Source organism: Molossus molossus, unplaced genomic scaffold (assembly GCF_014108415.1).
Source record: "Molossus molossus isolate mMolMol1 unplaced genomic scaffold, mMolMol1.p scaffold_m16_p_20, whole genome shotgun sequence".
NCBI classification, from domain to species: Eukaryota; Metazoa; Chordata; class Mammalia; order Chiroptera; family Molossidae; genus Molossus; species Molossus molossus.
The window spans coordinates 1245050-1366223 of NW_023425356.1; the positions used below are offsets into that span (position 1 = coordinate 1245050).

At 49.9% G+C, this 121174-nt stretch overlaps 3 protein-coding genes across 7 annotated transcripts; 2 read left to right on the forward strand and 1 right to left on the reverse strand.

The window, feature by feature from the left end:
- Positions 1-7859: 7859 nt before the first annotated feature.
- Positions 7860-93736, forward strand: RIPOR2 (RHO family interacting cell polarization regulator 2). 5 transcript variants are annotated; one of them, XM_036271978.1, is made up of 23 exons: positions 7860-8581; positions 48588-48714; positions 50984-51139; positions 51823-51901; positions 54375-54398; positions 55434-55487; positions 61068-61217; positions 64806-64869; positions 67115-67158; positions 69426-69551; positions 69715-69863; positions 71299-71428; positions 71730-71879; positions 73568-74251; positions 78154-78341; positions 82538-82706; positions 83550-83685; positions 84673-84834; positions 85603-85761; positions 86397-86599; positions 87041-87124; positions 89412-89502; positions 92156-93736. In XM_036271978.1, exons 1-23 carry the CDS (start codon positions 8521-8523, stop codon positions 92254-92256), a joined length of 3291 nt encoding a protein of 1096 aa, XP_036127871.1. In that variant the 5' UTR covers positions 7860-8520; the 3' UTR covers positions 92257-93736. The 5 variants fall into 5 exon arrangements, 4 of the variants coding, with proteins under 4 accessions (XP_036127871.1, XP_036127868.1, XP_036127870.1 ...); XM_036271975.1 differs by lacking the exon at positions 71730-71879 and having other exon boundaries at positions 7863-8581; XM_036271976.1 differs by lacking the exons at positions 7860-8581; positions 48588-48714; positions 50984-51139; ... (2 more) ...; positions 55434-55487; positions 71730-71879 and adding an exon at positions 54411-55385.
- A 236-nt stretch (positions 93737-93972) lies between these two features.
- ARMH2 (armadillo like helical domain containing 2) lies at positions 93973-96796 on the forward strand. Its single transcript, XM_036271979.1, has 2 exons — positions 93973-94346; positions 96241-96796. Exons 1-2 carry the CDS (start codon positions 94085-94087, stop codon positions 96666-96668), a joined length of 690 nt encoding a protein of 229 aa, XP_036127872.1. The 5' UTR covers positions 93973-94084; the 3' UTR covers positions 96669-96796.
- Positions 96797-100185: 3389 nt separating this feature from the next.
- GMNN (geminin DNA replication inhibitor) lies at positions 100186-109436 on the reverse strand. Its single transcript, XM_036273065.1, has 6 exons — positions 109379-109436; positions 106511-106588; positions 105121-105235; positions 102289-102371; positions 101887-101997; positions 100186-100356 (listed from the first exon to the last, which is right to left on the reverse strand). The coding sequence occupies exons 1-6, from the start codon at positions 109427-109429 to the stop codon at positions 100201-100203; spliced, it is 594 nt and encodes a 197-aa protein (XP_036128958.1). The 5' UTR covers positions 109430-109436; the 3' UTR covers positions 100186-100200.
- Between the last annotated feature and the right edge of the window lie 11738 nt (positions 109437-121174).

A 121174-nucleotide genomic window follows, 5' to 3' on the forward strand; every position in this document is an offset into this window, starting at 1 on the left:
GGTGCCCTGGAGAGAGCTGAGCCCACACCTCGTCCCCAGGCCTCTCCACGGGGTCAGGCACTGTGCTGAAAATCAAGGCGGCACCTCCTTCCCCCAAACTGCTGCTCTCTTCTCGCTTTCTGTTTCTTTTCTTCCTTCCTTCCTCCCCCTCCCCTCTTCCCTTCCTTCCTCCTCCTCCTTCTCTAGCTTCTTCTTTCAGTTGGAGGGAAGAGAGGGGAGAGCAGCGCCCTTTCCCCGTGAAGTTCAAGGCTGCTCACTGAACCAAAGCGCATTGGAGTAGAGTTGAGTCAGCCTCTCTCTGCACCAGCGTGGAGACATGTCTGGGCCACGCCTCTTCGGGACAGAAAGGAGGGGCTTTTGCTCCTCCAGTTCTTCGGAGGTAACAGCTGAAGACGGCTATCAGATTGGTAGACCGAAAAGCTGGAGAGCCAGAGTCAGGGCGGAGGCCCTGGCCCTTCCTGGGCGGGGCTGGGCCCTAACTCTGCACAGACACCTTGTGTGTCTGTTCTCCAGGCTTCTGTCTCCATGAGTTCAACTTCAAAACGTGAACCGAGGAAGGGGCCTGCCCAGGAAACAAAGGAGGAATGGTGATTTCTTGGTCCGTAAATTTCCATTTTCTCCGTGCACATGGACGCAAATGCGTTTAGGTCTTTGGGGGGGGGGGGCCTGCAGGGGAGCCGGGGGCCTGCAGTGAGAGTGGAAGGTGCGAGCTGCTGGGCAGGAATCTCCAGGCTCTGAAATGGCTGGAATTTCAAAGCCAGGAGTGTCTCTGGCTATTCTCCCACACAACCTTTCAAAAAAACGGATGCAATCTGCAAGTATTTTCTTTCCAAAGAAGAAATAGTCTGCCTTTCCTTATGCTTGCTTTATTTTGCCCTCCCTCCCTTCCTTCTTTTTGAAGGTAGTCTTTGAAAGATCTCTTTCCCCAAATTATTTTTCTGTTCTCTGTATAATCAGAGGTCGCCAACACATATAGATTAAAGAGAAGCCACGCTGGGATGAGTTTCCAAGAACATTTGGCCCAAATCAGAACATAAAAAGTCCCAAACTCCAAACCCTTCCTCTCTTGCTCTCCCTGAGGAGAAGCAATTCTGAGGCTCAGAACCGGGTCGGAAGAGGAGTGGGTCCCCACCTCAGAGCTGGAGCAGGGGGGGCACCGTGCCTCCCTCTCGGTGCTCGGACACCAGGCCCTGTGCCGTCAGGTCCTGACCCGCCCCCTCAACATGAGGTCTGCACCGATATAAGTCACCATCTAGATCTGCATTGGCCACAGAAAAATACATGAGCATGCTTTTTGAGATTTGGATTTGTTTTACATCTTTCCTTTTTCTTGTTCAGTTCATATTTCCTTCCCATCACCCACCTCCCCCCATAACAGAACTTGATCTTAATTGTTAAGTTAACTTCTCAGATAAATTGTAAACAAAAGAATAAGCAGATTTAAAAGTTTGAGGGTATTCTGACTGAGGAGCAGGAGGAAACACACACACACATATTTTTTAAATGATTAGCGCTTCAGAGTACTGTGGGAGACACCATCAAATATATATATAAACTCTCAGAAAGAAAAATGAGAGAAAATGGGACAGAAAGAATATTTGAAAAAAATTATGGCTAAAAAAGTCCCAGATTTAATGAAAAACATCTGTACACCCAAGAAGCTCAAAAAATTCCAGTTCAGATGAACTCAAGGAAACCCACACCTGACTTCCAGTCAGGATGGCTGGTAGGTGACCCGGGGCTCCCTCCTCCCACAACCACATCAAAACTACAACTAAACTACAATACCACCATCATTCAGAACCGCCTGACATCAAGCTGAATAAAGGGAAGTCCTACAACTACGACATTAAAGCAGAACCACATGGAGACTGGTAGGAGGGCGGAGGCAGATGGGCTGGTCCCACACCCACCTGTGGCAGATAAAAATCAAGAGGACACCTCACCTGGGAAGGTCTTCCCTGAGGACTGAGGGGTCCTCGTCCCACACCAGGCACCCAGCTCAGGGTCCCAGTGCCAGGGAGAGAATCCCCATCACTTCTGGCTGTAAAACCAGTGGGAACTGAGGCTGAGGGAGGCTGAGGCTGCTGGATCCCAGGCAGCTCCTCTTAAAGGGCCCACATGGACTTATTTGGACCCACTCCTTCTGGACTCCAGCATAGGGGAGGCAGCTTGAAAGGCACCAGAGACCTACAAGGAAGAACTGAGTTGTTTGGCATCTGGGCGAGGGCTGGAGAGGGGGCTTTCTCCTGGATAGATGTGCTGTCAGAGGCCTTTGTTCCTTTGGTGAGCCCTTTCCTGGGCTGGCAGATGCCACCATATCCGGGACTCCTGGCTTACACTGTTTGCCCGGCCCCACCCCACCCAACTTTCAGGTCCACCCAAGCTGTTCCCAGTGGCTTTACCATAGGATTGGCCTGTCTTGATTCCTGCTTCAGATTTTCCTAAATTCTCTCAAACAAGCAGCATCTGGTCTCAGAGAGTCCCATACCTCTCACTAAGTGGCCCCAGGCCTGGCACTAGAAGCAGCCAGACTTGGTTCACAGCTTAGCTTTGCTTGGGCACCTCCAAGCCCAGCACAAGAAGCAACCATCAGCAGATCACTTTGTAGCTTATTCCAGGTGGCCCTGGTAGAACACAGGCAGAGCTGACCTTGCCCCAGAGCCAACACACCCAGTGGACAGTTTCAAACCACATCAAAACACCACCACCCAACCACCTCCAAAAATGAGACACTCAAAGAGCAGATTCAGTAGGTACTAGAACCCTTCTGAAGTTAAGTCTTGCTCTGTGTATTGGGCCCCCACACAGCTGATCCTCCAAGGTAGTCAGAGGTCAGTGGATAGTGGGCACAGCCAGTCCTTGCAGCTGATCAGCCTGAGTAAAACCTTTCCATTGATGTGCCAACAGCAATCAAGACTCAATTACAACAGAAGGGGTACAGTCCACACTAGGGGTGCACCTGGAGGGCCCAGCTGGGTAACTAGCTGTCCACTGGACCCTACATGATACCCACTACAACAGGCAATCCTATTAAGCCTAGGAAACATAGCAACTCTACCTAATACTTAGAAACAAACACAGGGAGGCAGCCACAATGAAGAGACAAAGAGACATGTCCCAAATTAAAGAATAGAACAAAACTCCAGGAAAAGAACTAAATGAAATGGAGATAAGCAATCTAACAGATGCAGAGTTCAAAACACTGCTTATAAGGATGCTCAATGAACTTAGTGAGAACTTAAATGAACTTAGGGCCTTAAGAGCATAAAAAAGGATCAGTCAGAAATGAAGGACACACTAACTGAAATAAAGAATAATTTACAAGGAATCAATAGTAGAGTAGGTAAAGCCAAGAAGCAAACTATTGATTTGGAATATAAGGAAGCAAAAACACCCAATCAGAACTGCAAAAAGAAAAAAGAATCCAAAAAAAATGAGGCTAATGTAAGGAGCCTCTGTGACAACTTCAAGCATACCAACATTCGCATCATGGGAGTGCCAGAAGGAGAAGAGAGCGAGCAAGAAATTGAAAACCTATTTGAAAAAATAATGACAGAAAACTTCCCTAACTTGATGAAGGAAACAGACATACAAGTCCAGGAAGCACAGAGAGTCCCAAACAAGATGAACCCCAAGAGGCCCACACCAAGACACATCATCATCAAAATGCAAAAGGTTCAAGATAAAGAGAGAATCTTAAAAGCAGCAAGAGAAAAGCAGTTAGTTACCTACAAGGGAGCTCTCATAAGACTGTCAGCTGATTTCTCAAAAGAAAGTTTGCAGGCCAGAAAGGAGTGGCAGGATATATTCAAAGTGATGAAAAGCAAGAACCTACAACCAAGATTGCTCTATCCTGCAAAGCTATCATTTAGAATCAATGGACAAGAAAAAGCTAAAGGAGTTTATCACTACCAAACCAGTATTATATGAAATGTTGAAGGGTCTTCTTTAAGAAAAAGAAGATAAAAAATATGAACAAAATTGCAATAAATACATATCTATCAATAATTGAATCTACAAACAAAATAAACAAGCAGAACAGAAACATTCTCAACGATACAGAGAACATTTGTTGGTTGGAGGGCAGGTTGAGGGACTGGGTGAAAAAGGTGAAGGGATTAAGAGGTACAAATTGGTTGTTAGACTGACAAACCTCAAAGGGAAGCGGGGTGGGAAGAAATAAACCAAAGAACTAGTATGCACATATGCATAACCAATGGACACAGACAACAGTGTGGGGAAAGGCAGGAGGGGGGCAGGAGTGGGGTAGCAGGGGTCAATTGGGGAAAAAGGAGGAACATCTGTAATACATTCAACAATATAGATAAGTTAAAAAACAAAACAAAAAAAAAAAAACAACCCACACCTATGCACATCTTAATCAAGCCATCAAGGCCAAAAACAAAGAGAGAATCTTAAAGCAGAAAGAGAGAAATGAGGAATGACTCACCACGGACATGGGATCCTTAATAAGACTAAGAGGTGTTTTCTCATTAGAAAGCGTGAGAGCAGAGGGTAGTGCATGATATTTAAAGTCCTGGGGAAAGTTCAGCTGGTGTGGCTCAGTGGTTGAGCATCAACCCATGCACCAAGAGGTCGTTGGTTTGATTCCTGGTCAGGACACATGCCCAGGTTGTGGGCCTGATTCCCAGTGGGAAGCATACAGGAGGCAGCCAATTGATGTTCTCTCTCATTGATGTTTCTATCTCTCTTTTCCTCTCCCTTCCTCTCTCTCTAAAATCAATAAAGAAAAAATAAATAAATAAACAAACAAACAAACAAACAAATAAATAAAGTCCTGGGGAAAGAATGTCAACCAAGAATTCTATACCTGGCAAAGGTAACCTTCATGAATGAAGAAGAAATTTTTGTATTTTTCCAAAAATACAAAAACTGGGGTATTTTATTTATAGTAGAAATATAAGATAGACCTGCCTTATCAGAAATGCTACAGGGAAAACTTCAGGTTGAAATGAAAGGACACTGGACAGTAACTTAAAGCCATATAAAAAGATAAAGAACAATGGCCAAGGTAATTGCATAAGGAAATATAAGAGAATGAATAAAAAGTATGAGTGCATTTTTGTTTGTAACTTTCTTCCTTTCTCATTGAAAACAGAACTGCATAAAGCAATAATTATAAACCTGTGTTGCTGGGCATATGAATATGTCAAGATGTAATTTGTACGACTGATAGCAGAGAAGAAGGATGGCTAAACTACAGATTATTGTTCCATTTTATGAGTTCTGAGTCAGATTTAATAACTTCAATGAAGACATGGGTAGTAGCAAAGCCAGGATGGAAACTTGATTTTGTCAAATCTCAGAAACAGTCCATTGTATGCCATTTAAAAATCCTTAGTTATGGGTTAACATAACACAGCTATCTTACATTTTAGCCCAAGGCTATGACCTCATGAACCACACACCCTGCACTAGTCTTGCCATAGAAACATTTTTCTGGGCTCCTTCCAGAGTGGAGAGCAGATTTGTATTCTCCTTGTGTCCAGTCCTATTGAACAGGATGATCCTGTCTGCAGGCTTCCCCAGCACCTGCAGTAAGTGACCCTGAGTGTGGCTCCCACAGCCAAGAGAGACCCCTACACCTGGGGCAGGTGAGCAGGAAGACTTCCAAAACCTCTGGAAGCGCTGCAGTCCAAGAGGTGGGCATCTCCTCTTTTTTTTTTTTTTAATGTAAACTCTTTAAGCCTAACTTTGTTAGTGCCTTTATTAAGATTTCTTTTTTAAATATGTTTTTATTGCTTTTTTTTTTTTTTTTTTTTGAGAGAGAGAGAGAGAGGAAGGGAGCGAGAGAGTTAGAAATATGGATGTGAGAGAGATATAGCGATTGGCTGCCTCCTGCACGCCCCCTAGTGGGGATCGAGCCCACAATCTGGGCATGTGCCCTGACCAGGAATTGAACCTGGACCTCTCAGTCGGTGGGACAACACGCAATCCACTGTGCCACACCGGCCTGGCGGCATCTCCTCTTTGCGACATGAAAAAAGGAACACCCTGAAAAGTTCTGTTCCTTCAATCCCAGCAGTTTGGTTATAACCTTTTGTGGTTAGGCACATTTCATGTATTTTTACGGGCAAAGTTACACCATGATAAGATTATTTTTGGTTCGGTGAGGGTTTTTTTTAACTTCTTTTTCTTTCTTGAGTTCAACCACTCCTCATAATTTCAATTCCTCCCTCCTACTTTGTTTCTGGACGTTTTACCCCTAATGATTTCACATTCTTTTTTGTTTGAAAAATAGTAATGAGTGCCTATTACATTTCAGTCACAGTGGGAAACATTTAAGTAAATGTACAAGGAACTGGGCGTGTGTTGTATTGAACATATGAACATCGACGTGATATTGTTTCCCGGTGTGAGAATTCAGGCTATAATGATCAGCTCTTTATTTATTAGTTGTGAGCGTTTCTGCACAGTGTGCTGTTTCTTTTCTTTTTTGTTTCTTTTCTTTTTTTTTTCAATTTCTATCTGTGACATGCTCGGAGGAGGACAATGTCACCCAATGGGAGCTTTCATTTCATTTCACCCCAGGACAAGCTTCACAACCTTCTGGGCCTCTTCTGGAGAATTTCATAGCAAAGTCCCCCAAACTGGATGGCTCGGGTAACAGAAAGTTATTATTTCACAGTTCTGGGTGCTGGAAGTCCGAGATCAAGGCTCAGCAGGGCTGGTCCCCATGCAGTGGTGAGAGGTCACGTGTCCCCTGACTTCCCCTGTGCCTGCTGGCTGCCCGGCAGTCTCCGGTGTGCCCTCATCTGCACATGGTGTCCTTCCGGCACCCAAGTCTCCCTTTTGTATAAGGACAAGCACACTGGATAGGAGCCCACCATACCCAAGGATGACCTCATCTTAACCAATTACATAAGCAATGGCTTATTTCCAAGGGTCACATTCTGAGGTGCTGGAGTTAGGACTTCAACGTAGGAATCAGGAGTTCAACAATTCAGTGGTTGCCAGAGGCTTGGGGGCAGATGAATAGGCAGAGCACAGAATCTTCAGAGCAGTAGAACAATGATACTATAATGGTAGATACGTGACATTACATAACTGTCAAAACCAATAGAATGTACACCACCAAGATTAAACCCTAGCCCAGCCAGTGTGGCTCAGTGGATTGAGCATTGTCTCATGGAGTGAGAGGTCAGATTCCCAGACAGAGCACATGCCCGGGTTTCGGGCTTGATCCCCAGTAGGGGGTGTGCAGGAGGCAGCTGATCGATGTTTCTCTCTCACATCGATGATTCTATCTGTCTCTCTCTTCCTCTTCTCTAAAAAAAATCAATAAAAACATGTTTTTTAAAAAAGAGTAAACCCTAACGTACACTATGGACTCTGGGTGATTATGACTTGACAGTATAGGTCCATCAGTTATAACTAATGTGCCCGCTGACGGGGATGCTGATAAAGGGGGAAGCTATCCATGTGCAGGGGCAGGGGGTATATGGGAAATCTCTGTGTCTTCCTCTCAGTTTGGCTGTGAACCTAAAACTGCTCTAAAAATAAAGTCTATTAAAATAGATCAACTTACCAAAACAACCTACTCAGTAAGTAAAGTTGTCAGAAGTGAAGACCTTGGGTCAAGAGCCCCCATCGTCTTCTCCATGTGCACTGCCTGAATTTCCGACCTTCTGAGAGGCTACAGCGTGACGGGGAGCCTGAGGACCCCCAGATGAAGCTGCATCACCACTTCAGGATCTGTGTTTGCACAGCACCCAGAACTCAGCACCCTGGGCGGTGCCACAGGGAGGCCACGCTGGCCCCACGCCTGGCGCAGAGGTGATGCCTCCCTTGGAGGGCTGCCTGTCAGTTACATTCTCTCCTTCAGCAACAAAGTCTGAAGAATCAGACGGGTAATTATTGGGAAATGGATGTTGTTTGATCCAAACTAGCTATCTGTTTATTGGCTACAGATTTAATTGCCCCAGTAAGAGCCTGGCTGTATGTTAAATGTGGTTTAAGTGTTGTCAAGTTTCGAATCCCCAAAGGAAAAAGGCAACCATTGCTGAGTGCAGAAAAAGCCCCGTCCCTGCAGCTGCTGGCACTGCTTCAGCAGATAAGTTGTCATCGACGCAACAGAAGACCGGAGAAATGTGAGCCCCTCTCTTTCAACATGGCCCATTGTGTTCAGATTCACACGACGTTAAAAGCCCACTTTCCTCTTTAGGAAGATATGACAGTTGAGGCTTTGACACAGAATCCATTGCTCTCAGACTTGGAGCGGCATTTTGTGTTGAGATCCCACCAGCTCTGCAGCCCTTTCCAGAAAATGTTCTGCCTCTTGGGGCTGAGAATGACCGCACCGGGAATGCAGACTTCAGATGGCTCACCAAGCCCATTCACAGAAATGAAGCTGTTCTCTCGGGCTGATGCGGAAGCTGCCCTCCCCAGGGCTTAGGCAACAGGGGAAGGAAACCGCCCAGAACAGTGTGGCAGCTGGGACTCAGGGCTGCTGCTGGGACCACCTGCCCCTGCCGCTCACGGACCACCCTCCACAAGATGCAGTCTCTGGACCCCGAGGAGTTTTTGGTCGATGAAGAGGATGATATTTTCGCGGAAGGTAAACACATCTTTCTGGCAGGAGCCGCTCTGATCTGCTGCAAACTCCTGCCTGGTTTAGGCAAAGACCTGATGACAGCGAGTGCGTCCTGGATGGGATGGTGGTGGCAGGTGTGGATCAAGGCACCCAAGGAGTGCAAGTCAGGGTGGGGACAGGGAGTGGAATGGGTGCTCCGTGTACTCCTTTCTTTTTCGTCATGATTAAATAAGGTTGAGTTAAGCTTGGAAAATAAGATCGAATCTTTCCCCTCCTCTTCTGTGTCTTTGGTCCAGCACCGTGAGGGAAGCACCCAGCAGGACTGCTCGGGGCAGGTGGACGAGTGTGCCAGGGCGGTTCTCCACAGGACCCTCCTGCTTCACCTGCACCATCCCTCCCCTCTGGATCTCTGACTCTTCCTTGGACCCCAACTCTCCCTGCTGCTCCCTCTTTTCCAGGTGGGGACCCGCAGCTGGGGACCAGTGGCAGAGCCGACCTCCCTTCCTCTCCACTGCTCCCCCAGCCTGACCGCGGGGCAGGGGGGGGGGGTCTCACAGGGCTGTGGTCTTAAGGGGTCACCTCGTCATCTGCCACTGGTGTCTTCAAGTGCCCCCTAGGACACTGGCCCATAGGCAAGAGCTTTCTGAATTTGTCTGAATGAACAGTGTTCTGGATTCAGGGACCTCAGAAATTTGGTTGTTTTCCCTAAGAAGCCGTATCTAGTAATTTTTCAAAAACTCTATCAAGCAATTTTGTAAGGAGCACTAGTAGGTTTTGGGGTTACTCAGTATGCAAGTTTACTGAAGGGACCGTCAAGGGCGTGGCATCTGTGCTCAGACCTCTTGCTGTCTGGTCATCTAGGAGGTGACCGCTACCAGCGTGTTGATGTCTGTCTTCCTGTTAGTTTGTCCTGGCCTCAGAAATATGTAAAACCATGATTTGGGTTTTGATCACAGCTTAAATCAGTTTGAAAACTATCAGCTGGGGCTTTGTGGCTGTTTGCCAGGTTCAAGGTGTTGTTTCCTCTGACCACAGGTATTTACAGGCTGCAGTTTGAGCTTAGGGGCCGTTATTCTGCTTGGAGGTGTTTTCTCTGGTTACACCTACTTAGACATTTTCTCCCTTCAGGACTTAAATGTTCACATCTAGGACTTTAAGCCTGGATTGGGCGTTTCCTTTCCCAAAGGGGTTTCTCCGTTACACCTGGTGATGGTGCTGAAGAGCGCCATCTACAGACCCATGCTGGCACTGCGGGCTGTGTGCGGCCCTCCCCGCAGAGGTCGGCGGCGACACAGCGGGCTTGTGGGCCTAGCCTCCCCGAAGCAGTCACCAGCAGTAAGGTGATGAACATGAAGCAGGACGAGGAGTGGGCCCGCGCCGCCTGTCCTACTGAGCCAATGAAGCTGAGACAAGGTTGAATGGATTGTATGTGAGCGTTTATTCCAGTACTGCCGGCAGTTTGGGGAGCAGTGGGTCATCCATAAAATCTGCTCTTTCCAGAGGAATCATCTCATTGAACTTCATCTCCAAAGATTAGAGAGAGAATCTTTGCAAATCCAGCATCTGGTGTGTATGTACTTGGTTTCCAGAGGCAGGGCTCACGTTGACCAGTTTACATGAAAGCTGCCCAGGGGGCGTGGCATTCCACGCCAGCTGGGTGCTAACTGTCAAAGGCTGGTCTCTGCGCGCACTGCCTGGGCGTATCCACTGGGTTCACGCCGTGGCTTTGAGCGTGTCACCTCACCTCCCTGTGCCTCCGGTTGTGCATTTATAAAGCAGAGCACGAGCCTCGTAGGTGTGCAGTTTCACTGTTGTCACGGGCAAATGCTTTGCCTGGCACACAGTGAGCACTAAGTAAACACCGACCCCTCCCATGGATGTGCAAGAGCAGCTTCACAGAACAGGTGGGAAAGTAACAGAGGGATTCAGCACAGAGTGTTCTCACCTGTCCGGTTAATCGAGCACATTCAAAATAGGACCTTGCTTAAAGAACTCAAGTTTTAAAACAACTTTTCAGAGGCCTGCTGTGGTGTAAACAGCCCCAGGGAAGTGGTCAGGAGCCTGGATCTCAGCGCTGCACCTGCTACTACCTGGCCGTGGGATTTCTCACACGTCAGTCAACCTAAGCCTTATTCTTCACCTAAAGATGAGGGTTGAGTACACGTTCTGTGAGGTCTCATTCTGAACTCCCGCGTCCGCACTAAGCCTTTCTGCACAGTGGATTGCACCCACCTAGAGCTCGGCACGCCGAGGTGTCAGAGGCTCTGGCTCACTTAGCTGCCTGAGAGCTCAGAAAGCTTTGGGTACAGCGAGTTTTCTCTAACACAAAGAAAGAAACATGCTCAGGAGCTTGTTGCTAAGGCAACCATGTTTCCTAGTAATGGACACATTCTTAAAGGGCTCTTTCTCCCTAAAGGAACATGGATTTAGAATGCAGGTCCATTTGGTCAAAAGTAAAAACAAATTCATTTAGACGTATGGGCCACATAAAGACCTGGGGAGGAAAAAAATGAGTTGTGCTCAGAAATAGATGATTTTAACTGCCTTTCTGAGATCCTGTTTGCTTCAGCTATTGTGTTCTGTGGTTAGAGAAAATGTTAAGGTTCAGAGAATGAAGAGGCATTGGGGTGTAACTTCTCTGGTTGTGGGAGGAGTTGCCTGTGGTTAGAGAGAGAAGCTGTATACACCTACCACCAGAAACCCCAGTACTTATTTATTCCTCTCTCTCTCTCTCTCTCTCTCTCTCACACACACACACACACACACACACAGGTTTGCTTTCCGAATAACACCAATGATGTCACCATCGTGCTGGTTAGAACCGTTACTATCAGGCAGTCTGGTCTTGGGGAAATGACTGATCTGATCACCAGGGCGCTGAGACACCAATAAATTGGAATTAGAGGAGCCTCTCTCATTGTTGTTTCAAATTCACCAAATGAAAGGGCTGTCATCTGCTTTCTCACTGAGCCTTCTTGACAGGTAGCCCAGTGTATGTCAGTCGTACTAGGTGGGTAGACAACACTGGTAGCAATAACCATAACAATGATGATGATGATGATAAGAGAAAAAAGTGCCAGGGACCGTGGAGGCCTTTGGCCAGCTTTCAAGAACAGAACAGTATGGAGAGGACACCATCCTGCAGGTGATGGTCGGTCAGTGACTAGCAGCCAGGTTACCCCTGGACCAAGGTAAAGCTGCATTAGTCCTTAGAACCAGAGCCCTGCTGCCTCCATTCTTGCCCTGCTCAGTAACCTGTGGCCAAGTGAATGACGAGAATAATAAGACACCACGTGTTCACAGTTATGGTGCAAAGTATTTCTCAGGCTTGTATATTCCCTAGACCCTCACGGGCCTTTTAAGATCTCGCTTCTGGAAAGATCACTAGGGACTGTGAAGCTTTGCCAGACCTTCAGATGTTCCCCAGAGCTGGTACAGTGCGTGAGAGCACATCTGGCCTGCGTTCCTGCCTCTAGGAAAGTTGTTCCAACCTCCCCAAAGAAGGAGAACTCTCCCAGATGGAGGTGAACTGGGAAAAGAAAGTCCCTTGAACCACTGGTGCTCTCAGACCAGCAGGTGGTCGGGGGAAAATGAACCGACCCTTTCCCCTGTCCTCAAGCCAAGCATGTTAACAATGTTGCCCTTTCCAAGGAAACTTTAGTTCAGAGAGAGCAAGAAAATTGCAAAAGGTGTATCAAAAAAAGGTGTAAGTAAGTAGATGGCACTTTCTGTCCCGATTACTTTGGATGTCATAGGAGATTTTTTAAAATAGGTAAACAATGATGCAGTCTGTTGTAGTCTGGCCTGTTTGGGCGTTGTTAACTGAATGGCATTTGCCCTTGCCAGAATTTTTTTTTAAAAAGAAGGAGGAGGAGGAGGAAGAGAAGGAGAGAGAGAGAGAGAGAGAGATTAAATTAACATTATGTACAAAACCAATAAATCCTGAAAGTTCAGACTGGTTAAGTCATAGCCTCTGGGAAAAGTATGAGAAGTGTAGTACCTTGACTGGAGAGAGTAGAGCATTTTGCTTGATGAGGCTATATTTTATGTTGTATAAAGATAAATGTTATTTAGCTACATTGGACCTTTCTCAGACCTATCTCTGGGGTCTCAAGTGGACTGAGTAGTGGGATTGGAGGAGGGGCAGGAAGAGGCTGCCCTGGTTTCCTGGGTTGGAAAAAGTTGGTCCCTGTTTGCTTTTGCAATCTGCAAGGTTGCTGGCCGCAATCTCCACCCTGCATTCCTGGACAGGAGCTGCGGTTGGCAAGCATTTCCCTGGTTCTTTGTCACAGGGCCTGGGAGCGGACACAGTGCCCCCAGCCCTGCCCCCGCAGTAATACAGGCCTGTGTGGCCTGTGCCATGGATTACTGCAAAACGGTCTCTTCCCATAGCTGTCTAAGAAGCCTTCTTTGGCTGGTGCCAAAGGGACGGTGTCATTTCAGGGGCATAAACTAAAATAGCACATTGCACTGAAGCTATGTGGGCTCTCTGCCACCAGCCCACCCCCAGTGACCTCACAGTGACTCTTTAGATCAGGCCAAAGCCAAAAGGGGCCTGATCTTACAAATAAAACATTTTAAATGCTAATTTAGTATCTCCATGAGCAGCAAGCAAAGTCTTTCCAGTGGTGGAATGTGACATATGGAACATAGCTTCTACAGGACTTGAGTTGTAAAGGAAAAGTATATGCCTCCCCACTGTACACGTAGCAAAACAATTTTTAAAGAAAAAGAAATGTGCATTGTTATGACTGAAACAGTGGAACAAATTGGGGCATTGCCCTCCCTCCCCTATAGAAGTCACTTCGCTCGCTCAGTCAACACATTCATTAAAGAGAAATGATTTGCCCTGGCTGGTCTGGCTCAGTGGTTGGAGTGTCGGCCCTCAGACCAAAAAATTGTGGGTTCAATTCCCAGTCAAGGGCTGCAGTTTTGATCCCTAGCCCCCATCTGGGTGGTGCAGTCTGTGTCTCTCTTACATCAGTGTTTCTCTCTCTCTCCATCCCTCCCTTCCACTCTGTCTAAAAGTCAATAGGAAAATATCCTTGGGTGAAGATTAACCAAAAAAAAGATGAGTTCTCCCATTCAGACCTTACACTCAGCCAGGATCAGTGGATTCAATGTCTCCTTTATTTTCGGAGGGCTGGATGTGGCCTACGGACTGTTTGCCAAACAGCTGTGATGTTCAGTGCAGGTGTTTACCATTCAGTCCTTTTCCGAAGAGATTTTAAAGATGGAAAAGGTATTAGCTGATTCCAACTAAAATGACTATTTCAAGTCCCAGAAGAAAGGCAGAGAAGAGTTGAGAAGAAGAATAAAAAACTGTGACTGGTCCTAGCAAGTGAAAATGGAGAGAAGAAAATGAAGCCCTCAGTGCAGGGGCTGGGGGGCTACTGGTCACTTGTGCCCTTTCTCGGCCATCGGTGTGTTCCAGGCTGTACCTGGGGCATGAACGCAGGTGTGCCCACCGACTGGAAGGGCATGAGCCCACAGCAGGTGCACATCCAGAGTGAAGGAGGGCATGGCCACAGTCTGAGGTGTTCAATCCTTGTCGAGAGACAAGCCGGGTCAGTTACACTGAAAACCACTTCACTTTGTGCTGTGTAGAGAGAGCATGTCTCATCTGTCATCTAGAATTTCTCCTCAAGAAGAAAAGAACAATCTACTTGATTGTGTTTAGATACTTTCAAGAGGAAGATTTTAAGCTATGCTGGAGCCGCAATCAAGAGGCAGGAAGACCCTGGCCAGGTGGCTCAGTGGGCTTTAGCATCGTCCTGTACACCAAAAGGTTGTGGGTTCAATTTCCAGTCAGGGTGTGTACGGAAGGCAACTGATCGATGTGTCTCTCTCATATCAATGTCTCTCTCTCTCCCTTCCTCCCCCTCTAAAATCAATAATATATATATATATATATATATATATATATGCACATATATCTCCCCACAGGTGAGGATTAAAATAATGATGATGATGATGATAAAGAGGGAGCTAGAATGCCGGCTTTACTCCAGAAGGCAAATTAATAACAATGTAGATGATCATCAGTCTTCACATGGGGACTTTCCATTTCTTACTTTTCCATGCCTCATCTAGCTTACCAAGTGCTTCCAGCGAAGACACTTAAAGACCAATGGTGGATCTTTGTAAAGTACAAACTTTGGACCTTAAAATATAAAAGTGAGCCCTGGCCAGTTTGGCTTAGCAGTTAGAGCATCAGCCCATGGACCAGTGAGTCACAGGTTCAGTTCTGGCCAAGGGCACATACCTCAGTTGCAGTTCGTCACCCAGCCCTGGAGGCAACCAGTCCATGTATCCTTCTCACATCAAGGTTTCTCTTTCTCCCTCTCTCCTACTCTATCTGAAGATAAATAGAAAAACATCCTCAGGTGAGGATTAAAAAAATAAAAGTGAGGAACATGTGAACTTTTGGAAGCGTGAGATTTCTGTCTTCCCAGTTGAGGGAGAGAGAAAACTGTGTGACGAGATTTATAAATATTTTCATTCATAGATAACCTAGCAAACAGAGGAAAGATCTTGGAGGTGTTTTACCTGCTGTGTTATGAGGTTCAACCCTGGGAAATAATCATTCTAAGTCAAATAAAGAGGAGGAAGAACAAGTGTATGCCCTCTGGGAAGGGATGAGGTTACAGGACATCTTTTCTTTTCATTGATTTTAGAGAGAGAGGAAGGGAGAGGGAGAAAGAGAGAGAAACATTGATGAGAGAGAACATCAATTGGCCTCCTCCTGCATGACCCCCACTGGGGATCGGGCCCATAACCTGGGCATGTGCCCTAACTGGGAGTCAAACCAGCGACCTCTTGGTGCAGGGTCGACACTCAACCACTGAGCCACACAGGCTGGGCCGGGACATCTTTTCACTGTAATTTTTCCTTCTTGGTTTTTGGATCATCAGGAGTTAAAAATTTAAATATTTACAGCGCACAACTCAAACAGCTGGTCCCTCCTCCCTCTTGCTTTCATTCCAAACCATCCATTCAGTGCACAAAGCAACAAGCTAAGAAACAAGGAGAAAATAACTGGACTTTCAGATCACAAATGGAGTCAGCTGGCTGAGCAGTTGCGTGTAATTATTCTCTCTATAAACTGACATTCTGGAAACAGCGAGCAGATATGAAAGCACTTTCTGTGGAGGGATTTTTCTTCCTATTTATAACAGCACAATGAACTGGCAATGGTATTTGGAGAACAGGACGTTAGAGAATCAGCTACGCAGACGTGGTTGGTGGAAGGTGCTCTTACCCACTTGCAGATACATCGCATGACCGCGATGTTAGGAAGAACATTGTCCTTCAGCGTCTGGTGTTACATGTGAGGGGTGCCCAGGATGTCTTTGGGGTGGGGCATGCCTCAACCCCCTATTAATCTCCATTAGCTTCTCTAAAAACTAAAAATTAACCGGAAATGTAAATCTCAACATAACGTCTTTTCCAAAAACTCTGTTCTGAAGGATCTGCACTCTGCAATGAGTACAAATCACACGCCTGCCCGGCAAACAGCTTCCAGCCAGGGCCAGACTCCTCTGCCAATGGAAGTACTTTGCACACAAAATTCTAGAGCCACCGTTGTTAAACCTTTGAGGTGTGCCACTCAGACTTCCAAATGAGAGAGAGGGAGCACAGTGCAAAGAGCAAAATACTTGGACCCCAAGACCTCATTGAACTTGCTGGTAGCTCCATGGAAGGCAACTACCTTCCTCCAGAAGCTCTCCTTTTCGTCACAGAGATGATGGTGATCAGGCTGATGATGAGGATGGGGGCGGGGGCTGTGATGAAGGTGATGATGGTGGTGACGGCCAGCTCCCTGAAACGTTACTCTGACGTTAAAGGAGAGAATGTATGAGAAAATGGAAAGCCATGAACAGCTCACTACCTAAGTCAGTTACTGCCTATCTGTGATTTTCTCAGCTGTCCTGGCCTCCCTCATGGACACAGGTCCCCTCTTCTCCTGCTGGCCTGGGGCTCACAAAGACACCCGGATAAGAGCAGAGCGACCGCGACTGCTCACTTCAGATGCTTTTCTGAGAACGTACAGGTGCACCTGGCTCGGGAATGGACAAGCCTGGCTGCCACCTGATCTCCACCGTGTGAGCAAGGCAGGGCTCAGGAAAACCCCAGCACTTGGCACAGAATAAGTGCGTGATTTCTTACCCATTTTTCATTGCTTTCACCCAGCTGGTCTCCCTCTGAGAAGTCTTTGAGTGCTGAAGAATAGTCCAGGCTCTGACCACTTCCTTGTGAAGAGAGACCCCTTACCTTGGTCAGGAACACTGGAGGGAAATAATTAGATCAGTAACAGCCTCTGTAACAGTGTAAGAACCCTATTTCCTGGGTAAATATTTACTTGCAGTAAACACACGCCAGTTACTGCCTCCTCATCTCTATTTGTTTAAATGTTTTTAATTTAAAGATAACACTCACTGGAATTTGAATTCTATATATGTTATAGCATTTAAGGACAGTGATTAGTAATTAAGATTTTAAATGAAACCTTCACAATGTCCCCTCTGGTGGTGTCTGTTTTGTTTCAGTTCCATCACTTTATCAGTGTTCTCAGTGGTGAAGCCCCGGGAAGGCATGGCCACTGCATGTGTGCTGGTGCGGGAGAGTGTCCGTGTGCACAGTGCTTTAGCTCAGTGGCCTAGCGCCACATGGGAAGAGCACCCACTAACACATCAGCCTGCTGTGAACTGCCCGACAAATACTGAGCCGTCAGTAGACATTACGACCAGGGCCCAGCACTGGCCGGTTAGGCCGGCAGGGAGCAGCCGAAGCTGGTGGACGCGGGCTGGGAAGGACAGCTGCCCGCTTCTGTCCCGGCCGCAGGAGGGAAGGGCCCTCACCTCTGAACCTTGGCAATCAGTTTCAGGAGAGGGAACACCAGCTTTGAACTCCAGGTCAGCCAAGGGTCACCCCAAGGAAAAGGAATTCCATTCTTCTCCTTAGTAGTCCAAAAAAACACACCTCAATTATTATATTTTAAGTCTTGTCAATTAAAAAATACATAGATTTTTTTCTTGTAATATGGAATTATATGATCTTTTTTTTTTTACTTCTTGGCCCATAAAGCCTAAAATATTTAGTATCTGGCTCTTTACAAAAACAGCCTGGTGACCCCTGGTCTGGGTCTTCAACTTCCAGACTGTTTTGCCTCGTAGGTAGTTGAGTTTCTTACCCATCTCTCCCTCCGGCCCTTCCCCTTCCCACAGCTGCTGAAGGGTCTCGTCATTGCTAAATCCCCACTTAGAGGGGACCCCCACTGCTCTGTAAGCATTCTCTCTAGCAGAGTACATGTCCCCTGTGATGCAGCCGTGCCACCTGCCGGGAGGGTGGCCAAAATACAGACAAAAATCTAAGAGCAAACCGCAGGCAGCCCTGCGGGCAGAAAAGGTGCCCTCACAGGAGGCAGAGACGGCGGGGCCCGGAGCCACGCCTCGGCCAGGCAGGTGAGAGAAGGCACGTGAACTATTTGGGGAAAGAAGACTTATTCACGTCCTCATTCGTTTAGAGACCGCTGCGTGCCGCGCCCGGGCCAGCTGTGGGCAGGACCGGGCCGGCGAAGTGACAACGCCCAGCCCGGGAAGCTACACCATGGTCAGGGCAGAAGGAAGCCACATGGTGCAGTGCAGCATGTCAGGGGCACGCGGGGCGCTGAGACGACAGAGCACAGGGGCACGGGAGGCTCGCTGATAAGTGCTCAGAGGCTTTAAAGAGCTGCAGGTCTGACCTGGATGGATGGGGAGAATGTTCCAGAAAGAGCCAGGGGGCCAGTGTGGTGGTGGCGTGATGGGAGCATGCAGAGAGCGGGTTCTGGTCTGTTGTAAGGATGTGAGTTTTGCTCTGTGGGAGTCACTGGTGGGTGTTGAGCACAGTGACATAATTTGATTTGCTTTTCAAAAAGAACATTCTGACTGTTGTCTTGGAAAGTAAGACGAAGCATACAAGATAAAAGCAGAGAGGCCAGTTCGGAGGTATTGCAGTGATCCAGAGTGAGTGGTGGGGACCTCCCGGGCCTGGTACTGACTGCAGCCTGCTGGGGGCAGGCTTGGGGTGGGGCGGAGGAGGGGTGATGAGGACTCTGGAGGCCAGTTCAGGACAGTTAAGTTTGTCGTACAGCTATAAATAGTGGTGACTCAGGAAGGCCAATGCCAGTACCCAGAACAGTGGGCACTCAGGAAGTGCCTGGTGAAATGCTGACACCCGAGCAGCATAGACAGACATTAAGTCCAGCTTATGGGGGCTGGGCCATGGAACCCGACAGGCTGTGTGTAAGGCGGGAGTCGCAGAAGGCCGTGGCCCTGCTCGCAGACACAGGGGCACGAAAGGGAAGGTCCGAGGCAGGGCTGGGAGTCCCGGCGGGCTTCCTGGAGGGCAGTGTGTCCCGCACGCTCCGTCCCCCGTGGCCTGCGGCTGTCTGTGCTGCGCTGGCACGTGGTAATGCGGGCACACCTGGCCCCTTGCTCCCAGGCTGGACGTCCACAGGGTATCAGCTGGAAGAGACGGACTGACTGAGAGGCTTCGGGTCCCTCACCCCCAGAAGGCAGGCAGGCGTCAACCCTTTGCTGAACTCCCTCCACCCTCCTGTCCCCGGGGAGATGGATCCGTTCCCGCAGTCACACATCCACTCGACAGTCCAGGACGTGGCTCTTAGCAGTCCGCACGTGGCTCTTATTTTCAGTCACTTTTTATTCTAATCCTGAGGAAAACTGTCCTTCTTGTACATCTTTCGCATCTTTGAAACCACTCACAGGACGAACGAACACGCAGCCGCTCTCGGAACACTGACACACCGAATGTCCGCATTCCACCAGGCCCTTGAGGCGAGGCGACATCTTGCCGACAGGGGCCAGTGCCCGGAGTGGCGAAGAGTCCGCCTGGCTGTGAACGGGCTCGGCTCGCAGGCTGCGTGGCCCGCAGCTGTTGAACTCGAGCCCCAGGCGCCAGGGCTGAGAGGCCGTCCTGGGAGAGGCCAGTGCCCAGGGGCAAAGCGTCACTCTGACTTGGCACGTCTTGGGTGCAGAGCAGGTGTTTAGTTTACCTTTCTCAAGGAGCGCCTTGAGGCTGGCTGTGGAGGGTCAGTGAAAGCCAAAGCATCTGTCCCCAGGCCTGTCTCAGCCTCTTCCTGCTGCTGCTATGGAAACATGAGGGTTCGGGGAAGCTGGCTAGCGGGGGTGCTGGGAGAGGCCGCTCTCTTTGGAGACTTGCTTAAACCAAAGGCCTTGCATCCATCGTGGCTGTGAAATTTTCACCTCCAGGGGCCTCAGCACCTATAACAGGTGCTGACACTTGGGGGGCATGAACAGTGTGTTCCCTGCCGACATGGTGATGCTGCCGCCACCCTGCTGCCTGGCTGATCATGGTGACAGCACTCTGTCCGTAGCAGTAGCCCCTTCCTAGCTGCCAGGGACAGGGACTGTGTGTGCGCGGAGAAGGGCAGAGGGCAGACAGGGCCAAGCCTGTGCCTGCTCCTGAAGAGGACTTGTGGGCTGAGCAAGCTGTGGGAGGGTCAGATTTCCACTGTCACCTCTGCAACAGTGAGACTGCGGGGGCCCAGGGAGTGCTCTGGTCTCCAGTCCCTTGCTTGTGCATAACGCGCATAATAGAGGGGGTGACTCAGGAAGCACAGGGACACGGGGCCTGGAAGCCAGCAGGGTATCTAAGGATTGGTCCCCTGCCTGGCAGAGGGCCCAGCCTTCTAAACACACAGGAGCTGGTTCACAGCCCAGGAGCCGGAGGTGAGGGCTGGGCACCGAGTCCTCAGGATGCACGTCAGCTGCAGCACGAACTCTCCTCAGGCTGGTGAGCGCCTTGATGCTCTCTCAATCTCTCCAGCTTGGCTTGCACAGTGGCAACAGCTTGTTCAGCCTCACAGAGACCGGTTCAGGTGTGAGCCAGACTCCAGAATAAGGCCCACGGGGACTGTGAAGACTAACAACCAGCCGCAAAGCTTGAAGCCGTGTTTAATTACTTACATTGTTCCTCCAATAATTCCTCCTACCAGCACCTCCTGAAGTCAACAGCCTCGACTCCGACTCCGTGCAGTAGGGAGGGAGGGAGCTTCGGGAAGACGTTTGCATAGTTGGGGCCAGTAAGAAGGAAGGAACTCAGTGTAACAGCAGCTCTGGCCTAAAACTGTAAGAGGAAAGAAAATAAAGGGTTACATGAAGCACGTAGGCCGACTTCAGCACCCCTGAGACAGTCATCCCTGGGACAGACTAAAAGGCTCGGGGCGTTGGCCACACACCTTTGCCACTGTAAAAGCAAATCAGTGTGAGAACAGCAGAGAAACAATGGCCTGAGGTGCCCACCCCATCCCCCAGCACCTTATTGTCGGTACCCAAGTGCTCATTACCACAGAGGTCACAACACTGTGAGTGGCACTGAGCATAGTTCCTGACATCAAGGGTCTTATAAACGAACGAGGAGAAGGGCACCCAATTGCTGGGACAGAAGGAGGGCATGAGATGGGTCTGTATTCAGGGGCACAGGACTCACAGGGCAGCCAGGGAAGGCTTCGGGAAAGAGGCGCCGTTGGAACAGAGCGCTGTGGGCCAGGCGAGATTCTTAGAGACAGAGCGATGGGCAGTTCTCGGCGGCGGACTTCGCAGGCAGTGGGAATGGCCTGAGCAAAAGGTGGAAGCAGGAACTGTGAAATGTGAGAGTTGAAAGAAAGCCTGACAACCAGAGCGTCCAAACCCTTCACCAGACAGCTGATGACACTGAGGTCACAGACGCTGAGGTCACAAAGGTCGGGATCTGCCCTGAGTTTTCTATGGGCAGAACCAAAGCAGAACCCAGGCATCTCAAGGCGAAGTCCAAGGAGCCCAGCCCTGCGGGACAAGCTGCAAACCGGCACGCCAGGGCGGGGCAGAGCTGCAAGGCTTCGGAACCACCCCGTGGACCCTGGATGCTAAACGCCTTCCTAGAGTGGTTCTTACACACTTCATAAACTAGAAAATAAGAACGATAAAGAGGAAGACTGGTCAGCATGGCAAACGGGGAATTCGTAGACGTGAGCAGGTGGACGGTGAAGGGAGCCCATCTGAGGCAGGACCTTCCAGGCCGTGCTTTGGCCCTGCCTCTGGGCAGTCATGTGGAGGAAGGCTTTCCCTTTCCAAATCGGGGGTCAGATCTGCTTTCAATGTGGATGTTAAGCAACATAGTTATGAAAAGAGATGACCTGGTTACCTCTCTTTCCAGTACTAGTCAACCAGACCAACAGGAAAAGCCAGAATACATCAGCATCACAGGCAGGAGGAATATGTAGAAATATAACTTGGTGGATATAACTAGACCTCTGGGACCTTCCAGTTAGAGCTTCAACTGGCCTTCATTACGGGTCTGCAGCCTGTTCTGAAGTTGTATCTGAAGCTCTAATTCAGGAAACGAAATTGGTTGCCCCGTGGATGCTGGAATCCACTAGCACTGATCGTTGATCAGTGGCACAAAGAAGAATTCAGCTGGCGTGCCCAGTCTGTTCCCTAACATAGAGAAGAGCAGGATAAACTTCAGCTGCTGAAAGCAACCAGAGCTGCTGAGTTCACTCTGTTTCATGTACCAGAAATAATCACAGTTCCCACAGCACCCATGGGACTTCCTCGTCCATGACACCCACCTCGTGGTTTAGGCCTTCCTCAGCACTGGCTCCAGGACACCTTGTCTGCCTCTGTCTCCGCCCTAGCCAAGTGCCTGGCACCTAAACTGAGACAATAACTCATTGTACCCGGGGCTGTTTTCAACTGGCACTGACATATGGGCAGTTTGAGGGTCACTTGTGTTCAACTTTCTCCCTGGGGAGGACCATTTCTCCAATGCATGAAAGAGCCCATCAAGTCTCCCTGCGGAGTTTTCTGTAATATCCACACCCCAGTGCCTGGCAAGCTCTGCGCTTCTCCACCTCCCTGGACAAGGTGACAAGGCTACACACACTCACACCACACACATTTACACACACACACACACACACACACACTGCACGGGCATGCACACCCACAGTTTACACACATCTATACACAGTGCACATGCACCACATACATCTACACACACAACACACACTGTGCACGCATGCACACACTTGACACATATCTACACACACTGCACGCACACACCACATACCACACACACATTTACACACACACCACATGCGCTCCACCGCCTCAGCCGGAGCACCATTTCCACCCACAGCCTCTATTCCAGACCCCAGGTCGCTGGAGGGCCTGTCCTTGTGCAAGTCCGTCCTCTCCTTCGGGACGCTTGCCGCGGGTTCTGCCAAAGCCTCCAAGGCTGTGACCCTGGCGAAGGAGCCGGGCGCCCTGGAGGAGCCAGAGGCAGCCCCAGCGCACCCCGGGAGCGGAACTCGAACCGCGGACAGGCTGCTGTCCACTCGGCCCGCCCGGTGGCGCCGCTGCGCACGCGCTCCCCAAACCCCCGCGCGCTCCCGCCCCCGCGAGCGCCTCGCTCCGCGCACTCCCGCTCCCCGCGCGCTCCCGGCCCGCGTGCTCCCCTCGGCGGTCCGCCCGCCCGTCACCTTCCCTGCGCAGCCGGCGCTGGGCACCGTGCTCGAGGGGACCACTGTGCCTGCGCCCGAGGGCGAGCTAGCGCTGCCTGCGGAGCCAGGGCACGGGCTCTGCACTGGGACAGAGGCGCTGCCGGAGCTCCAGGGTCCCTGTCATGACGAGGGACCATCGTCTCTAGGTATGTGCACCATTCTCCGCGTTCCTCTTTGCTCCCGGTTTTGCTCAGAGCCCCGCACGTCTGCGTGGGGGGCGCTCGTGAGGGACCGTTGGCACTGGGCGTCCTGGGCTTCCTGCACCCCCCCCAGGGGCTCAAGTGTCCGGCCCCTCCCGAGGGAAGCAAGGTTTGCTTACAGGAAGGGGTGCGCAGACAGAACTGAGGTGCCCGGGGAATGGGGGCGGGGGGGGGGCTTGGGGATACCTGAGATGCCCCAGAGAGTGGAGGACCAGCTGAGACAGTGCCCTGGCTGAGGACGCGCAGGCTCTGGGAATGGGGTACAGGTGTCCTGGGAGCCAGGCTCAGGTCGGGGATCGGGATCGAGGGCTCCCGATGTTAACTTGCCCCAGTTTGCCAGCATCGAGCTTGGCCGTGGACTGGCCTCTTCCCAGGTGTCTGGATCCCAGAGTGGCGGTGTGGGGTGGGGGCCCAGATGTGGGAGGAAGGGTGTGGAGAATACATTGCTCTGATGCCAGCGGGGGGGCTGGGAGAGTGGGGGAGGGGTGATGCACCTGAGGCCCGCACCGGGGAGTTTCCAGGGCTGGGGAGGGGTCTGGAGACTGGAAGCCACTGCTGCTGTCGCCGGGAGACCACACCTCCTCTCTGTCCTGAGGGAGCAGGAAGCTGGGAGAGCGCCTCACTTTAAAAGGGAGTGGGTGCTGTTTGATTAGACAAGCGGGAGCCATCCAGGTGTTAAGGTGGCAGAGAGCCCATGCAGGTAGTTGGTTCGAAATGACAGCTCCCTCGGGAGCAGGAGAGCAAGAAGAAAAACGGGAGAACTAGGCTGATTGTGTGTGTGAGGTGTGGGGGAGGGAGACTGGCAGCTCGGGTTCTTTTCCTGGAGATCCCTGGGCGTGCTTTAGAGCCTGAGTGGAAATGTATAAGCTTTCCTGGGGAACAGTCATGATTGTCTTAGAAAACGCTGGGCCGGCTTTCCTCCCTGCTCCCCACTTCCGCTCACATCCATGCACGTGGCTGAAGTTTAGGACTGACTCATAGTTGTCCCCATTCCCAAGGAAAGTGTGCTTGGCCCTGTCTCTGGAGCAGGACATCACGTGTGGGCATTCACTGCCTTGTTAACGGACACCAGTGATTTCTTCCTTCTTTTTTTCTATCAGGTAGATCAGGTTCTGGGAATGTTCCTCTCCTCCTGCCAGCCCCCCACACCCCCCAGGATTCTCTCTCACTTTGTTCCCCTCTTTCCCCCCCTTCTAGCCTTTCTGGATCAGCCTCTGAATTTGCCGGTCACCCACATCCACCCCACGGTGTCTGTCCCACTGTGTTCTAGCTGCTGTCACAGGCAGATGTCGGCCCTAGAACCAGGCATGAGGCTGTTCTCCAGCGGTTAGCTAGGAAGCGGCCAGGAGCTATGGTCTTTCTGTAGGAACAAATTGCAGGGCTGTGTCTCCCAGAATAACAGCTGCCAGAGGAAACGCCTCCCCCTCCCCACTTCCCCAGCCCTCGGGATCAGCCTCCTGGCCCAGCTCCCCTTTGGTCCAGATCCTGTCAGGTCATAGCTCTCCCCCAGGAAGTCCATGCGTTTGTCTGCCCAGAAGTCTGCTGCTCCCAAACATCTGAAAACCCACACGCTGGATGGAGACTGTTTAGTGAAAACATGCTGTATATGTTGCTTTTTCCAAAAGACCCCAATTGGTGTTGCTTTGCTCTTCCTCTGACACTCCAACGTGAGATTTTGTTTTGACCATTTTACCTTCAGCATAAATGTAAAGAAATAGCAAGCTGGAGCAGGGGAACCTGGAAGCATGCACTAGGGCTGCACAGAATTCTGAGTACCTGGGCACATTGTAGGACGGGCTCTCCTTCCTCCTCAGAGTGAAAGTATTTCCAGCAGGGCCAGGCCCGCCCCCTTTCAAGGGTGACCCGGAGAAGCCAAGGAGGCTGGGAAGGAGACAGTATTTATGTCTGTAGATGTTGGCAGCTAAATGCACATCAAAATTCCTCTCGTGAGCAGTGAAGCCCATCGCTGGGGCCCTCCGATGACTGCCAGGCATCCTTCCCAAAGCACCTGAGGCCTCCAAATGGAAACATCTCTGTGATGGCAAAACTCACAGCCCAGCTGTGATACCAGCCACATGCCCACTGCTACACGTAACCAAGTCACTTCTCTTATATTGTGGTTTAATTCGCGGATTATTGGCTCACCCGTTGGTGTCAAGAGACAAAGGCAGCTGTGGAAGGCGAGCCATGCAGCTTGAACAGTTCATGTTAAATCATTGGATCGGGCAGCCAGCAGCCCCGGAGGTTGAAGAGTTTATAAACCAGTGTTTTATGTTACTGTTCATTGCATTCATTGCGTTGAGGGGGGAACATTAAAAGCTGTCTTGTTTTCATTCTGAAAAGAAACCAGAAATCTAAAAGCGGTTTCTGTTCTTCTGGGGAGGAAGCAGTGGTAGAAGTGAAAGTCTGCTTCGTGCACATGACGGGTGTGGAGGCCATGGCAGCCTGGCTTTCTTCGCCCTGGTGGACTCTGTGGTGAAGAGCCCCTCACCATGGTTATTTTAATCTGCCAAGCAGAACTCCTTGAGCCGTAGGAGATAGACAGCTTGTGTTTGTGGCCATTCAACCAGAAAAGAATACAGCTGAAAACAGACAAGGAGGCAAGGGAATTGGGGCTGGGGGTGGGGGAGGGACAGACAGGCCAGCAGCTCAGAATGGGTTCCCCAAAGACAAGCTGAGATGAGACTGGTGTCATAAAGCAGTTGCCATGTGAACACCTACAATGTGGTAATTAGAATGGTCTGTGCAGAAGGGAAGCCATCATGAACGTGTTCCTTTTCATTTCTCTCCATTTTCAAAATCATATCTTTACAGGCAGCTTCCTGACACCTTTTCCTCTGAAAATGGAAACCTCGCCATTGTACACATTGTGCCTTTGAGCCTCGTTGGCTGAGCCAAAGCCCTCAACACATGTGTCTTGAATGAATTAATATCAAAACACCCATATGTCCTTCCCTTCTGGATTAACAGCCAAGGTTTTGTGGGTCGAGGTACACTCATCCCACGTTGGTTGGAAATGTGCCCTAATAATAGTTAATGTTTTTATCAGCTGTTTTTCTCAGACTAGCAAGAAAAGACCATTCCACACATGCCCGGTGTGGGCTGTCCTCCCTCCAAGGACCCCTGGACACACTTCGGTTTATTTTATTGTGCGTTCTTCACATGACCCTATGTGGAGGAGATGTGTGATTCATGACACTAAATTAAAAAGAAAACTAACAAAATGGGCTGATGAATGAAATAGACCAAGACATAAAAAGAAGTATGGTTCAGACTGACAAACCTCAGAGTAGGAGGGGTAGAGGGAATGGATGAGATGAACCAAAGAACCTATATGCATGTATGCATAACCAGTGGACATAGGAAACAATACTAGGGGGTGGGAGGGCGGGATGGGAAGGAAGGAATCTGGGGGGGGGGGGGAGAAGAAACATCTGTAACAAAAATAAATTAATAAAATCAAAGGAAAAAAAGAAAACTAGATTTTTTTCAGCAGTAAACGTGAATGAGGTATAATATTCCTATACTGTGTTCCAGAATGAGCTCTCTGCCAGGCAGAGCCAAAGGGAAGCTTTTCCCATGGGTTCTCATTCAAAACACAATAAACTGATCAACAATCATTTTTTATTTCTGAGGCGCATTGGGAGTCTAAGTCTGTGATGTAATTTAGGGGAATACTTTTTTTCCCCAACTTCAGCAGGTGTTTCTTGAGCTGCTCTTCTGGGATCTGGCCAGATTTCGATTTTTCATTCAGTAGGAAAGTATAAAGTGTTGGTCACAGTGTGCACAACCTGAAGGTGTTGGTCACAGTGTGCACAGCCTGAAGGTGTTGGTCACGGTGTGCACAGCCTGAAGGTGTTGGTCACGGTGTGCACAGCCTGAAGATGTTGGTCACAGGTGTGCACAGCCTGAAGGTGTTGGTCACGGTGTGCACAGCCTGAAGGGTTGGTCACGGTGTGCACAGCCTGAAGGGTTGGTCGGTCATGGTGTGCACAGCCTGAAGGTGTTGGTCACAGATGTGCACAGCCTGAAGGTGTTGGTCATGGTGTGCACAGCCTGAAGATGTTGGTCACAGGTGTGCACAGCCTGAAGGTGTTGGTCACGGTGTGCACAGCCTGAAGGGTTGGTCACGGCGTGCACAGCCTGAAGGGTTGGTCACGGTGTGCACAGCCTGAAGGGTTGGTCGGTCATGGTGTGCACAGCCTGAAGGTGTTAGTCATGGTGTGTACAGCCTGAAGGGTTGGTCATGGTGTGCGCAGCCTGAAGGGTTGGTCATGGTGTGCACAGCCTGAAGGTGTTAGTCATGGTGTGTACAGCCTGAAGGGTTGGTCATGGTGTGCACAGCCTGAAGGGTTGGTCATGGTGTGCACAGCCTGAAGGGTTGGTCATGGTGTGCACAGCCTGAAGGTGTTAGTCATGGTGTGCACAGCCTGAAGGGTTGGTCATGGTGTGCACAGCCTGAAGGTGTTAGTCATGGTGTGTACAGCCTGAAGGGTTGGTCATGGTGTGCACAGCCTGAAGGTGTTAGTCATGGTGTGCACAGCCTGAAGGTGTTAGTCATGGTGTGCACAGCCTGTCAGAGAAGCAGAGGCTGGGCACTTGGTTTGTCCTGGACAGTCTGCGGCCACAGCATCATTATTAACGGCGCCTGTTTCATTCGCAAGTGTTTCAGTTTCAGCAACAAATTAGACACAGTCACCCGAGAAACAGAGGAAGGGGAAGAGGCCATGAGAGGAGCAGGAGATTTCATCCGTGGGCCTGTTGTAAGGTTCCCGATGGCAGGGAAAGGGAAGGCTTTCCACGCAGGAAGACAAGGAAGACTGTGAGCCACTGTGGGCACAGAGGGCCTTGCTTTGTCCTTCCTGTATCCTCAGGGCTCGCATGTTGCCTGGCAAAGAGCAGACATCAACTAACAGCCTGTGACCTGGATTCCAGGTCAACACTGAAGGTGGGAAAGTTCCGGGCAGTGAGAAAGGCCAGCAGGGACCAGTGATGAAGCCAGGCTATTAATAATGACGCTGGTGGTAAACACAGCCAGCGCTGGCCACAAACAGCCTCGCTCAGGGTGCAGAGAACAAAGCCGAACCCTTGCTTGCCTGTGTCCCTCACCTTTCGGGCTTAATGCCACTGCCTGTGCCTCCGGCCCTGACGGCGATCTCTTCCTTTTCACGCACCTTGCTCAGGAAGGAGCTGAGGGACAATGATGCCATTCTCCAGCTCGTCACCTCTGTCCTGCCCTCTAGGAGGGCCGGGGGAAGGGAGGCCAGGGCAGGAGGGGGAGGGCTCCTCGGAAATACCAAAGCAACACCGATGAACACAAAGGGCACGTGCTTCTCTCCTCCTCAGCGGAGGAAGCAGTCCTCAGGACAGTTTCCTGGAGCCACGCTTTTCCCAGGCTCTCCCCAGTATAGCACCACGCCCCTGTCTGCACCGCACAGGACGCCCCGAGTGGCCTCGGCCTTGGCTGCCACAGTCCACCTTCTGACCAGGGTGACACGCGCTGGGTGTGCTGTGGCCACGCGGGTTCCCGGTGAACTAACCTGAGTGAGGACTTCAGGGCAGCTGCACCCAGTAACCCCTGAAGAGCAAGGCCATACTTGTACTTTGTGAGGTTGTTGGTGGCATTTTAGCCACCTTGATGTGGTCCCCATCTAACCAAGTTCTAACCTCCGCTCGTGCTGTCTGGGTGATGCTCCAGCCTCAGGAGGAAGTGGGGCTTGGAAAGGGAGGGATGGACACACACGGGAAGGCACACGGAGAACATGCCTCAGGCCCGCTGCCACCAGCAGTCCCCTGGGCAGACATGCCATGGACCGCTTATGGAAGGGTTGGTTCAGGGTCTGAGGACACACACCCGGGCAAGCTTTCTAGAACAACTTTGCAAGTCTCATCAAACTGGCGGCACACCAAGCCACTGCCTGATCTGCAGGCAAGAGGCTGCCTGCTGGTGTGACAAGCTCCTGGTTCCAGGTGGGGGCGCCACTGTCAGGGTTCGGAGACAGCTGGCAGGGCCACCACAGAAAGCCAGGCAGCCCGGGGGAGGCTGCTCGGTGACGTTAGGAGAAAGAAGCACAGCACTGTGGGCCAACAGACATGTCACCCAACCCAAAGGCATCCTCGTCCTAGTCCCTGGGACCTGGGAGCAAGTGACCTCTGCAGTCGGGGTGAAGTCAAGCTCCTTGAGAGGAGCCTGGACTCTCCAGGTGGGCCAGTCCAGTTCATCAGTCCTCATAATTGGGGAACCTCCCCCAGCTGTGGTCACGGCCGTGGAAGAAGGCTCAGACTGTCAAACCCTGCTGGCTCTGCAGGCGGAGTGGGGGCACAGCGGAAGGAGCGTGGTGGCACACAAGGCAGGGACGGGCTCTGCCCTGGAGCCCACAGAAGGGAGCCCAGCGCCACTGACACTGAGATCCTGTCGCACTCTGACCGCCCTCACTGCAGCGACACTGTCCACCGCTTCAGCCTCCAGATGTGTGGTCATCTGTTACAGCAGCTACAGGAGATAACACCACTGCCCCACCCCTCTGCCTTTGGATCCCCGCGGGGCCTTGGTGGAGGAGGCCCCTGCAGCACCTGGGGACCCTCGCTGCAGGGGTTGTGGGAACTGTGGCATTGAGCCTCCTGGCCTGGGCGCTGGAAGGTCCCCGAGGAGAAGCTGGACCAACGTGAGTGTCCAGCAGGTCACCCGTGCAGGGCAGCTGCTCCGGGAAGTCGTGGGCATCTGGGAGCCACAGGCGGGGACCGACGGCACGCCATCTCTCCTGTTCTGAGGGACGGTGGCATCTGGCGGGACAGAAGTGGATGCCTGAGATATTTAGGAACTTTAACAAGTGTCATTAAGTCATGAAGGCTGGAGCAGGGAGGAGCAGGCGTCAGAATAGTTGCCGTGTCACCGCGCCCGAAGTCACCTGTGGGCTGGTAGGGACCCGCGCAGGGCGCTGTGGGGGAGCGAGTGTCCGCTTCAGGGAGAAGCGGCCGCTGCCCCAGCCTGACCTGTTACTGTGCAGTTGGCCTGCAGGGCAGGTTACGTTTCCCACGGACAATCCACTGCCCACGGCTCTTCCCCTTGAGAAATGAGGTCTTCGGTCCCTCCCGTCCACACGGACTGTTGACAGCAGAGAATGTGACTCCCAAGGTTCTCCCACTGGCTGGCTGTGCGGGGCCGTGGGGGTCCAAACCCAAATAGCTGGAGAGACAGGGCCAGAGGAGACACGGTGCCTGGCCAGTCTCCACTCCTGTCCCTGCTGCTCCGCCGTCACCTCTGCCTGGAGGTCACCCAGGCCCTGGCTAGTCCCGACTCCTACTGTTGGTTTAGCCACTCCATTTGGGGGGATTTCCCACATAGCAACAGATAATTGGATTGGTCTGCACAGTCAGATGCAGGAAAAGGCCACTTAAAACCACCCTCCTGTGTCATTCCTTTCGAGTCTCTTCTCTGCGAGGCACACAGACGGTTGCCAGCGGTAGAAGAACCCCCCAGAAGCCTTCTTTCCCTCCAGAACACCGGCCTGAGAGCCCTTCTCACGCGCAGCCAGAACCCACCCGTCGCATGGGTGGCTTGTTTGTTGGGGACCCAGGCGCTTTGAGGAGTTTTAAGCCCAATAACCTAGTGTGAACAGGCAAGAATCAGATAACACCAACTCCCTTTGCAAGGAGAGCTGCGTCGAGATGCAGGCAGAGGCAGGGCGAACCCTCAAGTCGGGGACGCACTTAGGAGATGGAGAGAAAGATGATGCAGCAGCCTGGCCCTGAAACGCAGGCACTGCCTGGGAGTCCCTCTGCCCAGCAGGCTTTCCACCACAACTCTGCACCTGCTCCCTCCCTGGTACCGCAGGCGTGCTGCTCTGCTTCTGCGGTTCAAGCCCAAGAGGCCCTAGCCCAGAGACTGCTCGTCCGAGAGACGGTCCCTAGCTTTCTGTGGACTTGCGCAGTTTTCAACAGCATTCACACATTGTCCCGCATGAGCCATAGAACAACCTCGGGAGGAAGGCAGGACGGACTTCACGTCCCTGGTTTCCCCAGTTAGGACACAAGCCAAAGGGCAACTGGCTTGTCCAAGGTCACAGTGCGAGGCTGTGTGAGGCTGGAAGGAGGTGCTCCTGCTCCTCCTGCCCTCTGCCCCAGGGGTCACTGCAGGAGCCTCTGCAGCAGAGCCGAGAGGCTGGGGAGCAGACAGGTGCCTGGGCCTGCTGCCCACCGCACCAGTGCCCGATCTGGCTGTCCGAGGCTGCCACTGGAAGCCCAGTCTGGCTGTGCCCTCTCACCTGACATGCTCTCTTGGACACTGCGTGCTGCGAGCGGAAACCTTCCCAGTGCTGACGTGAGAAAGGTCAGGAGCTGCTCCCTGCTCCAGCTCCCATGACATCCCCAAACAGTCTGCCCTTTGAATTTTGTCATAATGGTCTTTGGCCTAAATTAGGATAGAAATGACGTGCGGTGTTTCTTTTTCAAGAGTTGTTTTTGGTTATTTTTTAGATCCTGAGTTTCTTCACATTAAGATATTTCCCAAATGCCCTGGCCGGTTTGGCTCAGCGGTTAGAGCGTTGGCCTGCGGTCCGGAGAGACCCGAGTTCGGTTCCCACTAAGGGCATGTACCTCGGTTGCAGTTTGTCCCCGGCCCTGGTTGGTCGTGCGGGTGGCAGCCACTCGATGTGTCCCTTTCACATCGATGTTTCTCTCTCTCTCTCTCTTCCTCTCTCTCCCTCCCACTCTATCTGTACAAAAAATGGAAAAATGTCCTCGGGTGAGGATAAAAAAAAAAAAAAAGATATTTCCCAGGTGTTATTCTTTTTTGGCTCTGTCCCCACTGAGGGAAGAAAACAGCCACAGCAAGGAGAGGCTGAGGGCACCTCAGCTCAACATGCTCTCTTACCTGTCCCCTTGTCGCTTAGCAAGCTGCAGGTGCTGAGACGCCAGAGCGAGGACGCGTCGTTGTCCATTCAGAGCTGGTCTCCTGTCTTCATGGCCTAACTGGGGAAATCGACCAGCTAGACCTGCACATAGATTCTTTTTTTTTTTTAATTATTTTTTCTTTATTGGTTTTAGAGAGATGGGGGAGAGATAGAAACATAAATGAGAGAGAACATCGATTGGCCGCCTCCTATATGCCCCCACTGGGGATCGGGCCCACAACCTGGGCATGTGCCCTGACCGGTGACCACTTGGTACATGGGTTGACGCTCAACCACTGAGCCACACCGGCCAGGCACCTGCACATAGATTCTATGTTTAGCAGAAAGGACCCTCCCTGTGTCATCCCCTTTAACTAAATCATGTGATTCTGGGTGCGGGTCCAGAGGCGAGGCCTTCAGGGGCGTCTGAAGCCATTGCAATTTTTTAAAATAAATGCAAATTCAGAATTACAGATATGTATACATGTATGTCATATTGCATGTTGACATAAAGTCCCTCTTACGGAGTGGAATACCAATGTAAGTAAAACCTTTTTATAGCATAATAACAGCTGTGGCTTCATAGCACTGCCAGTGTGCCAGGCACATATTAATTCACTGAGCCCTCACAGGAACCCGAGATCATGTCTGTTCTCGTCGCCCAGTCCTTCATGAGAGCGGAGCCCCAGCAGAATGACGGGGCAGCGCTACAGTGTAGACCTGGACCCGGCAGCCCACTGCGCCAAGACCAGCGCTCGCTCGCACCACTCGCTCTGACTCCAGAGCGCACAGAAGCGTCAGTGGAGGATGGGACCTGCCCTTTCTGGCTGTGAATGTTAATTGTGGCACACGGAGTCACCCAGAGGGCGGCTGAAGGGTTGGGGCACAGTGACTGGCTGTATCCAACCACCTGTTTCCGCCGTTGCCCCCCATCTCTTGTCCCCCCAAATAGCCCAGGCAGAATAGCTGGAGCACATCTGCTCCTGGGGCTGGGACCCCACATGCTGACTCAGAAACAAGAGGCCCATCCTGCCCGATGATACATTTTTGGTGCAGAAAAAAAAATTCTATCCCTCCCAGGAATCAAAATACATTCTAATGTGAATTCATGTCATGTTTGGAAGATGTGGCCTAGTTCACATTTCGGATTCCGTGGCTCCCGTTTGCGAATGCCCACACCCTCGATTGGTGTTCTCTGCGTGTTCACTCCTACAGCCTGTGGATGAAGCTGGAGAACGGACAGCCTGAAAGACAGCTGCAGAAAGACATGTCGGCGGCTGGTCTGGAGGGCGTTCACTGGATTGTAGCAGACCCTGCCACAGAACACAAGCTCGGAGAAGTGCCTGCTTGGTGGGAAGTGGTCCCCACACTGCATTAAATAGGAAAACCAGCTCTCTTGGACCCCACCCCCACCGTGGCGTTACAGTCTCTACGGTTGAAGAGACAAGCACAGTTTACCAATTTGACTTTCAGGAGACTTGGGAAGGCACAGCCCTTATAAACAAGTGCCCGGGTAAATCACAAAACTCATGAAGCCGACATCCTCGGACGCTTTTCTCTGCCAGGGGATGCAGCGTCCATCTGGACCTTGTGAAACTGGAAATGACTGGGCGATAAAAATAGCCAACGTGGCCCTGGCCGGTTTGGCTCAGCGGTTAGAGCGTCGGCCTGCGGTCCAGAGAGAGCCGGGTTCGGTTCCTGCTAAGGGCATGTACCTCGGTTGCAGTTTGTCCCCGGCCCTGGTTGGTCGCGCGGGTGGCAGCCACTCGATGTGTCCCTTCACGTCGATGTTTCTCTCTCTCTTCCTCTCTCTCCCTCCCACTCTATCTGTACAAAAAATGGAAAAATGTCCTCGGGTGAGGATAAAAAAAAAAAAAAAAATAGCCAACGTGGCCATTCATTAACCTATTTAATTTTCACAGCAACCTGTGATGGTCCTTCAGCACCCCATTTCACAGATGAGGTCACTGAGGTCTGGAGAGGGGAAGCAACTGGCCAGGCTACACCTGTGAAGGGGTGCAGCCAGGCCCCAAACCCAGGCAGGCAGGATTCTGTCTTGTCAGCACAGCATTGGAAACCGGAAGAAGAGATGACCCCAGGTCCCAATCCTGACATGTGGAGACTTTAAGCCTTTCCAGGAATGGAAATGTTTCCCTTTACCCTAAGATTCCCAGAACCATTCCTGTCTTACCATTAAACAAGAGAGGCAGTGTTGCCCTGTTTTCCTGGTGAAGGCTTACAATGCCGATTCGAGTGTTTTTGTAGTGGGGTTGGAATCAGGCAACTGGAGAACATTAATGACTCAACTTCTTACATATGGAAAGAATGGGAGGCAAATGTGATCAGTGACTATGCATAGAAAATATAAACCCTGCGGAGATTTTTATTTTTTTAATTCTTATTACCAGCACCTCCCCCCCATCAATTAAATAAAAAATGTATGGGCACAAGGCTCAGACAAGAACAGATTTTTTGTTTTGTTTTGTTTTTAATTTATTTTTGTTACAGATATTTCTCCTTTTCCCCACCATTGACACCCTCCTCCCGATCCTCCCCCCACCACCCTGTCCCCAGCATTGTTGTCTATGTCCATGGTTGTGCGTACATGCATATAAGGTTTGTGGTTTATCTCGTCCCTCCCCCTCACCCCCTCTTCTGAGGTTTGTCAGTCTGTACCCTACTTCTGTCTCTGGGTCTATTTTTTTCATCAGTTTGTTTTGTTCATTGTATTCCACAAATAAGTGAGATCACGTGGTATTTGTCTTTCTCTGATTGGCTTGTTTCACTTAGCATAATACTCTCCAGGTCCCTCCATAGCGTCTCAAAGGATAAGAGATCTTTCTTTCTTAGAGCTGCATAGTACTCCATTGTGTAAATGTACCACAGCTTTTTCTCTTTTTTTAAATCTTTATTGTTGGATGTAAAATGTATTACAGATGTTCCACATTTTCCCCCATTGACCCCCTCCTCCCCACTCCCGCCCCCCTCCCACCTTTTCCCACACTATTGTCTGTGTCCATTGGTTATACATATAAGTTCTTTGGTTTATTTCTTCCCACCCCCCCAACCCCTTTCCCTTTGAGGTTTGTCACTCTAGCAATGAATTTGTACTTCTTAATCTCTTCACCTTTTTCACCCATTCCCCCAACCCCCCTCCCAACTGGCAACCAACAAAATGTTCTCTGTATCTATGAGAATGTTTCTGTTCTACCTATTCATTTTGTTTGTAGATTCCATTGTTGATAGATATGTATTCATTGCCATTTTGTTTGTTCATATATTTTATCTTTTTCTTCAAAAAGACCCTTCCTCATTTCATATAATAACGGTTTGGTGGTGATGAACTCCTTTAACTTTTTCTTGTCTGGGAAAGTTTTTATATGGCCATCGATTCTAAATGACAACTTTGCAGGATAGAGTAATCTTGGTTGTAGGTTCTTGCTTTTCATCACTCTGAATATTTCTTGCCACTCCCTTCTGGCCTGCAAAGTTTCTTTTGAGAAATCAGCTGACAGCCTAATTGGAACTCCCTTGTAGGTAACTAGCTGCCTTTCTCTTGCTGCTTTTAAGATTCTCTCTTTGTCTTGAACCTTTTGCATTTTGATGATGATGTGTCTTGGTGTGGGCCTCTTGGGGTTCATCTTGTTTGGGACTCTGTGCTTCCTGGACTTGTACATCTGTTTCCTTCACCAAGTTAGGAAAGTTTTCTGCCATGATTGTTTCAAACAGGTTTTTGATTTCTTGTTCTCGCTCTTCTCCTTCTGGCACCCCCAAGATGCGAATGTTGGTATGCTTGAAGTTGTCCCAGAGGCTCCTTACACTATCCTCATTTCTTTGGATTCTTTTTTCTTTTTGCTGTTCTGATTGGGCATTTTTTGCTTCCTTATATTCCAAATCGATGGTTTGCTCCTTGGATTTACGTACTCTATTATTGAAGCTGTGTAAATTATTCTTTATTTCAGTTAATGCCTCCTTCAATTCTAACTGTGTATCCATGATTTCTAACTGGTCCTTTTTTATGCTTTTGAGGCCCTCCCTAAGTTCACTGAGGTTCTTACTAAGTTCATTGAGCATCCTTATAAGCAGTATTTTGAACTCAGTATCTGTTAGGTTACTTATCTCCATTTCGCTTAGTTCTTTTCTTGGGGTTTTGTTCTGTTCTTTCATTTGGGCCCTGTTTCTTTGTCTCCTCATTTTGGCTGCCTCCCTGTGTTTGTTTCAGTGTATTACTTAATGAGAGGTATGGGGCTCGCTGAGACCCGATGCTGCTCGTTTGAAAGAATTTAGGAAAAACCTGAAGCAGGATCCAAGACAGGCCAATCCTATGGTTAAGCAACTGGCAACAGCTTGGGTGGGCCTGAAAGTTGGGTGGGGCGGGGCCTCAGGGAGTCAGCAGGGCGGGGCTACCAGTGTCAGCCAGGTTGCTGGAGTCCCAGATATGGCGACTGTCTGCCGCCCCAGGGAAGGGCTCACCAAAGGAACAAAGGCCTCTGACAGCACGTTTGTCCCAGAGAAAGCCCCCTCTCCAGCCCTCACTCCAGTGCCAAACAGCTCAGTTCTTCCCTGTGTGTCTCTGGTGCCCCTCGAGCTGCCTCCCCTCCGAGCTTAGAGGGAGAGAGTCCGATAAGTCCGTGCGCGGGCCCTTTAAGGAGCTGCCTGGGGCTCCAGCCGCCTCAGCCTCCCTGAGCCTCAGTTCCCGCTGGTTTTTCCAGCCAGAAGTGATGGGGATTCTCTTCCTGGCACTGGAACCCTGAGCAGGGTGCCTGGTGTGGGATGGAGACCCCTCAGTCCTCAGGAAGGACCTTCCCAGCCGAGGTGTCCTCCTGATTTTTATCCGCCACACGTGGGTGTGGGCCCAGCCTGTGGCGCCGCCGCCTCTGCTGCCGCCCCTCCTACCAGTCTGGATGTAGCTGCGTTTTTTTTTTTAATTCCGTAGTTGTACGACTTCCATTCAGCTTGATGTCAGGCGGTTTTGAATGATGGTTGTTCTGTAGTTTAGTTGTAACTTTGATGTGGTTGTGGGAGGACTCGATACCGCGTTTACCTACCCACCATCCTGACCAGAAGTCCACCACAGCTTTTTTATCCATTCGTCTCCTGGTGGACACTTGGGCTGTTCCCAGATCTTAGCTATTGTAAATAGTGCTGCTACGAACATAGGGGTACATATATTCTTTCTGATTGGTGTTTCAGGCTTCTTAGGGTATATTCCTAGAAGTGGGATCACTGGGTCAAATGGAAGTTCAATTTTTAACTTTTTGAGGTAACACCATATTGTTTTCCATAGTGGCTGCACCAGTCTGCATTCCCACCAGCAATGCACTAGAGTCCCCTTTTCTCCACACCCTCGCCAACACTTGTTGTTTGATGATTTGTTGATGGCGGCCATTCTGACAGGTGATACCTCATTGTTGTTTTAATTTGCATCTCTCTGATGATTAGTGACATTGAGCATTTTTTCATATGCTTCTTGTCCACTTGTATGTCCTGCTTAGAGAGATGTCTATTTAGCTCCTCTGCCCATTTTTTAATTGGGCTCTTTGTCTTCCTTTTGTTGAGCTGTATGAGCACTCTATATATTTTGGAAATTAACCCCTTATCTGATACATCATTGGCAATGATGTTCTCCCATACAGTGGGTTGCCTTTCCATTTCTTTTGCTGTGCAGAAGCTTTTTAGTTTGATGTAGTCCCATGTGTTCATTTTCTCCTTTGTTTCTCTTGCCTTAGGTGTTGTATCAGTGAAAATTCTGCTGTGTGTGATGTCTGAAATTTTGTTGCCTACATTTTCTAATATTTTTATGGATTCATGAGTCACATTTAATTCTTTTATCTATTTTGAGTTTATTCTTGTGTATGGTGTAAGTTGGTGGTCTAGCTTCATTTTTTTGCATGTAGCTGTCCAAGGACAGTTTTTAAAAGCTCTCCAGGCAATTCTAATCTGCAGCCATGTTTGAGAATCTCTAGGTTAGATGTTGCATTATATTAGGCGCTTTCTAGAGAGCACTGATCTAATTATGTCAATAGTTAGGTACAGAGGCTGGGATATGGGTTAAATATTTATTTTAATAACTCAGTCCCTAAAAGTGGGTGTGGCTTTCTGGATTTAACTACAAGAGAACGAGGTGCATTACCCCCGAGCAGCAGAGATTACCCACTTATTTTTGTTGAATCTAACACGCTGTAGTACCTTGTTTCTGTGTTATTGACCCATAATGAGAACTCATTGTGGGGAATGGTTGTGGAATAAGAAAACGAAAGGTAAGGACATGATGATGAGATAAACATCACTAGTTCTTGAAACTTCTGAGCACTTGATCAGTACTGATGAGATGCTGGCGGGGCCGCAGGGCGCTCGGCACTGCTGACCCTTCTCCTCGGAGTGAAGGAAAGTCGCATTCAGAAATGGGCGAAGGGAGGACTTCTGCTTTCTCAGCCGAAGGAAAGTGGAGATGGCTAGAAGCAAGACCACATCTGGAGGCAGAAACTGCGCCTGCTTGTAACAGCTGCCTGCAGACCAGTTTCCTCCTCTGTGCAACAGACCAAGTTCACAGCCCTTCCTGTCCACAGGGCTGGTGTCCAGAGAGAGTAGCTGTCAGTACCCTTGGAACAGAGCAGTCTGCAAACATGAAATGCTACTATGAATCTCCTGGTGTTTCTCTGAGGCCCCTGGTGAAACTAGAGATACAAACAGTGTGACCACCAAAAGATGAGCCACTCTGTTGATTTTGATGCCCAAAAGGCCGCCTATTCCAAATTCTTTCAAGTTCAGCATCTGATACCAGATGCTTTGGAAGGTCCACCTGGTGGAGAAGGCCTCTGTCGACAGGCTTCCTGCATGGATATTCTGTCTTCTCTTCACTTGAGCCTGGCTACTGTTTCCCAGCTAACATGGCCTGTTTGCTCAAAGAATTCATTTGTTTCTATAAGTCTTGACAGCCACAGACTTCTCTGTCTCCGTGTCTGTGGTGAAAGTCTCCAAGTTCCTCCCTACAAGCCAGGACAGAGGCAAAGTCCGAGGCTCCCTGACCACACGGCTCCTTTCCCTGTGGCCTGCCCATGTCCGAGAGAGATGGTCCCTCACGACCGCTGGCCAGGCCAGAGTGGAAAACTAGGTGGATCTGGAATTTATTAAAGCCAATGTGGTCAAATTATAGGCTTCTTGTTTGCTTCGAAGTGGGGCAGGGTCGACCTACCAAGCGCAAAGGCCAAACCGCACCTCCTTCTCCTTCTAGAGAAAATAGACAAACTGCCCTTCTCGGCGACCTCACCTTGGCCTTCGCCGAGCCCAAGGACAGGGACGGTCGTGCAGTGCATTCGTCCTGCGTTCTCCCTGCTTAGGTCGCTGCGTCCTCACCTGCTCCACGCAGGCAGAGCCTGGGGAGTTGGCTCTGAGGTGACTCTTGCCAGCGTCCCGCTGGATGGTGCCTGGCACCTGGACGACCCGACGCTGTTTGGGATGGCCCAGGAGAGAAGGGGTGAAAGCTGGTGAGAGTGAGGTGACTGAGGGGGTATCAGGGGAGGCAGGTGGTCTTGTGAAAACCCTTCAAACCCCTCTTTCTCCTGCTCTGTGAAAACAGACCTGACCCCCTTTGGTAATCTGGCTCCAGGCAGTGAACAGGGAAAGGGCCGTAGACAGCTGGGGGGGGACATTACCTTACCACCCTGAGTGCACCATGAAAAAGAACCTAGCTCTGCCCCGTTGACGACCCGGATATGTGCTCATAGCCACAGCCACGTGCTTTGCTGCCGATGCTGCATTATTTGCTTTGGGCAACCAAAGATGAGTCGGCGGATGAGGTGCATGCGGCCACCCTCTCAGTATGCAGCAGCAAGCTCTGAATCGCAGCTTCTGTCCCTATTATAGAAGCTTATTTTTCCAAAATCACTGCTCGGAGCATGTGTGCCAGTCTCTGGGCAGCCACTGGGCTGAGGACCTGCTGGCGTCTGGTGGCACGTGGATGCACCATCTTGTGTCAGAGTTCTGGGGACTCCTCATGACCTAGGTCCTCCGACTGCCATCTCTGTCTTCCTCCTTTTTCTTTTTACCAACTACATTCATATGAAATGACGCAGATCTGGGAAGAATAAGGTGAAATTATCAGAGAAACTCGCCTCCAGGCAGAGAACTAGACACAACCCATACATTTCTCCCCACTTTTAGTACACTGTCAGTAGAAAGTGCCAACATTCACCTAGCTCATGTCCTTGGTAAAAAACATCTTTCTATTTAGATGTTGCTTTTAAAAAATGTGTAACAAACATGTCTGGCTTTTATCAGACTGCAGGGCCAACCAACTGTCATGGAACAAGCTCCCTCAACACCAACACCTCGATCCATGTTAATTTTCACAGCAGGTGTGTGCTGTGAGGTCTTTCTGGATAATTAGGGTTGCACACGGGAGTCATTCCAATGGCTAATAAGCATCTGACATCAGTCGGAACACACCCACACTGTGGACCGGCATCTGCCGTGCCGGCTGTCCACAGAGAACGAGACGTGGTCAGGGAGGGAAGTCCTGTTCACAGACCCGCCCGCAGAACGGACTGTGAATAACCCTTTGCATCTTCCCACAGAAGTCCTCGGGCTCCCTTGTGCGGAGCGAGCCCTCACTGCTTTCTTTTTGGTAGAAAAAGGCAGGTCAGGGCCAGAGCTGAGGACGGCAGGTGCGCCGCCCCTGGTCTCTTCACGAGCACAGGCCCCTGGAGAGCCCCGGGCTCTGTCCCCGCAGTGCGATTTTCTGGTCTATAACACGACGCCTGAATGCTAAGCGTTTCAAGTGCTGCTCTTACAAGTGTTTCCCTAACAACGGAAATGGGACGGTGAGTGTGCCGAGTGTGAGAGGACCGCCTGTGTGTCAGCAGGAGGTGTCGCCTCGGGTGCAAGGCCCTTGCAGTCACCTCCCAGCTCAAGTGAAGGTCATGATCCTGACTGAGTCCTTGTTCCAGCTGTATTTTCCTGCCTGTTCAGATGGCCAGAAATCAGTGAACCGACCACGTGCATGTGTATTTGTTGGATTATGTAGGCGTATCTGAGAAGCTTCAAGGTAATTTTCTTTGTTTCCCTGAGATGAAATACACCACGTGGCTTCATTTGTAAGTCCTGCCTCCACGCCCTGCCTGCCTCGCGCCCGTTGGAGAACACTGTGCCAAGCACCCTCCGGAACCTAACCGCGTTTCTCTCTAGGGTTTCCAAAGATGTAGCTCAATTCTAATGAAAACAATAAAAAGATATGAACTCCTCAAAATGATGCTGTCGATAAAGTCAAATCGCAATAGATGTCAGTACCCTTTCTGATGCTGTTTGAAGGGACAACAGCCACCATCCGCTGGCAGCAGGAACCCAAGCCCTGGGGCCGAACAGGCTGCAGGCAGGAACCGGACGCGGGCAGCGCGGGCGGGCAGCGCGGCATGGGACCATGCTTCTGCATCTGGCGTTGTTTGTGAACCTGGTGATCATAAGAGGGATGTCTGTGGTGGGTGTATGTTTCTCTCAGCAGCTGCAGCCAGGCTGTCTGAGGACCATGTTCCCGAGAAAATTTTCCCTTTTAATATTCATAGGTTTCATGGGGGTTAATATAAATTCACATGTACTATATGGGCACATTTACTTCTTATTGCTAATAGCATCCACCTCCATTGAAGCGCAGAAAGCTCTTTCAAACCCAGGAACAGCTGGTCCTGTTTTCATACGTACTTTGTACCCAGAGAAGTTCGGTAAGTGTTCTAACTTTGCATTTTAAAATGAGTCATGGCATCATTGTTCACAATCCACTCGACTCCTTGTGAGACTGAAGCGAGTTTTATGTCCTGAATCATCTCTCGTCTCATGGTCCTGAGGCTGCTGCTACTCCCTGCACTTATTTATTCCCTCAGAATGAGAGCAGACAGACCTGCATTCCCCGGGCTGGGGCAGCGGGATGACCTGGAAGTCCTGCAGCTGACTGTCCCAGGATCTGACATCTCTTCTCGACTCCTCACCTGACTCAGCCAGACCCTGAAAATGGCTTCCCCGAGCTGTCAGTTCTTGGATGGGGGCTAAAAGAGAGAAAAGGAGAGAGCAGTAGTGTCAGAGGACATGATTTCTGTGTATGTCTTCACCTAGAAAACAGGAGGGTTTGTAGTTAGCGCATTCCGTTTGGCTGGTAAAGTTGGATCTAGCTTCAAAGAACAAGCCCTAGTTAATTAGAGAGACCATCTCATTTCCTTCTCACAGTAGCCTCGCTGACGTAGGTACTAGTGTCCTCATTTCACTGACGAAAACTGGAGCTTAGACGTGCCGGTGACTGGGTGGGAGCGGGGTCAGCCAGTGCCCTCCCCTGCTATGCCAGGAATCAGAGCGGCTGGTACCGACTGACGGTGCCTGCCCTCAGGAAGCTGGTAGCGTGGTTAAAGAGATGAGGTATTCAGGAAGATGATTATAATGCAAGTGAGTCCCGGACTAATTTAATCCCCACCAGTTTTGTCAAGGTTTATAGTCCATGAGGCAAGGTCCCTCGGCAGAGCTGCTCAGAAAATGCCTCAAGAAACAGTTTTTGTATCAAATGAGAGTAAGGGAGTTCATCCTGACCATTCTGACAATAAAGAAGTAAACCAATAAATAAAAGGATTCAGGACAGCCCTTTCTTACCGTAGAAGAAAACAGATTGAGTTCAAAGAATACCATTTTGTGCCACCATTGTGGTAATAATTGATTTGAGCAAGACTCACCAACAGATGCTAAAGCCCTGAGGTTAAAGAAACAAGATATTTGCATAGCCTCAGAACACCTTCTCACCCACTTATCAATTACAAAGGCAAAAATAGTAACTTTCCAGGGAGAAACTGGCCAAGAACACCTTGACCACATGGTCAGAGGGAACGTCATCAGTAATGGGCCCGAGTGACTGCTTGTGTTTTCTGAGGTGACACCTAGAGCAGGACATTGGTGTCGTTGAGTGACATCACTGCCCCAGTCATAGCTGAACCTCACTATGAGAAAATGAGGCAAACCCAAACTAAGGAACATTCTGCAAAACAGCTGGTCTACACTCTTATGAAAAGGCCAAAGGACCATCCCAGGTTAAAGGGCACTAGAGACACCTGACTCGAGAGGAGAGGCAGGTGCAATCCTGGATGGGCCCCTGGAGTGGGCTGGGGAACAGTATACAGTGAAATCTGAATAAGGTCTGTACATTAGAGGCCAGTATTGTATTGATGTGTTTCCCAATACTGGTGGTTGTACCGAGGTTGTGTCAGTAGATGTGTGTTCCAGGAAATAAATACACACTGACTACACGGGAGTACATCTGCACCATATTTGCAAACTGCTCCATGTACATATGCAGACTGCTCTCAGATGACTGAGGACATGTGTGCGTGTACATAGGTGGGTAGCAGAGTAAAATGTGACAGACACTGGCGAACGGTGAGCCTGGTGAGCCTTTGTGCTTTTCTTGCAACTTTTCTATAGGCTTCAAAATCAAATATTTTTTTGCAACTTGACTTTTGAACTGGGCTCCCAAAGTAGCCGGGTTTTTAGCTCTTCTGCATGTTTAAAGTAGCTGAGCTGGTTGCCTATCTAAAACTTGCTGTCTTCAAAAAGATGTTCCCCTCCATGCTTTCTTCTGTGTGACCTTCCGGGCTGCTCCTCTCCCCCACCTCCCTCTCTCTGCAGAGAATGCTGTTACTTTTCATTATTATTAACAGCTAATTTATGACATAGCGGGTGGTGTGTGCCTTTCACTTGCACAAATCATCTGTGGTGGAAAGGGAGGCTGGGGTTCCGAACAGTGGTGCCCGGGTAGCCCAGGGTGGTGACTGCAGAGGCCACACTCTGTCCCCTCTGCCTCCGGTCTTCTTTGGAGCGGAACCACTGCACAGCGGTCTCTGTCACGTCTTACATCACACTGGCCTCCTGGGTGCGTAGGTACAGTCGAATCACCTCTTCTAATAAATTACCGCAGCTGGTTAAAGCAGAGGTTGTCTTTGGTTCTCTTTGGCTCTTGCACACCATGCAGTGTCCTGCCGGGGCTGAGTAGGTAACATGGACTTAATGATTCCATGTCTCAGAAAACATGGAAAGAGAACCAATAGCCTCAGTTTCCAGGGATCCGAACATGAGTTTCGTCCTCTTTCTTCCAACTTAGTTGAACCTAAGTCTTCGAACTACCTTTTATAAAGCCCTTCCTCACTTTCTGTGTTTTAAGCAGAAGGCCTGCCTTCTGTGGGGTGATGGGAAGTCAGGCCTTGAGATGGGAAGACCGACGGATAACTTCATCTTGAACCTTACACCGTGTGTCTGTGAACATGGGGTAGAAACTCCACAGAGAGCAGCTTCGCCAAGTTCACCACTTGCCCACAAGCCCGTCTTGGCTCTTCCCTGTCTCCTCAGAGGACTGAGGCTGTGTTGAGCTGTTCTCGAAATATTTTCACCCATCCACAGTCAGCATTAGGTGGCACGGGTGCACTTGTCATCTGGTGAGCAGACAGCGTTGACAACTGAGAAGCAACTATTAGCATGGCCTTGACTTATTAAAAGCAGTACATAAAAAATAGCCAGTGACTTAAATATATCTCCTTTTCTAAAAAGATTAGTCAACTGTTCTGTAATGGGTACCTTGCAACCATATATAAGCGGACACCTATTTTTAGAATTTATCTTAAATGATCATTTAGCCCAGCAGGCTATTTACATCTGGTCCACATGCGTCTTTAGACAACTGAATTATACTTCTGCTCTTGACCAAGAGGTGGGGGCATGGAAAGGCTGCCGGGCTGGGAGGGGCGCGCATGCGCTTGGAGAACAGGCTCGGAAAGCACCGAGGGGCCGGTCCTGCGGCCTTTTGGGGGAGGGCGGGCGAGTATCAAACCCTGAGCATCCACCTCTGGGGGGCCAACACCTGTTTTCCTAGTCAAGTCCCGCTTTCTCCGCACCTCCTCTTAAAGAAGGAAGGATGACTTTTTCTAGAAATGGATAGTGATTTTAATAGCATTATTAAGCCTGGCCAGTGTGGCTCAGTGGTTGAGCATCGACCCTGCACCAAGAGGTCTCCTGTTGGATTCTCAGTCAGGGCACATGCCCAGGTTGTGGGCCCGATCCCCAGCGGGGGGCATGCAGGAGGCGGCCAAACGATGTTCTCTCTCATCGATGTTTCTCTCTCTCTCTCATGTCTTCTCTCTCTAAAATCAATAAAGGGAAAAAAATTTTTAATATATGATGACAGAGTATGGCTGCTGGGAAGGGTGGAGAACCAGCAGCAAAGAACTCTCCCCTGCTTCAGAGTTGGGGTGTGGAGTAGGGAGTGCTGTGTGCCCTTGGCCCTAATACCCCTGGCCTCCTGCTCCCCAGCCCACCCTTCTCTCCTAGACCCTGCCCTTGCGTGAGGAGCAAATGCATGCTTCTTTTATACCGTCCCTGGGCGGTGCGTCGGCCTGTCAGGCAGCCAGCGATGGCCAGAGATCCTAGCCTAAGCCAGTCCTCCAAATTCTTTCCCGACTGATAATGATCATTACTAAGGCCAGAGAGGAGTGAACATTAGACCTCTTAGTCGTACACGTTCCCCCCTGGTCTTCCATGCAACACATAAATAAAGACACGCCTCCAAAGCATGTTACAGTTCTTAGAATCTGATGAAGACGTGTTTGGTCCTTGAGAATTGTTCTTACCTGTCACAGAAACAGAGGAGGAAGGGAAGTTATTTCATAATTGGTTCATGTGTTTTACCCTAGTGTTCAATTCATTTAACAAGACGTTTAAACTTAGCAAAGAGAGGTTTATTTAAGAATGAATAGCATATTTTAAAAGTTGGATGAGAAATTGCAGCAGATTATTTTAACCACAGTTTTAAAATATCAACCAATTTAGCATCATTTTTTTTTCTTTTCAAAATCCCAAACCCTGGTCAAAGTCCATGCTGCTTCCATCAGGAGACCTGAGAGTGCGCACCAAGCATCAGGGTGACCCACGGAGAAGAGAGGACACTTTTTCCCTTTAAAAATGGGTAATTTCTAGCAAGTCCACGACACTCATACCGTGAACATTTTAAAACGCTGTAAGCCTTTTCCCATATTTGAGTTCCGCAATGCCTTGACCCCCATTCACAAAGTGAGGTACAATACTAATAAAACTCACCATACCAAGGAAAGTGGGGTTTCAGTTATGGAATTATCAGGTGCAGAAAGAGCCCACCCAAAAAAACCAGTGTTTTTTTTTTAATTACAAGTCTGCGTGTGACACAGAGATGCTTCCCGAACCTAAGCTGTTTTTAATGAAAAGTGAGCAGACCTCTCAGTTCGCAGCTGTTAGAAAAGCTGTTAGGAGAACCCATGAAGGTCTGATGACTCCGTAGTCTCTGAGCCTGGGGAGGAGTGGGGAGCAATAAACAGAGGCCGGGCCTCCAAATGTGCTCGTGCTACCTGTGTGCAGTAGATCCTGGTTGTACTGCACACACCTTAAAAATTCCTGAGAAGGCCCTGGCCAGTTTGGCTCAGCGGTTAGAGCGTCGGCCTGCGGTCCGGAGAGACCCGGGTTCGGTTCCCGCTAAGGGCACGTACTTCGGTTGCAGTTTGTCCCCGGCCCTGGTTGGTCGTGCAGGTGGCAGCCACTCGATGTGTCCCTTCACGTCGATGTTTCTGTCTGCCTCTCCCTTCCTCTCCCTCCCTCCCACTCTATCTATACAAAAAATGGAAAAATATCCTCGGGTGAGGATTAAAAAAAAAAAAAAAAATTCCTGAGAAGGTCCAAAACATACCCCCCTACCCACCCACTGGAATGGGTGCTCGCACGTCCCACCAGGATCAAAGAGCAAGCCCGCTGCTGACTGCCTGATGAGTCAGCACCTGTCCCTGCGGGAGGCCTGGGACCCGGAGACGCTGTCCTGGGTGGGCGAGGGATGTAAAGACCAGTGCTAGGTGAGGGGCCGTGAGTCCTGTCTCTGGGGACCCCCTCCCTTTGCAGAGCTGCCATCGTCCCCCCACATCGACCTGGGGGCTGAGGCCTGCTGCAGCCGGCAGGCCCTTCCAGCCTCCCTTGCTGGCTGGGGCTTTAAAGGGCATCTGTTGATGCTATTCCGACAGCAATGGGAGTCACCCGCTTTGGGAGTCTTCCATCTGGACGGGAGCCCCTCCCCTTCTCCCGACTGAGGTCACCTGCTAGACAGCATGTGTGCTGGACTCTTCCTGATCTCAGGACAACGGAGCCATCTGACCGCCAGGGCAGCCACCCAGGGAAACCGACCTGGGGCTCTGCCCAGCCGACAATTGTGACCGTGTGTCTGGGTCCTCCCGGGGTGAGTCTCAGCCGAAGGGAGCAAGTGGCTAGATGGGGTGTGTGTGGGGCCGCACTTCCTGCTCCCCTTCTTCCCTGTTCTCTCCGATCCTATCATTCCAGTTGCCTCTTAGCCTCCACCACTGCTCAGCTGCCCTTTCTAAATGTGCTTCCGGGGAGGACAGGGGCCCAGGTGTAAGGGAGTTCACTGGAGGAGCCCGTGTGCTCGGCCTGTGCCTTCTGGGCGCAGGCTCCACTGGGAACCCGGGTTTGAAGGCGATGCAGGATCTGGCCTGACTGGACATGGCCTCTTGCTGTGTCTTTGCTGGTGTTGGGTGGAGGGAAACATGACAGGGTTTGTGTGTGTTTGAAGGCATGGTTGAGCATTGCTTTTTTAAAAAAAGAGAGAGAGCGAGAGAGAGAGAGAGAAAGATCCCTGCCTGGCCAGTGTGGCCCAGTGGATTGAGCGTGGTCCCATGGACTGAGAGGTCCTGGTTCGATTCCCAGTCAGGGCACATGCCCGGGTTGTGGACTCCATCCCCAGTAGGGGGCGTGCAGGAGGCAGCCAATCGATGTGTCTATCTCTTTTTCCCTAAAAAAAAAAAATCAATAAAAATGTATTTTAAAAAAATAGAGCACCCTGCCAGTTTGGCTTAGAGGTTAGAGCATTAGCCCACAGACCAGAGAGTCACGGGTTTGATTCTGGCCAAGGGCACGTACCTCAGTTTCGATTTGATCCCCGGCCCTGGTAGGGATCATGTGGGTGGCAACCACTCACTGTGTCTCTCTCACATTGATGTTTCTCTCTCTCTCTCCCTCTCTATTTGAAAATCAATGGAAAAATATCCTCGGATAAGATTTTTTTTAAAAAGATCCCTGAAGGAGACCTAAAGTGCCTGTAAGTGTGTCTAATTTATTAGTCTGTGTGTCGCAGGAGGTAGGTATCTGGGTTTCTTCACCTGAGAGCAGAACCCTTTGGCTTAGAGAGAATGTGGCAGGAGGCAGCTTCACAAGCATCTAACGGCCTGTGACTCACTCCCCGGAGCTCCTGTCACGCGGCCCCTTGCCCAGAGCTCAGTGCTCTGTCTGAACCTGCCTGCGTTTGCCGACTGTCTCTTGCCTTCCAGGACTGCCGGCCAGACTCCCCGAAATCATGCTGGTGGGATCTCAGTCCTTCTCGCCGGGAGGGCCCAATGGCATCATTCGAAGCCAGTCATTTGCGGGGTTCAGCGGCCTTCAGGAGAGGCGGTCCAGGCAAGTCGGTGGGGTTCCCCCAAGGTCCAGGCAAGTCGGTGGGGTTCCCCCTGGGATGCTGCTGAGAAGGAGGCAAGCTTTTATGCTGTGAAGAGCCTCTGCGTGCACACACAGCCTTGTCAGTGCATGTGCACACACACACATGCACATACTCACACACACGTGCACACTCTGGCACACACTCACATGTGCACATGCTCACATATGTGCACGCGCGTGCACACACACGCTCACACACTCAGACACATGCATACTCACACATGCACACGCACACACACACATGCTCACACACACACACTCACACATCTTACTTTAATCTCTGTGTTGAAAATGATGTAAGCCACCACAGTGAGGCACGATCATTTCTTTCTATCATTTAGAATTTCTCCTGCAAAGGAGATGGCTGAAGATTTAGGAAAAGCTACCAATATGTGGGTATGACTCTCCCTACCTCCACTTCCACTCTGTTTTTGTTGTTGTTAATCCTCACCTGAGGATATTTTTTCCATCATATTTTTTAGAGAGAATGGAAAGGAAGCGAGGGAAGAAAGGAGAGAGAGACATCAAGTGGTTGCCTTCTGCACGACCCTGACCAGGACTGGTGATTGAACCTGCAACCCAGGCATATGCCCCTGACCAGGAATTGAACCCAAGACCCGTTGGTCCAAGGGCTGGTGCTCTAACAACTGAGCCACTGGCAAGGGTTCCACTCCTTGTTTTTTAAAAATATGTTTTTATTGATTTTTTAGAGAGAGGGGGTGGGAGAGAGAGAGAAAGAGCGATGTGAGAGAGAATCATCGTCGGCTGCTTCCCGCACGCCCCCTACTGGGGATTGAGCCCTCAACCCGGGCAGGTGCCCTGACCAGGAATTGAACGGGGCCTCTCAGTCCACGGGACGATGTTCCATCCACTGAGCCGCACCGGCGGGGCTGTTTCTAGGTCTTTTGACAAATATCACCAAAGAGCCTCCGGTGTCTGAACCTGCTTGTCCTCTCCCAGCAGCGACAGATGTGCCTTTTCCCGCACATTTGTTAGTACTGAGCATTTTCTAAAAATCTTTTTTTTTTTTTTTTTTTTTTAATGTCATCCCTTGTGAGGTCAAACATCCCTTCCTAAGTGTTTTCCCTTTTGTGTTTACTTTGGGAATAACCAGGTCACCTGTGCCTGTTTTGGGGTAGAGGGTTGCACATTTTCTTACAGAACAGTAGAGGCTTTTTGTATGTCCATGGCAACACCCGATGCTGTCCTTTTCTCACTGGTTTGAACCCTACCGCTTTCTCTGCTCCACTTCACCCACTCAGCTCAGCACCTGGCGCCACCCCTGGGGGCCACCAGTCCATTCTCTGCATCCGTGAGCTTGGTTCGTGTGTGTGTGTGTTTAACTTATACATATAAGTTAAATCACGATATTTGTCATACTCTACCTGACTTATCTCACTCAGCATAATACCCTCTAGGTCCACCCATATTGTCACAAATGGTAAGATGTCATTCTATTTTATGTTTGAATACTATTCCATTCTGTATATGTATATGTACACGTCAGTTAGTTTATTCATTCATTCATCTCTTGACACTTAGGTTGTTCCCACATCTTGGGTATTGTAAATAGCACTGCAGTGAACACAGAGTTGCATCAGTCTTTTTGAGTTAGTGTTTTTGTTTTCGTTGGAAAAATACCCAGAAGTGCTATTGCTAGATCATGGCCGCCTCCCAGCCACTCACAGAGACGTCGGGCTTTCTGTTATATCTGAACATAACTTACTCCATGAAAACAAAGTTTAAGAAAAAGCTGTCAGTCCAGCTTCACATGCTTTTCTTTAACACTCTACAGAATCAGCCATTTGTCATGCTTACACCTCTTCCCGAGACAGGCATTCATTCACACCCTAGTCTAATTTAATAGACGCTTGTGCCTGATGTTGTTAATGTACATGTTTTAGTTGGTTTATCTCCTTCTGCCTGTTTCTTATTTCCACCTGACTGCGTGTCCTTGGCTTCCTGTGGGGCCTTGGTGACGTGGTATGTTTTCATTCAGAGGGCATGTCACCTGAAGCCAGGCTTTGACTCGAAAAAGCCACTGCCCAGTGATACGTCCAGATTTCAGCTGTTAGAGCTGATACCAAGAAACACAGTGTAGGCTGGCTCAGATGTGTCAATACACAGGGAGTGCTATCTTTCCCCCAAAATGCAAGAGGGTGCAGAGGTGTTTCTGTCTTCAAATCCCTCTGGATGCCTGGGCCACACTTTCGGCTTGCTTTCTTCACAGGTGCAACTCCTTCATTGAGAACACTTCTGCTCTCAAGAAGCCTCAGGCCAAACTGAAGAAAATGCACAATTTAGGACACAAGAATAACAGCCCCCCGAAAGAGCCTCAGCCAAGGAGGGTGGAGGAGATCTACAGGGCCCTGAAAAGCGGCCTTGAGTAAGCGGGACCCAGCCCTGAGCTGAACCTTCTTTGTTTCTAAAGTGCCGGGGGGTGGAGCTCAGAGGGAAAAACAAGTCTCGTGAGATCATTTTAAAGTCTCTGTTTCTGTGGTAGATATCTTATTCTTGTACCACCACTGAGGAAACCTTAAATGAGCCCCAAAGATGGGACATTTGTGGGTTCGATGTGACGTTCGTAACGGTGAAGGAGACCTGGGATAGTGACGCGTTTCTGTTGACCTCTGTTCAGCACTGGGTTCCCGGGAAACAGCGTTGATAGGCAGGCCTGTGTTGGAGGTTGCTGAAGAAAGTTCTGAAACCTTCCCGAGGGTGTTCCAGGGACCGTTTGCCCAGAACAGACCCTCAGCCAGTGTGGTGTGCACCCGACAGAGCCCAGACCCAGGACCACTCCGCACCTGTCTGGACCCTAACCTCCCCACTGGTTTTTCGCTCTGGGCGTTCAGCCTCACGAGGGTTCTCCTTTTTGATCATTTGGATAGTATGAGATGCAGTTGATAGAAATTTTAAAACGTTGAGAGATGAGGAAAATGCCATACCTCTTCCCCACCAACTCCAACCTCCACAGAGCGAGGCTCAGGTCGTAACCCCCTGCAGAAGGGTCAGCGTGATCCCAGTGGGCAGCCGCAGAGCGCATGGTTATGACCCGTCTCGTCTTTGCAGTGAATATCTGGAGGTCCACCAGACGGAGTTAGACAAGTTAACCACTCAGTTAAAAGACATGAGAAGGAACTCTCGCCTGGTAGGTACCACCCAATCATCGGGATGTTAACATGGTGTTTTGGTGGGGTATTTTGGCTAAGTATCATGTCCTACTGGGTGGAGATAGGTACAAAGAAGAACCTTCAAGGAAAGCAGATCCAAGGGGCAAAGTACTATCTGCTTTCTGATGTATATTTTAATGCTTTATTCTTAATACATTTAAGTATTTTCCAAGCATGTTTATGCAGATAAAATTTATCATCAGGACAAAATACTCCCTATATTCCTCCCTTGACTAATAAAAAGAAATAAGAAGTTGGAGTTTACCTAGTGTATTATCAGTACCCAGTTGGGAATTCAGAACTTTTGCTTTATCTCTGGTTCTTTTTCTTTTTATCCTCCCCGAGGACATTTTTTGTTTTTTGTTCAAATAGAGTGGGAGAGAGAGAGAGAGAGGAAGAGAGAGAGAAACATGGACACGAAAGGGACACATCAAGTGATCACCACCCACACAGCCCAAACAGGGCCGGGGACAAACTGCAACCGAGGTACATGCCCTTAGCAGGAACTGAACCCGGGTCTCTCTGGACCGCAGGCCGATGCTCTAACCGCTGAGCCAGACCAGCCAGGGCTATCTCTGGTTCTTTTTTAATGTACCGGGGAGGGAGGGGGGATGATATCAGAGAAGAAAAGCAGGCTCCAAAGATGCTGTTAGAAGCTGGAGGACTCCTGAGCCAGTTCGCCTACACATTGTCTTGTTTGAGATGCTTGCAAATGTGCTCTATTCTAATGACCTGTGACAATCCGGTTGGAGAGGTGTTTCTAGTGTGTCCACTCTTTTAAGTGATTTTGTTCACATCTAAGGATAGTACACCTTAATGTTTCATAGCATCAGAACGTCCAGGGAACGCCTGTAAATCCCCAGCAGGTACCACCACCCATTTGTAGCTGCTCCCTCTTTCCTTTTTAGGAGATGTGTTAAAATGCATATTGTTGTCCAGAATTTTCAAAGGCTAGAGGTTAAAAGTTTTTATAGAAGTTAAGGGTTTTATGTTGTAATGATGTTAGAGTATAAATGGACCCCATCTGTGTGGAAGTCCTGTGAAATGGCCTTCAGGGTGTCTGAATGCCCTTGACCATCCTCAATGGCAACCAGTGTCCCTCCTTGGAGAACAATGGGGACTGGAAGGCAGGGCTTCCGCTAGGACCTAGCATTCCATAGAAACCTCGAGTAGGGGAGGGGGTTCGAGCACAGATTCCACAGTGAAACTGTGAGCACACAGGATATGAATTTATTTATTTATTTATTTATTTATTTATTTATTTATTTATTTATTTATTTTTAATCCTCACCTGAGGATATGTTTAGTGATTTTAGAGAGAGGAAGTAAGAGAGATACCATTTGGTACATGGAACGAAGCTCCAACCAACTGAATCGCCCAACCAGGGCTATGAACTTATTTTTAAAATTATTTATGAGAGCGGGATTGGGAAGAGGGTGTCGGGGGGGGGGGGGGCGGATATCTGTTACAAAAATTAATTAATAAAATAAAATAAAACCTATTTGTGAAAAGCTAATTATCACCGGGAAGGACTCCTCTGAAATACCAGTTTTACATGTTTAAGCAGGAAGGCCAGTATATTTTTAACACATATATCACAGCTACATTTTGTAGTTACACCATTAATTTTTTAAGAATTAAAAAGTGAATAGTACCCGCCGGTGTGGCTCAGTGGTTGAACGTGGACCCACGCACCAAGAGGTCACCAGTTCGATTCCCCGTCGGGGCACATGCTCAGGTTGTGGGTCTGATCCCCAATGGGGCGCGTGCAGGAGGTGGCCAATCGATGTTCTCTCTCATCGATGTTTCTATCTCTCTCCCTCTCTTCCTCTCTCTCTAAAATCAATAAAGAAAAAAAATTTTTTTTTTTTTAATCCTCACCCAAGGATATTTTTCCATTTTTTGTACAGATAGAGTGGGAGGGAGAGAGAGAGAAACATCGATGTGAAAGGGACACATCGAGTGGCTGCCACCCGCACGACCAACCAGGACCGGGGACAAACTGCAACCGAAGTACGTGCCCTTAGCGGGAACCGAACCCGGGTCTCTCCAGACCTCAGGCCGACGCTCTAACCGCTGAGCCAAACCGGCCAGGGCAAAGAAAAAAATTTTTTTAAGTGAATATGGATTTAAGTGTCCCTGGACATGTAACAGAAAACCGCTCGAAGCAAATGAGACCCTTACTACTCCCAGGTGGCCGGGAGGTCTGGGTGGAATTCTGGAGACACGGTATAAATAAATAGTGGCTCTTAAAAGTACTTTTACAGTATTTAAAATAACTAGGATTTTTTTGCTCTTTTAAAGCAAATGTCAGAAAACCCAGTAGAACTTTACAGGCTGGTCATTATTTCACTGATAATGCAGAAATGCAGACAAAAAAAATCCCTCTGTTAGTATCAGTAATAATTTTGAGGAAGATATCTTTTAATGCAAGCATTTTTTTTTTTTAGGGTGTACTGTATGACCTTGACAAGGTAAGTAGCTGTTCTGCGTTGAGGCAGAAATAAAACCCTGCAGCCTTGAGTGGGGGCCCGAGAACCCCCAAGGGACAGTGAGATCCCAGAGCTGATGATTTTTCTAAGCCCGGAAAAATCCATGCTTGTCCTGATGAGCTTGATGAATAAGGACTGCCATCTGTAAGCCATGGAGACGCCGCCTGGTGCAGGGTGTGTAGTGTGCTGAGAAGGGGAAGAGGCCCCAGTGCTGGAGGCCTCCCTGCCTCCCCTAGAAACACCAGCGTCGTGCTCTCCCAGAGCTGAGGCGCACCGTGGGAGGCGCCGGTCTTTTCTGCTCCACCAAGAAAACAAGCGATTCTAGGGAGACCCTGACAGCTCTTTCTTTTCCTCTGAACTTTGTGTTTTATACTTCGTGACAAGACTCTTTAAGCCTATTTTAAATGCAGTTATTATTATTTTTTTTTAGTTACATGTGAAGCTGTCTCTTTCTATGCCTTTCGGTATATACAGTGTCCTTAATGCTGAATCATAGTATAATCTGTTTGCAGACATTTGAAAGGGTAATTAGACTGGACGCATGTAGTAATAACACGTATAGCTCAGGGAGAGATGGCGGTGACCCGCTGTGATCGTCTCTGAGCACACACGGGCGTAGTGACCGTGCCGTGCACCTCGATTTCAGAGACACTGAGATGTGGAGGGGAAAGTTCACCTTCGAGCTGATGAAACGTGACAATGGAGAAAGTCAGTTCCATTCCACTAAGATACCATCCACCAGAAATCTAGTGAATTCCACTTGATTGGCCTTCTTGATATGAAACACAGATTCCAATAACCAGCCAAGTTCATCTCTCAGAATATTTATTCAGTATTTGAAAAAGACTCTCCAAATGGACACCAGAGACTCTAAAATAGCAACCAAGACAGGAGAGGAGGAATGTTCACCACTCTCAGGGACTTCTGAGGATAAGAGGGGAGAGACGGGAAGCCGCTGGCCTGGACCAGGTGAGAGTAAATGGCTGTATTTTCTCAGACTCTTCCTTTCAATTGCAGCAAATCAAAACGATCGAAAGGTACGTGCGACGCCTGGAGTTTCACATCAGCAAGGTAATCGAATTCCTTTGTCTCGGCCGGTTCCTTGTCAGTACACCTTTTGCTTGCACTTAGCATGTAGTTCGGGGAGAATTTCTTACCAAATTGACTCCTCAGCTGATCAGTAATTAGTCCTCCAACAGGCAGCAAAGAGGGAGAAAAATGAGACCGGAGGCCTAATAACCCAGCATAGCTCTGACCGCCTCAGCCCAACGGCCAAGCAGAGGGGCTGCCCACGGGCAAGCAGCCGCCTGGCAGGGGCCCCCAGCCAGGGTGTATGGGGAGAGAGAACCCCAAAAGGGCTGCAGGAAACATCCCTCCTGCCTAATCTCATCATCTGCTCCCATGTGCCGCTTGGCACCCCGAACCTTCATGGAGGGCGTTGGTGCACTTAAAGACAGCTGTCAGCATGCCCCTAAATCTTTCTCACGTCCTCAGGCCCTCTGCTCTTCCTCGCCTGGCCTGGTTCCGAGTCCCTTTCAGTCTGTATGGGCCCTAGATGTGCACCTGTCCCGACACCCAGCCCTGACCCACAGATAGTTCACGGGTGGTCTGCCCAGCCAGTGGGGAGCAGGACTGTCACCCCTTTCTGAACACCGTCAGGAGATGCCTGTGTGACTAGAAAGTCTCCTTTAAGAGCAGCTAAGTCATATCAGGTGCAATCCCTGTTCCCACCCACTCGCGCCAGCCTGTCTTCCCAGAGCGGAGCTGGAGAGTTAGCATCTGCTGGGACTCCGCCTCCAGGCCAGCCCAGCCCTGCCATGGATGCCCCAGGCTGCACTCCCGGCATGGAGCCTGGCTCTCCACTCTGGAAAGGGGACTGGGGAGGTCATGCATCCTCTCTTCTCAGCCCCGAGAACATTTCCTTTCACTGCGTCGCGATGGTTTTATGCGTGGCTGCCGCTGCCACCGCGAGAGACATCCGTGGCCTCGGCAGACCTAAATTGCTGCCGTTCCTGCTAACGTCGGTAAAGGAAGCAGGGCGCCCATGAGGAGATGTTGCTATGGCAGGCAAGCTTTGACAAGTTACTCTGTCCAGTTTGAAAAACAGCAAGAAAGCAAGATGAGTATTAGGCAGGCATGCGTTTCTCCACCCGTGTCCGTCGCTGTTGGATACCGTGGCCCAAGGTTGTGAAAGGTTGGTGGGATCTGTCTGCAGCACGTATACGCAGGCTGTCGACAAGTTGTATGTAATGGAGTGAGTCAGTTAATCGGTGTATTTGGTGCCTGCTGACTCACAGGTGAGACAGATGGGTGCCCATGGGTGGCCCAGCTCTGCTTGGACTATGCAGTGAGCCTTGATCCTAAAGTGTAACTCTGCTGGCCTGAGATAGGGTGACATTTACTGAAACAAAGAATAAGCTTCTCTTTAAATGCAAAGTAACAGACTGAGTCACTAGGGCTCATGCAGGGGTCCATGAGCAGTTTCCTTCCCGAGAGGGTACACTCCTGGAGATGCTGGCGGGAAGAGGGTCGAGGGAGTTTCCTAGGGGACCACAGTGGTGACACGCTGGCCGGCGGTGAGGAAGGTGCTGGCGCTCGTGTTTCTGCGAGGTGCGTGGGTACCTCCTGCATCAGAACGCTCTGCAATGAGTATTTAAAATGTCAGATTCCTGGCCCAGCCTTAACCTACTGAATCCACATCTCAGAGCGGGCCTGGGCATCAGCATCTAACAAGCTCACCAGGTGGGTCTTAGCTTAGTTTCAGAGTGTGGCAATCACCCTCCACGCCAGTCACCAACCAAAAGATGTCATCCCTGGAGGCCGAGACCGCCCCCCCCAAATCAGAGAGAAATCCATCGACCTCAAGAAATAAGACTGTTTTTTTCTTTCCCGCATCTGACGATTCTTAGCAAAGGAAGCGAACTGTTGGCTTAAAGAGCAGCAAAGACGTCCCCAACCGAGAGAATACTCATCAGCGTGTCCACATTCTCAGGCTGGGCTCTGTGTGATGCTCTCTTCTAGGCTTTACAAATTTGGAGGGAGGGAGGGAGAGGGAGAGGGAGAGAAGCATATCGATTGGCTGCCTCCCGTGTGACCACTGGGGCCAGGGATCAAACCAGCAACCCAGGTACATGCCCTTGACCAGAAATTGAACCTGAGACCCTTTGGTCCACAGCTGATGCTCTAACTGCTGAGCCAGACCAGCCAGGGCTGAAGGAACAAACATGTACGGAAGTGAGAAGTTCGGGTAGTCTGTGTGGAGGACAGCCCCTCAGGATGTCACAGGGTTCATTCGCTTCTGCTAATGCCTGGTGACGTTGTCCTTTTACCTGTCTAATGGGCTGTGACCAGTGTGTCGATCATGGAAGGTCGTATGAGACTGTAGAAATTCATATCATCAGGAATAACCTCAGAACAGGTGTCCTCCCCCTTGGCACTGTTGATATTTTGGGGTGATTCTTTGTTTGTGGGGGCTGTCCTCTCCTTCATAGGCTGTTTAGCCACATCCCTGGCCTCCGCGTCCTGTAGGCCTATAGCACCTCCCAGCCTGACACCAAAAAATGTCTCCACATGCTGCCAAGCATCCCGTGGGTGCCAGAATCACCTTGGCTGACTGAGAGCTGCTGCCCGAGAAGCGCTGCTCGAGAATCCGCTCTGCAGAGTAACCAGAAGTCACGGGCAGCCCGCCGGTGCGGCTCAGTGGTTGAGTGTCAACCAATCCACCAAGAGGTCGCTGGTTCAGAGAGCGGGACGTCCAGCCTGCGAGGGAGAGTCTTGGTGTCGCACGCGACTAAAGAGCGGTTTAGAAATGGGTGATGTTGAGAAGGGCAAGAAGATTTTTATTCAGAAGTGTGCCCAGGGCCATACGTGGAAAAGGGGGGCAAGCACAAGACCAGGCCAAACCTCCATGGTCTATTTGGGCAAAAGACAGGTCAGCCCCTGGATTTTCCTACACGGATGCCAACAAGAACAAAGGCAGCACCTGGGAGAGGTTGCACTGCTGGAGCATCTGGAGAACCCCAAGAAGTGCACCCCTGGAACAGGAATGATCTTCGCTGCATTAAGAAGGGTGCATCAGTGGGGGAAAGGAGAAACATCTGCAACAAAAATACATAAATTAATTTAAAAAAAAAAGAGTACAGAAAGGGCAGGCTTATCTCAAAGCAGCTGCTAATGAGCAGTAGTTGGCCACAGCCTTAGTTACTAAAAATGTCTCATGACTTTTTTTATGTGTACCATATGTAAATTGATCTCATACACCAGGATTCAGATCATGAATGGATGATAGAACATTTCTTTTGGACAGTCCTGATTTAAACAAGATTGGCTTGTGGTTAAATGAATATGGCCGGCTTTCTTACTTTGACGGTAGTTTCAGTTCAGCCAGCACTCTCACTGTTTTCCCTTTCTAAAAATACGCTTGGACTTGATTCGCCATGTTCAGCTTTGCACAGAGACGGCGAGTGCCCTCTCGAAACCTGTTGGGAGCTTGGTTCGTATTGAGATGTATGTGACTGGTTGCAGTGACATGGTTAAACGCTGAGGAAAGCCTTTCACTGCCTCTCAGGCCAGCAGGACGCGCTTGGGGTGCAGGCCTGTCCATCAGCCTGCTGCAAGGCAAGCGCGGGGGGTGAGGTGGCAGTGCCCACCTTATCTCTTTGGTCCTAACTATGCCCGTTTAATGTAAATTCCCAACAGCATCTAAACTACTGCCTTTTACTAAATGAAAGGCGTTTTAGTGTGATTTGTGTATAATACCAAATAAAGAATATTTAACACCTCACATTTTATAGATGATCTATAAGGTCAGATGCTATTAAAATTCAGTGTGACAAGATATAGTGGCAAACTTTGTGAATTCTTTATCAGACAAGTTATAATTCAGGATTTTCTTGAACAGCTATTCAAAAACAACTGTAGAATTACTATATATGTGTGTTATTGGTTATGGTGCTTTCGCCAGCTCACTAGAAAGATTAAAGTAGAGGAGAACAGATCATCAACATAAAATTGTAAATTATGTGAGCATAAGGCTTAAGATAATTAAAAACAAATCACATATGGAAAAAAAAGAGGTTGCTGGTTCAATTCCCGGTCAGGGCACATGCCCAGGTTGTGGGCCAAATCCCCAGTGGGGGGCATGCAGGAGGCGGACAATCAATGTTCTCTCATCAATGTTTCTATCTCTTCCTCTCACTTCCCCTCTCTCTAAAATCAATAAAGAAAAATAAATAAAAATAAAAAAAGAAGCCCCTGGCCAATGGGGCATGGCGGTTAGAAGCATGTGTGCAGAGGCTGCTGGGAAGACGTCCAGTGCGGTTGCCCCATCTGTCCCTTCCGTTGTGGTATGCTTCACACACAACAGACACCACACTGCCGAAGCGTGCAGTTTGATAAGCTTTCACGATTGTCCTTCATCCTAATTTGGAAAATAACTTCATTTTCTCTCTTTATTGTCAAGCCAAAAATTTACAAAAATTATTTTTAGTAACTAGCCTCAAGTTCTTTTTTATTTATTTATTTTTTTTTATCCTCACCTGAGGACATTTTTCCATTTTTTTGTTCAGATAGACAGGGGGAGAGAGAGAGAGAGAGAGAGAGAAACATCGACGTGAAAGGGACACACCGAGTGGCTGCCACCCACATGACCAACCAGGGCTTGGGACAAACTGCAACCAAGGTACATGCCCTTAGCAGGAACCGAACCCGGGCCTCTCTGGACTGCAGGCCGACGCTCCAACCGCTGAGCCAAACCAGTCAGGGCTCAAGTTCTTTTTTTTAAAAAAATGTGCTCCCTCTGGAGGTGTGGATATCACCTGTGACACTAGCTATTAAAATAGTGACAATTGGGGAAAGGGGGACATCTGTAATGCTTTCAACAATAAAAAATTTCTAGCCCTGGCCAGTTTGGCTCAGCAGTTAGATTGTCAGCCTGCGGTCCAGAGAGACCTAGGTTCAGTTCCTGCTAAGGGAATGTACCTCGGTTGCAGTTTGTCCCCAGCCAGTTTGTCCCCGGCCCTGGTTGGTTGTGCAGGTGGCAGCCACTCGATGTGTCCTTTTCACGTTGATGTTTCTCTCTCTCTCTCTTCCTCTCTCTCCCTCCCACTCTACCTGAACAAAAAATGGAAAAATGTCCTCGGGTGAGGATTTAAAAAAAAAAATCCAAATGAATACATAAAATAGAATGACAATAACGCAGTGCACCCTGGAATCTTCTCCTGGGAGAGAAGCTGCGTAATCGCCCCTGTTTGTCTGGGACGCTCCAGCCTTCCTTGCCCCACCCCTGTCCGCGCACAGCAGCCACACCCACCTGCGCGTCCGCCCACGTTCCATTCATTTTCATCTCACACGCTTGGAAAAGTGGCTCAGAGTAAAATCGGTTTTCATGTAGAAAGTGGATTCTAGAGGGGGTCAACGGGGGAGAAAGGGGGAACATCTGTAATCCTTTCAACAATAAAGATTTTTTTTTTTAAAGAAAGAAAGGAAAGTGGATCCTAGTGGCGAAAACGAAGAGATCGGTGTCTGTCTGAAAGAACTCGGCTTCTCCCAGTCCCTCCCTGAGCTCTGGGGCAGTGCCTGACCCAAAACACGTGCGAGGGGCTGGGGTGTGACCAGGACTCACCGCCCTGTGTTCCCGCTTCATCCCGGCAGGTGGATGAGCTCTATGAAGCCTATTGTATCCAAAGACGCCTGCAGGACGGCGCCAGCAAGATGAAGCAGGCCTTCGCCTCGTCGCCAGCCAGCAGGGCAGCGCGCGAGAGCCTGTCCGAGGTGCACCGCAGCTACAGGGAGTACACGGAGGTGGGTGCTCGCCTGCCCGGCCGCCCGCCCGCCCGCCAGTGGGCGACTGCCCAGGACGAGGGGCGGGCCGGGGCGAGCTCGCTCCGCTCTTTGCTCCCCTGGGTTGGTTGGTTCGTTGGTTGGTTGGTTGGTTGGTTGGTTGGTTGGTTGGTTTTGTTTTGAGGCCGTCAGTGGAATTGTTTAAAACGACTTGAGTGGTTCGCCGGTTGAATTTTGCTGGACTCTGGGGCATGTGTGTTGGCGCGTCCCAGAGCGCCCCCTGTCGGGCAGGCATCCTGCGCGCCCTGCAGTAACCCTGTGTGCTCTGTGAGACCACGAGGTGCCAGGGGCTCTGAGGCCGCTTGCTGCGCGGTCGCTGCCCGCAGGGTCTACAAATGGCCGTCCAAGTTTCAGAGAATGGCTAAGGAAGCCACGGTGCCCCGATTTTTATAATTTAAATGTATTTCCAAAGTCCATAGTATGCAGGCTCGTTGAGCTTTATCCCTGGGAGCCGAACAGACCCTGTGGTTCAGATCACCTGGACCCTGGTGTCTTGAGCCCCCCTGCCTACCATTAGCGCATTGGTAGAGATTTCCCTGCCGTCTGTCAAGGAAACCAGACAAAGCCCTGAACAGAAGGGTGCTGTCCTGGCTTCTGTGCTCGGGGCCCCAGCACGTGACCCAGGGAGGCCTGTGCTCCCCCCAATCATCTGATCCCAACGTGTCTGATGAAATGACTGAATTATTCAAGCATGAGTGGTCGTTCAGAGGTCAGATTTCCTGAGTGAAGTCGTCGGCCCGAGGAGGGTCTGTGGGACATTTCTTCTGTCTCAGCTCTGGGATGGAGGAACCTCTTGGGTGACAGGCAGGATCACTTTATGTGCACCCAGCACCTGGCCCATACCAAGGGCTTCTTTACCTCGGTGCCCCTTCAGGGTAATGCTGCTTAAATGAGGAAAATAAAACACAGGAATTCAAAGAAAACAAATTAGACTGAAATGTAATTATTGCAAAATTGGCAGCCCAGTTAGCAACATATTTTAAAAGTCAAGCATGTGCCATTGCACAATGCTGCTGCTTCAGTAACACAGCAGACAGAACCACAGGATCCGACACAGGCCCCAGCAATTCGAAATTACGAAATTCAAAGCAGTGAAAAGTAGAAATGATCTTTGCAGGTGTGGTCTCTGTCACCGACAGAGCCGCAGGTACTGGTAACACCGGTGGCCTGTTTTCTACCTCCATGACATAGGGACATTTGAGTTTTTAGTCAGACGTTGGTGGAGATGACGTGACTCCTCACCCCTGACCCCACATGCTGGCGGCCCGCAGGTTGAGAACGTCTGGCCCAGAAGCAGCCTGATTCACGAGCCCTCGTCTCTATGTCTCTGAAGTCAGGCACAGTTGGTTGCCAGTCACAGGGACTGTTCAGTCTCCAGGATTCAGGGCTGCCTGTCCTGGGACATTTGCAGAAGGACCCACCCCTGGTCGAGAGCCAGGACATCATACTACGCTCACCAGGTCAAAGGCAGTTTCACAGAGGGGCTGCTTCAGAGAAGAAAGAGCCTGAGAACTCTTATTCCTCACTGAGCTCAGGTGCTTCTATACTTCACAGAATCATAAAAGCCGGGGTTTTACCACGAAGGGTGTTTAGGGTGCAGTGGGTATGGGGGCCTTGCCGGTGTGGCTGTTGTCCTCCATGGTGACGTGGTGAGGCTAAGGAAAGTCTGACCATGGGGGCCCTCCACTGTTCAACGTGCCCCACTTCCCAAAGACACTGGGAGCAACCCCAACATGCCTGGTAACATTGCGGATCTGTCTGGAAACCGAAATGCATTCCTTCCTGGAGATGCCCGGTGCCCTGAGGGAGAACACTGCTCCACAATCCCGAGACTTGGCCTCAAAGCTTCCAGTCTACCTGGAGCTCAGGGGGCAGGGGGCGCCCCACCCCCTCTGCTAAGCTAGGCAAGGGACTAGACTTTCAGGAGAGTGATCGCTAGGAGTGGAACAGAGGATCGGATCAGAATCAGAACCTCCAGTCCGACAAATCAGCCCAAAGGCCTGAGCAGCCGAGTTCAAGTGGCAGCAATCCCATCCAAGCTCACAGAGCTGCCGTGCACTGGGAGAGGCCACCAAAAGCGTGCCTGGCCACGCCGCAGAAGGGCCTCTCTGGGGACAGCCCCTGGCCATGGCATGTTGATTTCTAACTCTGATTGCTCCGGTCAGGTCCTCGGATCCGGAGGAAGTGGGTGGGTGGTCACACATCTGCCCACAGCACAGGTGGGGTCCCTCCTGCCTCTGTTCCCGCAGCACTACAGTGAGGCAGGACACCGTCAGACCCAGGATCGTCTTGGGGTGCTGTGGGGTTGCAGCAGGAAGCCTACATCACCTAATTGTTTTCCCATGATTTTTTTTTATCCTCAGTCGAGACTTTTCCTTTTTTTGCTCAGATAGAGTGGGAAGAAGAGAGAGAGAAACATCGATGTGAAAGGGACACATCGAGTGGCTGCCACCCACACGACCAACCAGGGTCGGGGACAAACTGCAACCGAGGTACGTGCCCTTAGCAGAACCGAACCCGGTCTTTCTGGACCGCAGGCCGACGCTCTAACCGCTGAGCCAAACCGGCCAGGGCGTGCCATGATTTTTATTAAGAAAAATTCCTAACGTACAGGAAAGTTGAGATTAATACCATGGACAGCAAATACTGTCAGGAGATTTAATAATTGGTGACATTTCTCCACTTGTTGTCTCTCTCTCATCAGCTCAATGTTTTTTATATTTTTGCGGAGTCATTTGATGGTCAGTGGCAGATATCATGGCATTTCACCCCATAAACATTATTGTACGAATTTCTTAATGGTAGCCTAGGTAATGTGCACATCCCCTGCAAAACCACATGTATACCGTTATCACAACTAAGAACGTTCAGTCATGTTGTAGAATTTCCTAACATCCTGTGTGTTTTCAGATTTCCCCTATTTGGCCCAATCGTGTCTTTATCATTGTTTTTGTTTCTTTACTTGTCTTTGAAGTCAGGATGCAACCCAGGTTAACACATTTCTTCTGGTTGTCTCTTTAGTCTCTTTCATCCGGATTTTTTCCACCATGATATTGCCTTTTTGTAGAACTCAGGCCAGTTCTTATAGACTACCCCACGTTCTGGATTCGTTGGTGTAGGAGAGGGGTGGGGAACGTCCAGCCCTTAGGCGTACAAGGCCCGAGAAATCAACACCAGCTGAGGACACACACCTCACCACAGGGGAGCAGTTCTAGCCATCACCTTAGGGGTGAGTTAGAGCAGGCTAAATTTTAAGTTGATAATTTTGTGTGGCCTGTGAATGGTGTTATAAATATCCAAATGGCCCTTGGCAGAAAAAAAGGTTCCCCACCCCTAGTTTAGGACATGATTTAACTTGTTCTCTGCTCTAAATTTCCTGGTGCTGCGGCTCGCTCAGACCTGGGCTGAGCATTTTGTCAAGAACTCCTCCGAGGCAGTGAGTAGTTCACTGGTCAGTTGGTCCTGGGGCTCATGCTGTGAGAACACAGGTGCTTGGAGCCACGCGAGGCGCCGAACTCTGACTGATGCCTGCCCCCTGTCTCCTCACAGAACATGTGCACCATCGAGGTGGAGCTGGAGAGCCTGCTGGGCGAGTTCTCCATCAGGATGAAAGGTACGCGGAGCCACACTGTTTTCATAGTCTTTGCAAAGACTCAGCCCTCCCACTCTGTGTGCTGACACTGAATCCCAGGCCCTTAGCTCCTATACATCCCACCCCGGCCCGTGACCGCAGGGACACTCTAAGACAGCCCAGTGGACACAAAAAACTTGTTCCAAGGATGGCACCTGGCAGGCAGGCACCTGGGAATAGGTGGGAGCAAAGGGCCCCCACCCACCAGGTCTGGAGCTGCAGAGCTGCCATCAGTGAGCGGATGATGTTGGGGGCCAGATTCCATCCACTGGGGCCCTGGCTACCCCGCTCAACAGCAGCACTGGTTGCCATTGTTATCTGATGGACTGAGACCCTTCTGCACCTCCGTCTCTGCCCCTGTTCTATCTCTTTCCTGCCTGGTCCACATCCTTTGCTTCTTCCTGGTGGTCGCTCAGGCCTGAAGCTGATTCTCCTTTCATTACAGATGTATCTACTTACACTTCCCTAATCTAACACAAAAACCCAAAAGAACATCTGTGAAGGCTTTCCAGGGTAACACCCCGTGGAAACCGTCCTCTCTCGATACGGAGAAGCCTCTCACACTGGCTGGACACCTCCCAGCTTTACCATTAGTTCCTTTCTTATCTGTTGTTTATTCTGGTAAAAAATAAAATTAAAAAAAAGAACCACCCAACATACCCACCCATGAACTGAGGATATTTAATAACATGTCAGGCCTGGTAACCATCTTCCCCCGCCACACTCATCCACACTTCCCTTTTTGCCCAACCCCCAACACCCAGACAGTTGTGTTTGTTGAGGGGTAGGGGTGGGGAGGTAATAAGATAAAGACAATTCATCAGGCACTCACTGCTGTGGGCCTAGCACTAGGCTGAGTCTGGGTGGCTGGTCCTTGGCCTCGAGTCTCACACAGACTACTGGAGAAGTGGGAGCATGAGCCAGCGCCTCCTAACTGGGAGGAAGGAGTCTGTGTTCCCCGAGGCCTGGGGGGTGGAGGGAGGGGTGCCACTCGCCTGTCTGAGAGGAGGAAGGCTCCCCAGTGTGGCCTTTGAGTTAGAATGAATGGGACTGCTCTAGCAGATGAGCAGCACAGGAGTAGCACCCGCCAACATTATCCTTCCGGAACTTGTTCAGAAAGGACAGGGAGTTTGGTAGGGAAACCTGGTTCTCCCCCACCCTCCCAGGGTGGGAGCCCTGGTGCGCTGCTGCCATCTACTGGCCAATTGTGGCAACAGCAGGTGCCTTGTTGGCCTCCCTGCACCTCCTGCTCCCCTTAGCCTGGAGGTTGTCCCTATTTTATCGTGAAGAGCGGAGTTAGGTAAATTATCCGGAGCATGCTAGCTGGCAAGAATTAAATTAAGAATTAAGAGGTCAGATTTAAATTCTTCTCACCACCCACAGTTCCTTGTCTGTATCATTTCTGTGGGCTTGACCACATTCGGCTGTGCCTGTGGGTATCCATAGGCTTCCTTCATTTCCAGATTGTCACCCCAAGCAGAGAGCCGTACACACAGTGAGCACTGAGTAAATCTAGAAGAAGAAAGAAAGACCAGGGGTCCTCAGCTATCCCGAGATAGTGGTCCTCTCATGTGAGGAGGTTTGGTTTCCTGTCACGGTGGGTCTCAGAAATGAGCAGATCCCGTGAGAAGTGGCTTGCTGGACGGGGCGGCAAAGGAGATGCCCCGCTGTCATTTGGAGGGTGCAGGTGGCAGGCATTTGGTTGGCTGGTTAGCTTTGGTTTCTTAATCACTAGTTTTGTGTAGGTGGTCACCCGTGTCCAGTGGTCCCTGACACAGGGCTGGGGTTACTGAGCTGGATAAGGGGTGAGGAAGACAGGAGGAGTGAGCAGGGGAGGCCAGGGGAATGACTCCACAGAGCCTCAGTCCAAACGAGAGCCCCTCATTTGAAGTCACAAGTCTTGGGACAGAGAAGAAAACAAGAGCAGTTTATTTACATGAATATATTTGGGGATAAATCAACAAATGTATCTTTCTGGCCCTAATTCTGTGGTCCTGGCATCTGCTTGGACCTTGAATTGGCCCAAAGGGACACGGAGCTGTTGCCCTGCTGACCGGCCTTCTCTGCCTGGAGAGCCCCTCTGATGCCCAGTGGTTCTCCCCACAGATGATCCCAAATATGACTAGATGAGCTCACAAAAGTCCGGCCCGGCTCGATGTCCTGGGTGTGCCCGGGTGGGTGGTGAGGGGGGAACGGCCCTGCGCCTCACGCCCCTGCTTGCTTGCAGGTCTGGCCGGATTCGCGCGCCTCTGTCCTGGAGACCAGTACGAAGTAAGTGTGTCTTGCTGGGTGTAGGGACAGAGGGCTGAGGGAGGGGGGTCCGTTGTCCTAATTCCACTTTGTAAATTATCTCTTTTTTTTAACATTTGTTATTTTGGGGAAAAAAAAATGAAGCCCACAAAAAAGTTTGGAGGATGATACAAGCCTCCCACGTGGCTTCAATCTAGACTCGCAATGTCTAACAGGGCGCCACACTGGCTCCATTGTCCGTTACTGTTGTCATCGTTCCTATTCTGCTGAGCCTTCCGGAGTTTTGTGCAAACATCATGATCCTTCATGCCTCCATTCTTCCAAGAATGTGTCGACAAAACAGATAGAAACTTTTTTTTTCTATCCTCACCCGAGGACGTTTTTCAATTTTTTGTTCAGATGGAGTGGGAGGGAGAGAGAGAGAGAAAAACATCACATCATTGTGAAAGGGACACATCGAGTGGCTGCCTCCCTCACAGCCCTGACCCAACCAGGGCCGGGGACAAAGTGCAACCAAGGTACGTGCCCTTAGCGGGAACCGAACCCGAGTGTCTCTGGACCGCAGGCCGACGCTCTAACCGCTGAGCCAAACCGACCAGGGCTGAACTGAATTTTTGAGGACATGTCCAGAAGCAAGAATTCAACAGATTCACTGGAGAATGGCAGCTTGGCAGCTTATTTTACAGACTAGAATCAAAGGAGACATAGGGAGACTGCAGGGAATCCCGGGGGTAGATTATCAGGACGGGGGAGCAAAGCAGGGACATCTCTGGGCTGGATACAAAGCAAAACAGAGAGACACATACTTCTTTTCTTTTTTCTTTTTTTCTTTTTTACATTGATTTTTAGAGAAAGATGGAGAGAGAGACAGAAACATGGATGAGAGAGAACATCGATGGGCCACCTCCTGCATGCCCCCTCTGGGCATTTGGCCCACAACCTGGGCATGTGCCCTGACCGGGAATCAAACCAGCAACCTCTTGGTGCAGGGTCCACGCTCAACCACTGAGCCACACTGGCCGGGCTCACATACTTCTTCTCCGCTGGTGGGTACAAGACAGATCACAGTGGACATTGCCGCACGTGGAGGTGGGGGGTGGGCACCAAGAGCAGTGAGGGCCTCTGTGGTCTCTGCTCCGGAGCCTGAGGCTGTGCCCCAAGGGGGCGGAAAAGAGCATGACTCGGACACTCCGAAGCGGTGCTGCCCTTGCTGCGTGCGAGCAGTGCACAGGCTCCCTCGGAGTAAAGACTGGCCTCTGCTCAGGAAGCCACCGGCCTGGGACTGACCACCTCGACCTGCCGGGCAGGTCGTCTGATCAGGTCATGTCAGACCTGCTGGGGCCCTGACCTGGCCAGCCGCCTGCAGAGCCCCTTCTGCCCCCCGGTGAGGGCCGCCCCAGCTGCACGGCCGCTCACACCGGCACAGTGAATCGGCCTCAGCCCGTGTCGTCGGACACATTTTTCATCTTTGCTCTTGCCAAGGTCCCAGTGCTGTCTGTATACAGGTTCCTTTTCCTGACCCCTTTCCTGTCATGATGGGAGAATAAAGTATCTCAATCTTTCTTTATAAAAATACATTCCATAGGAAGATATATAAGTATATAAAAGGTGTACTATGTTGTACACCTGAAACTAATATAATATTGTATGTCTACTGTAATTTAAAAGAAACTTTAAAATATATATATAGACGCACTCCATAAAGTAGAAAAGCTTTTTACCTTTTTCCCCTTCAAAAGGGAACTTACATAATTTTTTATCTGTCTCCTCCAAAACCCTCTGTGATCATGCTTCTTGGGACGGGGCGGGCACCCTTGCGACAGCACAGCCGTCTGACCCGGGGACTGCACTCTCCCTCGCTGTCGGCCTTGAGAATCCTCGCCCGGCTCTGGCTCTGTCATCCACAGGGCAGATGTCTTGTTCCTGCTCTGACACTAAGTGATTTCGGCCTCCATTCCCTGTAACAGAGCTGGAGGTGTGGGGATTAGTCCTGAGGCAGTCCTTGAAGAAGGACTGACCAGAAGAAGAACTGTGACATGAGTGAGCGGATAGGCGAGGTTCGACCCTCTTTACAACTGAAGGGCTCCCCCTTGGCCTCAGAGACCAGAGCGCTCCCCCTGCTGAGTCTCCCCGCTCGGTCTGCTCCACACCCCGGAGCCCAGAGATGGCAGAGGGTGGAGGAGGAGGGCAGTGGCTGCCTCCTGTACCTGCCCTTCCCCTTCGACGACGGCAGAGTTGGGGGGGGGGGGACATGGCAGTGGGATGTGCGCCGTTTGGTGTCTCCCCAGGTTTTCATGAAGTACGGCCGACAGCGGTGGAAGCTGAAAGGCAAAATCGAGGTCAACGGCAGGCAGAGCTGGGATGGAGAGGAGACAGTGTTCCTTCCCCTGATTGCCGGGCTCATCTCCATCAAGGTAGTGTTCCTGGCCGCCGCTGTCGCCGGTGCCAAGGCTGGGTGGCCCAGGGTGGGTGCCGCACCGCCCGTGAGGCAGGTGGCCACTCTGCAGAAAAGACATGATCGAGCAGTGTCCTCCTGTGTCCTCTGCTGTCCTCCACGGCCTCTCGCTCTCCTTCTAGGTCACGGAGGTCAAAGGGCTGGCAACCCACCTCCTCGTGGGCAGTGTGACCTGTGAGACCAAAGAGCTGTTTGCAGCCCGACCACAGGTGATGGCCGTTGACATCAACGACCTTGGCACCATCAAACTGAACCTGGAAATCACCTGGTAGTAAGTTGCCTTTGTCTGTTTCTTCACATAGACAGACCAGTGTGACCACAGGTGGCACATGAACCTTGGAATCACCTGGACTCACTGTGTTGGTGCTGCTCAGGGCCCGAGGGTCTGTGGTGCGCTCCCCAGGAGACTTTCAGACATGCATGAGCCTCTGTGTCCTCGTCTGCGTCGCATTTTATAACATTTCATTCTGCCCTCCTCCTTCCTGCCTTTACATATGTGTAAGGAAATACACCTTCCCCGTAGGCAGATTTGAAAGAAAACTGGCAATTAGAGCTATTTGCCCTCAGAAAGATCCTGATTCTCACCATGGTGGGTTTTTTTGTTTTTGTTTGTTTTTTAATCTTCACCTGAGGATATTTTTCCACTGATTTTTAGATAGAGTGGGAGGGCGGAAGGGAGAGAGAGAGACTTTGACGTGAGAGAGACACATCGATTGGTTGCCTCCTGCACAACCCCAACCAGGGCCAGGGATCAAACCTGCAACCCAGGTATGTGCCTTTGACTGGGAGTCAACCCGTGATTCTCTGGTCAGCAGGCTGATGCTCTAACCATTGAGCCCACCGGCCAGTGTTCACTGGTGTTTTAACTGCTTACCTGTCTCTGTCTCCCACACCTTTCACTGCTCTGGGAGCTTTAATGTCCTAGTCCCTCCATCTCTGTTCACTGAAATAGAATTCTTACAAAGGATAGGAGATCCCTCTTGTCAAATTGATGAGCTTAAAAGTGATTTTCTGCCCTCACCCTGTGAGAAAGGTCCCGATACGTGATTCAACACAGTTGCCCGCGTGTGGTATCACACTCCCAGTCGGTATGGTGCTGAGTGTCGTGTTCAGGGTCTCCTTAACCACACAGAGGTCAGGGCGTGGGGGTGGCCCACACCTGTCGCTCAGCCGCCGCCTCTGTTTGCCGACGTGGCCGTCTCAAACGCAAGCCCCTTCCCTCACTGAATGACCAGTGACGAGACAGACGACATTACTGTGGGCAGTTGTCCCGCCAGTCACGCAGAGGCCACGTCGATGAAGCACATGGACTGTCCCAGAGGGTCTCCTTGACAGCTGGGCGTTGTGTGCGCACCGTCTGTGTGTCGGCCTCGTGTCTTCCCTGAGTGGTTTTTACAGAAGTCATCAATCTCTGTGTTGGGGCAACACCGACATGTTTCTGTTTCTAACGTTGATGAGAAAGAGGTATGTTAGGTGAACAGGTGAAGGCGGTAAACTACACTGAAAACCATGATTCTCGCTGGCCCTGGCTGGGTCAGTTTTCTCTACTTGCCGTCATTGGGGCTTATTGTCCGATAAACCACGTGGCCCAAACAGCCCAGGTCCAGCGGTTAGCCCCTACCTGAGGGAAATACAATGTTCCCCCAGCCCTGGCCCTCTGGTAGGTGACGGAAACAACCCTTTCACTGGGACCTGCTGTCTTCCAGCCCGTTCGACGTAGAGGAGGTGACCCCGTCCTCCAGCGCTGGGAATAAGGCGGCCGCCCTGCAGAGGAGGATGTCCATTTACAGCCAGGGCACCCCGGAGACACCCACCTTCAAAGACCACTCCTTCTTCGTAAGTTCAGTGTGGTTCTGGAGTCAAGACCTGACCCTGAGGCTGGGCTTCTGTGAATATGATGTTAGGGCGTCTCGATCACTCCTATGGACGTGATCCCTGACGATCACCCCTACTCAGGCAGTGATGCCCAGGTGCCCAGGTGGGGAGCCTGTCTCCCCTTCTCCTACCCCACACCGCCTGCTGCTCTGACGCTGACACACTTCCCTGAGCCTCCCGAGACCAGCGTGTGGAGGAAGGGGGTGTTAACCAGAAATGCTAACCAGACGCTCTCACTGCCCTGCTCGCTCTGACTCCAAAGAGGTGGCTGCGGCCTTCCCCGCACAGGCCCCCGAGGCTGGCCGTCTTGAGCGCCCTGCAAGACACTTTCTTTGCCAAGCTGCAGGGCAGCCGCTCTGCCTGTGACCTGCCCTCCCTCAGGCTGAAGCCCAGGGCCGAGCGCGAGTCCTCTGTGAGTGTGGGTGGCCTGCGTGTGGCGTGGCCCGGGGGCTGGTGGCCTGTGTGCTCTGCTGTATCTCCACTGTGTCCTGTCTCCTCGCTGGGCAGTGACCGCTGCTGGCCTGTCCCTGGCGGAGAACTTGTTCCCGCACGCAGCTTGGTTGGAGGCTGTTTGTCTGATGATTCCTATTTTTGTGCTGTGGTTTTCCCCCACTGCCACAAAGATATCCATGGTAACAAGATTTTCATTTTTAAATTAAATACAATTACACCTGAGGCCAAAAGCGATTGTATGTCCCAAGGTAAACGAGTTTATCACAGGCACCAATCTTACTCACTATGTTCACAGGGAAACACCGCCATGTGGGGAATTCCAGACCCAAGAGAAGGGCTGGGGAGGTCGCTGGAATTTGAGGAAGAATCTGACGGTCCAGCCAGGGTTCCCCACCTCCCTCCCAGCTGCCACTGCTGGGTGTGGGAGAGGGGGCTGGGCGGGGCGCCTGGAGACCCGGGTGTGAGTGCTGAGGGGCCTGCAGGCAGGGCAGGGCCCATCCCTCCAGGGCACCTGTGTGATTGGGGGCACGCCCAGGCCAGGAAGGAGGAGCAGGAGGAACAGGCTGGGGTGGAGAAAGGACCCTGTCTCACATCCCTGCCCCCAGGACTCTGACCGTCTGATAGAGGCTGGAACTGCCAGCAGAGAGAGCTCCACGGGCCCCTGGGAGCCCTCATCACAGATCCAGTGGTTCCAGTCGTCCCCCAGCCAGAGGAGCCTGGTGGCAGGTGGCAGGTGGCCTCCTTCATGGAGGAGCACAGGCTGTCTGTCTGTCTGCCCCGCCCCCAGTCTCTACTTCCTCTAGCACCATTGTGACAGTTTGGTGCTTTAGAAGTCATGAAAGTGCACATGTACCTAAAAACTCAAATCTGGAATCTGAGAGAGTATCATGTGGAAGGAGTTGGTCCCAAATAGCTAGAGGACTTAGCCCACAGAGTAGGGAACAACCTAGAAACTTGTGCCGCTCCATGGAACCATCTTGGCTACCTGGATATTCCGACCTCTGTCTTCAAGTCCTGCCCCCAAGTCCCAGGGCACCTGACCCGCTGGGCTGCCTGGCCGAGGCCTCGGGGCCCAGACGCCCCCACGCACTGGGGCCGCAGTCCTGAAGACAGATGTTCAGTGGATCGGTCTCTCTCCTCTTTCGATAGACGTGATGCAGACGTGTTTCTGGCCTTCACTTGTCTGTGGCATGGTTACAAATTCTTGCTCCGTTTCAAACCATAGCTTATGAGAACTGAAGCAGAACAAAGCATCACATCTTTTGAGTGAAATAACATGAATATTATTGGAGTCTTTTAAGCTAGATGCCAAAAAAAAATTGGTAGTGTTACCACCGTGGCTGCCAAACAGTGTGAGGTCCTAAGGCCCAGGAGACAACCTCCTCTCCAGGCCCCGACTTTTCCCTTGAAGAAACGTGAAAGCTAAGAAGACGGCCGTGAACTTTCACCTCTTCAACCTGGAAATGAGGTTTTTTCAAGTCTTGGTTTCTTTAGCCAGACAGACACCCATACAACCAGGAAATAAAATGCTACTATGATGAACGTTCTGGGTTTTTATTTCAATTCTGTTCTAAATTACCTGGAAATCAGCCACGCCTAATGCCTTATCTGTATTTAAAATAATGACGTAATGCCTTTCTCCCACAGTCCAGTCTCCCCGACGACACCTTTGAGAATGGAAAGGCTGCTGAGGAGAAGATGCCACTGTCTCTCAGCTTCAAAGACCTGCCCAATGGGGACTGTGCGCTCCCCAGCAGCCCAGCTGCCTCCCTCCCCAACACGTGCCTGGCCAACCCGGAAATCACCGTCACACCCTCGCCCTCGGAGCTGCACCGAGGCAGCCAGGCCTCCCAGACTGAGGGCACCGACGACTCCAGCTCCCTATCTTCCAGAAGCTCCTTGGGAGGCGGCCCAGGGCCCAAGCCTCCCCTGGAGGAGGACACAGAGGGGCCCCCGAGAACTGAGTCCCGCCAGGTGCCTGCAGGGGCTGCGGCTGAGCCCCTGTTCCTTGAGAAGGACGTGGCAGAGGCACTTCTGCGGGAGTCGGATGAGGCCTCAGAGCTGAAGCCCGTGGAACTGGACACCTTTGAAGGCAACCTCACAAAGCAGCTGGTGAAGAGGCTGACCTCGGCCGAGGTGCCAGCCACCACCAGGGAGCTGCTGCTCGAGGCGCCGGGCAGCGGAGAGGCAGACGGCTGCCGGTCCCTCCTAGACAGCAGCCTGGAAGACGCCTTCCACGGGCTCTTCCTGGCGCTGGAGCCCCACACCGAGCAGTACGAGGAGTTCCAGGCTCTGAGCCAGGAGGCCACGCGCCTGGATGACATCCTCAGAGTAAGTACCGTTCCAGGGACCTTGGGTCAAGTGTGGAGAGAGGTGTCCTGAGCCGACATTCTATTGAAAGTAGCATGTCTCTATTTTCCATCCTGTCCCATCACAGGGTCAATACACAATCCCCATGTAAATGGCATAGATTTTTATCTCTAGGAGCGAATATCCATTGTTATTTTCCCGACGACAGGCGAATTAACGAACACGACTGGTAGATACCTGAGTTGCTCTCTAAAGGCTGTCTAAGCTTCTTCAGTCCCAGGGTTGCTCGTGCCCCTTGTGAAGCGGAGCATGCTGGTCACCACCATCTCCCTGAGGGCGATGGGCAGCGTCCCTCCCCCAGAAGCTGGAAACCCGTGCCCGGCTGACGTTGGAGCAGCAGCCCCGATGTGCGGGCCCCTGGCATGTCTTCGCCCACAGTTTAAATAACACTGCCCAAAACGACAGAGTGTGAGTTTCTGTCCCGAATCTCACTGCTGCTCGCTGTATTCTCTGCCTTTTCGCTGGAATTTATATCACCACAGAGAAGACAGCTGGGACCCTTTCTCTTCAAAGAGCCATTCTTTGGGGACCTGTTCTAGAAAATAGGCTTAAAAACAGGCCCTCGTCCTAAAAGGTGGCCTCCCCAGGGGCATCTGGAAGGGCACTCCCGAGGTACTGCCGAGCCTCCTTCCCCGGGGGCGCAGCACGCCCGCTCTGCCTGCCCTCTTCTGCTCAGGACAGACCGATGCTCTGCGGACCTGGCCTGCAAGGGGCAGGGACGGTGCTCTGAGTCTGCTGTCTGTAAAGCACAATGGAAAAGCATCCGCTCAGGGCTCACACATGGAGGCTGCTTGTCTAGAATTGCACTGAGAGCATCTTTTACCCCTTCGACAAGCTCGTGTCTGCTCCGCTGACCAGCTCTGCTTAGCGGGCAACCGTGCTCCATTTAAAGAGCTAAGTGGCCCTTGCCCCCACCTACAGCCAGTGCCTTAAAGCCAGGTGGTGGTGACACGGGCCCGTGTCCAGGGTCTGAGTAGCTCAGGCCACCAGCAAACAGCGAGTGAGTCCTCGGTTAGTCGAGGGAAACCTGGCAGGCCCAGCTTTCTCTCCAGAGTCGTTCAGTCTGCTGTTGTAGCAACACTACCCTGCTGCTAACGTCCCTCACAGCCCTTCTTGGCTGTGGGTCCGTGTTCACACATGTCCATATTGTGCACGGTCAAGTTCTGGAGACCTCGAGTGGAGGAAAGAAGACCTGGAAGTGGGAAGGGCTCCTTCTCCACCCGAGGCTGGACAGGGCACCGGAGTGTAGGTCTGGGTCGAGGGCTTTACATCCAGCCGGAGTCCGAGCATCAGCTGGACGAAGCTTTCTCTTTTTCCTCTTCACATTCCCAGGATGCTTAACACCTTGAGGATGAGAAACCAAATGATGCTGCCCCTTGGATGGAGCCACTGAATGAGCCACTCTGACGTGAAAGCACGTATGCTCCCGTGGGCTTTAGAGACAGACCCTGCAAGGCCCTTCCTGCCTTGCTGTGAGGAGTCGGCAAGGATGCCACCTGGCTGCATGGAAGACATTTAGTTCTTCTAACTTACAGGACTTGTCCCGTTCAACCCACCCAGCAAGCCCTGGAATATTGCAAAGGAAGTACCTCTCTCCGCCCCCGTGTCCAGAGCAGCAGGCATTACTCTGTTTGTGGTGTTTGTGTGTCTGTCTAGCACCGTAAGGTTCTGCGGGCCTCAGGTCTGCCCCTGTGACTCTGGACTGGGCCAGGGAGGTGCTGAAACATGTTCCTTCAGAGGCAAGCTGCCGAGGGAGCAGCACTGCCTCTCACGGTGCCCGGCCGTTTGTTTCTCCTCCACGTGCCAGGAGAATTGCACGCTGTGAATGTACGTGGATCGTCAAGGTGACTTACCCAGGGAGCATGGTCAGTGAATGGAGCCGCTCCCGGTCCCTGGGCGTTGTCTTGTCATCCTTTAGAGCAGGGGCTCAGCTAGTAGCTCCTGGGGAGACGTGGCCACATGGAATTAGAGACTGTTCGTGTCCGGCATGGGCCCCCCACTCTCTCCATTTGTACTTGGTTGTATTTTACTTGGGGTTGAGCTCTAGGCAGAGGGACATGCAGCTCTGTTTCCCAAGGCTTGTAGGTTATAATGTGTTTTTTAATTTTTTATTATAAAAATGTCAACCAGAAGCAGAGCGAGTATGTAACAGGTGCCCAGTGCCCACCGCCGGCCCCCACGCTCAGCTCGCTGCCATGTCCCCAGTGCCCACCGCCGGCCCCCACGCTCAGCTCGCTGCCATGTCCCCAGTGCCCACCGCCGCCCCCCCCCACGCTCAGCTCGCCGCCATGTCCCCAGTGCCCACCGCCCCCCCCCCCCACGCTCAGCTCGCTGCCATGTCCCCAGTGCCCACCGCCGCCCCCCCCACGCTCAGCTCGCTGCCATGTCCCCAGTGCCCACCGCCCCCCCCACGCTCAGCTCGCTGCCATGTCCCCAGTGCCCACCGCCCCCCCCCCACGCTCAGCTCGCCGCCATGTCCCCAGTGCCCACCGCCCCCCCCCACGCTCAGCTCGCTGCCATGTCCCCAGTGCCCACCGCCCCCCCCCCACGCTCAGCTCGCCGCCATGTCCCCAGTGCCCACCGCCCCCCCACGCTCAGCTCGCCGCCATGTCCCCAGTGCCCACCGCCCCCCCCACGCTCAGCTCGCTGCCATGTCCCCAGTGCCCACCGCCCCCCCACGCTCAGCTCGCTGCCATGTCCCCAGTGCCCACCGCCCCCCCCCCCACGCTCAGCTCGCCGCCATGTCCCCAGTGCCCACCGCCCCCCCCCACGCTCAGCTCGCTGCCATGTCCCCAGTGCCCACCGCCCCCCACGCTCAGCTCGCCGCCATGTCCCCAGTGCCCACCGCCCCCCCCACGCTCAGCTCGCCGCCATGTCCCCAGTGCCCACCGCCCCCCCACGCTCAGCTCGCCGCCATGTCCCCAGTGCCCACCGCCCCCCCCACGCTCAGCTCGCCGCCATGTCCCCAGTGCCCACCGCCGCCCCCCCACGCTCAGCTCGCTGCCATGTCCCCAGTGCCCACCGCCCCCCCCCCCACGCTCAGCTCGCCGCCATGTCCCCAGTGCCCACCGCCCCCCCCGCTCAGCTCGCTGCCATGTCCCCAGTGCCCACCGCCCCCCCCACGCTCAGCTCGCCGCCATGTCCCAGTGCCCACCGCCCCCCCCACGCTCAGCTCGCTGCCATGTCCCCAGTGCCCCACCGCCGGCCCCCACGCTCAGCTCGCTGCCATGTCCCCAGTGCCCACCGCCCCCCCCACGCTCAGCTCGCTGCCATGTCCCCAGTGCCCACCCCCCCCCCCCCCACGCTCAGCTCGCCGCCAGTCCCCAGTGCCCACCGCCCCCCCCACGCTCAGCTCGCTGCCATGTCCCCAGTGCCCACCGCCGGCCCCCCACGCTCAGCTCGCTGCCATGTCCCCAGTGCCCACCGCCCCCCCCCCACGCTCAGCTCGCTGCCATTTCCCTGTCCCTTCTTCCACCTGCTTACTTCCCTTGGCATTATTTTGGAACAAGTCCCAGATATTGTGCCATTTGATTCATGGTTGCTCTTCTTTTTTTAATATGAAGATTTTAAATGTGTTTGGTTTTTAATGCCAATAAAATAAAACAAAAGCTTAAAACACAGTGTTGCCTGTTTCTGTTGGTCAGAGAGGGTCTCCCATCCTCAAGAGGGGTGTTGACAGGACCTCCTCGGGGGTGTGCACGTGTCCCCCCCTGGGGGTATGGACGTGTCCCCCCTCGGGGGTGTACACGTGTCCCCCCCTGGGGGTGTGGACGTGTCCCCCCTCGGGGGTGTGCACGTGTCCCCCCCTGGGGGTGTGGACGTGTCCCCCCTCGGGGGTGTTGACGTGTCCCCTGTCTTTGCAGTGCAAACCCTCCGGAAGCCACAGCACACCCTCCAGCCTGAGTCTGACGGTTGAGAGTGCTCTGGAGAGCTTTGATTTCCTGAACACCTCTGATTTTGATGAGGATGAAGAGGAGGACCCCGATGAGGGCGGTACTGTAGGAGGAGGTGCTGACTCCGTATTTTCAGACACAGAGAATGAGAAAAACAGGTAAGCCTGTCTATGTCTATTTCTCCTGTCTTCCTTGTGTTGTGTGTGGCCCCCGGCCCCACCTCTTCCTCTCTCATCCCCCCGAAGCCCAGTGGGTCTCTGCAGGAGATTGAGCTCGTTGATAAGGTGCCCCTATCAAAGCCAGGTCTAAGCCCCTGCACACAGTTGCCTTCCATGGTAAGGACAGATGGCTGGTGATGTCACTGCACCTCTGGCCCTCCGGATGGGGTGTGGCCTTCCCCGGGTAGGTAGAAGGGAGGAGGCAGGTGAAACATGGTCACCTTCTCCATCAGCTTCCTTGTACAGCCAAACCTCATCCTGAGACTACATTTTGTAACCTCAGAGAAGTAAACCAAGCCCATTTGCTGGGGGGAAAAAAAAAAACAAAAAAACCCTTTCCTAAAGGTAAAGGTGGATTTCCCACCCATCTGACCTTTGACATGTTGTAAAACAGGTTTCCAAATTACCATAACTCGTCCAACTTTCCCAACCTCCCTGTGGGCAGTGGTTATGTTTGGGTGTTTTGTTGATCTGGAAGGGTTTCTTCTTCCAAAAGAAAAAGCGAGAGCCCTGGCCAGTTTGGCTCAGCAGTTAGAGCATAGGCTGATGGACCAAAGGGTCACGGGTTCAATTCTGGTCAAGGGCACGTACAGGGTTGCAGGTTCAACGCTCAGCTCGGGTTGGGGTTGTGGGGAGGCAACCAATCTATGTGTCTCTCCCACATTGATGATTCTCTCTCTCCCTCCCTCCTTTCTACTCTTTCTACAAATCAATGGAAAAATATCCTTGGGTGAGGATTAACAAAAAGTAAAAATTTCCCTGGCTGGTTTGGCTCAGAGGTTAGAACACTGGCCTGAGGACCAGAGAAAAATTTTAAAAGGCAAGAAATACAATGTATCCCTTGAGCAAATTCAGGGTACAACCAAGAAAATGTAGCAAATTAATGTAACAGTTGAGTTGACCTCCCCTCTGCACCCTGAGATGTCTAACTTCACTGAATTTATGAAATGCTTTTTTTTTTTTTTTTACTTATCTTTATTGTTGAATGTATTACAGATGTTTCTCGTTTTTCCCCTATTGACCCCCTTTTCCCCACTCCCACCCCATCCTGCCTTTTCCCACACTGTTGTCTGTGTCCATTGGTTATACATATATACATATAAGTTCTTTGGTTTATTTCTTTCCACCCCCCACCACCCCCCTTCCCTTTGAGGTTTGTCAGTCTAACAATCAATTTGTACTTCTTAATCCCTTCACCTTTTTCATCTGTTCCCCTAACTCCCCTCCCATCTGGAAACCAACAAAATGTTCTCCGTATCTGTAAGAATGTTTCTGTTCTGCTTGTTCATTTGTTTGTAGATGCAACTGTCAATAGATATGTATTCACTGACATTTTGTTTGTTCATATTTTTTATCTTTTTCTTCAAGAAGATCCTTCAACATTTCATATAGTAATGGCTTGGTGGTGATTAACTCCTTTAGCTTTTTCTTGTCTGGTAAACTCTTTATATGGCCATCGATTCTAAATGACAGCTTTGCAGGATAATCTTGGTTGTAGGTTCTTGCTTTTCATCACCCTGAATATTTCATGTCACTCCCTTCTGGCCTGCAAAGTTTCTTATGAGAAATCAGCTGACAATCTTATGGGAACTCCCTTGTAGGTAACTGCTTTTCTCTTGCTCCTTTTAAGATTCTCTCTTTGTCTTGAACCTTTTGCATTTTGATGATGATGTGTAGGCCTCTTAGGGTTCATCTTGTTTGGGACTCTGTGATTTCTGGACTTGGATGTCTGTTTCCTTCAGCAAGTTAGGGAAGTTTTCTGCCTTTATTGTTACAAATAGGTTTTCAATTTCTTGCTCTCTCTGTCCTCCTTCTGGCACCCCTATGATGAGAATGTTGGCACGCTTGAAGTTGTCCCAGAGGCTCCTTATATTATCCTCTTTTTTTTTTCTTTTTCTTTTTGCAGTTCTGATTGTTTTTTGCTTCCATATATTCCAAATCAATGGTTTGCTTCTTGGCTTAACCTACTCTACTATTGAATCTGTGTAAATTATTCTTTATTTCAGTTAGTGCCTCCTTCATTTCTGACCAGTCCTTTTTTATGCTCTTAGGTCCTCACTAAGTTCATTGAGCATCCTTATAAGCAGTGTTTTGAACTCTGCATCTGTTAGGTTTCTTATCTCTATTTTGCTTAGTTCTTTTTCTGGAGTTTTGTTCTGTTCTTTCTTTGTCTCCTCATTTTGGCTGCCTCCCTGTGTTTGTTTTTATGTATTACTTAATGAGAGATATGGGGCTAGCTGAGACCAGATGCTACTTGTTTGAAAGAATTTAGAAAAACTTGAAGCAGGATCTAAGACAGGCCAATCCTATGATAAAGCAACTGGCAACAGCTTGGGTGGGCCTGAAAGTTGGGTGGGGCAGGGCCTCAGGGAATCACCAGGGCGGGGCTACCAGTGTGAGCCAGGTTGCTGGAGTCCCAGATATGGCGGCTGTCTGCCACCCCAGGGAAGGGCTCACCAAAGGAACAAAGGTCTCTGACAGCACATCTATCCAGGAGAAAGCCCCCTCTCCAGCCCTCACTCTAGTGCCAAACAGCTCAGTTCTTCCCTGTATGTCTCTGGTGCCTTTCAAGCTGCCTCTCCAACGCTGGAGCCCAGAAGGAGCGAGTCCCAGTAAGTCCGTGCGCGGGCCCTTTAAGAAGAGCTGCCTGGGGCTCCAGCCACCTCAGCCTCCCTCAGCCTCAGTTCCCACTGGTTTTACAGCTACAAGTGATGGGGATTCTCTTCCTGGCACTGGAACCCTGAGCTGGGCGCCTGGTGTGGGACAGGGACCCCTCACTCCTCAGGGAGGACCTTCCCAGCCAAGGTGTCCTCCTGATTTTTATCTGCCACATGTGGGTGTGGGACCAGCCGGTCCTCCTCTGCCCTCCTACCAGTCTCGATGTGGCTGCTGTTTTAATCTCATAGCTGTAGGACATCTGTTCAGCTTGATTTCAGGCGGTTTTGAATGATGGTTGTTTGCAGTTTAGTTGTAACTTTGATGTGCTTGTGGGAGGAGCGAGACCACATTTACCTACCCGCCGTCTTGACCAGAAGTCCTGAAAGGCTTCTTAAACCCAAATCTTTCTGTCCTTGTTAATCTCACACTATACATAACTGATCAAGGTTAGGCATCCATCTGAACTCTTCTCCCTGCTGTAAGAAGCATTTTAACAGCAAAAACACCACAGCTTTTATTACTTATAAGGACACTGCTATTAAATATGTCCATCTGATCCATCTTACTGTCTGTCACCAGAGTGTGAGGGGAAGTTAGGAAAATGATGCTCTGTTTGAATTGCCTGCTGATGGCCATGTGCTCCCCGCCGGGCCCGAGTTCAGGGTTTTGCCCTTGGAGGCAAATGTGCCCAGAGCAGAGCACCCGGCACCTGTGAGCTCTGGTGCCCAGTCTTTTCCAACTGTGGAGACGGGGAGCCTCGGTCCGGAAGCCGGAGCTGCCCTGTGGCTGCCTAGCTGTGTGAACACAGGCGTGCTGGCCATGGTGTCTGTCATTCTGCAGTATGTGAGCTGACACGACCCCTCCCTAGCACCCAGATTCATTCCAGAATAAAGTAACAGGTGCAACAGATTTCTTTTTGAATGTAAGTGTTCACCACGATGTGAGTGGAGACGGCTCAGCCGTGGGGTGAACACAGCTGAGGCCAGGGGGCTGTGTGTGCAGCGCCCGCACGCCCACTCAGCTCTCGCCCTGGCAGAACTTTGAGCCTCTTCTCAGCAGCGTCCCCTCCCCTTTTTCTTCAAGTGGGAACAGACCAGCGGCCAGGAAAACGCCTTGGTCCCAGATTTCCTGGCAGTACTGCTACTGAGAAACCACCAATATAAGGACAGTGTGATCGCAGGACACTGGGCAGGCTGCCCCAGCGAAAGTGCCCCCTGAGGCACACTCAGAACTTCTCAGCAGGGTGCTTGGCGAATGGGTCTATGCTGAGGACTCTGGAAGCAATCTTCTCGCCTGGTCTTTTATCATTGAGCAAATCGGAGACCAGGCTGAATTAATAAGTTGTTTTTGAAAGGTATCTCGGATTTTCCAGGCAGGTGGCAGCTACTGGGGACCGTATGGGAGCCATGTCAACTTGACCTGCATTTTCCACACACAAAGAAATGGCTCATGTGTCACTCCCCTTCCTGCCTCACCAGTTACAGATCAGCGCACCCCGAGGCCAGGGCGCACCTTAGCGAGGCACTGACGGAGGACACGGGCGTGGGGACGAGCGTGGCGGGCAGCCCCCTCCCACTGACCACAGGAAACGAGAGCCTGGACATCGCCATCGTCAGGCATCTCCAACAGTGCACCCGGCTCGTGCAGGTGTGCGTGACCCCGTGCATGGCTCGTGCAGGAGTGCGTGACCCCATGCGTGGCTCGTGCAGGTGTGCGTGGCCCCGTGCGTGGCTCGTGCAGGTGTGCGTGACCCCGTGCATGGCTCGTGCAGGTGTGCGTGACCCCGTGCGTGGCCAGGGCCCGGGCTGTGGGCACACTAGGTTTGTGCCTTTGAAATCCTATTTGTTAGGGTTGAAATGATTAGACTGTGCAGATTGGTAGCGTAGGTGAGGGGCACAGGAGAGCTACTTCCTCTGGCAGCAGGTGACCTGTCCTGTCCTCTCCCAGGCCCTTCCTGAACACAGGAAATCACTTCCTGTTTAGGTGGCCTTGGTCGGGTTTCTTAACCTCGCTGTGCCTCAGTTTGCTCCTCTGTACAATAGGCCCGTCGGGTCATTGTGAGAAACGATGTGCACTCACACAGGTGCAGGCTCTGACTGGGTTCAGTCCATGCGCACCATGATTGCAGTGAGCTAGCTTAATTATAAGTATGACTGTTGTACACCATGCTGTTAATTTTTGGCTTGAAAGCAAGGAAATAGATCCATGCTGTGAAAAACGACTACGCTCATAAAATAAACGTTTTTCGGTGTACACAGCGACAGGCACCCTGCACGTGCCCTCATGTTTGAGAGGCTCCCCTGCTGAGAAAGTTCCAGACTTATGTAGTCGTGAGGAAAGCTCAGAGCTGCAGAAGCCTGTGTGGTGCCAGTGGGCGCTGGGAGGGCCCGGGGCACCGGGCGGGCTTGGCCGGCATCCCCTTGGGCAGGAGGGACTAGGTGGGGTCTGTGGGCCCCACCCCTGAGGCGGCACTCCCACCTCTCTTCTCAGCAAATTGTTTTCTCGAGCGAAACGCCCTTCGTGGCGAGAAGTCTCCTAGAGAAGCTCTCTAGGCAGATCCAGGTGGTAGAGAGACTCGCGGCCGTCAGCAACGAGAGCACAGGACATGTGGACTCCGTGCTGGAAGGTGAGCCCCCGCAAAGGACAACAGCGTCCTGTCTGTAGTGACCCACAGCCCTCCCTGGGTGTGCCCCCCTGGTCGGGACAGACCGCAGAGAGGCATTCACAGCAGGGCCCACAGCTGCGTGGCCTCCTGAGCACCGTCCACAGCCTTTAGGGCCAAGCCACACCCTGCTTCTCCTCCAGGGCCCCCAGGGCTGCTGGTGGACACTAGGCAGACAGAACCAGGGTCTCCTCCAGGCAGAGCCTCTCAGGCCTTCCCACAGGTGCGGTCCCCTTGGGGCTGTGATGGGACTGTCCTCATGTCCCGGAGCTGGCCGAGACCACCAACTCCATAGCAGCTGAGGATGAAATGCAAGACGCTCCCAAACCCTCCGGGGACCCCAAGGCCCTCGTGAGGGTCCCTGGGTCAGAGTTTTAGGTGGGAAACTGAACCCAGGAAGATGCCTTTGAATTTGTATGATCTGGTGACAGGGCCCTGTGTGGAGGCCAGAACCCGTGTCAGTCTCACACGGGACACTCAGCAGCAGCAGCGGCGGACACTGCAGTCTAGGGGACCCCTGACCGAGCCCAGACATCCTGAGGGTTTCCCTGCGCGCTTCCAGGAGGGGCAGGACGGCAGGCCAGGCCCCTCCCTGCAACCACACCCGTGCCCGAGCACCCTGTGGGCCTGTCCCATCTGGCGCCTGCCCGCAGTCCTGTCAGCCTGAGAGCCACAGGGCAGGGTGCCTCCTGTTCTGTCCCCTCCCTCTCGGAAAACCTGAGGTGGATGCCCTGCCGCCGGCGTGTTTGCTTGCGCCAGGCGAGGCAGTGGGTTCAGCGCTGAAGGCAGACGGCTGGGCTTGCTGCCCAGGCTGCGTGGGCTGCGCACCTCAACCTCGGTGTCCTCTGGGCTGTCTGCCAACCAGCAGTCTTTAAAAACAAAGTAAAGGCCCGCAGCGAGGCCCGCCCTGCCCAGGCAGTCCTCTGCCTCACCAGTTGCTCTCCTTCCCAGCCGTCCCAGAATTCCACAGCAAGCTGGCCCTGCTGTCCTTCTGGGCCAAGTGCTGCAACCCTGCTGCCGTGTACCACAGCTCGGCCGGCAGCGTGGTCAAGCAGCTGGAGGCCAGCTTCGCCAGCACCGTCAACACGGACTACCCAGGACTCGCAGACCCAGGTGGGCTCGGTGGGAGGGAGGAGGCCTTCTGTGTGGGGTCCCCCCCCACTCCCCCCGAAGCAGCCCCGATGCCAGGCTTCCCCTGCAGAGAAGCGTCATCCGCTCAGTAAGATCTAGGAAAAGACAGAACACGTGATTCAGACCCCAGCAGGGGCTTCGGGAAGTGCTGTGTGTCCCCACTGCTGTGTGGGCATGTCACCCACACCGGAATGTCAAGGGCATACCACTCTGGAACAACCGAAAGTTTCTACTAAAGCTAAATGACCCCTCCCCTCTGGGCCAGCAGTCTCTCCACACAAACCGAGAGAAATGCATGCTTAGCCCACAAGGGGCGTGTGCCAAGTGCACAGCTTTGCAGACGCCAGAAGCGGGAAGCCACTCGAGTGCCCGTGAACAGCAGCACAGATACACTGCCATCTGTTCACACACGGGAGCATTAGCAGAAACTTTTAAGAACCATAAACTGCTGGTACAGGCACCATTTTGGAGGAACAGAGAGCTCAGTGTCGCTCCATCGGAGGAAGTTCGGGAGCAGGCTGGGCTACAGCGGGCGAGACGGAGTGCCTGGCGGCGCCGGCTCGGCTCTGTGCCTTGATGTAAATGGTCACGCAGGTGTATGAGACGCCCAGCTCACCTGGCTTACCCTGCGGACTGATCCACTTGCGTACTTCACTCTGTCCTATTACACAATAAAACAGTGAACGTGTGAGTGAATAAATGGTCATGTTTCTTAAAAGCTGCCCTCCAGCCTGTCCTCTTTCCCAACAGTGTTTCGAACCCTGGTGTCCCAGATCTTGGACCAGCCGGAGCCTCTGCTGCCCTCCAGCCTGTCCTCAGAGGTGGTCACTGTCTTCCAGTATCACAGCTACTTCTCTAGCCACGGCGTGAGCGACCTGCAGAGTTACCTGCCCCAGCTGGCCAAGCAAGGTGAGCATGGTCCTCACGCACGCGTGGGCGGGTGGGCAGCAGTGGCCTCTGGCCTTCTGTTCGCTTCCCGTGTCCCTTGTGTAGAGGATGCAGCACGTGTTTAGCCCATGTTTTCCGTCTGCACGGACCACACCCGTCCTCATGTTTCCATGGCTGACGGAGGCCCGTGCTCGATATGTAGTTCAGGATGAGCACGCATTCCTAAGTCATGGACATGTCAGTCTGTCCAAATGGGACTCGAAATCCTTATTTATATCGTATGTCTCCATATTCCGCCCAACAACCCAGATCCCCGGGGCCCAGTTGCCTGAATGCCAGCAGGGAGAAGGCAGCGGGGCCCCTCGGGGTACAGAAGACAGGTTTGCAATAAGAAGTGTTTGCTTGTGTTCGATTCACTGTGTATGTTTAAGTTTGTCTGGAAGTCGTTTTCATGGCCATCATGCCCTGAGACCGTGCTCACCTGTCCTCCTGTGACCTGCCGTTCACCCTGATGTAGTCACTGCGATAGCCTGTCCTCGTCTCACTAAGTGAACATCCCTTTAGCACATGCTGACTCTTCATAGACACCTGGTCTGTTGTGGGTTCACCTGGTCTGCTGCCGTGAGCCCCTTACTTGACGGTTGCCCTCTCTCCAGTCTCCATGGTGCAGACCCTGCCATCGCTGAGAGACGACAAGCTGCTCCAGGCGGTCAGTGGCCTGGCGCCCAGCAGCCTCCCAGCCCAGCAGGAGGTGCTCAGGACTCTGGCTGTGCTCTTAACCGGGGACGACAGCGGCATCAGCCAGGCCGTGAGGCTGTTCCTGGTGGCGGCTGCCAGGCACGAGCATTTCAGGGGAAAGGTAGGCTCTACAGTCCCAGCCCCAAGCCCGAGGCACTTCATGTCCTATCGCCTACTATTCCCCCTTGTCCGCTTCTTCCATAAGAGCATGTGCACTGTGGCCAGATGGCTCCATAGGTTGGAGTGTCATCCCACACACCAAAAGGTTGCGGATTGATTCCCAGGCAGGAGGCATACCTAGGTTTTGGTTCAATCCCTGGTCAGGGTGCATGCAGAAGACAACCAGTCAATGCCCCCCCCTTGCTCTCCCCCTCCCACTTTTCCTCCCTGCCACATCTCCCCCACCCACCCCCTCATTCCTTTCTCTCTAAAATCAATACACATATCCTCAGATGAGGATGAAAATGCCTTGTTTTACCTGCAGCCTGTCTCAGGCAATAGATGACACATACCTCTAAACCAGCGAAACCAAGTGTTCTCCCCCTGCCCTTCCTCCTGCCAGGCCTTGCTCTACTACTGTGAAGCCCTGATGTCGAGGGACCTCCAGCTCCAGAAGGCCGCGTGCCTGGCCCTGCAGAGCCTGCAGGTGAGGCTGAGTGCGGGGGGTGAGCCCGGTGTAGGGACAGCCGCCCGCCACCTGCACGGTGCCGGGTTCACGCAGTGCATTAGCCTGGAGCCCTTTTCTCCCTTTGGTTACAATCCAAACATCTTGGAAAATAATTACGTTTCAGTTTGCCTCTGGGTTAGCACTAGGAAAGTATATCTTATGCCAAAGAGAGAATGTGATGAATCACCAATGTGCATTGTGTCCAAAACAATAGCAGGGCCACATAAACTGTACAAAGAACTAAAATTTTGTGTAGGCCCTCAGTAGGCCCCGAACCGTTCCCCACAGCTGGTTTTCAAGAGCAGCACAGCCTTTGCTGTGTCGGAGGGAGGTATTCCCAAGAGAGCCAGAATGTGAATGAAAAATCACTGAGAATTCCCAACACTAATGAGTTTACCTTTCCGTTGTCAAGACTCAAGGTTAGATCGACCTTCTTCACAAATAGTAAGACTGACCCCCCCTGGAGAAGAGAATGGAGGCTACCCCTCAGGACTAGCTAAATCTTGGGGTGCCGGGACAGGGGCAGGCTGAACAGGATCACCTCCTCAAAGGCAAGGGTGATGACCTATAAGAAAAACAGCTCTGGGAATGCACCTTTCCCTGGTCAGAGCCCAGTGGCCATCATCACTTGGCGCCCTTCTGACAGCTGTGTCGGTGACATCATGGGGACACAGTCCCGCCGTGTGTTTCATGGGCATGCTATGGGGAGGCCACAGTGGAGGCTCTGTGGCAGCCTCTGCCGTACCCCAGGTCTGGGGCTCTGGTTGCCACCCCGTCGTGCAGGGGTGGGTCCTTGGGCACAGTGAAGGACCCTCCCAGCCCCACCCCAGCCCGCGGTGCCGCAAGCCCGTGTGAAAGCCGGGGCAGCCTCAGGCTTTGTCACTGAACCAACCACCTCCAGCTCACTGCACGGGGGGAAATAATGAGAGCTTGTGGTTTTCCCTCCAAGTGGTCCCCCGGTGCTAGGTTCCCCCTCCTCGGTCATCAAACTGCCCAGGACCTGGCCCACTGCTCAGTGCAGCTCCCCACAGCCAGCCCCAGCACGGCCACCTCCGCACCCCCAGCCTCACCCGCCCCAAACCATAGCTGTCACCCGGGGTCAGCTCCTCAGTCTCAGCGGGAGGGTTTGGTCTGGAGCCTCTCCCTCTATGTGTTCTCTCTGGGCATCTGACTCCCAGTGTTTCCCATCCAGTCTTCCTGGCCATCTATGGTCCAGCTTGCTGTTAAATATCCCCCCCAGGAGTCACCCCAAACCCCAACCATCGCACCCACGCCTCCATCTTCTGTATCTTAGAGGGTCCCACAACCACCTCCCAGAGGTGACCCTGCCCGCTCATCCCCCCTCCACCAGCCCCATCCAGGAAGCTGGCCCACTCTCCCCCCATGCTCAGTGCGTCTGAGCACCCTTCCCCCGCCTCTGCCTCATAGTCTGAGCTCCCATCAGTCCATCCTCTGCACTGCAGTTCATATGCTCCTAATAAAGTGCAAATCCTGCTCCAAACTCTCCATGGCTCTCCATGGCCTGAGAGTGAGCCCAGAGCCTCCGCCTGGCCTCCGAGGGCCAGGGCTAGGCTCTGTCACAAGCTATGCCCCCCGCCAAGAATGCTTCCTCCTCCACACCCCAGACACACACACACACACCCCTACCACGTGCCCAAACATGACTAACCCCTCTAAGATAGCCCTCCCTGCAGGAAGACTTCCCTGATCAGACCAGGTCGTGTTCTGCCCTCGCACCCTGACTCAGCCTGTCGTCATCATAGTAACTGCTGTGGTTGTTTAACACTGTCCCTGCCCCAGACTCAAGAGGGCCAGGACCCGGGCCTGTGAGCTGGGTCTGGAGAGAGTTCAGTGAGTGTGGGATAAACAAACAGGACCATTCTGGTCCTTGACCTTTGTCCTCCTCCTCTTGTTTGGCTAAATAAGAAGCTAAATATTAGGAGTTGCTTTGGAAGCAGAGAGATGTGGTGGAAAGAATGATGAGAAATGGATTCTATTCCAGAAAAGCAGACTCCCTTCTCCAGGCCCAGTGTCCTCCGAGGAGCGAGGGTTTAGCTGATCAGAGCTCCTGCAAATCCAGACCTGGGCTCTGTCCCAGGAGGCTCCCTCCGGCGTCTTGGAGTGGTGCCTCAGAATCCATGCCGCTCCTGACACTCAGCTGCGTTGCAGAGCTCCCGACTCTGCAGTCCCCACAGGCTCTGAAACACTAAGTCTGCAGCCCGAACACAGACGTCAGAGCCAGATGGTAACCGCCCTCTCCCTGTAGGCTACAGAAAGCATCAAAATGCTGGTGGCACTGTGTCAGTCCGACGTGGAAGAAATCAGGAACGTGGCCTCCGAAACCCTCTTGTCTCTGGGTGAGTCTTTTTCACATGTTTGCTGACATGTCTTTTTTTTTTTTTAATCCTCACCTGAGGATATTTTGGGTTTTTTGTTTTTGTTTTTGTTTTTTTTGCATTTTTATCTTCAGATAGAGCGGGAGGGAGAGAGGAAGGAAGAGAGAGAGAAACATCAATGTGAAAGAGACACATCCAGTGGTTGCCATCCAGACGACCCCAGCCAGGGCTGGGGACAAACTGCAACCGAGGTACGTGCCCTTAGCGGGAACCGAACCCAGGTCTCTCTGGTCCGCAGGCTGACGCTATAACCACTGAGCCAAACCGCTGAACCAAACCAGCCAGGCTTGACTTCTGAGTCTTAAACAGAACTGTCAGGAGAAGTTTCATATGCACTGTTGTAGCAACTCCCCACCATGGCTACCTGTTCACATGCACACACGCGTCCACCGAGCACGAGGACCGGTCAGTCTCTGTATCACTAGCTTTCCGTCACAATAGTTCTGATTGGGCTAATTATTTCCATCCTAGTCTCGGTGGTAAACGCACAAAAGCGTCTTATCAGTAGTCATCTGTACTTCATTTTCCCATTTTCTGATAATATTTTTATTCATTTATTTATTTTTCTTCACTGATTTTAGAGAGAGAGCAAAGGAGAGAGACAGAGACATGGATGAGAGAGAACATCGATGGGCCGCCTCCTGCATGCCCCCCACTGGGGATTGGGCCCACAATCTGTACATGTGCCCTGACCAGGGATGGAACCAGTGACCTCTTGGTGCAGGGTCAACACTCAACCACTGAGCCACACCAGCCGGGCTCTGATAATATTTTTTTTTTTATCCTCACCCGAGGACATTTTTTCATTTTTTGTTCACATAGAGTGGGAGGGAGAGAGAGGAAGAGAGAGAGAGAGAAACATCAACATGAAAGGTACACATTGAGTGGCTGCCACCCAACCCACACGACCCAACCACGGCCAGGGACAAACTGCAACCAAGATACGTGCCCTTAGCGGGAACCGAACCCGGTTCTCTCTGAACCCCAGGCCGACGCTCTAACCGCTGAGCCAAACCGGCCAGGGCAATATTTTTAAAAATTATTATCAGCAGTTAGAGTGCTGGCCCACAGACCAAAGGGTCTCAAGTTCAATTCCTGATCAAGGGCACGTACCTTGTTTGCAAGTTCGATCTCCAGCCCTGGGATTGTGTGGGAAACAACCAATTGCTGTGTCTCTTTCACATCTCTCTCTCTCTTCCCCTCCATCCCTCCCTCCCTCCCATTCTATCTAAAAATCAATGGAAGGCCGGCCGGCCGGTGTGGCTCAGTGGTTGAGCATTGACCCATGTACCAAGAAGTCACCAGTTTGATTCCCAGTCCGGGCACATGCCCAGGTTGTGGGCCTGATCCCCAGTGGGGGGAATGCAGGAGGCAGCCAATCGATATTCTCTCTCATCAATGTTTTTATCTCTCTGTCCCTCTCTCCTCTTTCTCTAAAATCAATAAAGAAAAAAATTTTTTTTAATAAAAATAAGCCCTAGCTGGTTTGGCTCAGCGGTTAGAGCGTATGCCTGCAGATCAGAGAGCCCCGGGTTCGGTTTCCGCTAAGGACATGTACCTCGGTTGCAATTTGTCCCCGGCCCCAGTTGGGGTCATATGAGTGGCAGCCCCTCAAATTGTCTCTCTCACATTGATGTTTTTCTCTCTCTCTTCCCCCCACCCCCTCCCGCTCTGTCTAAAGATAAATGGAAAAAAAAAAAAAATGTCCTCAGTGAGCATAAAAAATAAATAAAAGTCAGTGGAGCCCTGACCGGTTTTGCTCAGCGGTTAGAGCGTCAGCCTGCGGTCCAGAGAGACCCGGGTTCAGTTCTCACTAAGGGCACGTGCCTCGGTTGTAGTTTTTCCCCAGCCCTGGTTGGGTCGTGTGGGTGGCAGCCACTTGATATGTCCCTTTCACGTCAATATTTCTCTCTCTTTCTCTGCCTCCCACTCTATCTGAACAAAAAATGGAAAAAAATGTCCTCAAGTGAGGATAAAAAAAAAAAGTCAGTGGAAAAATATCTTCAGGTAAGGATCTAAATAAATAAAAAATAGTAGATGACAAATGGAACAAAATAGTCAAATAATTTACAGATAAACATGGGCTGTTCAGGACGGTCCCACTGACCATGGGACTCATGCTGGGGGGCAGGGGCCGTCACCTGTTCACATGGCACACAGCAATTTTTCAGCTGAAGTTTGAAAGCCTAAATTTGACTTTTATGAACCACCATTTAGACGTGGCAATATACAATGTATAAAAGTTAAAGTTACGTAAAAGTTGCATGCACCAAAGTCAAGGCCCAGCCATGTTGAAATCCATAATGCACTTGAGGTAGATCCCACATGATTTGCAGTAAGAAATCTATTGAATGAAGTTATGGACACCACATGCCCGCCCACAGGACGTCTCTGTCCACATCCCGGCATTCTTCCCACCTCTGGCCTTAGCTCGCAGTTCTGAACACCACCTAGAAACAATGAATTAAGAATAACAGAAGATGACTTTTCCTTACCTAATGTTAACATTAGCAAAAATAGCAGTCCATGCCTAAGCAGCTGGTGGTAGTTTGTTCTGAGTGATTAATGGAAACATTAGGTTGACATCGGTGTTCATTTTCACGTTGTGATCCAGGAGAAGATGGGCGGCTGGCCTACGAACAACTGGACAAATTTCCCCGAGACTGTGTTAACGCTGGAAGTCATCATGGGACCGAAGTGGCCACAGCCTTTTAGTGACCAACTGGCTCTGCCTGACAGTTGTCTTTAACAAATGGGCATTTTGTTCCAGAGGCTGCTGTGATTTAGCTGGAAATCTGCCCCTGTAGACGAATTCAGTCCGGCTTCATGGCACCCACCCCCTCTTCCGTGGCCGGGCCACAGGGCTGCAAGTCATGCAGTAAATGAGTTACATCATCGACCGTGTCCGACCACTTCGTGAAAGAGCCCGCCGTGTCAGTCTGTATGGAATTTCAAAATAGCCATCTTTGTACTTTTCTTGGAAGTTCTATAAGCTTGAAACAGCCCTGTGATACTTTGATAAATATCATACAGCTTGTAATTTTTCTCTGTTGTGTTCTCAGGGTTGAGTCCCCACCCCTGCCCCCAGCTGCCTAATTTTACCTTAAATGCAAAGCACAAAAAATAATTTCTTCAAATAAAAGTTTGCCTGCAGCACCTGGTAGAATAACACATTGTGAGAGTTTTATGTTTTTAAATTTCACTTTTCCCCATGTCCACTACTTCTGTTTTTTTTTCTTCATCTCGAAAATCCCCAAAGCATGTTTCCATTGTGGTGAGGTGACCACCGACAACCTTCTTAAGATCTTACCTGTACTCATTAAAAACAAAGACACACACAGCATTAGCTTTTATTTAAAACAACAACAACAAAAAAAAAAAACAACCAAGAGCCATTTTTTAATGATATTTTTCAATAGAGGACTTTGCTGCTAAGACAAATCAAAACCAGAAGTCACGGACTCAGAAAGCTGGGGAGCTCTTTGAGATGTAAGAACGCGGAAGTTGGAGGGACATTAAAAGGGGTCCTTACTCTGGGAAATCCCCAGGGTGGTTGCCGCCCACTGCTGGGACCCCTTGGCCAAACAGTTAGAACAGTAGCTGCGCATTAAATAACGTGAAGACCGCTCAGGAACTTCTATACGTGACCTTTCTTTCCCTGAAGAAGAGACGAGGTGGGATATGCCAAGATACTAACCCGTGTGTGAGTGTACTGAACTGTACTTCAGGCTGTTTGTGTAAAATACCAGTGAGGTGTCAGTTTAGATGTTTGCATTTTAGCAGGACCTTGAAAAGCAACTCTGGTGGCACTTCAAAGTAAATGTTGTTTGCCGGGCTTCCTGGCTATCCTTTCAACTGTGAAGTTACATTGTATAATATATTTGTATATTTATACATATTATATACATATGCACATATCCTTCATTTTAAAAGTTCATTGTACAGTCTGTAGTTAGTATGTATAGTCTGTAGTCCATGTTAAGTGGTTGAAATGAGTCTTTTTATAGAAAGTCAAATCACAAATGTTACTGAGTTTTTTGTTTGTTTTTTGTTTTATGACTATTGCATGAGTAAATGACTGTATATTTTGTATTCACTTCTGCATTTTATTTTTTGGTGGGGGGGGGTGCTTTGAGTTTTGCAGCATTTGTATCCATCGCTGTTTCAATCCTGTACGTTAAAATAAAAATTATTTTTTAATTTCTTGTCTCATGCAGGGAGTTTGCCATATTTTTTTTCATGTACCCTCTTGAGTTGGTACATTCACACTATACTCCATGCTCATCTGGACTTGTGATCCTGAAATTCCTTCATCCTTAAATGGGGATAGTACTATTTACTTCTCAGATATTTTGTAAAGCTTCTTGGAGAAAAAAATACTGTGAGTTCCTTGAGGGTAAAAAGTGTCGTTATTCACCTGTGTTCCCAGCCCAACCCCAAGCGGCACCCATTGCTGTTGTCCATGAGACGGCGTTGCTAGGTGACGCGTTCCAGAGTTCCTGACTCTCGCGCTGTGGTGAGCGGTGGGACAGGAGTCCACACTATGGCCAAGAGCCAGGCTCCTGCGCGGTTTGGGACGTGGGTTTGTGGGTGTTTTGTGGGGCTGTGTCGGTGCCTCCAGAGGTTCTGGAGCATCCATATCATGGGCTTTTTTGTTAAGAAAAAGGAAGAACGTCTTCCTCCAGCTGAGAGTATATTTCACAAAGAAAAAATTGTGGTGCTTGGCCACATATTGAAGAACGAATCTCTGGCCATTGAGGAGAGGGCTCGAGCTGCCCACAGAATCGGCCTGCTGGCCTTCACAGGTACTGACTTAACCAGCTGACAGCTGTTGCAGAGCCCGTTAGCTCGGCACAACACTAAGTCAGCGGCCTTCGTAGCTCAAATCCCAGCAGCATAGCGGTTCCTTTGCCTAAATTATTAGGTTGTTTGTCTTTGTACCACAAAAGATACTACTAATTATTTTTTCCTCAAGAATCTGTATTTTTTAATGTGTCCATTAAATAAATTACTAATTAAGTGTTCTGCTTTTACTAATTAAAAAATACACTAAAATTGCCTGTCAAAGTTCTCGTTATCATTAAGAAAATCAAAGAATCTACAGAGTTGATATCATTCCAACCCAGTGAGTCCAACTACTTCACTTTTTATCTTGTAAAAGTGTCATGTACAGCAAATAGCTTAGAACAATAAATAAGAACTTAATGTTCTTACAACACCCCCCCTCCCCCCAGGAAAGCCAATAGCTGGCCGCACTCATGAGAAGCAATGATTAATGTCCACTTGGCTGGAAAATGAAGTGGTAAACCATCTACACACCACGGTCCAAACCAGTTCCTTTTTTGTTTTTCCTAATAAATTCCAGGATATGTAATAAAATTTTATGGATGATCCTCAATAAGACATCTCCTAATTATTTGTTTGTTTGTTTGTTTTTATCCTCACCCAAGGACATTTTTCCATTTTCTGTTCAGGTAGAGTGGGAGAGAGAGAGAGAGGAACAGAGAGAGAGAAACATCGATGTGAAGGGACACATCGAGTGGTTGCCACCCGCACAACCGACCAGGGCCGGGGACAAACTGCAACCGAGGTACGTGCCCTTAGCGGGAACCGAACCCGGGTCTCTCAGGACCACAGGCCGACGCTCTAACCGCTGAGCCAAACTGGCCAGGGCAGACATCTCCTAATTAGAAGCTCTGGCTGGTAGCTGTGTCAGTAGATTTTTTTTTTTGAAAGGGAAAGTGAGTTACTTAGATGTAGTTTGATAGACCAAATCTTTCCAGGAATGGTGCCTGGGAGAGAAACATTCACTGTTTTCCAGGACCACAGGGCCCTAGGTGCTGGAAAGGCTGGAAACTCAGACTCCCGCGTGGAGGAAGGTAAAGGCACCCACTACACTCGGCAGGCCCAGCCCCTTACCCAGCTTGTGCCCCATTTGGGGAAAGAGCTACTTACAAAAGGGTCAGAACCCTTTAATTTGATGTTGTTTAGCACCACCACCACCCCCAGCTGTACTGCAAGGGAAAGCTTATTTCAGCTAAGACTTTAATGTTGACTAGAACATTCTTGGGATGTAAGAGAAATGCAAGCTGGGTAAGAACTCCGGGGCTGGAATCCGGCCAACGGTCCCACCTTCTCCTCACCATCTAATAGTCTCCATCCCTGCCTTCTGGGCTCCTACCTTCTCAGAGTGAGATTTGAACTAGGAAGATCTGGGTAGGGTCCAGGACCAGGAGGGGTCAGTGAGCAGAGCAAGGGGAAGCTTGTAGTCACTCTGGTCCCGGGCCTGCAAGAGCTGGGCTTCGAAGGGGGTGAGGAGCACGGGAGGGAAGGGCAGGGCATCAGGCGACTCATGAAAAATTCCTCTGACCACCAGACCCAGCTTTGCAGCTTGGCCTTTGGTTTTCTCTTTGCTACCCTAATGCTCTGGGATTTTTTCAATTCCTGAAGACTGAGAATTAGCAATGAGACCATGAGGGAGGTTCACTAGGTGAACACAGGCCTCCTGGGTGCCTGATTAAAGGGGCCTCAGCAGGCAGGGACCAACCAGAGCTTCTCATATCGCTCCTTGTCAACATACATGTTTCCAAGCCCCCAAGTGTCCCTAGGTAGCAACAAGAATAGGAACACCTAAGCTCAACCGTTGCTGGCCACTAGGTACACCCAGTACTTCTGGAAATACCGATGTTTGTCTTACAGGAGGGCCGATGGCTGGGACGTTTGCAGCCGAGTCCATGAAAGAAGTAGCTCTCTTGCTACAAAGTCACAAGATGGCACCAAAGGCAAAAATCCTGCTGCTCCAGAGTGTGGCATGCTGGTGCTACTTAGACCCCGCCGCCCAGAACAGGGCCAAGCTTCTGCAGCTTATCCCAATTCTCACTGCAATTTTTGATAATGAACCTGAGTCGACCAGCAAGACTGAAATCAAGAGCGACCTCCTGGTGAAGTTTTGGACGTGTTACGTCCTCTCCGTCATGACATGCAATAACTTGCCCCTCATGAAGGAGCTGAGGGAGGAAGGCAGCCTGAAACGCCAGCTGCAGGTGCTTGCTGCTGGGGACTGGGCTGGGTGGCCGGAGAACTTTGCCGAGGTGCTCTACTTCCTGATCGGCTTCCACAAGAACTAGCTTCTCCGAGTGTCATGTCCAGCTGTGCTCTACTTCCTGATCGGCTTCCACAAGAACTAGCTTCTCCGAGTGTCATGTCCAGCTGTCTGCACCCCTGGAGGGCCCTGGAAAATGAAATAAATGATAAAAGCCAATATAGTATTCTTCAGTGTGTTCCTTTTAGGTAGTCAGAAATGCCCATGTAAGTTCATAGTCACTGCAAGAACTAAACGTATGGGAAACACCACTATTTAGAAATGATCTCATGAAGACTAAGGTCATAAAATGGAAATTCACAGGAAAACACGAGGGGCATTGGTAGGATGTGTGGGGTATTAGATGACAGCAATACAAGGCACCCAGAAATGTCAACTCCTAACTCAACCCACAGCCACCGGTGTTATGCACATGGGTGCGTCCAACTGCTATGTCCTGGCCTGAGGCTGATTTCTGGCTACCAGAAGGTGACCTTCTTGTACATCAGATAAGCATTTGATATCTAACTGAAAATTAGGTTCATCATCTAAAGGAAATTCTTCCAAATTCTCTTGATCAACTCAGGTCACAGTTACCAGGTGCTAGAAACTTATCCACCCCAAGTTTCCTCTTGAAGTTCATCCCGAACAGCCTCCCCTCTCCCGCCCCCCAAGATCCCTAGGCAACTGCTCTGCTTGCCCAAACTGGTTCGAAGTTACACTTTATTTAAACAGAAGCACACAGGAGGTACTCTTACCTGGCTTCTCTCACTCAGCATCACTGAGACCTTCCCATGTCATGTCCACAGCTGTTCCATTTTTATTGCTGAGCAGTGTCCATCGTATGGATACGCCACCATTTGTTTATGCGACCCCTCGCTGACGGACACTCTGGCTGTTACACACAACATGGAACTTGGAGGACTAGTTTCCATGTACACAGATGTGTGCTTTGCCATCTGACAGTTAAATGCTAGAGTGGTAAGGGGTCGTATGCTGCTAAGAACCTGCCGGAGTTCCGCAGCGTCTGCGGTTCATCACTGGCCAGCACGGCCGGGCTTCCCGCGGCCCCACAGCCTCGACACTTGCTGTGCCAGGTTGGTCTCTCAGACGTCAGCCATTCCGGCAGGTCCGCACAGGGTGTCACCAGGCTGGCCATGTGCTTCTCAGCGGCACGACGTGGACGCTCTCTCACGGGCTCAGCTGCTGCCTGGTATATTCCTCGGGGGAAGTGTCCAAACCTCTCCCGTTATTAAATTAGGTTCTCTACTCACTGGCGTGCGTGTTCTTCAGGTTCCAACCCTTTGTCAGACTCTTACAGATATGTTCTCAGCCTGTGGCTTGTTTTCTCATTCTCTTTATGTCCTTCAGAGAGAAGTTTTTGTGTTTTGTGAAGCCCGATTTACTGATATATTTTGTGCTTTTTGTGTTCTGTTTGAGGTGTTGGCCTACCAAGGTCACTACGAAAATTTTTCTTATTTTTCTAGAAGATTCATAGCTTTAACTCTTAAATTTTAAAATCCTCTCTTTGGCACTGGCCAGTGTGGCTCAGTGGTTGGAGCATTGGCCCATGGACCAAAGGGTTGCAGGTTCGATTCTGGTCAAGGGCACGTACCGCAGTTGTGGTTCAGTCTCTGGCCCTAATTGTGGTCCTGTGGGAGGCAACCAATCAATGTGTCTCTGTCATATATGTTTCTCTCTTCCTCCCTCCCTCTCTCCCTCCCTCCCTCCCAGTCTATCTGATGATAAATGGAAAACTATCCTCGAGTGAGGATTTTTTAAAAATCCTCTTTGGCTCCTGGCACCAAATCTTGGCGATCCATTTTTGGTGTTTTCCAGAAATACTTCCTATTTGTCAAGTTATTCTGTTCTACTTAGCTCTCCTTTCTTCCCCATTCTGACATCCTCTCAGCTCTTTTTCTTCTCTCCTTAACCCAGAATTCATTCTTTTTAAGCCTGGCCAGTGTGGCTCTGGATGGTGCTGTCCCATGTACTGAGAGGTCCTGGTTCAATTCCTGGTCAGGGCACACGCCCGGGTTGTGCAGGAGGCAGCCAGTGGATGTTTCCCTCCTTCTCCCTTCCTTCTCTCTAAAAACAAAAACGAAAAACAAAACTTTAAATCGTTATTATGATAAAAACAAACATGTAACATAAAATCAAGCTCTTCAATCTACGTCTAGGCTGGTGGCTCACCCACACCCAGAGCCCCATCTGACACAGCCGCCACTGCCCTTCTGTGGCTCTAAGCACGGCGGCCAGGTCTCCGCGCACAGCAGCTGCACACGGTGGACTGGCCAGCACACTGGGCCCACAGCCATTTCCAGTAGCTCAGGTTTCACTGGACACTTGCTATAGATGAACAGCTTCCGTTTTTAAAGACTTCATTCAGGCACTGTAGTAAAGGGGTTTTTACTTTATTTTTAATACTTACCCGAGGTATTTTTCTATTTATGTTCAGAGTGGGAGGGAGGGAGAGAAACATCGACTGAGAGGGACACATTAACTGGTTGCCTCCCGCATGACCCGACCAGGGCCGGGGACAAACTGCCACTGAGGTATGTGCCTTTGACCAGAATTGAACCAGAGACTCTGGTCCGAGGGCCAATGCGCTACTGCTGAGCCAAACCAGCCAGGGCTGTAGGAAAGGTTTTAATCCTCATAATAACAGAGATAGACTTTATCTCAACATTAGGAATAAGGCATTCAAGTTCTGTAAGGACAAATAACTCGCCCAAAGCAACCCTTTAATGCTTGACATTGCTCCCTATCGCCAACGTAGACACCTGTGTGCCTCAGAACACATCTAGTCCCAATGCTGCCTGCTCTGCAACGTGCCCTTGTCCTTCTCCTTCACAGCCGTACGCACGGGAACCCTCACTAATTTCACACGGCTCATATTCCTTCTCTACTTTGTATCAAATGTGACAGTGTGAACCCTTTCAGAACCGTAGCAACTCCTGCATCTCGTCGCTGGATTCGCACCACCCCTGTCACCCTTCATTGTGAGCTTTGAGGGGCCTGATCATACCAGCCAGCCGAGCTTTGATCTGGCTGATCAGAGGCACATGAGAGCTTCAGAAACTACACTCTCACATCCATTACCAAAACTGCTCAGGAAGAATATCTGGTCATGAGGCCTGGAAATAACAGGCCCTACAGTGAGCCTGAGGTACAACCAGCTTTTGGAGGAACACTTCAACCATTTTAGTCTAAGGAGACACAAATTCATTTTCCTTGTTCCTCCAAAATAAGAGCAGAAGAGAAAGAAAACAATATAAAACCATAACACGAACAAATTTTATTCCTCAGACTTCATTCTTCCAAGAAACACACGATGCTCAACAGGGCACTGAAGTTTATTTAACATATAAACAAATTGAGTCTGAAAATCTGAGAAAATATTATTTACATAAAACACCATAGATTAAAAATACATAGTATTTGTATTTTAATACAATAGTAAGTCCCAGGATCCAAACAAGGTTAGATTTCTAGTCGCATCACTCAGCTGTGTGCTCTGCTACCAAGAGCCCAGCGGAGGACGGTGCTGGGGCCTTGCGCTGCCCACTCGCAAAAGCTCACGCGCAGGGCCCCGCCTCCATGGAGGGAGGCTCAGCTTCTTCAGCACAGGCGCCAGCGTCGGGGTCTTCAGAATCCTCCCCAGCCTCCTCTTCAGAGTCAAACTCCTGACTATCTGGTGAGTCCAAATTTTCCAGAGATTCTCCTTCCAGTCTCTTTTAAAGAATAAACCAATAGTTTACTGTAACCACTTTAAACCTAAGTCCATTATCTGAATGCTGACTATAACTGACCCTCAATGTAATGAGGTTCTCGTCATAGTGTCTATTCAATTCACTGACAATCCAGGGTTCGGCCCAAGTCTCACTGTGCTGATCGCCTTTCAGTTAAGTCACATGGCTCAGGCCTCTGCTCCTCGAAGGCCCGGACCTGCCTCAGGTGAGATCAGTGCCCCTAGAACCCCCACAGCGAGGACGGCGGCCGCACTCCCCCTGCTGCGGACGGCACTCTCCAGGCGGTTAAGGTGGCTCGGACAGTGTTTCCAAGGGAGAACCTCAAACATTAAAGTCTGTCATGGCCCGAAAATGTAAGCCATTCAGTACAAAAAAGGTTTTATTTAAAAATCTTACCCTGGATGGTTTGGCTCGGTGGTAGAGCATCGGCCCTCAGACCAGAGTTGTGGGTTCAATTCTGGTCAAGGGCATGTACCTCAGTTGCAGTTCAGTCCACAGCCCTGGTTGAGGTTGTGCAAGAGGCGACCAATCAGTGTGTTTCTCTCCTCTCTCACATCGATGTCTCTCTCTCTTTCCTGCTCTATCTGAAGATAAAAAGGGGAAAAAGTATCCTCAGGTGAGGATTAAAAAGAAAGAAAAGAAAAAGAAAATCTCTCATCCCATTGGCAAGATGATCTTTTGCAAACATGAATAAAATTTAAGACTTCTTAGGCTAAGACTGAAATAGTCCTGAGGCTAATTCTTTCAAACAAATTAGCTACTTCCAATTTTTTTTTTTTTAATCCTTACCCAAGGACATTTTTCCATTTTTTGTTCAGATAGAGTGGGAGGGAGAGAGAGGAAGAGGGACAGAGAGAAACATCGACGTGAAAGGGACACATGGAGTGGATGCCTTCCACACAATCCAACCAGGGCCGGGGATAAACCGCAACCGAGGTACGTGCCCTTAGAGGGAACCAAACCCGGGTCTCTGGACCGCAGGCCAACTGAGCCAAATCGGCCAGGGAGTTACTTCCAAATTTTAAAGAAAGTCAGATTAGCACCAAACTTATATCAATAAACAGCCTTATAAATAATAGTAATGTCTCGCTGCCATTAAAGTTGAATTAAAAACTGTCTAAAAATGTTTCAACTGTGAAATATAATACTTTCCCATAATCTTTCAGATTTACGTTAATTCTTGTTATATCCCTACAAGAAAACACGTTCTGCAGCCTCACAAGCAGCAGCAGCGTCTGAGGTTACCGGCTCTCCTGTGTGCAGACACTGCTCTCACCACTCATCCACTACAACTCCTCCTGACAAAGCTGCAGAGCAGGTCCTCTTACGCCCATTTCACAGATGAGGAAAATGAAGCCCCGACAGGATACATTACCTGTTCGACTCAACCATCTAAATAGTGCCAGGCGGGGAGCTCAGACAAACCCAGGAGTCTGAGTCCAGCGCCCCCAACCCGCCTCACCACCCTCACGGCCTCTCACACAGGGATGGCTGCACTGTGGGAATACCCACCTGTAGGACCTCTGCCATGTACTGCACATGCTCTGCCACTTCAGCCAGTTCTTGATTCTCCTTTCGCAGGCGGGCGATTTCACTGTCCTTCTGCTCAATTTCTTTATGAAGCTGTGTGACAAAAACAGCGTTCAGTGTCCCAGATGCCCATGCTGCGAACGGAAGGACGGGCCTCCCAGGACGTAACCTACAGACACATCAGGCACGAAGCTCCGAACAGAGGCGCCGGCTTGGGCTCTCAACACAATACACTTCTTTTTGTACAGTAATTCTGCTAACAGTCGCCTAATGAAACTTTCTTAAGCCAAAATTAAAGCTAGTTTATATTGCTCTATCCAAATATGCTACGCAGCGAATGCAATACTGAAATGTTAAAAATGTCACCAACTCTTTCGCACTTACTTTCTCGTTTTCCTTCAGGGCTTCATAGAGAGCCTTTCTCCGTTTTTCTGCCACTTCTTTCCAATATTGAGAGGACGGGTTTTCTAAAATAAATTAATGTTTTACATGTAACTCTGAAAACCACTCTTGTTACATGCTACTATAAAAACCCAGTAATTTACCTATTTAAAAAACAATTTAGCCCTGGCCGGTTTGGCTCAGCGGTTAGAGCGTAGGCCTGCAATCCAGAAAGACCCGGGTTCGGTTCCCGCTAAGAGCATGTACCTTGGTTGCGGTTTGTCCCTGGCCCTGGTTGGGTCGTGTGGGTGGCAACCACTCGATGTGTCCCTTTCACATCGATGTTTCTCTCTCTTTCTCTTCCTCTCTCTCCCTCCTACTCTATCTGAACAAAAAAACAATGTCCTCAAGTGAGGATAAAAATAAATAAAAAACAATTTACTGCCCTGGCCAGTTTGGCTCAGCGGTTGGAGCATCAGCCTGTGGACCAGAGTGTCCCGGGTTCAGTTCCCACAAGGGGCACGTACCAAAAAAAAAAAATCACAATCTATTCGGTACTACCCATATTATTTAGTAATACCCATTTTTATAAGACTAAAATTAAAAAACCATGTCAATTTTTTTTCTATTTTACTTCCCCCAACATCTTTTTTTTTTTTTTTTTTTATCCTCACCCGAGGACATTTTTCCATTTTTTGTTCAGGTAGAGTGGGAGGGAGAGAGAGGAACAGAGAGAGAGAAACATCGATGTGAAAGGGACACATCGAGTGGCTGCCACCCGCACGACCAACCAGGGCCGGGGACAAACTGCAACCGAGGTACATGCCCTTAGCGGGAACCGAACCCAGGTCTCTCCAGACCGCAGGCCGACGCTCTAACCGCTGAGCCAAACCGGCCAGGGCCTTCCCCCAACATCTTAAGGATTTCAGTACATCCCACGGAGGACCTGTAGTTAGGGTTCTGTGCTCAGTGAACGGATTAAGTTCCCATCTATCTGGCTGTATCAGCAATAGGGCATACAGCCGAGCTGTTTCTGGGGGTGACTAGTTTTTGTGCTACCAATCCTAACCAAGTCAGATGTGTCAGACGCTGCGGTTCACTCTACAATATTAAAGAGATTCTTTACTTCTATGCAGCCAACCTTTCCTAATTTTGCCTAATAAAACCTGCTGCCTACTTATCTTTTTCCTTACTGTCCTGCAGGCAACTCAGAATGAGCCCAAGTGACACTATGACCTTGAGTAAGTCCATTAGTTTCTCTAAGCATCCACTTTTTTCATCAATAACATCATCAATCTTCCACAATGCTTAAAACCATCACTGGCATTCTCTTCTGGTGCCGACTGCCATTCCATTACAAACTAGTCTCTAGCCTGGCCAGTGTGGCTCAGTGGTTGAGCATCGACCCATGCACCAAGAAACTGCCAGTTCGATTCCTGGTCAGAACACATGCCCAGGTTGTGGGCATGATCCCTAATAGGGTCATGCAGGAGGTGGCCAGTCGGTGTTCTCTCTCGATGTTTCTGTCTCTCTCTCCTTCTCCCTTCCTCACTCTCTCTCAAATCAATAAAAAAAAATATTACAAAAAAAGAGAGTCTCTAGCCTGGCAGGTGTAGCTCAGTGGTTTGAGCGATGTCCCATGGACTGAGAGGTCCCAGTTCGATTCCTGGTCAGGGCACATGCCAGGGATGTGGGCTCCATCCCCAGTGGGGAGCATGCAGAAGGCAGCTGATCTATGTTTCTTCCTCACATCTATGTTTTTCTCTCTCCCTTCCTGTCTCTAAAAAAATCAATGAAAACATGTTTAAAAACAACTAGTCTCTATCACAGGCACAGCACCTTTCCGTCACTCCGTGAACTCCAGCCATTCCTCTCCCTACTTCATATTCTCCTGGTGCATTCACATTCCTTTCTTCAAATTCAATCTCTAGCCCTGGCCGGTTTGGCTCAGCGGTTAGAGCGTCCGGAGAGACCCGGGTTCGGTTCCCGCTAAGGGCACGTACCTCGGTTGCAGTTTGTCCCCGGCCCTGGTTGGTTGTGCGGGTGGCAGCCACTTGATGTGTTCCTTTCACGTCGATGTTTCTCTCTCTCTCTCTGTTCCTCTCTCTCCCTCCCACTCTGTCTGTACAAAAAATGGAAAAATGTCCTCGGGTGAGGATAAAAAAAAAGAGTAAAACAAAAAAGGAAAAATGTCCTCGGGTGAGGATAAAAAAAAATTTAAAAAAAAAAAAAATTCAATCTCTAGATACTTTTGTTCTGAAAAGACTACTTCAGCTCTGGCCGGTTTGGTTCAGCAGTTAGAGCGTCGGCCTGCGGTCCGGAGAGACCCGGGTTCAGTTCCCGCTAAGGGCACGTACCTTGGTTGCAGTTTGTCCCCGGCCCTGGTTGGTCGTGCGGGAGGCAGCCACTCGATGTGTTCCTTTCACATCGCTGTCTCTCTCTCTCTCTCTCCCTCCCGCTCTTTCTGAATAAGGAATGGAAGAACCTCCCCAGGTGAGGATTAAAAAAAAAAATTATAAAAAAAAAAGAGTAAAAGACTACTTCAAGTCCTGGCAACCCCATTATCTGAGATGCCATGTTAATCACTGTCCTTTTCTTTAATATTCCATCCACATACATGCTCTTATGAAACAATAAGACTTGTCCCAATTCAGTGTTTGTATATTTACAACCATAAGAAATATTAAATTATCAAAAGATCACAGTAAACTCTCTAATAGTATCCCCAAATTAAGAGGCTGTGGGCAGAATTCATCACAATATAACAAATAACATGGTCATTTATTACAATTAAAGTTTCTAAGCTAAAAAATTACACATATACTTTCCTCATACCTGTAACCATAAGATCAAATGCTTCTTGGGTAACTCCTCCAAGATCTTTATTTTCACTATCTTTAGATGTTAACTGGTCATTCCAATGTTTCCTTCTGGACAAGCCTTTAACCAGCTACAATGAAAATACACACATCAATCTCATTTACTTTGATCAAGAAAGCTGAATAGACTTGGGAACTAGAGTAGGCACAGCTTCTGAAGAATGTGTGTTTAGAAGAAGGAAGAACCTCCAGGGTAAGATACCATTAGAGCCCAGAGAAAAGAGGAAAAATTAGGGAAGAGGAGGAGGAGCCATTGGCTAAAGGCAGAAATTAATATCAGAAGAGCCCTGGCTGGTTTGGCTCAGGGGTTAGAGCTAATGGACCAAAGGGTCTCAGATTTGATTCCGGTCAACAGCACACACCTGGGTTGCAGGTTTGATTCCCCAGCCCCAGTTAGGCTTGTGTGGGAGGCAACCAACTGACATCAGTATACATTCCCCCCCTTCACTCTCTCTAACAATTAACATATATATATATATTTTTTTTTTTTTTGATTCAATTAACATATATATTTTTTAAATGGAGCACACATCTGTCTGTATCTTTCTGACATCTTTGGATCTTCTTTTTAAAGATCACACAATTTAAAACTCCACCCAAATGTATAGGCATATTTTAGGAATTTTATTTGCAGCAACTGCTTTGGATTAGATTGGGTCTAAGCCTTAACTGAAATTATTTTTACTGTTTAAATAATTCAGTTCCATGGAAAGGCAATTATTTTCCACCTGCAAAAGTCCAGACACCTTCGTCCATAATTTTGTCATTTATATACAAAAATAAATGAAGGCATCTATCATTTTATTCTCAAAACAGCTACCCTTCCTCCTAGATTAATTCATAGTATTATCATATCATCTCAGTTCCACCAACATCACACCAGCTTTCTGTTCATACCAGTTTTGAACTTCCTCACTTGAATCACTAAAACAAAAACCAATTTTGTGGGGAATACACAATTGTTATTCTGAAATTATTTCCAAATTTCAATGATATAGGTATTTCTTTTTTTTTTTTTCATCCTCACCCGAGGATATTTTTCCATTTTTTGTACAGATAGAGTGGGAGGGAGAGAGAGGAAGGGAGAGAGAGAGAGAAACATCGACGTGAAGGGACACATTGAGTGGCTGCCACCCGCACGACCAACCAGGGCCGGGGACAAACTGCAACCGAAGTACATGCCCTTAGCGGGAACCGAACCCGGTCTCTCTGGAACGCAGGCCGACGCTCTAACCACTGAGCCAAACTGGCCAGGGCGATATAGGTATTTCTAACCAAGGAAATCTCGCAAGTATAGTTCCTGCTTAGGTATCATCTCTAGCCCTTTCTAGCCCAACAATACATACCTCTTTTTCTCTTCCCACAAGGGGTCCCGCTGTGGAAGGCTGGATCATCTTCAGGGTTCTTCTTGGGACAGGACTGTTCTAAAAGTCAAGAGAATTCATGACCTGGTTACTGAGAGCTATATGGACTGTTTCTGTCTTACACCTACTATAATTTGCAAAAGGAAACACTGATGGGGGAGGCAAAAATGAATTTATAGTTGTGAGTCTGCGAAACACAGATTTTATACTTTTGTCAAATTTCTTTTTTCTTTATTGATTTTGAGAGAGAGAGGAAGGGAGAGGGAGAGATAGAAACACTGATGAGAGAGATCATCCACTGGCCGCCTCCTGCACGCCCCCCCACTGGGTATTTGGCCCACAACCTGGGCATGTGCCCTGACCAGTAATCGAACCAGCGACCTCTTGATGCATGGGTCGACGCTCATCTGCTGAGCCACACTCGCCGGGCTAGAGTTTATTCTTGTATAACTACTTATTAATAATTATATTATTTCCCTACAAACAACTGTAAACCTACTTTGCCCCACCCTGAATTTGGTCTGGTATGTAATTTTATAATGCTACAACTGAATAAGACATTGGTTTAACCAACTAGCAAACTTATGTCCCTAAAATTATAATAAAGTTTGAAGAATTTCTAGGACTACATCATATCACCCAAACTTGACACATTTATGGTAGAAACCCAAAAACAGGTAAACTAGGGGGAAAAGATTAATTATTTATACCAAAAAATACTTCTTCCTCTAATCAGTAGGATTCGCCTCAGACTTCCTTTGAATCATGACTATCCCCTAACACATTTCCACGTGCTCACCAAAGGAACATAGTTTAAGCACATACTTCACACAACACCGATACACATGTAACACCCCCCTTACCTGACAGTACAAGCAGTTTGCTTCAAGCCCATTTATTAGGGATCAGCTAGAATGTCAGTGCTGAGGCACACTAAGTACTGCAAAGGCCCATGGTATTGTTTTGGAAAAAATATAGCCTTCCTTGTAATATGTAAATACTTTCCTGTATATTTACTGATCTGAAAGCTCACTAGTTTTGCAGAAAATCATTAGTTATTCTGCCACCACGGGATAGCAAACAATGGTGGTACTCAAACAAGGTCAGCAAGAACATGACACCAAAGCAGCGTGAGAAAGTTACTGGCTGCACACTGCACTTCAGAGCAAGGGCTCACCTTTCCCACGATCAAGTTTCTCCTGCTGATGACTGTCTCACTGCTTAAATGAAGAACAAACACCACACCAACATTTCAGATATAATTTAGATGAGTCCACGTCTCCGTACAAATAGAAACAAATAGAACTTTGGAGCCTTAATAATAGGAGGTGTTTATTTATTTATTCCTATTTTATTTTATTTTATTTATTTTTAAATTTTTTATCCTCACCTGAAGACATTTTTCCATTTCCTGTTCAGATAGAGTAGGAGGGAGAGAGAGGAAGGGAGAGAGAGGGAGCGCGAAACAGACGTGAAAGGGACACATCGAGCGGCTGCCACTCGCACAACCCAACCAGGGCCGGGGACAGACTGCAACCGAGGTACGTGCCCTTAGCGGGAACAGAACCCAGGTCTCTCTGGACCGCAGGACAACGCTCTAACCACTGAGCAGAACTGGCCAGGGCTTTTAATTTCTCTTTTTTTATTATTAATTTATTTTTGTTATAGATGTTTCTCCTCCCTCCCTTGACACCCTCCTCCCAATCCCACCCCTGCCCCCAGCATTGTTGTCTATGTCCATTGGTTACGCATACATGCATATAAGTACTTTGATTTATCTTATTCCTCCCCTTCGCCCCCTCCCTCTGAGGTTTGTCAGTCTGAACTGTCTTCCGTTCTAAGTCTCTGGGTCTATTTTGTTCATCAGTTTATTGGAGGTGTTAATTTATTTAAGTGCTGGCTACTAACAATGACCAAAGAAGCCAGCTAAATTACTGTCACAAAAAAAGACAACTTCCAGGACTTAACTTTTATATTATAAGCCTTATACATCTATCCCCCAAACTGTAATATTGTTATTGTTTTCTTTAGATTCATTACAGCCAGAAAGGTTCTTATATATTATGGGTCTTAATCTTTTTAGAAAACAATTTGAGATTCTACTAACCTCTTTAAAAACAAAAAAAGCACACGAGCACACTCATATAATTTTGCATATAATTAGCAAGGAATCCATTAGTAGAATGAAAGCAATAATAATCAATAATAATCTTGTTTATAGAAATTCCTAAGGCAACTATTATACACTATTAGACCTAAAGTTCAGCAAGGTTGCAGGATCAAGATACAAAAATCAATTGTATTTCTATACAGGAACAACGTGCACACTGAAAACTTACCTAAGGAAACAATTCCATCTACAATAGCATAAAAAAATACAATATTTAGGAAAAAAAATTAACAAAAAGAATGTAAAACTCAATACACTAAAACTACAAAGCATTGTTGAAACTAAAGACTTAAATAAATGGGAAGACAGAAAATTTAATATCCGCCCTGGCTGCTTTTGCTCAGCGGTTAGAGCATCAGCTTTTGCTTAGCGGCTAGACCCCGGTTCGGTTCCCACTAAGGGCATGTACCTCAGTTGCGGTTTGTCCCGGGCCCTGGTTGGTGGTGTGGGTGGCAGCCACTCGATGTGTCCCTTTCACGTTGATGTTTCTCTCTCTCTCTGTTCCTCTCTCTCCCTCCCACTCTACCTGAACAGAAAATGGAAAAATGTCCTCGAGTGAGGATAAAAAAAAAAAGGAAAATTTAATATTCAACCATAATTAATTCTTTAATGGTTCTATACTGTTACTTTTCCTCTGGCCACATGCTTTCCACACAGGTGAAAGTGATCCTATCACATACCTTCATGTGCTCTCCGGTCTCTTCTTGTTTCTGCTTCACAGAGGGATACATTGTGTACCTGGTGAAGTACAAGAGCAGTCATTCAAAATCAGAATATGGTTCGCACCTGAAGGCGGAGCCTGGCAGTTCACTGCAGCATGGTGAAATGATCTTTTCTTAGCCCTGTCAAAGACTCAAGTGACTGCAGTTAGTGACTCTCCATATCTACATTTTATTTAAACATACAGAACAATTCTGGTTGAAAAATCTTGTTGCAAAAGGAAAAATATGTACATTCTCCACAAATACACAAAACATGCTGGGGGCCTGGGTGAAATACAAGGCTCTCAGAGATCTGAGAAATACCACCAGGAAAGGCAAAGCACAGATGCCTGGGGACGCCCAAGTCAGTCCTAGGAAAAAGCACCCCAATTTCGCCTATTCGAAGGCAGACAAGCTATGATAAACTCAACTCTGGCAACCAGCAATAACTGACCGGCTTAATATCGGACCAAATGAGATTTTGCTTTTACATTTGTAGGAAATGTTTAAACACCACCAGGAGCTGATATACTGAGGCAAGAGAGAGCAGCAGATAAAGGGATATGTAATGAAGTTAATAACAACAGTGGGTCAGGCTGAAACCCTCATTTTTTTCTATTTCGTGTGAAGCAAATGCTGGTCAGGACCCATTAGATTGAGCCAGGACGATGTTTTCCAAACTGCAGGTAGAGACCGGGACTCCACAGTCGGTCATTCAGTGGGTCACCAACACCGTTTAGAAAAAAGTAATTGATGGCAATGTAACTAAAAAGATGTGAAAACGTCGTGTCCGGCTTGTGGGGAGTTGGTCCTTTTTCGTGAACGTTCTCGTGCAGCTGGATGGCTACGTCTAAATTGCGATGCAAACTGTGCTTTCGTCCGTGTCACAGTACACATGCTGAAAGCCACCGATCAATCCTCCACCTGTGTGTCGCGCTGCTGTCGGCAGCCTTGCGCCCTACTTTCGCTCCCCAGTTCTTTCCAACCAGATCAAAGACGCCAGCACCGGCCTAGGTCCCAAGGAAATGTTGACGCGCAGGGCAACCGGTGTCACCAACACCAGCACCGCTGTTTAACTGGGGCCAGGATTCAGCGACTTCCCTCGACCCCAGTGTGCGGACCCTTCCCCAGACCCCGATCGCCTCCAGCGCCTGGTTCAGAGTGGACGCTCCGCCCCCCCGACAGCCCGGCGCGGAGCAGAGACCACGCCGCCAGCCGCACCGCCTCCGGACGCCGACCAGCTCCCGGCCACGGGCTCCGATCGCGCGCCAGCCAATCGGGAGCGCGGACAGGGAGCGCGCCAAAATCGGCCTAGCCAATGGGGCGGCCCCGCGCCTCGCCGCCCGCCCCGCCCCAACACCCACTTACCGCGATCCAGCGCAGATACAGGAGGGCCGGTTTCGGCGGGCGGGAGCGTGAAGGGCTGGTCGGGCACCCCCGCGTACACCTCCTGCCACCGCTCTCGCTCGCTGCAGCTAGCCGCTCAGTCCTGGCAGCGGCGCCCGTCCCCACCTCCGCCTAGCAGCTCACGCGCTGCGGGAAAAGCTCGCTAACTCCGCTGCCCGCGCCGACTGCCACGTGATCCTGCCAAGCGGGTGTGGCCGCCCGACCCCAGCCAATCGCCGCCCGCCTCGGCCCCGCTTGCCTGCGCCTGCGCAATGGACGCTGGTATCTCCGCGCCAGGAAGTTGTCCCGCGCCCTGACCTCTGACCCCGCTCGCGTGATGGCGCTGTATTGCGGGTAGAGCCGCTCCCACCAGTCGCAAACACGGGCTCCCGAAGACTGCAAGAGTGACACAGGGCACTGTGGCCTGGATACCCCCGGGCCCGGAGCCCGCCCAGGAGACCAGCTCCGCAGCTGATCCACAGTTTGGCTCCAGCCCCTCTAGTCTAGATTGACAGCCGGCGTCAGGACTCATCAATCGCCCGAGGTTTTGAGGGCTCTTCTTTCCTGAGTTTACCCTAGCATCAGTCCTCGGTAGAGGCATCTGACGGGGCCCGGGTGCCGCCCGCACTCTAAACAGCACCGCACTGGAGAAGGTGCCTGAACCCTCTCCCTTGCCCTGGCTCATTTTGCCCTTGGCCGAGCAGCAGCCTGGCTTCTGGCGGGTGGCACAGACCACACACATGCTCCTAGAGAGTGTTGCGCTTGGACCGGCTTTGCCCAGAGGTTCCCTGGGCTTGCCAAGAGCACGGAGCTGAAGGGAATGAATGTCCGCAAGCAGAAAAGCTAGCAGGGATACTGGGTCGGGACCCAGTGCGGCTGAGAACCACACTTTCCTCGGGCTAAATCTCATGGTCATTTTCCATTTCTGTGCCATCTGCGGAGAGGGAGGCAGATGGTCACTGCACTCCAAATCAAGGGCTGGGAAACTTTTTTCTGAAAAGGGACTGATAGTAAATAATTTAGGCTTTCTGTATTATATGTTGTTTGTTTGTTTTTACAACCCTTAAAAATATAAAAAACTGTTGTTAGCTCTCACAGGACAAAAACGCCCTGGGCTGAATTTGGCCTAAGGACCACCTTTTTGCTGACCTTTATTCTACATAGTTGACATTCTTAAACTGAAGAGGAAAAGGGGGAATCAATCTAAATTACTTTCTACTAATCCAAGAAAGGCTGTTTTCTTGCAAGAGACTTGATAAAAGATTCTGAAACAGGTGCATGAAAGAATAATTTTCTTCCTTTCTCAGGGGAAAAGAAAAGTGAGTTCCATAGGCAATCCAGGTGCAACTACATAGGCTTATGAAAGAGTCAAGGCAATTCACAATGAAAATGTGAGTCCCTGTTAAAAATCATGAATAGCCTCAGTGGTTGGTGTGGCTCAGTGGTTGAGCGTTGACCCATGCACCAGGAGGTTGCCGGTTCAATTCCCAGTCAGGGCACATGCCCAGGTTGTGGGCCTGATCACTAGTGGGGGCATGCAGGAGGGGGCCAATCAATGTTCTCTCTCATGGATGTTTCTCTCTCTCTCTTTCCCTTCTTCTCTGTCTAAAAAAATAAAATAAAAAATCATGAATCATTTTGAGATAGTGGCAGCGGAGCAGTAAAGCTGCACAGCCCCTTCCAGCCCCTGCTCAGGGGCACGCTCACATAGCAGGCCCACCCCTGCCTGACCCAGCCATCACCAGACACAGCCCCATGACCGTAAACCAGGTATCCTTTCAACTTTAAGTGCCTTCCTGTAACTGCCTCTCCTCTGCAGAACACCATTTAGGCTCAGAAAACCGGAGCCAACAACACCTGAGGGTGTGTTAGATTAGAGAAAAGGAATGAATGGCTAACCTGCCCAGAGGGCGTAACTAAGCTCTGAGCAGGAGAGAAAGGTGCCCTTCAAGCAGCTCTCCCTTTCATAGTTGAGATTCCTGTCCGGTTACAGTCCAGTCTGTCTTGGAAGAGAACTGATGGAATAAAACAAATAATTCCAACAGAATGGTGACCAAAACCTCAGAGACCTTTCCATAGCAGAGCATGTAGCTGTCCTCCATTCCTTTTTAAACTGTGTTTTATCAAAAGATAAAATATTGTGCAGATCCCCATATCACCTGAATGGTAGGTGAATGTTCTCTGTAGGATTTTTCACACTAGTGAGGAAACAACACCCATGCTGGGGATTGGGCCTGAACTGAGGTCAGCGGAGACTAGAGAGAAAAAGAACCAAAAATACAACATTGATCAGGAGATAAGGAACATGGAAGGAGGCAAGCTGAGTCCTTTAGTAAGTGTTTTGTTTTATTTTGTGTTTAAAGAGAGGGAGAGTCCGGCTGGTGTGGCTCAGTCGTTGAGAGTGGACCCATGCACCAAGAGGTCGCCAGTTCAATTCCCGGTCAGAACACATGCCCGGGTTGTGGGTCAGATCCCCAGTGGTGGCCATGCAGGAGACGGGCAATCAATGTTCTCTCTCATCGATGTTTCTATTTCTCTCTCCCTCTCCCCTCTTTCTCTAAAATCAATAAAATAAAAAATTAGAGAGAGAAACATTGATTTGTTTGTTCCACTTATTAGTGCACTGTTGGTTGATTCCTTTTTTTTTTTCTACTTATTATCAGATAGAATGGGAGGGAGGGAGAGAGAAAAACAGAGAAACATCGATGTGATAGAGCCACATCGACTGGTTGCCTCCTGCACAACCCCACCAGGGCCAGGGACGAACCTCAATCAAGGTACGTGCCCTTGACTGGAATCGAACCTAAGACTCATTGGTCCGCAGCCAATGCTCCAACACCTGAGCCAAACTGGCCAAGGTGATTGGTTGATTCTTGTATGTGTCCTGACCAGGGATCCAACTCACAATCTTGACTTATCTGGAAGATGCTCTAACCAACTGAGCTACCTGGCCAGGGCCAGTTTTTTGTTTGTTTTTAAATGAAGTAAGAAAATGAATATATGAATCAACAAAATGCAGAAGATAAATTAGCATGTAAGATGAGCATTAATAAGCAATATATACAGCCCAACCAGTGTGTTTCAGTGGTTGAGTGTTGACCCATGCACCAAGAGGTCACCGGTTCTAAAAGGTCTGAGCTGGCGGGAGACCACATCCACAAACAAGGCCAGTGTAGAGCAAAATGGCTTTATTGCATACGCCTGGGTGCAGGCAGGCTGAGCCGAGAAGGGGTCAGCCTTGAATTATGGTTGGGGTTTGGTTATATACCCTTTTTGTAGCTTTTGGCAGTTCCTGCTGATGTACTACTCTGTCTGGCCCGTTATCCACCTTGCAGTAGGGCGTTGCAGTCAGGCGTTGGGGCACTGCCTCACCCAATGGCCATTCTGATTGCATATAAAGCAGGGACATGGGGATCCGCTCTGCTGATCCTGGTGAGTGGCCCTTCTTCTGTCCCCGGAAGGTGGTTTGCTGACCCCTTTGATTAGTGGGGCCTCTGATGGCAAAAGCCAGCATTTGGAATTCTGCTGTTCTTTGCTGTTTAGCCTCTTCATTGCAATTATTGAACACCTTAAAGGCTAGATTTAAGAGTCCCCGTTGAGGGGTTTGAGGGCCATCTTCCAGTTTTTGTAACTTTCTCCTAATGCCTGGGGCTGACTGAGAGATAAATCTCAGGTTTTAAATGACACTCCCTTCTGAGCTAGTGAGATCTAAGTTAGCATATCTTCTCGTAGCCTGTGTAAGGCAGGACAGAAAGGCTGCAGGTGTTCATTCCTTTCCTGGATTATTTCAGACAGTTTTTCATAGTTAACTGCCTTGTGTGAGACTTTTTTAAGTCCCTCAATGAGACATATTTTCATGTGGTCTCTGGCTTTCCTACCGGCCTCATTGTCCTGATAGTTCCACCTGGGGTTCTGGCTAGGGACTGCTTCGGCCCCTACGGGGTTAATGGTGGCCTGTCACCTCAGAGTATTGGCATGGCCCTGGCATTAACCCAGACTCAATTTTCATCTTCCAGATTAAGGGTGGAAGAGAGAATACCATGAATATCATTCCAAGTTAGATCATAGGACTGGATAAGCTACCCAAAATCCTGAGTATCATTGGTGGGATCCTCAGTAAAGGATCATAGTCTTTTATTTATTTGGGACAAATCTGAGAGAGAGAAGGGGACGTGAACTCTGACAATCCCTTCAGCTCCCGCTGCTTCCCTCAGGGGGCATCTAAAATGGGGACTGAGGTCGGGGACCGATAGGGACCAAAGATGGTTCCCAATCGCGTGTGTGAGGGAGTTGTTTGTGGCGGTAGAGGAGTCGGAGCCGGAGTAAGAGGTTCAGGGTAGGGTGGGGGCCCACAGAAGGGGCTGGGGAAGGAAGCCCTGCCAGAGGGGCTGAGGTAGGAGGTGGGGGGGATGGCTGGGGCAGAGGAGGAAACAGGAGAGGTTAGCGCGGTCTTCAGAGGCAGGTTTGGGAGGATTAGAGCACAGCAGGAAGATTTGCTGGGGGAGCAAGAGTCGGTGTGATCTGAGTGCAAAGGGGCCTGGATGTAAGGAACCTCAGACCACTTATGTTGCCTTTGACAGAAATTGTCTAGGTCAGTGAGAATGTCAAAAGTGCATTCTCAGGCTATGGTGACCCACTGTCTAACTTGTATTGAGGCCACGCAGTGTTGCAGTAAAAAATGAGTCACTTGGTAGTAAGTCCTGAGCGAGCCCTGGGTCTGTAGATTTTTTAGGAGACAGCCTAGAGGTGTTGTCCCATGTTGCGGTGTGAGAAGTCATGGTCCAGAGGTCTGAAGGATACGCGAGTGGAAGAAGGCGTCCCCCACTTCTCTAGAGAGATGTGCAGTTCACCTATATCAGGTGTCCCTAGATGTATGGTGAGCTGAGGGAACCTGGTTCCCGAGGAGCATGTCCCGACCAGCACTGGATTTCGAGAGGGACGATCACACAGATGTGACTGAGAAACCTGGCCCTCATGTCCCAGACGGGGGATAACGAGACAGCCCAGAGAATCAGACCGGTGGATAGAAAAAACACTCACCAGTAAATTAGTGTTCAGTGTTGATGCTGGATCGGCAGGAAAGGTTGGAGGTCTGGTTTCTGGCTGAGAATGTGATCAATCCTAGTCCCAAAGGAGGTCTGGAGGACTCCAGGGGCCCGAGGTTGCCCCCCATGTGGGATCCTCACAGATCTCCCGGGTTTCGTCATCAAATAAAAGATCTGAGCCGGTGGGAGAGCACGTCCACCACACAAAGCCGGTGTAGAGCAAAATGGCTTTATTACATGCGCCTGGGTGCCAGCGGGCTGAGCCGAGAAGGGGTCAGCCTTGAATCAGGGTTGGGGTGTCAGTGATATACACTACTTTTAGTTTCTGGCAGTTCCTGCTGATGTACTTTATCTGGCTTGTTGTCCACCTTGCAGTAGGACTGGTCTGGTATCTTGTCCAGCATCTGCTGGGTCATCCATTGCCTTGCAGACAATCCAGATAAACCTTATCCGTACTCAAAAAAAGGTTGAGCCAAGGTCATGCAATAACACAATTTCCACAGTTTCTGCCTTTGCAAACTTTTACCCTTACCCTTTAAACATCACTGACCCTTTCAGGTTCAATTCCTGGTCAGGGCACATGCCCAGGTTGTGGGCACAATCCCCAGGGGGGGCATGCAGGAGTGGCCAACCCATGTTCTCTCTCATCTATGTTTTTATCTTTCCTTCTCTCTTTGTCTCTCGCTAAAATCAATAAAGAAAAATAAGGGGGGAAAAGCAATATATGTTTATCATTTGAAAAGACAGGTTTAAAAAAAGGAATTAGAGTTCTTAGACTTCCTGTCAAGATGACGGGTAAGTAAATACAATCTTGCTTCGTCCCATACCACATCAAAATTACAACTAAACTACAAACAACCATAATTCAAAACAGCCTGACATCAAGCTGAACAGAAGTCCTACAGCTATGAGATTAAAGAAGCCACATGGAGACTGGTAGGAGGGCGGAGGGGACGGGCTGGTCCCATACCCATGTGTGGTGGATAAAAATCAGGAGGACACCTTGGCTCGGAAGATCCTCCCTGAGGAGTGAAGGGTCCCCCCTCCCACACCAGGCTCCCAGCTCAGGGTTCCAGTGCTAGGAAGAGAATCCATATCACTTCTGGCTGTAAAACCAGTGGGAACTGAGGCTTGGGGAGGCTGAGGCGGCTGGAGCCCTAGGCAGCTCCTCTTAAAGGGCCCGCGCACGGACTTACTCGGACTTGCACCCTCCAGGCTCCAGCATGGGGGAGGCAGCTTGAATTACCAGAGACATATGGGGAAGAACTGAGCTGTTTAACACTGGGGCAAGGTCTGGGGAGGCAGCTTTCTTCTGGACAGATGTGCTGTCAGAGGCCTTTGTTCTTTTGGTGAGCCCTTTCTCCACGAGGCCAGACAGACGGCAGCCACATCTGGGACTCCAGCAAATTGGCTCACACGATTTGCCGCCCCCCGTGGTGATTCCCTGAGGTCCTGCTCCACTCAACTTCTAGGCCCACCTAAGCTGTCACCAGTTGCTTTACCAGAGGAATGGCCTGTCTTGGATCTAGCTTCAGATTTTCCTAAATTCTGCAATAGCGAGCCCCATACCTCTCATTAAGTGGCCTCAGGCCTGGCACTAGAAGCAGCCAGCCTTGGTTTACAACTTGGCTTTGCCTGGACACCTCCAAGCCCAGCACAAGCAGCAGCCATCTGCAGATCACTTTGTAGCTTATGCCTGGTGGCCCTGGTAGAACACAGGCAGTGGCTGACCTTGCCCCCGAGCCAGCACACCCAGTGGACAGCTTCAGACCACATTAAAACACCACTACCCAACTACCTCCACAAATGACACACTCAATGAGCGGACTTAGTGGGTACCAGAGCCCTGCGGAAGTAAGTCTTGTTCTCTGTGGTGGGCCCCTGCACAGCTGATCTTCCAAGGTAGTCAGAGGTTGGTGGATAGTGGGCACAGCCAGTCCTTGTAGCTGATCAGCCTGAGTAAAACCCTCTCATTGATGTTCCAGTAGCAATCAAGACTCCATTACAACAGAAGGGGTACAGTCCACACCACAAGGAGTGTACCTTGAAGGTCCAGCTGGGGTACCAGGGAGGCTGTGCCACTAAATCCTACAGGACACCTACTACGACAGGTCATCTAGGAGGCCAAGGAGACATAGCAACTCTACCTAATTCATAGAAACAAACACAGGCAGGCAGCCAAAATGAGGAGACAAAGAAACATCCCAAATGAAAGAGCAGAACAAAACTACAGGAAAATAACTAATCAAAATAGAGATAAGCAACCTAACAGATGCAGAGTTCAAAACACTGCTTATAAGAATGCTCAATGAACTTATTGAAAACTTCAGTGGACTTAGTGAGGGTCTCCAGAGCATTAAAAGGGACCAGTTAGAAATGAAGGAGGCACGAACTGAAAGAATAATTTGCAGAGATTCAATAGTAAAGTAGGTAAAGCCAAGAAGCAAAGCATCAATTTGGAATTTAAAGAAGCAAAAAACACCCAATCAGAACTGCAAAAAGAAAAAAGAATCCCCAAAAATGAGGATGGTATAAGGAACCTCGGGGACAACTTCAAGCATACCAACATTCACATCATGGGGGTGCCAGAAGGAGAAGAGAGAGAACAAGAAATTGAAAACCTATTTGAAACAATAATGGCAAAAAACTTCCCTAACATGGTGAAGAAAACAGACACGCAAGTCCAAGAAGCACAGAGAGTCCTAAACAAGATGAACCCCAAGAGGCCCACACCAAGACACATTATCATCAAAATGCAAAAGGTTCAAGACAAAGAGAGAATTTTAAAAGCAGCAAGAGAAAAGCAGTTAGTTACCTACAAGGGAGTTCCCATAAGACTGTCAGCTGATTTCTTAAAAGAAACTGCAGGCCAGAAGGGAGTGGCAAGGAATATTCAGAGTGAGGAAAAGCAAGAACCTACAACCAAGATTACTCTATCCTGCAAAGCTGTCATTTAGAATCGATGGCCATATAAAGAGTATAACACCAAACTAGTGTTATATGAAATGTTGAAGGGTCTTCTTGAAGAAAAGAAAGATAAAAATATGAACAAACAAAATGGCAATAAATACGTATCTATCGACAATTGGATCTACAAACAAAATAAACAAGCAGAACAGAAACATTCTCATACATACAGAGAACATTTTGTTGGTTGCCAGATTGGGGCGGGGGGGATGAACGAAAAAGGTGAAGGGATTAAGAAGTACAAATTGGTAGTTAGACTGACAAACCTCAAATGAAGGGGGGGGGGGTAGGAAGAAATAAACCAAAGAATTTATATGCATATATGCATAACCAATGGACACAGACAACAGTGTGGGGAAAGGCAGGAAGGGGGTGGTATGGAGAGGAGGGGGTCAATAGGGAAAAAAGGAGGAGCATCTGTAATACATTCAACAATAAAGATAAGTTTAAAAAAAAAAAAAGAAGAAGGAATTAGGCTAAAGCAGGATAGTTTTTCTTTACATCCAAATATGGTAAAACTGTAGCAGCTACAGATTTAACAGAAGTAAAACAATCAGTGTTACAAGAAAGTCGCAGATGCCTTGGTTTGGGTATTTATTGACTTTAAAAATAAAACAGCTGCCATTTTTATTTTCCATTCCATGCTACCCACTCTGAATTAGCTAAAGGATCCTGATTATAATATTTTAATAATATATCTTGATGGGGCTTTTCTCTCTTGAGTTCACTAAAATATTTCAGGAAAGAGGAAGTAATAGTTTAAAAGATATATCCTGTGATTATAACATACTTTTAATCTAACTAGAAACTAAACTAATTATATTTTATTCCTGATTTATCATAAAATGGTGGTCCAGTTGTAACAATTTATTCTGATTCTATTATCAAAAGTCTAGCACAGGTGAAATCTGAAAGAAGCTTGGAGTTTAGTTAATGTTAATGTACATATGTTGTCTAATTTTGGCAGCTGGACCACGATGATGTAAATGTTAACATTGAGGGAACTCAGGGAGGGTTATATAGGAACTCTGTATTATCTTTTTACTCTTCTATCAATATAAAATTATTCTAAAACACAAAGTCTGTTATTATTATTTAAAAGCCTAGCACATAGTGATGATGGTAACATGGATGTTGGATAATGACCTGCTCAGTATTATCCAGATGATAACCGTAATCATGAGACTCATACATTAAAAATCTTGTTCATTGACATTTTGGCATTTTCCAAGAAAAATCCATGTTTATTTTTATTTTATTTTAAAAGTTTGTTTGTTTGTTTTTTCCTGGCCGGTTTGGCTCAGCAGTTGGAGCGTTGGCCTGAGGACCAGAGAGAGTCCTGGGTTCGGTTCCCGCTAGGGGCATGTACCAAAAAAAAAAAAGTAAAAGTTTTTTGTTTTTTATTTTAGAAAGAGAAAGGAAGGGAGAGAGAGATAGAAACATCGATGAGAGAAAGAACATCTATTGGCTGCCCCCCACTGGGGGATTGGGGCCACAACTTGGGCATGTGCCTTGACTGGGAATTGAGGCAGTGGGTCAACACTCAACCACTGAGCCACACCAGCTGGCAAGACATCCATGTTTAAAAACTCAAGCTCAGGTTGTGGATTCTAAACTAACAGGTAACCTATAAAGCACCATTAGTCTAAGAACAGTTCCCTAATATTTGGGGGAATACAATACCAGAAACATTGTCTTTCTTAAGCCCAGAACAAGTGGATGAGGCCATTTGAACAAAAGAAAGTAATAATCTGCCAGTTTCTTCTGAATTTCACAGGACTTTGAAGACAGTCACTCCCACTGCCATATGCTGTCCTCCCTGGTGGTGGTGGTAGTGGTGGGTTACCTGACTTCTTGAATGTGAGACCTAGCCCCTCCCTGACCACCCTCTCCTCCACTGCATGCTTGGCAATCGGGTTTTCTTCCCCACAGGTACACGGAAAGTGTTCTTTTAAAAGTCAACAACGACCTCTTTTTAGCTCAATCCATTATTCTTTTTCTGGTTTCTCATTCCCTTGAGCTCTCTATTTCATTTTTATTTTTTTCTTCCAATTTTTTTTTTATCCTCACTTGAGGACATTCTTGCATTTATCTTCAGATAGAGTGGGAGAGAGAGAATAAGGAAGAGAGAGAGAGAAACATCGACATGAGAGAGACACATCGAGGGGCTGCTACCCACATAACCCCAACCAGGGCCGGGAACAAACTGCAATCGAGGTACGTTCCCTTAGCGGGAACTGAACCCGGGACTCTCTGGTCTTCAGGCCAATGCTCTAACTGCTGATCCAAAACGGCCAGGGCTCTTCCAATTTTTATTAATTTATTTTTGTTACATATGTTTCTATCTCCCCCTCCCCCGAGACATCCTCCTCCCCAA

Bases quoted from the DNA above. Each gene is read 5' to 3' on its own strand.
- GMNN (XM_036273065.1), bottom strand. From the start codon at position 109,429: ATGTATCCCTCTGTGAAGCAGAAACAAGAAGAGACCGGAGAGCACATG. The intron at 106,589-109,378 runs GTATGTGATAGG...CTTGACTTTTAG, and splicing joins AGACCGGAGAGCACATGAAG to AACAGTCCTGTCCCAAGAAG. The intron at 101,998-102,288 runs GTAAGTGCGAAA...TTTGTCACACAG, and splicing joins CCCTGAAGGAAAACGAGAAA to CTTCATAAAGAAATTGAGCA.
- RIPOR2 (XM_036271978.1), top strand. From the start codon at position 8,521: ATGCAGTCTCTGGACCCCGAGGAGTTTTTGGTCGATGAAGAGGATGAT. The intron at 8,582-48,587 runs GTAAACACATCT...CTTGCCTTCCAG, and splicing joins GGATGATATTTTCGCGGAAG to GACTGCCGGCCAGACTCCCC. The intron at 51,140-51,822 runs GTAAGCGGGACC...TCGTCTTTGCAG, and splicing joins GCCCTGAAAAGCGGCCTTGA to TGAATATCTGGAGGTCCACC.
- ARMH2 (XM_036271979.1), top strand. From the start codon at position 94,085: ATGGCCAAGAGCCAGGCTCCTGCGCGGTTTGGGACGTGGGTTTGTGGG. The intron at 94,347-96,240 runs GTACTGACTTAA...TTTGTCTTACAG, and splicing joins CGGCCTGCTGGCCTTCACAG to GAGGGCCGATGGCTGGGACG.